The sequence below is a fragment of the Ranitomeya variabilis genome, chromosome 3, assembly GCF_051348905.1.
Source record: "Ranitomeya variabilis isolate aRanVar5 chromosome 3, aRanVar5.hap1, whole genome shotgun sequence".
NCBI lineage: Eukaryota > Metazoa > Chordata > Amphibia > Anura > Dendrobatidae > Ranitomeya > Ranitomeya variabilis.
The window spans coordinates 377873092-378017270 of record NC_135234.1 but is presented as its reverse complement, the minus strand read 5'-3'; the positions used below and the strand labels follow the sequence as shown (position 1 = coordinate 378017270).

General features: G+C 46.0%; 2 protein-coding genes across 2 annotated transcripts; one reads left to right on the top strand and one right to left on the bottom strand.

Moving 5' to 3' along the window:
* The first annotated feature begins 53809 nt into the window (after positions 1-53809).
* On the top strand, positions 53810-93442 carry RBBP4 (RB binding protein 4, chromatin remodeling factor). Its single transcript, XM_077295998.1, has 12 exons — positions 53810-54217; positions 54336-54483; positions 56111-56256; positions 59577-59750; positions 70199-70314; positions 70531-70691; positions 74100-74226; positions 84808-84885; positions 90144-90220; positions 90998-91055; positions 91142-91252; positions 92728-93442. Exons 1-12 carry the CDS (start codon positions 54202-54204, stop codon positions 92791-92793), a joined length of 1278 nt encoding a protein of 425 aa, XP_077152113.1. The 5' UTR covers positions 53810-54201; the 3' UTR covers positions 92794-93442.
* Positions 93435-133367, bottom strand: SYNC (syncoilin, intermediate filament protein). Its single transcript, XM_077295999.1, has 4 exons — positions 133137-133367; positions 129081-129849; positions 121029-121153; positions 93435-93770 (listed from the first exon to the last, which is right to left on the bottom strand). Exons 1-4 carry the CDS (start codon positions 133178-133180, stop codon positions 93719-93721), a joined length of 990 nt encoding a protein of 329 aa, XP_077152114.1. The 5' UTR covers positions 133181-133367; the 3' UTR covers positions 93435-93718.
* Between the last annotated feature and the right edge of the window lie 10812 nt (positions 133368-144179).

The window sequence follows — 144179 nt, the reverse complement described above, 5'->3', positions numbered from 1 at the left end:
GCTGAAAGGAGTGGTACCCGGTGTGGTCTTCTGCTGCTGTAGCCCATCTGCCTCAAAGTTCGACGCACTGTGCGTTCAGAGATGCTCTTAGGCCTACCTTGGTTGTAACGGGTGGTGATTTGAGTCACTGTTGCCTTTCTATCAGCTCGAACCAGTCTGCCCATTCTCCTCTGACCTCTGGCATCAACAAGGCATTTCCGCCCACAGAACTGCCGCTCACTGGATTTTTTTTCTTTTTCGGGACATTCTCTGTAAACCCTAGAGATGGTTGTGCGTGAAAATCCCAGTAGATCAGCAGTTTCTGAAATACTCAGACCAGCCCTTCTGGCACCAACAACCATGCCACGTTCAAAGGCACTCAAATCACCTTTCTTCCCCATACTGATGCTCGGTTTGAACTGCAGGAGATTGTCTTGACCATGTCTACATGCCTAAATGCACTGAGTTGCCGCCATGTGATTGGCTGATTAGAAATTAAGTGTTAACAAGAAGTTGGACAGGTGTACCTAATAAAGTGGCCAGTGAGTGTATACTATGGAGCATCTTATGGGGGCCATCAACCTTTATGGAGCAGCGTATGGGGCATATGGATGGGAGCAGCAAACTACAGAACGGTGGCGCAGGATGGGAGCAGCACATGACACAATAGAGCAGCACATGACAGAATAGGGCAGCACATGACAGAACGGGGGTGCAGGATGGCAGCAGCACATGACAGAACGGGGGTGCAGGATGCAAGCAGCACATGACAGAGTGGGGGCGCAGGATGGGAGCAGCACATTACAGAACTGTGGCGCAGGATGGGAGCAGCACATGACAGAATAGAGCAGCACATGACAGAACGGGGGTGCAGGATGGCAGCAGCACATGACAGAACAGGGGTGCAGGATGGAAGCAGCACATGACAGAGTGAGGGTGCAGGATGGGAGCAGCACATGACAGAATAGGGCAGCACATGACAGAACGGGGGTGCAGGATGGCAGCAGCAAATGACAGAATGGGGGCGCAGGATGGGAGCAGCACATGACAGGATGGGGGCGCAGGATGGGAGCAGCAAATTACAGAATGGAGGTGCAGGATGGGTGCAGCACATGTCAGAATGGGGCCGCAGGATGGAAGCAGCACATGACAGAACTGGGGCGTAGGATGGGAGCAGTACATGACAGAATTGGGGCTCAAGATGGGAGCAAAGCATGATAGCATGGGGGCACAGGATGGGAGCACCACATGACAGAACGGGGGGGCAGGATGGGGGCAGCACATGACAGAATGGGGGAGCAGGATGGCAGCAGCACATGACAGGATGGGAGCAGCACATGACAGGATGGGGGCACAGGATAGGAGCAGCACATGGCAGGATAAGGGCGCAGGATGGGAGCAGCACATGACAGGATGGGGGCGCAGGATGGGAGCACATGACAGGATGAGGGCTCAGGAAGAGAGTAGCACATGACAGGATGGGGGCGCATGATGGTAGCAGCACATAACAGGATTGGGGTGGAGTATGGGAGCACCACATGACAGGATTGGGTACAGGATGGGACCACCACATGACAAGATTGGGGTGCAGGATGGGACCACCACATGATAGGATTGGGGTACAGGATGGGAGCATGTGACAGGATGAGTGCTCAGGAACACAGTAGCACATCACAAGATGGAGGCACATGCAGCGCCCCAGAGTCCTGGTCGTTGCAGTAATGTCGCTCTGCCACTAAGGGGAGTGATGTTACGTCTGATTGCACTAAAGGAGTTTCTCTGACCAGGTAACACTCACACTACACTTCACACTCCGGCCACCAGGGGGGGTGGTTCTATCTAGTAGGCCACTCCTCACACTCTGGTAAAACTGGGGGTTGGACAGGAAGACAGGGTGAGAAGTAACTGGGAAGAGCTAGTGAGAGGACCTGTCAGGGATGGGATCCTGTTATGACCCCAATGGCGAGGGTCTCAGAGATATCAGCAAGTCTGTGAAGTACAAAAATCCAGCTCATAGGGCAGTGGTAACTGGGTTGACCATATATCTACTCCTAACGCCAACACTAGAAGTAGCCGGGGAACATGCCTACGTTGGTCGCTAGATGTCTCGCGCCAGCCAGAGAGCTAACTACCCCTAGAAGAGGAAAACAAAGACCTCTCTTGCCTCCAGAGAAAGGACCCCAAAAGTAGGATAGAAGCCCCCCACAAATAATAACGGTGAGGTAAGAGGAAATGACAAACACAGAGATGAACTAGGTTTAGCAAAGAGAGGCCCACTTACTAATAGCAGAATGTAGTAAGATAACTTATATGGTCAACAAAAACCCTATCAAAAATCCACGCTGGAGATTCAAGAACCCCCGAACCGTCTAACGGCCCGGGGGGAGAACACCGGCCACCCTAGAGCTTCCAGCAAGATCAGGATACAGATAATATACAAGCTGGACAAAAATGCAAACAAAAACAAATAGCAAAAAGCAAGAAATCAGACTTAGCTTAATCAAGCAGGAACCAGGATCAGTGGACAAGAGCACTACAGATTAGCTCTGATATCAACGATGCCAGGCATTGAACTGAAGGTCCAGGGAGCTTATATAGCAACACCCCTGACCTAACGACCCAGGTGAGCATACAAGGGATGAATGACATACCCAGAGTCAAATCACTAGTAGCCACTAGAGGGAGCAAAAAGGTAAATTCACAACAGTACCCCCCCCTTAGTGAGGGGTCACCGAACCCTCACCAAGACCACCAGGGCGATCAGGATGAGCGGCGTGAAAGGCACGAACTAAATCGGCCGCATGCACATCAGAGGCGACCACCCAGGAATTATCCTCCTGACCATAGCCCTTCCACTTGACCAGGTACTGAAGCCTGCGCCTGGAGAGACGAGAATCTAAGATCTTCTCCACCACGTACTCCAACTCGCCCTCAACCAACACCGGAGCAGGAGGCTCAGCAGAAGGAACCACAGGCACAACGTACCGCCGCAACAAGGACCTATGAAATACGTTGTGAATGGCAAACGACACCGGAAGATCCAGGCGAAAGGATACAGGATTAAGGATCTCCAATATCTTGTAAGGACCAATGAATCGAGGCTTAAATTTGGGAGAGGAGACCTTCATAGGAACAAATCGAGAAGACAGCCATACCAAATCCCCAACGCGAAGTCGGGGACCCACACCGCGGCGGCGGTTGGCAAAACGCTGAGCCTTCTCCTGTGACAACTTCAAGTTGTCCACCACATGATTCCAGATCCGCTGCAACCTATCCACCACAGAATCCACTCCAGGACAGTCAGAAGGCTCCACATGTCCCGAGGAAAAACGAGGATGGAAACCAGAGTTGCAGAAAAATGGCGAAACCAAGGTGGCAGAACTAGCCCGATTATTAAGGGCAAATTCAGCCAACGGCAAGAAGGTCACCCAATCATCCTGATCAGAAGAGACAAAACACCTCAAATACGCCTCCAGAGTCTGATTAGTTCGTTCCGTTTGTCCGTTAGTCTGTGGATGAAAAGCGGACGAAAACGACAAATCAATGCCCATCCTACCACAAAAGGATCGCCAGAACCTGGAAACAAACTGGGATCCTCTGTCCGACACAATATTCTCAGGAATGCCGTGCAAACGAACCACGTTCTGGAAGAACACAGGAACCAGATCAGAAGAGGAAGGCAGCTTAGGCAAAGGAACCAGATGGACCATCTTGGAGAAACGATCACATATCACCCAGATGACAGACATGCCCTGAGACACCGGAAGATCCGAAATGAAATCCATAGAGATGTGTGTCCAAGGTCTCTTCGGGACAGGCAAGGGCAAGAGCAACCCGCTGGCACGAGAACAGCAAGGCTTAGCTCGAGCACAAGTACCACAGGACTGCACAAATGACCGCACATCCCTGGACAAGGAAGGCCACCAAAAGGACCTGGCCACCAGATCTCTGGTGCCAAAAATTCCCGGGTGCCCTGCCAACACTGAGGAATGAACCTCGGAAATGACTCTGCTGGTCCATTTAGCAGGCACAAACAATCTGTCAGGTGGACAAGAGTCAGGCCTACCAGCCTGAAATCTCTGCAACACACGTCGCAGATCTGGAGAAATAGCTGACAAGATAACTCCTTCCTTAAGAATACCTACAGGTTCAGCGACTCCAGGAGCATCAGGCACAAAGCTCCTAGACAGAGCATCGGCCTTCACATTCTTAGAACCTGGTAAATACGAGACCACAAAGTCAAAACGGGAGAAAAACAATGACCAGCGGGCCTGTCTAGGATTCAGGCGTTTAGCAGACTCGAGGTACATCAGATTTTTGTGATCAGTCAAGACCACCACACGATGCTTAGCACCCTCGAGCCAATGACGCCACTCCTCAAATGCCCACTTCATGGCCAACAACTCCCGATTGCCCACATCATAATTTCGCTCTGCCGGCGAAAACTTCCTAGAGAAAAAGGCACAAGGTCTCATAGTAGAGCAACCAGGACCTCTCTGCGACAAAACGGCCCCTGCCCCAATCTCCGAAGCATCCACCTCAACCTGAAAGGGAAGTGAGATGTCAGGCTGGCATAAAACAGGCGCCGAAGTAAACCGGCGTTTCAACTCCTGGAAAGCCTCCACGGCAGCAGGAGCCCAGTTAGCCACATCAGAGCCTTTCTTGGTCATATCCGTCAACGGTTTAACAACGCTAGAAAAATTAGCGATAAAACGACGGTAGAAGTTAGCAAAACCCAAGAACTTCTGAAGACTCTTAACTGACGAGGGTTGAGTCCAATCATGAATAGCTCGGACCTTGACTGGGTCCATCTCCACAGCAGAAGGGGAAAAAATGAACCCTAAAAAGGGAACCTTCTGTACACCAAAGAGACACTTTGAGCCTTTAACAAACAAAGAATTTTCACGCAAAATCTTGAAAACCATCCTGACCTGCTCCACATGCGAGTCCCAATCATCAGAAAAAAACAGAATATCATCCAGATAAACGATCAAAAATTTATCCAGATACTTCCGGAAAATGTCATGCATAAAGGACTGAAAAACTGAAGGTGCATTAGAGAGCCCAAATGGCATCACCAAGTACTCAAAATGACCTTCGGGCGTATTGAATGCGGTTTTCCATTCATCTCCTTGCTTAATGCGCACAAGGTTGTACGCACCACGAAGGTCTATCTTGGTGAACCACTTGGCACCTTTAATCCGGGCAAACAAGTCTGACAACAGCGGCAAAGGATACTGAAATTTGACAGTGATCTTATTTAAAAGCCGATAGTCAATACAAGGCCTCAAAGATCCGTCCTTTTTGGCCACAAAAAAGAATCCCGCACCAAGAGGGGAAGAAGAAGGACGGATATGCCCCTTCTCCAGAGACTCCTTGATATATGAACGCATCGCGGTATGTTCAGGTACCGACAGATTAAACAGTCTTCCCTTAGGAAACTTACTGCCTGGAATCAAGTCTATTGCACAGTCACATTCCCTATGAGGAGGCAATGCACTTGACCTAGACTCGCTGAAGACATCCTGATAATCAGACAAATACGCCGGAACTTCCGAAGGCGTAGAAGTAGCAATAGACATGGGCAGGGAATCTCCATGAATTCCATGACAGCCCCAACTTGACACTGACATTGCCTTCCAGTCCAAGACTGGATTATGGGTCTGTAACCATGGCAAACCCAAAACAACCAAATCATGCATCTTATGCAAAACAAGAAAACGTATCACCTCCCGATGTTCAGGAGTCATGCACATGGTAACCTGTGTCCAAAACTGCGGTTTATTTTCTGCCAATGGCGTAGCATCAATACCCCTAAGAGGGATAGGATTTTCTAATGGCTCAAGAACAAAACCGCAGCGCTTAGCAAATGAGAGATCCATGAGACTCAGGGCAGCACCTGAATCTACAAACGCCATGACAGGATACGATGACAGTGAGCAAATCAAAGTTACAGATAGAATAAACTTAGGTTGCGAATTACCAATGGCGACAGGACTAACAACCTTAGTAAGACGCTTAGAGCATGCTGAGATAACATGTGTAGAATCACCACAGTAGTAACACAAGCCATTCTGGCGTCTATGAATTTTCCGCTCATTTCTAGTCAGGATTCTATCACATTGCATTAAATCAGGTGCCTGTTCAGATAACACCATGAGGGAATTTGCGGTTTTGCGCTCCCGCAACCGCCGGTCAATTTGAATGCCAGGGCCATGGAATCATTCAGACCTGTGGGAATGGGAAAACCCACCATCACATTCTTAATGGCCTCAGAAAGGCCATTTCTAAAATTTGCAGCCAATGCACACTCGTTCCACTGGGTCAGCACGGACCATTTCCGAAATTTTTGGCAATACACTTCAGCCTCGTCCTGGCCCTGAGACATAGCCAGCAAGGCTTTTTCTGCCTGAATCTCAAGATTGGGTTCCTCATAAAGCAAACCGAGCGCCAGAAAAAACGCATCAATATCAGCCAATGCCGGATCTCCTGGCGCCAGCGAGAAAGCCCAATCCTGAGGGTCGCCCCGTAAAAAAGAAATACAAATTTTCACTTGCTGAGCGGAGTCTCCAGAGGAACAGGGTCTCAGGGACAAAAACAATTTACAATTATTCCTGAAATTTCCAAACTTAAATCGGTCTCCGGAAAACAGTTCAGGAATCGGTATCTTAGGTTCTAACATAGGTTTTCTGGTAACATAATCTTGTATGCCCTGCACACGAGCAGCAAGCTGGTCCACACTTGTAATCAAGGTCTGGACATTCATGTCTGCAGCAATCACAAGCCACTCAGAGGTAAAGGGGAAAAAAAAGAGAGAGAGAAAAAAAAAACTCAGAACTTTCTTTCTTATAATCCCGCTTCTGCAATGCATTAAACATTTAATACTGGCCTGGCAAACTGTTATGACCCCAATGGCGAGGGTCTCAGAGATATCAGCAAGTCTGCGAAGTACAAAAATCCAGCTCATAGGGCAGTGGTAACTGGGTTGACCATATATCTACTCCTAACGCCAACACTAGAAGTAGCTGGGGAACATGCCTACGTTGGTCGCTAGATGTCTCGCGCCAGCCGGAGAGCTAACTACCCCTAGAAGAGGAAAACAAAGACCTCTCTTGCCTCCAGAGAAAGGACCCCAAAAGTAGGATAGAAGCCCCCCACAAATAATAACGGTGAGGTAAGAGGAAATGACAAACACAGAGATGAACTAGGTTTAGCAAAGAGAGGCCCACTTACTAATAGCAGAATGTAGTAAGATAACTTATATGGTCAACAAAAACCCTATCAAAAATCCACGCTGGAGATTCAAGAACCCCCGAACCGTCTAACGGCCCGGGGGGAGAACACCGGCCACCCTAGAGCTTCCAGCAAGATCAGGATACAGATAATATACAAGCTGGACAAAAATGCAAACAAAAACAAATAGCAAAAAGCAAGAAATCAGACTTAGCTTAATCAAGCAGGAACCAGGATCAGTGGACAAGAGCACTACAGATTAGCTCTGATATCAACGATGCCAGGCATTGAACTGAAGGTCCAGGGAGCTTATATAGCAACACCCCTGACCTAACGACCCAGGTGAGCATACAAGGGATGAATGACATACCCAGAGTCAAATCACTAGTAGCCACTAGAGGGAGCCAAAAGGTAAATTCACAACAGGATCCTGGCAGACTCCTAAGAGCAGAACTAACCAGTGAACAACGGGAATACAGAAAAGAGGTATTAGGACCAGAAGGAGTGGTGCTGTTAGACCGAGGCAACATCCTTCTGAGGCGCAAATAGTCGGTGGCCGGAACGCCGAGCAAGTAAGAGACTCTAAGTACTACTGCAAACCACGGCCGGACAGCCAATTATAGGTTGGCTGTCTCACACAAATCACCTAGGCAGACAACGGAGGCAGCTGTGGGAGAGGGGCGACTCTAGGGTCCCGGAAGAACTCCAGGCCTACCCCGTCATACGGGTGCGTCCTACCATATCATCTGGGGGATGGAGAGAACGAACATCAGAGAGAGACAGAACCAGTTGTGAGGACTATCCCGGGAGCTCAGCAGGGAAGGACTACAACACACAGCGCTAGAAGGTAGACACTGATTCCCACCTGTAAAGAGAACTCCTGATGTGCCTTTGGACCGGCCGGTCTCTGACAGCCCTGTTGACAGCACTCTGGACTGAGGACTCTAAAACCTTCAGTAAAGAGGTAAAGAAACTGCAACCTGGTGTCCTCGTTATTTACTACGACCTACACTGCACCGCAATATTACCACCATTTACCACCACCTTTCACTGGACGCCCCTCAGCAGGGTCACGGACCGGGTCTAGCCACCGTGACAACCCCAGAACAGAGACTTAGAGGCCCGGTACCGGGTACCCCTCGGCCCTGCGGCAGTGGGGGCGCTCCACACACAAAACAGGATGGGGGCTGCACATGACAGGATGGGGGCACAAGATGGTAACAGCACATGACAAGATTAGGGCACAGGATTGAAGCAACACATACCAGGATGGAGACCATATACCAATATAAATGCTCGCCACCTGGGCGTAGAACTGGTTCAATAGCTAGTCAGTAATATAATACACCATAGCTGTAGTGAAAACATTGACGGCACCTCCAAAATTCATACATTGATCTAAGGCCGCTAGGCAATAATTTAAAAAACTGAACATGAGGTTCTTAGTTTAACATTCTGATCAGACTGTATGAAGCCCACTGCCCCGTCACAAAGAAACTTTTAGTGGGTTTCTAACTTTTTGCTAGCTTTAAAGGTGTGACACTGTACGAGACCACCGCAGCTGCAATAATGCACTAGCAGGCGGGCAGTCTGTTGCCTTACAGCACCCATTCTGCAGGGCTGTGCCCCCATGTCTCCAGGTCACACCATCCACATGCACAGCAACAACACCAAGCGCAAGGAGCTGAAAACCTCACCTTCTACATGTTCTCAGGTGTGAGCTGAGAGCAAAAATAGGTAAAACCTCTCCTACAATCTCCTACCAAGTAAAAACGCAGGGGCCAAATGGGAGGAGTGCTTGTCCAAGTAAACCAAAGAAAAAAGGGGACATACAAAGGAAAATACCATAGTTGCGGAAAAAGACATGGACCAAACATTGAAAAATAATATATAAAATAAAAATGTAGTAAGAAATTAAATATAAAAACCTGATTTAAAGGGAACCTGTCACCCCCAAAATGGAAGGTGAGCTAAGCCCCCGGCATCAGGGGCTTATCTACATCATTCTGTAATGCTGTAGATAAGCCCCCCGATGTATCCTAAAAGATGACCAGGGCGGTCCCGCTGCGGTCCGGTCTGATGGGCGTCGCGGTCCGGTCCGGGGCCTCCCATCTTCTTACGATGACGTCCTCTTCTTGTCTTCACGCTGCGGCTCCGGCACAGGCGTACTTTGTCTGCCCTGTTGAGGGCAGAGCAAAGTACTGCAGTGCGCAGGTGCTGGGCCTCTCTGACCTTTCTCGGCGCCTGCGCACTGCAGTACTTCGCTCTGCCCTCAACAGTGAAGACAAAGTACGCCTGCGCCGGAGCCGCGGCGTCAAGACAAGAAGAGGACGTCATCGTAAGAAGATGGGAGGCCCCGGACCGCGACGCCCATCGGACCAGAACCGGACTGGGACCGCCCCTGGGTGAGTATAATCTAACCTCTTTTTCTCATCTTTTAGGATACATCGGGGGCTTATCTACAGCATTACAGAATGCTGTAGATAAGCCCCTGATGCTGGTGGGCTTAGCTCACCTTCCATTTTGGGGGTGACAGGTTCCCTTTAACTAATATGTCATTTTCTCATTACATATTTAAAGGGTTATCCGAGGAAATAAAAGTCCTGCCAACTGCCTAAAATCTTTAAAATGATGCATTTACTAATTAACCCCTATTACTAAAATTGCTCTGTTGTAGTGTTGAGCATTCCGATACCGCAAGTATCGGGTATCGGCCGATACTTGCGGTATCGGAATTCCGATACCGGGATTCCGATACTTGCCGCGTATCGGATACCGGAATCGGAAGTTCCCAGATTCAAACTGCACAAATTCAGCCAATGACAATGATTCCAAGTGTGGGCACATCCTGTTCAGCATGGAGGGCATGAAACTACTGGCATGGCTGTGATTGGCTGCTGAAATGATGTCATGATGCAGTTTAAAAGTCGCTGGCGCCATTTTGCGCTCACTCTGCTGTGAATTCAGTTAGTGACAGGACGCTGTTTGCTGACTGAGGGACAGTTTAGAGATAGCGATTTGCTTTTTTGTGCTTTTCAAAGGCTAATTTAGCAACCGCTGTGTTCACCTACTATTCACCTTGCTTTTGCCTTGTAGCGCTGTTTTCACAGCGATCTGCAAGGTCTGTGTGTGTGTGTGTGTGTGTGAGTGCAGCCCACTCTCTAGTCTGAGTGCAGCCGCATAGGCCATCCATAGCTGGTTGTATTCAGTTCAGGGAGGGTGGTTCATTGCCTCATACTGTTTTTTTTTTTTTTTTTTTCCAAGTAGTGTAGTCTGCTGCTAATTTTTTCAAAAAAATCCTATTAGTGTCTTTCCACCCGTCTCCAGCTAATTTGTGGAAAAACACTACATAGGATAACGTAGAGGAGGGTTTTTGGGCCTTGCAGCGCCGTTTACGGCTGTCTGCACGGTCTCTGTGTGACTGCAGCTCGCCCTGTAGTCTGTGAGCAGCCATAGCCTGGTTGTCTCCAGCTCAGGGTTCTTCACTGCGTCATACCGTAAAATCAATTTTCCTTTTCTTTTAAGTAGTGCAGGCTGCTGCACATTTTTTCAAAAAAATCCTATTAGTGTCTTTCCACCCGTCTCCAGCTAATTTGTGGAAAAACACTACATAGGATAACGTAGAGGAGGGTTTTTGGGCCTTGCAGCGCCATTTACGGCTGTCTGCACGGTCTCCGTGTGACTGCAGCTCGCCCTGTAGTCTGTGAGCAGCCATAGCCTGGTTGTCTCCAGCTCAGGGTTCTTCACTGCGTCATACCGTAAAATCAATTTTCCTTTTCTTTTAAGTAGTGCAGGCTGCTGCACATTTTTTCAAAAAAATCCTATTAGTGTCTTTCCACCCGTCTCCAGCTAATTTGTGGAGTGGAAAAACACTACATAGGATAACGTAGAGGAGGGTTTTCTGGCCTTGCAGCGCCGTTTACGGCTGTCTGCACGGTCTCCGTGTGACTGCAGCTCTCTCTGTTGTCAGTTCAGCCCCCCCCAAAAAAAATAAATAATAAAGTTCACCAAACACACCAGTGACACCACTTTACATTTGTGTAGGCCACATTAGCTCATATTAAAGTCTAGTCCACACTTTAGAAAATTAGTGTTTCTTATACCTGTTAGGAGTTGTTCAGGAATAAGCACACAAAGCCGTTAGTACTTTTCTGCTTATCTTTATCAGTCAACCAAGATGAAGAAGGCAGTGAGTAAGGCACGTGGGCATGGGCGTGGGCGCGGAGCAGGGAGGGGACGTGGGGATTCTGTGCCTGCTGCGGGCACCGGTGACTCATCAGCACCCACTTTCACCAGGGAACAGTCATTCATGCGCAGCTTTGTCGCAGAGCGCCGTACACCGCTGCTGCGTGAAGAACAAATTGAAGCCGTTGTCGGATGGATGGCAGCTAATGCATCAACTTCAATTAGTGCCACATCCTCTCAGACACAGAGCACTGGAGAGCAGCCATCTGTCTCTTCACCACTTGCCAAATTGCCCAGGCAGACAGAGAGCCCAGGACAGGAGCCGTCTCTACTTCTGTTCTCTGAATCTCTTGGCTTGGAAACAGGGGGCCAGCCAAGCAGCATTGGAGAAATGGAAGAAGAGGCAGGGTGCAGTGATGCCCAACAGCTTTTTCTCTCTGAGTCTGAAGTTGCGGGTGGGCCAGTGCCTCCGGTCACCACATCGCAGGCCGCATCCGCTGATGATGACACTCAGGTGCAACTTACTGGTGCGTGCTCTGCTGCTGAGACTACCCAGGAGGAGCAGTTGGGGGCAGAGGGTAGTGTAGATGATGAGGTCCTTGACCCATCTTGGCGTGAGGGACAGGAAGGTGGTGGGAGCAGCTCTGAGGAAGAGATTCCCCGTACGGCCCAAAGAGGGAGAGGGAGGGGGAAGACTGCGGATCCTGCAGCCTCCGCTTTGGCACCCGTTAGGAGCATGTCTCTTCCAAAAGCCAAAAAGGGCGCTCCCAAGACTTGCAGTGCCTGGGCCTTTTTTGACACAGTTGCAGATGACATTTGCTATGTCAAATGCAAGGTGTGTCATCACAAAGTCAAAAGAGGTCGAAATGTCAGCAGCCTCAATACCTCCAACATGTGGAAACATGTGCGGACCAGGCACGCGGCGTTGTTAGAAAGACACACTGAAGAGCTAGGCCAACCAACAGCGGCAGCTACCACCTCTTCAGCTCGTGTTGCCTCTTCCTCCAGCTCACACGCAGCTGGTTCGGCTTCCTCCCAGGATCGCCATGGAAGAACCTCTGGCCCTGTTGTCCAGAGACCCGCTGTAATTCCACCCGCAGCACCACTTTCCCAGTCATCCACACACTCCCAGCCCAGTCTACAGCCATCGGTAGTACAGGCATGGGAGAAAAGGCGGCCTTTCTCGTCAAACCACCCACGAGCACAGGCTCTGACTGCAGGCATTGCCAAACTTCTGTCACTGGAAATGCTGTCATTCAGGCTGGTGGAAACTGACAGCTTCCGTGACTTGATGTCATTGGCAGTCCCACAGTACAATGTGCCCAGCCGCTTTTACTTCAGCAGGCAAGCCGTCCCTGCCCAAGCATGTGGAGGGACACATAAAACACGCGCTACTGAATGCCGTCAGTAGCAAGGTCCACCTCACCACCGATGCGTGGACCAGTCAACATGGACAGGGGCGATACCTTTCCCTCACTGCCCATTGGGTTAATGTCGTTGAGCCGGGTACAGATCGTGCGAGTGGCGCAGGACGTGTCCTGCCCACTCCAAGGATTGCAGGAATCCATTCTGTACGCATTGACTCCTCCTCTTACACCAGTTCCTCAGAATCATCGCTGCAGGAGCCGTCACAGTCCACCTCCACATGGACCCGTGATGAACGTTTACCTGTTACGACCGACATGAGCACAGCCGTGGCCAAACGTCAACAGGCTGTCTTGAAATTAATTTCTTTGGGGAATCGAAGCCACACAGCGCAGGAGCTCTGGAATGCCATCAAGCAGGAGAGCGATGTGTGGTTTGTGCCAGCGAATCTCCAACCAGGCATGGTAGTGTGTGATAATGGCCGAAATCTGGTGGCAGCTCTGGGCCTCGGCAACCTCACTCACATCCCATGTCTGGCACATGTGCTCAATTTGGTCGTGCAGAGTTTTTTGAGGGACTATCCGGATCTTGATGCGCTGCTGCACAAGGTCCGCCTAGAGTGTGCTCACTTGCGGCGTTCCAGCACGGCAAAAGCGCGCATTGCGGCTCTGCAGCGCCGACACCACCTGCCGGAACATCGCATCATATGTGACCTACCTACCAGGTGGAATTCCACGTTACATATGTTGGAGCGGTTGTGTGAGCAGCAGCAAGCTGTAATGGAGTACCAGCTGTATCAGGCGCAAAGAAGTCGCACTCCGCGCCGTACAGACTTCACAACCACAGAGTGGGCCACTATGAATGACGTCTGCCAGGTTTTGCGTCCCTTTGATTATTCCACGCGGATGGCGAGTGCAGATGATGCACTAGTCAGCATGACTGTCCCCCTTATCTGCCTGCTTGAAAAATCACTGCAAGCGCTAAGGGAAGATGTTGTGGAAGAGGTGGAGGATGAGGATTCACCACTTCCATCATCTTCTGGACAGTCAGCGCCACGTGGTTCCTCACAAACGCGTAGGCAGGGGACAGTTTGTGAGGAGGATGAGGAGGAGTCAATGGAGGAGGAAGACATCCGTCCAGAGGAGGGAGTTACACAATTGTCCAGTACTCAGTGTGTACAGCGAGGGTGGGGTGATGACGAGCGGGCAGAGATCACGCCTCCAGCAGGGGACAGCGTTTCTTGGGCAGTTGGCAGTCTGCAGCACATGGTGGATTACATGCTGCAGTGCCTGAGAAATGACCGCCGCATCGCCCACATTCTCAACATGTCTGATTATTGGGTGTTCACCCTCCTCGATCTTCGCTACCGGGACAACGTAGAAAGCCTCATCACACCGTTGAACCGGGAGCGAAAAATGCGGGAGTACCAAGACACACTGGTGAATTCCATCATCTTCTCCATTCCAAGTGAGAGAAGTGCTGCTAGTGCATTACAAAGCAGCTCAGTGCGTCCAGGCAGTGGTGGAGGCTCTGCACAAAGAGGGAGCAGAAGCAGTGCCTCTGCCCAAGGCAAGACCAGTATGGCCCAACTGTGGCACAGTTTTCTGTGCCCGCCACAAAAGTCTACACCATCACAGACGGCTCCAGTCAGCAGGAGGCAACGGTTCCGTCAGATGGTGACAGACTACATGTCTTGCCCTCTTGCTGTACTCCCAGACGGCTCTTCCCCTTTCAAGTTTTGGGTCTCAAAGCTGGATACATGGTCAGAGCTAAGCCAGTATGCATTGGAGGTGCTGGCTTGCCCTGCGGCTAGTGTATTATCGGAACACGTCTTTAGTGCTGCAGGTGGTGTACTAACTGACCGTCGCATGCGACTATCCTCCGATAACGTTGACCGGCTTACTTTCCTGAAAATGAACAAGGCCTGGATCTCGAAGGAATTTGCCACTCCTCTTCCTGATTAAATAATTAGGTGACTGTCTACGTTATCCAGGTCTCCTGTTGTGTTCATCTTTCTACCACCTGAACTTAAATTCCTGGGCTCCAACACCGCCAGTTGAGGCTCAGAAGTGCCGTCTGCACAGTCAAAACATACGACCCAGTGTTATTGGGTTTCAGTAACGTCAGCTGATCCCCAGCTGTGTAGCCGGCAATGTGTCCTGCGACCGCCACGCTGACACAACAACTGAAATGTAAGGGAACCTGTCCCCCCCCCCCAAGGCGTTTGTTACTGAAAGAGCCACCTTGTGCAGCAGTAATGCTGCACAAGGAAAAGGTAGCTATTTTCATTATGCTCCTTGCACACGCAGAACTTAACACTTATAAAATGTGTCCACTGATACCGTAAAACCGTCCCGGAGGTGGGACTTTCCTTCGTAATATGACGCAGCACAGCTGTCATTCCTACCCCCTCGGCGCCGTGCCCCGGCTCCTCAGCGTTGTTTGATTCCGTCACGGAGCCTGCGCTGTTATGTTATCCCTTGGCCAGGCACACTTAGCGCTGCCCATCTTCTGACATTATTTGGTGTCAGGCTGGCTGCGCCTGTGCGGCCGCGCTGGCCGAGAGCCCGCCTCGCATTGTCTTCTGATTTAATCCCACTGGGGGCCTGAGATCCATGGACATGCGCAGTGCATATCTGAACCTCCGCCTCTCACTCATCTCCCTACGCCTTCTTCAGACTGTGCGCCGTCAGCTGATCCCTAATAGCATGCCACGGCCGTGACGCCGCACAGTCTGAAGAAGCCGTAGGGAGGGGAGTGAGAGGCGAGGATATGCACTGCGCATGGCCACGGATCCCAGGCCCGCGGTGGGATTACATTAGACGACACTGCGAGGCGGGCTCTCGGCCAGCGCGGCCGCACAGGCGCAGCCAGCCTGACACCAAATGATGTCAGAAGATGGGCAGCGCTAAGTGTGCCTGGCCAAGGGATAACATAACAGCGCAGGCTCCGGGACGGAATCAAACAACGCTGAGGAGCCGGGGCACGGCGCCGAGGGGGTAGGAATGACAGCTGTGCTGCGTCATATTACGAAGGAAAGTCCCACCTCCGGGACGGTCTCACGGTTTCAGGGGACACATTTTATAAGTGTTTAGTTCTGTGTTTGCAAGGAGCATAATGAAAAGAGCCACCTTTTCCTTTTGCATCTTTTGTGCTGCACAAGCTGGCTCTTTCAGCTACAAACGCCTTGGGGGGGGAGTTAAAGGTTCCCTTTCGACTTTCTCCAATCAGGCTTCGGCCTACATTGTGTTCCTCTGCTTCTCCTCCTGTCCCTGGGCTCCAACACTAGTTGCTGTCCAGAAGTGCTGTACGCACAGAGCCAAACACCTCGCCAATGTGTTAGTGGGGTTCAGTAACGCCAGCTGTGTGTGTGGCAATCCCTCCTATCTCCTCCACCTCCTCCTCCTCCTGTCCCTGGGCTCCAACACCGCTAGTTGTTGCCTGGTAGTGCTGTACGCACAGTCCCAACAGTCGCTCCTCTGTTATTGGGGTTCAGTAACGTCAGCTGCTCCCCTGCTGTGTGTGTGGCAATCCCTCCTATCTCCTCCACCTCCTCCTCCTCCTGTCCCTGGGCTCCAACACCGCTAGTTGTTGCCTGGTAGTGCTGTACGCACAGTCCCAACAGTCGCTCCTCTGTTATTGGGGTTCAGTAACGTCAGCTGTTCCCCAGCTGTGTGTGTGGCAATCCCTCCTATCTCCTCCACCTCCTCCTCCTCCTGTCCCTGGGCTCCAACACCGCTAGTTGTTGCCTGGTAGTGCTGTACGCACAGTCCCAACAGTCGCTCCTCTGTTATTGGGGTTCAGTAACGTCAGCTGCTCCCCTGCTGTGTGTGTGGCAATCCCTCCTATCTCCTCCACCTCCTCCTCCCCCTGTCCCTGGGCTCCAACACCGCTAGTTGTTGCCTGGTAGTGCTGTACGCACAGTCCCAACAGTCGCTCCTCTGTTATTGGGGTTCAGTAACGTCAGCTGCTCCCCTGCTGTGTGTGTGGCAATCCCTCCTATCTCCTCCACCTCCTCCTCCTCCTGTCCCTGGGCTCCAACACCGCTAGTTGTTGCCTGGTAGTGCTGTACGCACAGTCCCAACAGTCGCTCCTCTGTTATTGGGGTTCAGTAACGTCAGCTGCTCCCCTGCTGTGTGTGTGGCAATCCCTCCTATCTCCTCCACCTCCTCCTCCTCCTGTCCCTGGGCTCCATCACCGCTAGTTGTTGCCTGGTAGTGCTGTACGCACAGTCCCAACAGTCGCTTCCCTGTTATTGGGGTTCAGTAACATCAGCTGCTCCCCTGCTGTGTGTGTGGCAATCCCTCCTATCTCCTCCACCTCCTCCTCCCCCTGTCCCTGGGCTCCAACACCGCTAGTTGTTGCCTGGTAGTGCTGTACGCACAGTCCCAACAGTCGCTCCTCTGTTATTGGGGTTCAGTAACGTCAGCTGCTCCCCTGCTGTGTGTGTGGCAATCCCTCCTATCTCCTCCACCTCCTCCTCCTCCTCCTGTCCCTGGGCTCCAACACCGCTAGTTGCCGTCCAGAAGTGCTGTCCGCACAGTCCCAACAGTCCCTCCTCTGTTATTGGGGTTCAGTAAAGCCTGCTGCTCCCCTGCTGTGTATACGGCAACGTGTCCTGCGACCGCCACGCAGGCACAACAAGTTAAATTTAAGGGAACCTGTCCCCCCCCCAGGCGTTTGTTACTGAAGGAGACACCTTGTGCAGCAGTAATGATGCAAAGGGAAAAAGTGCCTCTTTTCGTGGTGCTCCTTGCACATGCTGAACCTAACACTTATGAAATGTGTCCCCTCACACGGTTAAACCGTCCGGTCGGTGGAACTTTCCTTTGTCATGTGACGCAGCACAGCTGTCATTCTTACCCCCTTGGCGCCGTGCGCCTCCTCCTCAGCGTTGTTTGAATCTGTCCCGGAGTCTGCGCTGTTATGTTATCCCTTGGCCAGGCACACTTAGCGCTGCCCGTCTTCTGACATCATTTGGTGTCAGGATGGCTGCGCCTGTGTGGCCGCACTGGACGAGATCCCGCCTCGTAGTGTCTTCTGATTTAATCCCACTGCGGACCTGTGATCCATGGACATTAGCAGTGCATATCTTAACCTCCGCCTCTCACTCATCTCCCTACGCCTTCTTCAGACTGTGCGCTGTTAGCTGATCCCTAATAGCATGCCACGGCCGTGACGCCGCACAGTCTGAAGAAGCCGTAGGGAGGGGAGTGAGAGGCGAGGATATGCACTGCTCATGCCCATGGATCACAGGTCCGCAGAGTGATTACATTAGATGACACGGCGAGGCGGGATCTCGTCCAGCGCGGCCGCACAGGCGCAGCCATCCTGACACCAAATGATGTCAGAAGACGGGCAGCGCTAAGTGTGCCTGGCCAAGGGATAACATAACAGCGCAGACTCCGGGACAGATTCAAACAACGCTGAGGAGGAGGCGCACGGCGCCAAGGGGGTAAGAATGACAGCTGTGCTGCGTCACATGACAAAGGAAAGTTCCACCGACCGGACGGTTTAACCGTGTGAGGGGACACATTTCAAAAGTGTTAGGTTCAGCATGTGCAAGGACCATAATTAAAAGAGCTAAGTTTACCTTTTCCAGCATTAGTGCTGTACAAGATGGCTCTTTCAGCTACAAACGCCTGGGGGGGGGGGTTAAAGGTTCCCTTTCAACTTGCTCCAGTGCAGGCTGCGGCCTACACTCTGCTCCACCTGCAGAGCCCGGGCTCAAACACCGCTAGTTGCTGTCCGGAAGTGCTGGCTGCACAGAGAAAAACACCCGCCAATGTGTCAGTGGGGTTCAGCACCGCCAGCTGTTCCCCTGCTGTGTAGCCGGCAACGTGTCCTGCAACAGCCACGCAGACACAAAGCTGCCGCCAGTGCAGGCTTCGGCCTACACTCTGCTCCCTCTCCTCCTCCTGCTGACCCTGGGCTCTAACACCGCCAGTTGGTGCCCGGTACTGCTAGCTGCACAGAGAAGAACACCAGCCAATGTGTCAGTGGGGTTCAGCACCGCCTGCTGTTCCCCTGCTGTGTAGCCGGCATCGTGTCCTGCAACAGCCACGCAGACACAAGAACTGAAATTGAAGGGATCCTGTCGCCCCACCCCCAGGTGTTTGTATGTTTTACAGCCACCTTGTACAGCAGTAATGCTGCATGTGTGCAAGGTGGCTCATAAACTTATTCTCCTTGCACCCGTGGAACAGAACACGTCTACAATGTGTCCCCTGAGACCATTAAAACGTCCCTGAGGTGTGACTTTCCTTTGTAATGACACGCAACGACCCCCTTGGTAGCACAGCCCTTCTTCTGACATCATTGTTTGGCTGGCTGCGCCTCTGCGGCCGCCCTGCCCGACACAACGCCCCTCGGTGTCTTATTTCTTTTGACTGCGAGGGTGTGATTGACGGGCATGAGCAGTGCATATCTTCGCCAGGCTGTCACTCAGCTCCTTCCGCCTTCTTCAGACTGTGCGGCTTCATGGCCGCGGCATGCGATAAGGGATCAGCTGACGCCACACAGTCTGTAGCAGGTGTAAGGACACGAGCAAGAGGCGAACATATGTACTGCGCCAGGCCATGAATCCCAGCCCCGCAGTGTCAAACACTGTAAAGACACTGCGGGGCTGGGATTCATGGGCATCGCGAACCGCACCAGCCGACATGAAATGATGTCAGAAGATGGGCAGCGCTAACAGCGCAAGGCCAAGGGATAACACGACAGCGCAGACTCCTGTACAGCAAATAACGACGCTCAGGAGGCTGCGCCCAGCACCAAGGTGAGATTCTTGACATCTGTGCTGCGTCTCATTACGAAGGGAACTCTCGCCTCCAACACAGTTTGACTGTATAAAGGGCTACATGTTATACGTTTCATTCAGCATGTGCAAGGAGAAAAATTAAAAGAGCAACCTTTGACTTGTGCAGCACTACTGCTGCATAAGCTGTGGCTCTTCTAGTTTGTAACCCCTGAGGGGGGGTTAAAGGTTACTTTTGAAATCGGTTCAATTACGCTTCGGCCTACACTCTGCTCCACCTGCAGAGCCCGGGCTCCAACACCGCTAGTTGCTGTCCGGAAGTGCTGGCTGCACAGAGCCAAACACCTCGCCAATGTGTCAGTGGGGTCCAGCACCGCCAGCTGTTCCCCTGCTGTGTAGCCGGCAACGTGTCCTGCGACCGCCACGCAGACACAACAGACCCAAAGCTGCCGCCAGTGCAGGCTTCGGCCTACACTCCCCTCCCCCTGCTCCTCCTCCTGCTCCTCCTCCTGCTGACCCTGGGCTCTAACACCGCCAGTTGGGGCCCAGATGTGCTAGCTGCACAGAGAAAAACACCAGCCAATGTGTCAGTGGGGTCCAGCACCGCCAGCTGTTCCCCTGCTGTGTAGCCGGCAACGTGTCCTGCGACCGCCACGCAGACACAAGAACTGAAATTGAAGGGAACCTGTCCCCCCTCCCCCAGGTGTTTCTATGTTTTACAGCCACCTTGTACAGCAGTAATGCTGCATGTGTGCAAGGTGGCTCGGAAACTCATTCTCCTTGCCCATGGGGAACCGAACACGTCTAAAATGTGTCCTCTGTGACCATTTAACCGTCCCGGAGGTGTGACTTTCCTTTGTAATGACACGCTGCAACCCCCTTGGTAGCGCTGCCCGTCTTCTGGCATCATTGTTTGGCTGGCTGCGCCTCTGCGGCCGCCCTGACCCACACAACGCCCCTCGGTGTCTTATTTATTTGGACTGCGAGGGTGTGATTGATGGGCATGAGCAGTGCCTATGTTCGCCTGTCCCTCATCTCCTTCCGCCTTCTTCAGACTGTGCGGCTTCATGGCCGCGGCATGCGATAAGGGATCAGCTGACGCCGCACAGTCTGAAGCGGGTGTAAGGACCCGAGTGTGACAGGCGAACATATGTACTGCGCCAGGCCATGAATCCCAGCCCCGCAGTGTTTTAACAATGTTAAGACACTGCGGGGCTGGGATTCATGGTCATCGCAAAGCGCAACGGCCGACATTAAATGATGTCAGAAGATGGGCAGCGCTAACAGCGCAAGGCCAAGGGATAACACGACAGCGCAGACTCCTGTACAGCAAATAACGACGCTCAGGAGGCTGCGCCCAGCACCAAGGTGGGATTCTTGACATCTGTGCTGCGTCTCATTACGAAGGGAACTCTCGCCTCCAACACAGTTTGACTGTATAAAGGGCTACATGTTATACGTGTTTCATTCAGCGTGTGCAAGGAGAAAAATTAAAAGAGCAACCTTTGACTTGTGCAGCACTACTGCTGCATAAGCTGTGGCTCTTCTAGTTTGTAACCCCTGAGGGGGGGTTAAAGGTTACTTTTGAAATCGGTTCAATTAGGCTTCGGCCTACACTCTGCTCCACCTGCAGAGCCCGGGCTCCAACACCGCTAGTTGCTGTCCGGAAGTGCTGGCTGCACAGAGCCAAACACCTCGCCAATGTGTCAGTGGGGGCCAGCACCGCCAGCTGTTCCCCTGCTGTGTAGCCGGCAACGTGTCCTGCGACCGCCACGCAGACACAACAGACCCAAAGCTGCCGCCAGTGCAGGCTTCGGCCTACACTCCCCTCCCCCTGCTCCTCCTCCTGCTTCTCCTCCTGCTGACCCTGGGCTCTAACACCGCCAGTTGGGGCCCAGATGTGCTAGCTGCACAGAGAAAAACACCAGCCAATGTGTCAGTGGGGTCCAGCACCGCCAGCTGTTCCCCTGCTGTGTAGCCGGCAACGTGTCCTGCGACCGCCACGCAGACACAAGAACTGAAATTGAAGGGAACCTGTCCCCCCTCCCCCAGGTGTTTCTATGTTTTACAGCCACCTTGTACAGCAGTAATGCTGCATGTGTGCAAGGTGGCTCGGAAACTCATTCTCCTTGCCCATGGGGAACCGAACACGTCTAAAATGTGTCCTCTGTGACCATTTAACCGTCCCGGAGGTGTGACTTTCCTTTGTAATGACACGCTGCAACCCCCTTGGTAGCGCTGCTCGTCTTCTGGCATCATTGTTTGGCTGGCTGCGCCTCTGCGGCCGCCCTGACCCACACAACGCCCCTCGGTGTCTTATTTATTTGGACTGCGAGGGTGTGATTGATGGGCATGAGCAGTGCCTATGTTCGCCTGTCCCTCATCTCCTTCCGCCTTCTTCAGACTGTGCGGCTTCATGGCCGCGGCATGCGATAAGGGATCAGCTGACGCCGCACAGTCTGAAGCGGGTGTAAGGACCCGAGTGTGAGAGGTGAACATATGTACTGCGCTAGGCCATGAATCCCAGCCCCGCAGTGTTTTAACAATGTTAAGACACTGCGGGGCTGGGATTCATGGTCATCGCAAAGCGCAACGGCCGACATTAAATGATGTCAGAAGATGGGCAGCGCTAACAGCGCAAGGCCAAGGGATAACACGACAGCGCAGACTCCTGTACAGCAAATAACGACGCTCAGGAGGCTGCGCCCAGCACCAAGGTGGGATTCTTGACATCTGTGCTGCGTCTCATTACGAAGGGAACTCTCGCCTCCAACACAGTTTGACTGTATAAAGGGCTAAATGTTATACGTGTTTCATTCAGCGTGTGCAAGGAGAAAAATTAAAAGAGCAACCTTTGACTTGTGCAGCACTACTGCTGCATAAGCTGTGGCTCTTCTAGTTTGTAACCCCTGAGGGGGGGTTAAAGGTTACTTTTGAAATCGGTTCAATTAGGCTTCGGCCTACACTCTGCTCCACCTGCAGAGCCCGGGCTCCAACACCGCTAGTTGCTGTCCGGAAGTGCTGGCTGCATAGAGCCAAACACCTCGCCAATGTGTCAGTGGGGTCCAGCACCGCCAGCTGTTCCCCTGCTGTGTAGCCGGCAACGTGTCCTGCGACCGCCACGCAGACACAACAGACCCAAAGCTGCCGCCAGTGCAGGCTTCGGCCTACACTCCCCTCCCCCTGCTCCTCCTCCTGCTCCTCCTCCTGCTGACCCTGGGCTCTAACACCGCCAGTTGGGGCTCTAGGAAGACAAGCTTGAATAGGTCCCCATCCTGGTTCCAGTACCGTCAGCTGGTTCCGGGCAGAGCCTTTGGCTTAGGTGCCTCCCTCTGGGTATCCGAGTTCCACCAACGTCAGGTGGTCCTTGGTAGTGCTTTCAGGCACGGGTACCTCCTGCTTAGTAACCGGGTTCCAGTAACGTCAGCTGGTCCTCGGTAGTTCCATTGGCTCTTGGACCTTCGGCTACTCATCCGGGTTCCAGTACCGTCAGCTGGTTCTCGGCAGTGTCTTTTGCTCTTGTACCTTCTGCTCCCCATCCTGGTTCCAGTACCGTCAGCTGGTTCCGGGCAGAGCCTTTGGCTTAGGTGCCTCCCTCTGGGTATCCGAGTTCCACCAACGTCAGGTGGTCCTTGGTAGTGCTTTCAGGCACGGGTACCTCCTGCTTAGTAACCGGGTTCCAGTAACGTCAGCTGGTCCTCGGTAGTTCCATTGGCTCTTGGACCTTCGGCTACCCATCCGGGTTCCAGTACCGTCAGCTGGTTCTCGGCAGTGTCTTTTGCTCTTGTACCTTCTGCTCCCCATCCTGGTTCCAGTACCGTCAGCTGGTTCCGGGCAGAGCCTTTGGCTTAGGTGCCTCCCTCTGGGTATCCGAGTTCCACCAACGTCAGGCGGTCCTTGGTAGTGCTTTCAGGCACGGGTACCTCCTGCTTCGTAACCGGGTTCCAGTAACGTCAGCTGGTCCACGGTAGTTCCATTGGCTCTTGGACCTTCGGGTAGCCATCCGAGTTCCAGTTCCATCAGCTGTTTCTCGGCATTTTCTCAGCCTTCTTGTACCTTCTGCTACATTTCCAAGTTCAAGACCCTAAAGACGATGACCCGGAAGACCACCCCTAAGATGACGATGACACCAGAGACGACAACCACCGTGATGACGACGACCCTGGAGACGATGACCCTGAAGACCACCCCGATGACTACGACCCCGGAGACGACAACCCTGGAGACGACGACGACCTGGAAGACCGAGAAGCAGAAGAACAAGAGGCTGCAGAACAAAGAGCAGAAGAACATTAAGCATAAGACTAAATATCAGAGCAAAAGATATTATCTAAATTATAAGCAGAAGAAGACTAAGCAGTGTATGGGGGTGAGTCCGTTCCTCCTCGTGGTGCCCCTGGATAAAGCCTGATGCTGCAGGCCAAACTGAACGCGGACAAATGTAACTCTTTTGTGACAGGCTGAACGGAAGGTGTAATCTTCAAACTTTTATAGATAACAACTACGGGAATGCCTGTCACAAATAAGAATATGATGAAGAAGTTGAATATGAAGAAGATAATAGTTAAATTAAAAGAATATGAACAATGTAACAAAAAAAAAAAAATAGGTAGAAGATGAAAAAGAAGATGAATAAGGTGAAGAAGTTGATGTCAAAGAAGCTGATGATGAGGATAATGAAGAAGAAAGTGTCGGAGAAGTAAAAAAGAAGGTGAAGGGCGTGGAAGTAGTGAAACATCAATATCTGACAAAATAAGTAAAAAATTAACATAGTCAAAATCTTTCTAACGCCTAACGTCATAAAAAAAAATAAAAATCCTGCTATTCTATTTGATTGGGCTAAACCTCTGTGCCTTTAATGTCTCCGCCACCTCCCCCAATACATCCTACATTATTCTTTGTTGTTTTCCTTCATGTAGAATTAACCTACAAGGAAAGAAAGGGTTTATTTTAATTCCGATATTTTCGTCCCATAGACTTGCATTGGGATCGGGTATCGGTATCGGATTAGATCCGATACTTTGACGGTATCGGCCGATACTTTCCGATACCGATACTTTCCGATATCGGAAGGTATCGCTCAACACTACTCTGTTGTGCTGCTTCAAACCCCAATTATGTGATACAGGGAGCAATGTCCTTTGCTTCATCTGCAATGACGACACGACCCTGCAGCACGAGATTAATTGTTGGTTCTACCTCCTTAGTGTTGGATCACCAATGGGCACATCACTGCAAGGAGCTAATCTAGCGTTGCGTCTACCATGAGGTGAGATAGGCATCTAATCTCTTCCCACTGCCCTGTAGTGGTGGCATATGGGGTAATAGGAGGTTAATGTCACCTTTGAATTGTAAGGTGAAATCAAGACATCTTAGTAATGGAGAGGCGTCAATAAGACACATCCATTACTAATCCTATAATTGTTAATGCGTTAAATAAACACACTCACATGCAGAATAAAGAATTTTAATGAAATAAAACACTACACAGTTTTGCCATCTTTATTGTTCTGCCAATCCATGTGACGCCCTCGATCTCCTGGAAAAAAAAGAAAAAATAATAAACCAACACAAATACTCACTGGTCCGACGCAGTTCATTTCATAGCGAGTGTCCCAAGACATCTCCCCTATAGAGCTGTCACATCAGGAGATGTGACAGCTCTATAGGCATCCAGTGACACACTGACAGGAGACAATGGCTCCTGCAGTGTGTCACTTTACGGCACTGCTGCGTGAGAATTTTCCCACACAGCGGTGCGCAAGTGACAGTATGAACTCTGCACTCATAGCTGCGGAGGGATACAGTGCGGAAGGATACCTTCCGTCATTGTATCACCGGAGCCCCTGGAGAGCGGTCGCATCTGCTGATGTGACAGCTCTCCACGGGAAAGCGTTGTGGGACACTCGTTATTAAATGGATAACATCGGATCAAGGAGTATACTGTTGGTTTATTATTATTTTTTTTTACAGGTGACCAAGGACTTCGGGGATTAGCTGTATAGTGAGTATATACTGTATGTACTGTATGTCTATATGTGTGTATGTGTTTTTTTAACACTTGAACACAGTAGCCGGATGATGGGACTACTACTGTCCCATCATCCGGCTAGCTGTCACTGTAGCAGGCATAGCCAGATGGGACTAGTAGTCCCATCGGACGATGCCTGCCTACTCACAGACCCACACGCACCCACACACAGCCCCGCACACACACAGATACAGACAAACACCCGCATATCTTCTACGCACACACACAGTCTCCGCCCACACTCTTTTCCCCCTCCCGATCTGCAGCGTTTCTCGCAGGCACATCCGCAGCAAATCCGCAGATCTTTTTTAAACCTGCAGTTTTGCTGCAGATTGGCCTGACACAATGGAAGTCAATGGGTGCAGAAACGCTGCAGATCCGCAAAGTGAATTGACATGCTGCGGAAAATAAAACGCTGCAAATCCGCATGTTTTTTTCCGCAACATGTGCACAAAAATTCTCAATTTCCCATTGACTAACATTACTTGTGCACTACACTGTGGATTTGATGAAAACGCATCCACATCTAAATCCGCAAGATGTGCACATAGCTTTACAACATTTTTTTACTTGTGCACCTTAGGCTGAACTCAAATAGGTCTTTTTTTGACCTGTGATATATTGATTGTCTGTTATGATATATTAGGTTATTAAAGTTATATCTTTTTAAGTATTTTGAACTTGTTTGGTAATTAATATGCTCCACATTTTTGTACCTAAATGTGGTTTAGGAGCTCCATAGGGTACATACTCATATTGGTCCTGGTTGACAATCCAATCCCGGGACTTTGTTGTAGAGTATGGTATCTGTATCTGAGATTGTGTTTCTCTTTTTTTTGCAGTCGCTGTTATTCTATGAATGACGGCAATCGCAAAACTGGGGTCAGTAAAAACCGACCCGAATCATGTTCTCCCCAGTAGCCGAGTCCCCAAAGATTTTCCGACGCTGGAGGGCGCTATAACCTTATTTCTCAGCGCTGAGGAATAAATATTCTTAATTGCCACCATTAAAAGGCGTATCGGCGGTCGTTAAAGGGTAAAAAGTTTTGGTAGGACTATATGGAGATAGGGACAACATGAGGAGGAGATGGTGAGAAGAGACAGTGTGGAGAGGAGGCAACATGGGTGGAGTACAGTGTGGGGAAATAATATGGAGAGGGGGCATTATGGCATGATACAGCATGAGAGCACAATGTAAAAGGAAGCAGTGCGCAGATGGGAACAGCAGGAGGGGAAACATATTTTATGCTGGGAGCACAGGGATAGACATTGGACAATTATTTATTCAGTAGCACAGTATGGACAGAAATTTTTATACAAGGGTCATTAGAGTGACACTGTTGCTTTTAAGAGCTGTGGATGTGAGAAGTCATCATGACTTCTGAACAGAATGGAGAATAAAAAAACAACTACTCCAGTCACAGAAGACGTCACCAGTGAAACACCTGGATGTAATCGTTTCTTAGGCTGGTTTCACACGTCAGTGTCTCCAGTAGGTGAGGTGACAGTTTCCTCACGTACCGGAGACACTGACACACGTAGACCCATTAAAATCAATGCATCTGTGCAGATGTCATTGATTTTTTGCGGACCGTGTCTCCGTGTGCCAAACACGGAGACATGTCAGTGTTCGTGGGAGCGCACGTATTAGACGGACCTATTAAAGTCAATGGGTCCGTGTAAAACACGCACCTCACACGGACGTTCTCCGTGTGGCGTGCAGGAGACAGCGCTCCAGTAAGCGCTGTCCCCCCCACATGGTGCTGAAGCCGCGATTCATATCTTCTGTGCAGCAGCGTGCCCTCCCACCCCCTGTGTGCCCCCCCACCCCCTGTGCGCCCCCCCGCTGTTCAGAAAATACTCACCCGCTCCCACGTTGGCTGTCGCTGCTTCCTCTCTGCCCCGCGCCTTCTACTGTATGCGGTCACGTGGGGCCGCTCATTTACAATCATGAATAGTCGGCTCCGCCCCTATGGGAGGTGGAGCCGCCTATTCATGACTGTAATCGGCGGCCCCACGTGACCGCATACAGTGGAAGCCGCGGCCAGACCAGGAAGGAGCGACAGCCAACGAGGGAAGCGGGTGAGTATTTTCTGAACAGCGGGGGGGCGCACAGGGGGTGGGGGGGCGGCGGACACATAGATCTGTATTTTAAACACTATTATTCATATCTTCTATGCAGCAAACGCTGCTGCAGAGAAGATATGAATCGCGGCTTCAGCACGATGCAGGGGACAGCGCTAAACTTTAGCGCTGTCTCCTGCACGCTCCGTGTGGTACCCACTCGCCACACGGGCGGCACACGTGTGCCGCACGTATGGCCTACGTGAGCTCACGGGCACACGGACACGGATAACTCCGGTACCGATTTTTTCCGGTACCTGAATTATCTAGACGTGTGGGACAGCCCTTAGTGATACTGACTGTATCTAATCAGTACTGTGTTCCTACATGGCCCGCATTTTGATGATGACTGGTAACAACTCTCAGCATCTCCTTGCCATTAAGGACATACTGTGCGCTATATGCACTACAAGTGTATATGGTGTGGCTGAGAAAAGGATTTTCATCCTTCAGCTGTTATATCAAAACAAAAAAAAAATTAAATCTCACGATTAAGAGCTCTTTGCTGAAAACACATAGACCAGACGTCTGGAAGCTTGCTGCCATGATTTTGCCTTTTCCCAATTTTTAATGTAAATCCAAACAAATGTGTAGTTATGTATATATATATATATATATATATATATATATATATATATATATATATATATATATATATATATATATATATATATATATATATATATATATATATATATCTAATATATAAAGCTGAATGTGTGTGTGTGTGTATGTATGTATGTATGTATGTATGTCCGGGATTGGCATCTGAACCGTAGCAGCTACAGCCACAAAATTTTGCACAGTCACACGTCTGGACCCCGAGAGCGTCATAGGCTATGTTGTGAGGTGAAATTTTAACCCCGCGCTTTCCAATTCACCAAACAATTTTGCCCCTATCTACATAATGGGGAAAAAGTGAAAGGAAAAGTGTTGGAGGCGTCGCAGCTACAGGCACAAAATTTTGCACAGTCACACGTCTGGACCCTGAGAGCGTCAAAGCTATATTGTGAGGTGAAATTTTAACCCCGCGCTTTCCAAGTCACCAAACAATTTTGCCCCTATCTACATAATGGGGAAAAAATGAAAGGAAAAGTGTTGGAGGCAAATTAACAGCTGCCAGATGTGAACAAGGGGGACTTAAAGAATGACAGCGATGGCACCAAAGAGTATATACTGTACAGTTGCTAAGGTGGGGCCCCAACATGGGATAATCACACCACCACGGGGATATGAACACACACACAAAATGCGCCACACACTACCACGTGCTCGAACACATATACCACCCTCAGTGCACATTTCACCACACATACACCAACCTCGCCACATAAAAGTAGAAACACAAAAGTCGCCGCTCAAAACTCGCCACGCGCAAAACTCTCCACATGCAAAACTCGCCACACGTGCAAAACTCGCCACACGCAAAACTTGCACACGCAGAAAAATTGCCACACGCAGAAAAATTGCCACATGCACAAAAGTTGCAACACATGCAAAAGTTGCCTCACACAAAACTTGCACATACTCAAAAGGCACCACACATAAAACTCGCCACGCGCAAAACTCGCCATGCGCAAAACTTGCTGCACACAACTTGCTACACTAACCTGTCACATGCAACTCGACACACAAAAAGTTGCTACACGCATGTCGCCACACAAAACTCATCTCACAAAAGTCCCTACATGCATGTCGCCACACGCAACTCAACACACACAACTTGACACACGAAACTCGCCCTAAAACACACACAAGTCTGGTATCCTTCAAAAATAAAAATCTGATTAATAAGCAGACAAACTACAAGAGCAACAAATGTACCATATAGGAATCCGGCAGCTGTCAGTCACATGACCAGTCTATTATGTGTATGTGTGAGCTAATATATACTGCCAGGGGGTGGGCTTACTGTTGGCTGGGGATTTATCAGGCTGCCATTTTAGCTTACAAATACTGAGGTAAAAATACTGACCAAATAACGTGTGAACGAGGGCTAATACAGGAGGAGATGGCATACAGCTATATACTATATACAGGAGATGACACACAGGTATATACTATTTACAGGGGAGATGACACACAGGTATATACTATATACAGGAGGAGATGACACACAGATATATACTATATACAGGAGAGATGACACACAGGTATATACTATATAGAGGAGGAGATGACATACAGGTACATACTACATACAGGAGGAGATGACATACAGGTATATACTATATACAGGAGGAGATGACACACAGGTATATACTATATACAGGAGCAGATTACCTACAGGTATATAGTATATACAGGAGGAGATGACACAGGTATATGCTATGTATAGGAGGAGATGACATACAGGTATATACTATATACAGGAGATGACACACAGATATATACTATATATAGGTGAGATGACACACAGGTATATACTATATACAGGAGATTACATACAGGTATATCTAATATATAAAGCTGAATGTGTGTATGTATGTATGTGTGTATGTCCGGGATTGGCATCTGTACCGTCGCAGCTACAGCCACAAAATTTTGCACAGTCACACGTCTGGACCCCGAGAGCGTCATAGGCTATGTTGTGAGGTGAAATTTTAACCCCGCGCGTTCCAATTCACCAAACAATTTTGCTCCTATCTACATAATGGGGAAAAAGTGAAGGGAAAAGTGTTGGAGGAAAATTGACAGCTGCCAGATGTGAACAATGAGGACTTAAAGAATGAGAGCGATGGCGACAAAGAGTATATACCGTACAGTTGCTAAGGTGGGGCCCCGACATGGGATACTCACCACACACGGGGATATGAACACAAACACAAAATGCGCCACACACTACCACGTGCTTGAACACATATACCACCCTCAGCACACATTTCACCACACACACACACCAACCTCGCCACATAAAAGTCGAAACACAAAAGTCACCACTCAAAACTCGCTACATGCAAAACTCGCCATATGCAAAACTAGGCTCACGCAAAACTCGCCACACGTGCAAAACTCACCTCATGGAAAACTCACCTCATGCAAAACTTGCACACACAGAAAAATTGCCACATGTACAAAAGTTGCACCACATGCAAAAGTTGCCTCACACAAAACTTGCACATACTCAAAATGCACCACACATAAAACTCGCCACGCGCAAAACTCGCCATGCACAAATCTTGCTGCACACAACTTGCTACACTAACCTGTCACATGCAACTCAACACACAAAATGTTGCTACACGCATGTCGCCACACAAAACTCATCTCACAAAAGTCGCTACATGCATGTCGCCACACGCAACTCAACACACACAACTTGACACATAAAACTCGCCCTAAAACACACACAAGTCTGGTATTGTCCTTCAAAAATAAAAATCTGATTAATAAGCAAACTACAAGAGCAACAAATGTACCATATAGGAAATACGGCAGCTGTCAGTCACATGACCTGTCTATTATGTGTATGTGTGAGCTAATATATACTGCCAGGGGGGAGGGCTTCCTGTTGGCTGGGGATTTATCAGGCTGCCAATAGCAACCAATCACAGCTCAGCTTCTATTTTGCTACAGTTAATTAACCTGAGCTCTGATTGGTTAATATAGGCAACAAAGACATTCTCAGTATAACAAAGCTAATATATGTTGTGAAATGCTTCTATTTGCTTAGTTTTTGCCTTTTAATAATTACATTTCTATCTATTTGTTTTGTGGTTTTTGTGTGCAGAATAAATTTTTGTTAACACATTCTATTTTGCTAACAGCAGTCATTAACCCGGGCGAAGCCGGGTAGTACAGCTAGTCTAATATATAAAGCTGAATGTGTGTATGTATGTATGTGTGTATGTCCGGGATTGGCATCTGTACCGTCGCAGCTACAGCCACAAAATTTTGCACAGTCACACGTCTGGACCCCGAGAGCGTCATAGGCTATGTTGTGAGGTGAAATTTTAACCCCGCGCGTTCCAATTCACCAAACAATTTTGCTCCTATCTACATAATGGGGAAAAAGTGAAGGGAAAAGTGTTGGAGGAAAATTGACAGCTGCCAGATGTGAACAATGAGGACTTAAAGAATGAGAGCGATGGCGACAAAGAGTATATACCGTACAGTTGCTAAGGTGGGGCCCCGACATGGGATACTCACCACACACGGGGATATGAACACAAACACAAAATGCGCCACACACTACCACGTGCTTGAACACATATACCACCCTCAGCACACATTTCACCACACACACACACCAACCTCGCCACATAAAAGTCGAAACACAAAAGTCACCACTCAAAACTCGCTACATGCAAAACTCGCCATATGCAAAACTAGGCTCACGCAAAACTCGCCACACGTGCAAAACTCACCTCATGGAAAACTCACCTCATGCAAAACTTGCACACACAGAAAAATTGCCACATGTACAAAAGTTGCACCACATGCAAAAGTTGCCTCACACAAAACTTGCACATACTCAAAATGCACCACACATAAAACTCGCCACGCGCAAAACTCGCCATGCACAAATCTTGCTGCACACAACTTGCTACACTAACCTGTCACATGCAACTCAACACACAAAATGTTGCTACACGCATGTCGCCACACAAAACTCATCTCACAAAAGTCGCTACATGCATGTCGCCACACGCAACTCAACACACACAACTTGACACATAAAACTCGCCCTAAAACACACACAAGTCTGGTATTGTCCTTCAAAAATAAAAATCTGATTAATAAGCAAACTACAAGAGCAACAAATGTACCATATAGGAAATACGGCAGCTGTCAGTCACATGACCTGTCTATTATGTGTATGTGTGAGCTAATATATACTGCCAGGGGGGAGGGCTTCCTGTTGGCTGGGGATTTATCAGGCTGCCAATAGCAACCAATCACAGCTCAGCTTCTATTTTGCTACAGTTAATTAACCTGAGCTCTGATTGGTTAATATAGGCAACAAAGACATTCTCAGTATAACAAAGCTAATATATGTTGTGAAATGCTTCTATTTGCTTAGTTTTTGCCTTTTAATAATTACATTTCTATCTATTTGTTTTGTGGTTTTTGTGTGCAGAATAAATTTTTGTTAACACATTCTATTTTGCTAACAGCAGTCATTAACCCGGGCGAAGCCGGGTAGTACAGCTAGTAATATATAAAGCTGAATGTGTGTATGTGTGTATGTGTGTATGTATGTGTGTATGTCCGGGATTGGCATCTGAACCGTCACAGCTACAGCCACAAAATTTTGCACAGTCACACGTCTGGACCCCGAGAGCGTCATAGGCTATGTTGTGAGGTGAAATTTTAACCCCGCGCTTTCCAATTCACCAAACAATTTTGCCCCTATCTACATAATGGGGAAAAAGTGAAAGGAAAAGTGTTGGAGGCGTCGCAGCTACAGCCACAAAATTTTGCACAGTCACACGTCTGGACCCCGAGAGCGTCAAAGCTATGTTGTGAGGTGAAATTTTAATCCCGCGCTTTCCAATTCACCAAACAATTTTGCCCCTATCTACATAATGGGGAAAAAATGAAAGGAAAAGTGTTGGAGGCAAATTAACAGCTGCCAGATGTGAACAAGGAGGACTTAAAGAATGAGAGCGATGGCGCCAAAGAGTATATACTGTACAGTTGCTAAGGTGGGGCCCCGACATGGGATAATCACCACACCACCACGGGGATATGAACACACACACATAATGCGCCACACACTACCACGTGCTCGAACACATATACCACCCTCAGCGCACATTTCACCACACATACACCAACCTCGCCACATAAAAGTCGAAACACAAAAGTCGCCGCTCAAAACTCGCCATGCGCAAAACTCTCCACATGCAAAACTCGCCACACGTGCAAAACTCACCTCATGGAAAACTCGCCACACGCAAAACTTGCACACGCGGAAAAATTGCCACATGCACAAAAGTTGCAACACATGCAAAAGTTGCCTCACACATAATTTGCACATACTCAAAAGGCACCACACATAAAACTCGCCACGCGCAAAACTCGCCATGCGCAAAACTTGCTGCACACAACTTGCTACACTAACCTGTCACATGCAACTCGACACACAAAAAGTTGCTACACGCATGTCGCCACACAAATCTCATCTCACAAAAGTCGCTACATGCATGTCGCCACACGCAACTCAACACACAACGTGACACATGAAACTCGCCCTAAAACACACACAAGTCTGGTATTATCCTTCAAAAATAAAAATCTGATTAATAAGCAGACAAACTACAAGAGCAACAAATGTACCATATAGGAATCCGGCAGCTGTCAGTCACATGACCTGTCTATTATGTGTATGTGTGAGCTAATATATACTGCCAGGGGGTGGGCTTACTGTTGGCTGGGGATTTATCAGGCTGCCAATTTAGCTTACAAATACTGAGGTAAAAATACTGACCAAATAACGTGTGAACGAGGTCTAATACAGGAGGAGATGACATACAGATATATACTATATACAGGAGGAGATGACACACAGGTATATACTATTTACAGGGGAGATGACACACAGGTATATACTATATACAGGAGGAGATGACACACAGATATATACTATATACAGGAGATATGACACACAGGTATATACTATATAGAGGAGGAGATGACATACAGGTACATACTACATACAGGAAGAGATGTTATACAGGTATATACTATATACAGGAGGAGATGACACACACGTATATACTATATACAGGAGCAGATTACCTACAGGTATATAGTATATACAGGAGGAGATGACATACAGGTATATGCTATGTATAGGAGGAGATGACATACAGGTATATACTATATACAGGAGGAGATGACACACAGATATATACTATATATAGGTGAGATGACACACAGGTATATACTATATACAGGAGGAGATTACATACAGGTATATACTATATATAGGAGGAGATGACATACAGGTATATACTATATACAGGGGAGATGACACACAGCAGGTATATACTATATACAGGGGAGATGACATACAGGTATATACTATATACAGGAGATGACATACAGGTGTATACTATATATAAGGGAGATGACAAACCTGTATATACTGAGGTGAAAATGAGAGGTGTGAGGTGAAAATGAAAAGGTGTGAGTGCAAAATGAGAGGAGTCAGGGAAAATAGTGGAGTGATCGGAAAATGACAGATGTGAGGTCGAAATGACAAGTGTTAGGGGGGAATGAGAGGAGTGAGGGGGAAAATAAGAGGAGTGAGGGGGAAAATGAGAGGTGTGAGGGAGAAAATGAGAGATGTGAGGGGGAAAATGAAAGATGTGATGGGGAAAATGAGAGGCGTGATGGGAAAATAAGAGAAGTGAGGTGCTATAACTAACCACAGATATTTACTATGCCCAGGCAACGCCGGGCTCTTCAGCTAGTATATATATATAATTCAAAAAAGAAGGCAGCACTCAATTTTTCTTAATAAATGTGCAGGATTTAATCAGACCCACGTGTCTGTGCAATGTTTCGGCTCAAATGAGCCGAGGCTTGAGAAACGTTGCACAGACATGTGGGTCTGATTAAATCCTGCACATTTATTAAGAAAAATGGAGTGCTGCCTTCTTTTTTGAATTTTATGGACTTTGGATAACCAGTGGACAGGTTACCTGGAGGCTTTGCACCCAGAGATAAGTAGAAGCGTTGTGCTGTTCCTTTTTTTTTTTTTAATATATATATATATATATATATATATATATATATATATATATATATATATATTTTTTTTTTTTCTTTTGATATAGGGGCTGCTTGATGAAAATGCTTTTCTATTGCATATTCAACCCTGGAACTTGCTTGGAGCTCTTCGTGCACCGCACCGTATCTGGCATTTCTCCTTCACTGCTGAGCTGATGATTTTTCTTTTTCTCCCCCTTTCATCATACTGTTTTGATGGCATGGCTGACCTGAAATTGCAATTGATCACTGAATTAAAGTTGTTCTGTAACCATGTACTATTGGTGGTTCTGGTGCTGTATTCATGTAGTGAAAGTGGTTCTAGTGCTACTTTCATGAAGTCATAATGACTAGGTATTCATGTAGTGATTATGGTTCTGGTGATGGCTCTGTATACATATACTGATCACGGTTTTGGTGTTGTATTCATATACTGATGATGGTTCTGTATTCATGTATTGATGGTGGTTCTGGTATTGTATTCATGTACTGATGATGGCTCTGTATGAATGTACTGATGGTGGTTCTGCTGCGTTATTCATGTACTGATGATGGTTCTGGTGCTGTATTAATATACTGTTGATGGTTCTGGTGTTGCATTCATGTTGTACTGATGGTTCTGTATTCACATACTGATGGTGTTTCTGCTACGTTGTTCATGTATTGATGATGGTTCTGGTGTTGTATTCATGTACTGATGGTGGTTACGCTTTGTTATTAATGTACTGATGCTGATTTTAGTTATGTATTCCTTATGTTTGATGGTTCTGGTGATGTATTCATGTATTGCTGGTTCTGGATAATTATTCATGCACTAATGTTGGTGCTGTATTCATGTACTGATGTTCCTCCATTACTGAGAAATCAGTGTTACTTCTGGAGCCGTGTTCGCATTTGTGTTTGGAGTTTCTGTCAAATCAACTTTATGAAAATATTATAGGCCAATGAATACATAATTCCAAGTGCACGCAGAGTCAAATATTATTTATTGACATAATTATGGTTAATTATTATATAGCTAAGTATAATATAACAAAGTCCAATTTCCACAACTAGATTTCTATGGTGAATCAAGATAGAACAACCTCCAAAGTTAGAACGCCTCAACCTTACTGGGTGCATACTGTATATCTGTTTGTAGAAAAACATGACTACATTCCAAAATCTTAGCAAGTTGGTAAAGATTTATCTGAAAACAATGTAATTGACTGTTTCCAGTGACATGTACAGAACTATGAATGTAGCTCATGAGTAGAGTTGAGCGAATTTGTTCGGGTTCCCTCTTAGGGCTTGTTCACACGATCCTTTTTTTGCTGCGGATCTTTCAGGTCCTGATTTGTGAAAACCACAGTGCAAAACCTGCGGTGGTTTTCACTGCGGTTTTCAGTCCTTTTTCTACTGCGGATTCCACTGCGGGTTTCCAGCTGCATTTTCCTATTGGTGCAGGTGGAAACCCGCAGCGGAATCCGCAGAAAGAATTGACATGGTACTTCTTTTTTTCCGCAGAAAATCAGCGTGGATTTTCCAGTGGAAAAAAGGAACGTGGGAACAGCGGTTTTTTTTTTCCATAGGGTAACATTGTACTGTACCTTGCATGGAAAAAGGATGCGGATCCGCAGCTGCAAATCCGCTGCGGATCCGCAGCAAAAACCGCATCGTGTGAACATAGCCTAATTCGGCAAACTATTGTGCTTACCGAATAAGCAGCAGGGTCAGCGCTCATAGCAAGGCAGCAGTTCTACTACATAAAGGCGATCTGACCATCGCCTCTATGTAGCCGAGCCGATCGAGTTGTGCCAGCTTTTAGTCTCCCATGGAGACTAATGAAGCATGGCAAAAGTAAAAGAAAATGTTTAAAAATATAAAAAAATAAAATTCAAATCACCCCCCTTTTGCCTAATTCATAATAAAATTAAAATAAAATCAAACATACACATATTTGGTATCACCGTGTTCAGAATCACCCGATCTATCAATAAAAAAGGATTAACCCGATCGCTAAACGGCATAGCGAGAAAAATAGTCAAAATGCCTGAATTACGTTTTTTGGTTGCCACAACATTGCATTAAAATGTAATAACGGGTGATCACAAGAACGTATCTGCACCAAAATGGTATCATTAAAAACGTCAGCTCGGCTCGCAAAAAATAAGCCCTCACCTGACCCCATGTCATGAAAAATGGAGACTCTACGGGTATTGGAAAATTGCACAATTTTTTTTTTTTTTACCACTTGGATAAAACATAACCTAGGGATGTTTGGTGTCTATGAACTCGTAATGACCTGGGGAATCATAATGGCAGGTCAGTTTTAGCATTTAGTGAAGCTAGCAAAAAAAGCCAAACAAAAAACAAGTGTAGGATTGCACATTTTTTTGCAATTTCACCGCACTTGGATTTTTTTTCCCATTTTCTATTACACGACATGGTAAAACCAATTGTGACGTTGAAAAGTACAACTCGTCCTGCAAAAAACAAGCCCTCACATGGCCATATTGACGGAAAAATAAAAAAATTATGGCTCTGGGAAGGAGGTGAGCGAAAAACGAAAATGCAAAACCGAAAAAGGGCAAGGTCTTGAAGGGGTTAATACATAACATTTCCCTCATGTCTGCTTTACATCAGCACCATGAATAAAACGTTCTTTTATTTTGTTAGCCTTTTAGGAGGTTTAAAAATGTAGCAGTAATTTTTAATTTTTTCATGGAAATTTACAAAATTATTTTTTTAGGGACGTATCCAGGTTTGATGTGACTTTAGGGGTCCTATATATTGGAAGATCCCCAAAAGTGATACAATTTTAAAAACAGCAACCCCTGACATATTAAAATTTGCCATCACGTAGTTTATTAACCCTTCAGGTGCTTTTCAGGAATGCAAAGTGACATGACAGGAATGAAAAAGTGTATTTTTACCACCTAAATGCCGCTGACTTTTGAACAGGCCACTGTAGCCGACAGACTCTAAGGCCGCTATTTGCTCGTAAATTGCCATGGCTACCATCAGGACCACACAATCATGATCTCAGGGTGCCGATGGGGATAAAGAGGGAGAAGCCACACTCTTCTAAACATTTATATGACATAGTCATTATTGACGACAGCAGCATCTAAGGGGTTAACAGATTTGGATGGTGCAAACACTGATCGTGGCAGATGCAGCAAGTTGTCCGCTATAGTGGACAGCCGACAGCTGCTGGATTGTCACCTGTATGGGGAGGCTAGTCTCTTTTAGGGCTGTCCCACACGTCCAGATAATTCCGGTACCGGAAAAAATCGGTACCGGAGTTATCCGTGTCCGTGTGCCCGTGAGCTCACGTAGGCCATACATGCGGCACACGTGTGCCGCCCGTGTGCCGAGTGGGTACCACACGGAGCGTGTGGTACCCACGCGTGTGGTACACTGCATCGTGCTGAAGCCGCGATCCATATCTTCTGTGCAGCAGCGTTTGCTGCATAGAAGATATGAATAATAGTGAAAGAAAGATCTATGTGTCCGCCGCCCCCCCACCCCCTGTGCGCCCCCCCGCTGTTCTGAAAATACTCACCCGCTTCCCTCGTTGGCTGTCGATGCTTCCTGGTCTGACCGCGCCTTCTACTGTATGCGGTCATGTGGGGCCGCTCATTTACAGTCATGAATAGGCGGCTCCACCCCTATGGGAGGTGGAGCCACCTATTCATGACTCTAACCGGCGGCCCCACGTGACCGCATACAGTAGAAAGGGCGGCCAGCACAGAACACTGCGAGGGAGGCGGGTGAGTATTTTCAGAACAGCGGGGGGGCGCACAGGGGGTGGGAGGGCGGCGGACACGTAGATCTTTCTTTTAAACACTATTATTCATATCTTCTATGCAGCAAACGCTGCTGCAGAGAAGATATGAATGGCGGCTTCAGCACCATGTGGGGGGGACAGCGCTTACTGTAGCGCTGTCTCCTGCACGCCACACGGACTGCACACGGAGAAGGTCCGTGTGTGGTCCGTGTTTTACACAGACCCATTGACTTTAATGGGTCCGTGTAATACGTGCGCTCCCATGAACACTGACATGTCTCCGTGTTTGGCACACGGAGACACAGTCCGCAAAAAATCAATGACATCTGCACAGATGCATTGATTTTAATGGGTCTACGTGTGTCAGTGGCTCCGGTACGTGAGGAAACTGTCACCTCACGTAACGGAGCCACTGACGTGTGAAACCGGCCTTAGGCCGGTTTCACACGTCAGTGATTCCGGTACGTGAGGTGTCAGTTTTCTCACGTACCGGAGACACTGACTCACATAGACACATTAAAATCAATGTGTCTCTGCACATGTCAGCGTGTTTTCGCGGACCGTGTGTCCGCGTGCAAAACACGGAGACATGTCAGTGTTCGTGGGAGTGCACGGATCACACGGACCCATTAAAGTCAATGGGTCCGTGTAAAACACGTACCGCACACGGACCTTCTCCGTGTGCAGTCCGTGTGCCGTGCAGGAGACAGCGCTACAGTAAGCGCTGTCCCCCCAGCGTGGTGCTGAAGCCGCCATTCATTTCTTCTCTCCAGCAGCGTTCGCTGGAGATAAGAAATGAAAAATCATTGTATTTTGGTTTTTTTTGTGGTTGTAATAAAGAACTTTGTCACCACCCCCCTCCCACCCCCTGTGCGCCCCACCGCTGGAAAGAAAATACTCACCCGGCACCCTCGAAGCGTCCTCTCTGCGCCGCAGCTTCTCCTGTATGAGCGGTCACGTGGTGCCGCCCATTAGTCATGAATAGGGTTGAGCGACTTTCATTTTTTTAAGATCGAGTAGGGTTTTGGGAAACCCGATTTTGTCCAGAGTCGAGTCGAGTGCAGTCGGCCGATTATCGCTAAAAGTCGGGGATCGACCGAAACACGAAACCCAATGCAAGTCAATGGGGAAGCATAGTCGGCAGTGAGTGGAGGCCAGGAAAACACCTACAGTGCCCATTTTAATGCCAAAAACATCCATTCTTGTTTCTGAAGCTTGCCAATCTTAATTAACTGTATAATAATAGTTGGGCATAGGGAATTGGGGGAAAGTTGTGGGGGGAGTAGGGCTGGCTCAAGTTTTTCGTGGGCCCAGGAAATGCGGACTACGTCACGGCGGTGTTGCAGGGAAAGGTAAGTATTTAAAAGTTGCAAGTGCTGTGATCCTGAGCAAGCAGGGGGGGGCCCACTCGTTCGCATTGCCACTGGCACAGGGCCCCTCAAAGTACGGCGGTGTGTTTGCATGGCGGGGGCGCCTCCCACCAGCAGCGACACTTTTGCGTACTCTGAGGGGCCCTGTGCCAGTGACGTCGCCAACGAGTATGCCCCCCCACCTGATGAAGGAACCTGCACTTTCATCTGCACCTTCCTCTTTGTCCCTGTGTAAGGTGGTATAACATGCGGGAAGGGGAACCTTACTTTCAGCAGGGACAGATTCTGGCTGTGTAGAGTACAAGGGGAATGTAGTGGTCTAGGTCAATGTACCAGCAGACTCATTTAGCAGTGGCTGGGCAATGGGCAGGATGAGGAGGAAACAGATATAGGGCCAAAGAATAAAGTAGGCTACATGCAGTTCAAAATTGGTAACAGGACTAAACAGGCGGCATTGCTTTGTTCAGTGGAGTAGCAAACCCAAGAGCAGCAGACACTGTTTCAAGGGCCTAACCACACTAGTAGGCCAAATGCAGTTTAATATCTGATAGTATAGGGCGAAAGCCAGAATGTGGAAGCTCAGCTTTGTTCAGTTGAGGACAACACCAGGGAGGGGCAGACACCTTTAGTAGGCCGGAAAAGCCTATTGCATTTTTTAAAATGGTAATTTGGAGCAGAAGGTTGAAGCTCAGCTTTATTTAGTTGAGGGCAACACCAGGGAGGGGCAGAAGCCGTTAGTAGGCCCTAACCACCATTTTTTTTTTTTTTAAAACCACTTAATGAGAGCCGGAAGGTTGAAGCTCAGCTTTATTTAGTTGAGGACAACACCAGGGAGGGGCAGAAGCCGTTAGTAGGCCCTAACCACCATTTTTTTTTTAAAAACACATAATGAGAGCCGGAAGGTTGAAGCTCAGCTTTATTTAGTTGAGGACAACACCAGGGAGGGGCAGAAGCCGTTAGTAGGCCCTAACCACCATTTTTTTTTAAAAACCACTTAATGAGAGCCGGAAGGTTGAAGCTCAGCTTTATTTAGTTGAGGACAACACCAGGGAGGGGCAGAAGCCGTTAGTAGGCCCTAACCACCATTTTTTTTTTTTTAAAACCACATAATGAGAGCCGGAAGGTTGAAGCTCAGCTTTATTTAGTTGAGGACAACACCAGGGAGGGGCAGAAGCCGTTAGTAGGCCCTAACCACCATTTTTTTTTAAAAACCACTTAATGAGAGCCGGAAGGTTGAAGCTCAGCTTTATTTAGTTGAGGACAACACCAGGGAGGGGCAGAAGCCGTTAGTAGGCCCTAACCACCAATTTTTTTTTTTTTAAAACCACTTAATGAGAGCCGGAAGGTTGAAGCTCAGCTTTATTTAGTTGAGGACAACACCAGGGAGGGGCAGAAGCCGTTAGTAGGCCCTAACCACCAATTTTTTTTTTTTTAAAACCACTTAATGAGAGCCGGAAGGTTGAAGCTCAGCTTTATTTAGTTGAGGACAACACCAGGGAGGGGCAGAAGCCGTTAGTAGGCCCTAACCACCATTTTTTTTTAAAAACCACTTAATGAGAGCCGGAAGGTTGAAGCTCAGCTTTATTTAGTTGAGGACAACACCAGGGAGGGGCAGAAGCCGTTAGTAGGCCCTAACCACCATTTTTTTTTTTTAAACCACATAATGAGAGCCGGAAGGTTGAAGCTCAGCTTTATTTAGTTGAGGGCAACACCAGGGAGGGGCAGAAGCCGTTAGTAGGCCCTAACCAAAGTTGAAGGCCAAATGCAGTTTAATTTCTGATACTATAGGCCGAAAGCCAGAAGGTGGAAGTTCCGATTTAGACAGTGGAGGACAATTTGAATTAGGGACTGCAGACAGACTTAGTAGGCTGTCCCCTGTGGACCATGCATCCACCACATTAACCCATTGCGCCGTAATGGACACGTAATCTTCCGTGGCCATGCCTACAGGTCCATGCGTCTGTTGTCAGGTGCACCTTTGTACTCACAGATTGCCAGAGTGCATGGACAATGCGGTCTTCTACATGCTGGTGGAGGGTTGGGATGGCTTTTCTCGCAAAAGAAGTGTCGACTGGTTAGCTTGTAGCGTGGTACAGCGTAGTCCATCATGGCCTTATTAATAGTAAATAAAATATATAACTAGGCTCTATGAACTTTTAAATAGGTTCCAGGGGTACACGGGCAGCATTGGTGTGGTCAGTGGAGGAGTATTGCAAGTAGGGGCTGCAGACAGGCTATCAAAGGCCTAAAATAACAAACAGTAGGCAGTCATGGCAGTTTTACATCGGTTACATGGATACACAGGCAGGCACTCCAGGCAGCATTGTGCTCAGTGGAGGAGTATTGCAAGTAGGGGCCGCAGACAGGCTATCAAAGGCCTAAAATAACAAACAGTAGGCAGTCATGGCAGTTTTACATCGGTTACATGGATACACAGGCAGGCACTCCAGGCAGCATTGTGGTCAGTGGAGGAGTATTGCAAGTAGGGGCCGCAGACAGGCTATCAAAGGCCTAAAATAACAAACAGTAGGCAGTCATGGCAGTTTTACATCGGTTACATGGATACACAGGCAGCTAGGTGGTGAGTGGAGGAGTATTTAAAGTAAGGACCGCAGACAGGCTATCAAAGGCCTAACATAACAAACAATAGGCTCATGGCAGTTTTACAGCGGTTACATGGATACACGGGCAGGCAGCTTGGTGGTCAGTGGAGGAGTATTTAAAGTAGGGACCGCAGACAGGCTATCAAAGGCCTAAAATAACAAACAATAGGCTCATGGCAGTTTTACAGCGGTTACATGGATACACGGGCAGGCAGCTGGTGATGAGTGGAGGAGTATTTAAAGTAGGGACCGCAGACAGGCTATCAAAGGCCTAAAATAACAAACAATAGGCTCATGGCAGTTTTACAGCGGTTACATGGATACACGGGCAGGCAGCTTGGTGGTGAGTGGAGGAGTATTTAAAGTAGGGACCGCAGACAGGCTATCAAAGGCCTAACATAACAAACAATAGGCTCATGGCAGTTTTACAGCGGTTACATGGATACACGGGCAGGCAGCTTGGTGCTGAGTGGAGGAGTATTTAAAGTATGGACCGCAGACAGGCTTCGAAGGCCTAACACAATAAAATGGGCTGGCTGTAGGCACTTTAAAATTGGTTCCAGGGGTACACGGGCAGCAGTGGTCTGGTCAGTGGAGGCCTAGTGGAAGTATGGACCGCAGACAGGCTTCGAAGGCCTAACACAATAAAATGGGCTGACTGTAGGCACTTTAAAATTGGTTCCAGGGGTACACGGGCAGCAGTGGTCTGGTCAGTGGAGGACTAGTGGAAGTATGGACCGCAGACAGGCTTCGAAGGCCTAACACAATAAAATGGGCTGGCTGTAGGCACTTTAAAATTGGTTCCAGGGGTACACGGGCAGCAGTGGTCTGGTCAGTGGAGGCCTAGTGGAAGGAGGGAGCGCAGAAAGGCTTCAAAGGCCTAACATAACAAACAATAGGCTCATGGCAGTTTTACAGCGGTTACATGGATACACGGGCAGGCAGCTTGGTGGTGAGTGGAGGAGTATTTAAAGTAGGGACCGCAGACAGGCTATCAAAGGCCTAAAATAACAAACAATAGGCTCATGGCAGTTTCACAGCGGTTACATGGATACACGGGCAGGCAGCTTGGTGGTGGTGAGTGGAGGAGTATTTAAAGTAGGGACCGCAGACAGGCTATCAAAGGCCTAACATAACAAACAATAGGCTCATGGCAGTTTTACAGCGGTTACATGGATACACGGGCAGGCAGCTTGGTGCTGAGTGGAGGAGTATTTAAAGTATGGACCGCAGACAGGCTTCGAAGGCCTAACACAATAAAATGGGCTGGCTGTAGGCACTTTAAAATTGGTTCCAGGGGTACACGGGCAGCAGTGGTCTGGTCAGTGGAGGACTAGTGGAAGTATGGACCGCAGACAGGCTTCGAAGGCCTAACACAATAAAATGGGCTGACTGTAGGCACTTTAAAATTGGTTCCAGGGGTACACGGGCAGCAGTGGTCTGGTCAGTGGAGGACTAGTGGAAGTATGGACCGCAGACAGGCTTCGAAGGCCTAACACAATAAAATGGGCTGGCTGTAGGCACTTTAAAATTGGTTCCAGGGGTACACGGGCAGCAGTGGTCTGGTCAGTGGAGGCCTAGTGGAAGGAGGGACCGCAGACAGGCTTCGAAGGCCTAACACAATAAAATGGGCTGGCTGTAGGCACTTTAAAATTGGTTCCAGGGGTACACGGGCAGCAGTGGTCTGGTCAGTGGAGGACTAGTGGAAGGAGGGAGCGCAGAAAGGCTTCAAAGGCCTAAAATAACAAACAATAGGCTCATGGCAGTTTTACAGCGGTTACATGGATACACGGGCAGGCAGCTTGGTGGTCAGTGGAGGAGTAGGGACCGCAGACAGGCTATCAAAGGCCTAAAATAACAAACAATAGGCTCATGGCAGTTTTACAGCGGTTACATGGATACACGGGCAGGCAGCTTGGTGCTGAGTGGAGGAGTAGTGCAAGGAGTGTCTGTCCCAGTACTCCCAAAATATAAATAGATGTTAATGTCTCGCAAAACAACCAAAACAAAAAAAAAGATGGCATACTTAGGTACAGGGGTGGGCTCATCTGCTGTGTTTCTGACATAGTAATTTGGCAGTAACTATTTAATGGTGCCAATATAGGACACAGACACAGACTACTTTAAGTTGCATCATAGATGTCTACAAATTTGTATTGTCAGTGCCAGACATTGAATGATGTCAGCGAATAGACTAAAGATTGGTGGAGCTGTGCGACATAATTTTGCACGTAGTAGAGCCCAGTTTGAGCTGGGGTAGGGGGGAACTCTCTTGAGGCCGGCGGGACCGCCCCAGGGCCACTCATGTTACAACGGTGTGTCTGACGTTGGGTGCGCACCACCACCGCCAGAGACACTACATTGTACTATGAGGGACCCAGTAGCAATGCCGTCAACCAAAAGCGAGCACACCCACCTCTTCAGACAAACAGCAGTCTCACGGGTGCTTGCGCCAAGTCGCGATACCACGGCCCCGTGTGGGGAGTTTGGCCATTTAGGGAGGTGTAAACATGTCGTATGCTGTACAATCTGCAGCAGCAAATTAGACATTAGAAAAGTAATTCACAGGCAAGAGCTTTTCATAGGAAAGCTAGGTGTCGGCCGGGCAAGGTGGGGCAAAAGATTTTGAAATCCAGTTGTGGTTCATTTTAATGAATGTTAGATCGTCAACATTTTGGGTAGCCAGACGAGTCCTTTTTTCGGTTAATATTGACCCTGCAGCACTGAATACTCTTTCTGATAGGACACTTGCTGCCGGGCAAGCAAGCTCCTGCAATGCATATTCTGCCAATTCTGGCCAGGTGTCTAATTTGGAGGCCCAGTAATCAAATGGGAATGACGGTTGAGGGCGAACATCGATAAGGGATGAAAAATAGTTAGTAACCATACTGGACAAATGTTGTCTCCTGTCACTTTCAATTGATGCAGCAGTACCTGTCCTGTCTGCGGTCATAGCAAAATCACTCCACAACCTGGTCAGAAAACCCCTCTGTCCAACGCCACTTCTGATGTGTGCACCCCTAACACTCCTAGTCTGCTGCCCCCTGGAGCTCGTGTGAGAACGATCACGTGCGCTGTGTGCTGGGAATGCCTGAAGCAAACGGTCAACAAGAGTTGATTGTTTGGTTGCTAATATTAGTTCCAAGTTCTCATGTGGCATAATATTTTGCAATTTGCCTTTATAGCGTGGATCAAGGAGGCAGGCCAACCAGTAATCGTCATCGTTCATCATTTTCGTAATGCGTGTGTCCCTTTGTAGGATACGTAAGGCATAATCCGCCATGTGGGCCAAAGTTCCACTTGTCAAATCTCCGGTTGTGATTGGTTGAGGGGCAGTTGCAGGCAAATCTACGTCACTTGTGTCCCTCAAAAAACCAGAACCCGGCCGTGACACGCAACCAATTTCCTGTGCCCCCGTGAAAGTTTCCGCATTAAAAATATACTCATCCCCATCATCCTCCTCGTCCTCCACCTCCTCTTCGCCCGCTACCTCGTCCTGTACACTGCCCTGACCAGACAATGGCTGACTGTCATCAAGGCTTCCCTCTTCCTCTGGTGCAGACGCCTGCTCCTTTATGTGCGTCAAACTTTGCATCAGCAGACGCATTAGGGGGATGCTCATGCTTATTACGGCGTTGTCTGCACTAACCAGCCGTGTGCATTCCTCAAAACACTGAAGGACTTGACACATGTCTTGTATCTTCGACCACTGCACACCTGACAACTCCATGTCTGCCATCCTACTGCCTGCCCGTGTATCCTCCCACAAATAAATAACAGCACGCCTCTGTTCGCACAGTCTCTGAAGCATGTGCAGTGTTGAGTTCCACCTTGTTGCAACGTCTATGATTAGGCGATGCTGGGGAAGGTTCAAAGACCGCTGATAGGTCTGCATACGGCTGGCGTGTACAGGCGAACGTCGGATATGTGAGCAAAGTGCACGCACTTTGAGGAGCAGGTCGGAGAACCCAGGATAAGTTTTCAATAAGCACTGCACCACCAGGTTTAAGGTGTGAGCCAGGCAAGGAATGTGTTTCAGTTGGGAAAGGGAGATGGCAGCCATGAAATTCCTTCCGTTATCACTCACTACCTTGCCTGCCTCAAGATCTACTGTGCCCAGCCACGACTGCGTTTCTTGTTGCAAGAACTCGGACAGAACTTCCGCGGTGTGTCTGTTGTCGCCCAAACACTTCATAGCCAATACAGCCTGCTGACGCTTGGCAGTAGCTGGCCCATAATGGGACAACTGGTGTGCAACAGTGTCATCTGCCGATGGAGTGGTTGGCCGACTGCGTTCTGTGGAAGAGCTGTAGCTTCTGCAGGAGGACGAGGAGGAGGAGGAGGGGGTGCGAACGCCTACAGCCAACTGTTTCCTAGACCGTGGGCTAGGCACAACTGTCCCTAAATTGATGTCGCCTGTGGACCCTGCATCCACCACATTCACCCAGTGTGCCGTGATGGACACATAACGTCCCTGGCCATGCCTACTGGTCCATGCATCTGTAGTCAGGTGCACCTTTGTACTCACAGATTGCCTGAGTGCATGGACGATGCGCTGTTTAACATGCTGGTGCAGGGCTGGGATGGCTTTTCTGGAAAAAAAGTGTCGACTGGGTAGCTCGTATCGTGGTTCAGCGTACTCCATCAGGGCTTTGAAAGCTTCGCTTTCAACTAACCGGTAGGGCATCATCTCTAACGAGATTAGTCTAGCTATGTGGGCGTTAAAACCCTGTGTACGCGGATGCGAGGATAAGTACTTCCTTTTTCTAACCAGAGTCTCATGTAGGGTGAGCTGGACTGGAGAGCTGTAGATCGTGGAACTTTCGGGTGTGCCGGTGGACATGGCAGACTGAGAGACGGTTGGAGACGGTATTGTTTCCGCCGGTGCCCTACATGCAATATTTCCTCCTACAAAACTGGTGATTCCCTGACCCTGACTGCTTTTGGCTGGCAAAGAAACCTGCACAGATACTGCCGGTGGTGCGGAAAATGGTGGCCTTACAGTGACGGAAGGGATGTTGCGTTGCTGACTAGCTTCATTGGCCGAGGGTGCTACAACCTTGAGGGACGTTTGGTAGTTAGTCCAGGCTTGAGAATGCATGGTGGTTAAGTGTCTATGCATGCAACTAGTATTTAGACTTTTCAGATTCTGACCTCTGCTTAAGCTAGTTGAACATTTTTGACAGATGACTTTGCGCTGATCAGTTGGATGTTGTTTAAAAAAATGCCAGACTGCACTCTTCCTAGACTCTGATCCCTTTTCAGGGATTGCAGACTGAGCTTTAACCGGATGGCAACGCTGTGCTCCAACAGGTTTTGGCTTTGACACGCGTTTTGGTCCAGATACGGGCCCGGCAGATGGAACCTGTTGCGATGTTGATGCCTGCTGCGGCCCCTCCTCCACCTCCGCTTCTGAACTACTGCCGCCTGCACCCTGTTCCCCCAATGGCTGCCAATCGGGGTCAATAACTGGGTCATCTATTACCTCCTCTTCGAGCTCGTGTGCAACTTCGTCTGTGTCACTGTGTCGGTCGGTGGTATAGCGTTCGTGGCGGGGCAACATAGTCTCATCAGGGTCTGATTGTGGATCTGTACCCTGAGAGGGCAATGTGGTGGTCTGAGTCAAAGGAGCAGCATAGTACTCTGGCTGTGGCTGTGCATCAGTGCACTCCATGTCAGAATATACTTGTAATGGGCATGGCCTGTTAAATGTTTCACTTTCTAAGCCAGGGACGGTATGTGTAAAGAGCTCCATGGAGTGACCCGTTGTGTCGCCTGCTGCATCCTTCTCTCTTGTTGTAGTTTTTGCTGAGGAGGACAAGGAAGCGACTTGTCCCTGACCGTGAACATCCACAAGCGACGCGCTGCTTTTACATTTACCAGTTTCGGAAGAGGAGGCAAAAGAGCTAGAGGCTGAGTCTGCAATGTAAGCCAAAACTTGCTGTTGCTGCTCCGCCTTTAAAAGCGGTTTTCCTACTCCCAGAAAAGAGAGCGTTCGAGGCCTTGTGTAGCCTGACGACGAAACTGGCTCCACAGCTCCAGACTTAGGTGGAATATTTTTATCCCCACGACCACCTGATGCTCCACTACCACTACCATCATTACCAGCTGACAATGAACGCCCACGACGACCTCTTGCACCAGACTTCCTCATTGTTTTAAAATCTTAACCAAAGTAACTTTATTTGTTGCTATCAAACAACTTACACGGTGAGCTATAACTTCAGTATGATTTCAATATCCCTTAACAGGTTGGTGAGACCACAAGGAAAATCAGGCACAATGTTACACACTCTGTTTTCTGTGGCACAAAATCACAGAGATGACACACACGCAGGACTGTCACTCAAGCACTAATGTCAATATTAATCTCCCACCTAATTTATTTATTTTTTTTTCTCAGGGAGACTTTAGAAACCAAATAATATTAAAAAAAAAAAAAAAAAAGGCTTTCTATGGCCCACAATTAGAGAGAGAGAGGTGGCACAACCAGGAGTCAAGACTGGCGCACAAGCTGAAAGGGCAATATTACTCTCCCACTGTTTTTTATGTTTTTTTTGTTTTTTTCAGGGAGACTTTAGAAACCAAATAATATTAAAAAAAAAAAAAAAAAAGGCTTTCTATGGCCCACAATTAGAGAGAGAGAGGTGGCACACCCAGGAGTCAAGACTGGCACACAAGCTGAAAGGGCAATATTACTCTCCCACTGTTTTTTATGTTTTTTTTGTTTTTTTCAGGGAGACTTTAGAAACCAAATAATATTAAAAAAAAAAAAAAAAAAGGCTTTCTATGGCCCACAATTAGAGAGAGAGAGGTGGCACACCCAGGAGTCAAGACTGGCACACAAGCTGAAAGGGCAATATTACTCTCCCACTGTTTTTTTATGTATTTTTTGTTTTTTCAGGGAGACTTTAGAAACCCAATAATATTTTAAAAAAAAAAAAAGGCTTTCTATGGCCCACAATTAGAGAGAGAGAGGTGGCACAACCAGGAGTCAAGACTGGCGCACAAGCTGAAAGGGCAATATTACTCTCCCACTGTTTTTTATGTTTTTTTTTGTTTTTTTCAGGGAGACTTTAGAAACCAAATAATATTAAAAAAACCAAAAAAAAAAAAGGCTTTCTATGGCCCACTGAATGAGAGGGAGAGAGGTGGCACACCCAGGAGTCAAGACTGGCACACAAGCTGAAAGGGCAATATTACTCTCCCACTGTTTTTTTATGTATTTTTTGTTTTTTTCAGGGAGACTTTAGAAACCCAATAATATTTAAAAAAAAAAATAAATAGGCTTTCTATGGCCCACTGAATGAAAGGGAGAGAGGTGGCACACCCAGGAGTCAAGACTGGCACACAAGCTGAAAGGGCAATATTACTCTCCCACTGTTTTTTTATGTATTTTTTGTTTTTTCAGGGAGACTTTAGAAACCCAATAATATTTTTAAAAAAAAAAAAGGCTTTCTATGGCCCACAATTAGAGAGAGAGAGGTGGCACAACCAGGAGTCAAGACTGGCGCACAAGCTGAAAGGGCAATATTACTCTCCCACTGTTTTTTATGTTTTTTTTTGTTTTTTTCAGGGAGACTTTAGAAACCAAATAATATTAAAAAAACCAAAAAAAAAAAAGGCTTTCTATGGCCCACTGAATGAGAGGGAGAGAGGTGGCACACCCAGGAGTCAAGACTGGCACACAAGCTGAAAGGGCAATATTACTCTCCCACTGTTTTTTTATGTATTTTTTGTTTTTTTCAGGGAGACTTTAGAAACCCAATAATATTTAAAAAAAAAAATAAATAGGCTTTCTATGGCCCACTGAATGAAAGGGAGAGAGGTGGCACACCCAGGAGTCAAGACTGGCACACAAGCTGAAAGGGCAATATTACTCTCCCACTGTTTTTTTATGTATTTTTTGTTTTTTCAGGGAGACTTTAGAAACCCAATAATATTTTAAAAAAAAAAAAAGGCTTTCTATGGCCCACAATTAGAGAGAGAGAGGTGGCACAACCAGGAGTCAAGACTGGCGCACAAGCTGAAAGGGCAATATTACTCTCCCACTGTTTTTTATGTTTTTTTTTGTTTTTTTCAGGGAGACTTTAGAAACCAAATAATATTAAAAAAACCAAAAAAAAAAAAGGCTTTCTATGGCCCACTGAATGAGAGGGAGAGAGGTGGCACACCCAGGAGTCAAGACTGGCACACAAGCTGAAAGGGCAATATTACTCTCCCACTGTTTTTTTATGTATTTTTTGTTTTTTTCAGGGAGACTTTAGAAACCCAATAATATTTAAAAAAAAAAATAAATAGGCTTTCTATGGCCCACTGAATGAGAGGGAGAGAGGTGGCACACCCAGGAGTCAAGACTGGCACACAAGCTGAAAGGGCAATATTACTCTCCCACTGTTTTTTTAGGTTTTTTTTTTTTTTCAGGGAGACTTTTGAAACCAAATAATATTAAAAAAAAAAAAAAAAAAAAAAAATATAGGCTTGCTATAGCCCACTGAATGAGAGATAGCGCACACACAGCAGTGGCACACAAGCCCTGACTGAGGCCAATATTTTTCTCCCACTGATTGATGTAGTGTTTCTGTGTTGAGGTAGATTTTAGAACACAAATCACGGAAAAAATAAATAGGCTTTCTATGGCCCACTCAGTGAGAGATGGCACACACAGGGATGGCACTGTAGCAGAAATGCCAATCTTAATCTCCCCCAAAAAAAAAACAAAAAAAAAAAAAAAACTGTCCTACAATTACTATCTCCCTGCAGTAATGTAAGCCAGGTATGGCAGGCAGCAATAGGAGTGGACTGATGCACAAATTAAATAAAAAGTGTGGACAAACAAAAAAGATAGCTGTGCAGAAAGGAAGGAACAAGAGGATATGTGCTTTGAAAAAAGCAGTTGGTTTCCACAGTGGCGTACACACAGCAATACAGCTATCACGGAGCCTTCTAGGGCAGCCCAATGAGCTACAGCGCTGAGGGGAAAAAAAAAAAAAAATAGCTTCCACTGTTCCTGCACACCGAAGGTGGTGTTGGACAGTGGAAATCGCTGCAGCACAAGCGGTTTGGTGGTTAGTGGACCCTGCCTAACGCTCTCCCTGCTTCTGATGAAGCGGCAGCAACCTGTCCCTAAGCTCAGATCAGCAGCAGTAAGATGGCGGTCGGCGGGAACGCCCCTTTATAGCCCCTGTGACGCCGCAGACAGCAAGCCAATCACTGCAATGCCCTTCTCTAAGATGGTGGGGACCAGGATCTATGTCATCACGCTGCCCACACTCTGCGTTCACCTTCATTGGCTGAGAAATGGCGCTTTTCGCGTCATTGAAACGCGACTTTGGCGCGAAAGTCGCGTACCGCATGGCCGACAAGCACAGGGGTCGGATCGGGTTTCATGAGACGCCGACTTAGCCAAAAGTCGGCGACTTTTGAAAATGATCGACCCGTTTCGCTCAACCCTAGTCATGAATATGCGGCTCCACCCCTATGGATTGCAGATCTGCAATTGATTTACAGTACAATGTAAATCAATGAGAAAAAAAAAATGCTGTGCACACTTTGCGGAAAATCCGCTGCGGAAACGCTGCGGTTTAAAAGAAGCAGCATGTCACTTCTTTTTTGTGAATCTGCAGTGTTTTTGTACCCATTCCATTATAGAAAACCGCAGAGGTAAAAAACGCAGCAAATCCGCAAGAAAACCGCAGCAAAAACACACAAAAAACCGCTACGGAACCGCACAAAAAACGCAGGTGCGTTTTCTGCCAGGAGAGGCAGAATCCGCACCAGAAATTCCTAAGCCGAATCCGCAACGTGTGCACATAGCCTAAGGCTACTTTCACATTAGCTTCGTGCACTGCACGTCGCAATGCGACGTTGCAGCGCACCGACGCATACTGTGAAAGCGCCGCACAATGGGGGCAGCGGATGCTGTTTTTCAACGCATCCGCTGCCCCATTGTGAGGTGCGGGGAGGCGGAGTTCCGGCCACGCATGCGCGGTCGGAAATGCTGGACACGACGCACCAAAAAACGTTACATGCAACGTTTTTTGGTGGCGACGGTCCGATGAAACACGAAGCAACCGTCGCACGACGGTTGCGACGTGTAGCACTGCGTCGCTAATGCAAGTCTATGGAGAAAAAACGCATCCTGCAAGCACTTTTGCAGGATGCTTTTTTTCAAGAAAACGACTCATAGCGACGTGCAGTGCACGACGCTAGTGTGAAAGTAGCCTAAGGGTATGTGTCCACGTTCAGGATTGCATCAGGATTTGGTCCGTATTTTACCTCAGTATTTGTAAGCCAAAACCAGGAGTGGGTGATAAATGCAGAAGTGGAGCATATGTTTCTTTTATAATTTTCCTCTAATTGTTCCACTCCTGGTTTTGGCTTACAGATAATGATGAAAAATCCTGACCAAATCCTGATGCAATCCTGAACGTGGAGACATACCCTTACACATCAGGTCAGTAAAAAGATGTATTGGTGGTTATTGAAGGGTTAAGGCTGATTATATCCATATACTCTACTTTGTAGATCCAGTTGTAGTGGTGGCCACTGATCTTTCCGAAATCCATACACCTGGTGAGAACCACTGTAGGAGTGTAGGTGGAGGGCACGGGGCCGGCAGGTCTTTCCTCACCATGCAGTACTATATGTGCCGGAGTGAGCCCCCACTGCTAACTCCTGACAGCCAGACCTCTGGGACCCTAACATCCCTTGCTGCCTCTTTTTTAACCCTCCATATTCCTCTGTTGTCATGGCGATACGAAACCACGCCTACTGGGCGGTGCTTCCAATTTGGAAGTCGAGCGCGCGTAATTTGCTTCTGCTCCGCCTTCGTGACGCCTAGATCTGTGATTGGCTGCATACAGAGCTCCTGTACAATTCTGATTGGACTAGGTTGGCGCGAATGTGCGCGGCTCCGAGACACGGGGGAGGCGGGAAACAATAGCGGGAGGAGCAGGCCGGAGACCGGAGACACAAGGGAGGAGTTGGTCCTAGAACCGGGACAGTAAACGGCGGCACCAGTTGTGAGGTCCGGACGCTACGTTGCAGGCCGTACAAGCACCATGGCGGATAAGGAGGGTAAGTGTGGAGAAAGTTGGCTGCTCGTGTGCGGTGATGTGCAGCCGGTACTGTAGTGTGTACGGTGCCGTGTAGTTCCTCACTGGTGCTGCAGCCTCTTCCTTGTGTCCGGGCACAGCTGCGTTTGATGATGCTGTGGAGGAGCGGGTCATAAACGAAGAGTACAAGATCTGGAAGAAGAACACCCCTTTCCTGTACGACCTGGTGATGACTCACGCCCTGGAGTGGCCCAGCCTGACAGCACAGTGGCTGCCCGATGTCACCAGGTGAGTCCGGACTGTGCCCCTGCCCGATGTCACCAGGTGAGTCCGGGCTCTCTCCTCCTCCCCCGGGCTGTGCCCCTGCCCGATGTCACCAGGTGAGTCCGGGCTCTCTCCTCCTCCCCCGGGCTGTGCCCCTGCCCGATGCCACCAGGTGAGTCCGGGCTCTCCCCTCCTCCCCCGGGCTGTGCCCCTGCCCGATGTCACCAGGTGAGTCCGGGCTCTCCCCTCCTCCCCCGGGCAGTGTGGCTGCCCGATGTCACCAGGTGAGTCCGTGCTCTCCCCTCCTCCCCCGGGCTGTTCCCCTGCCCGATGTCACCAGGTGAGTCCGTGCTCTCCCCTCCTCCCCCGGGCTGTTCCCCTGCCCGATGTCACCAGGTGAGTCCGGGCTCTCTCCTCCTCCCCCGGGCTGTGCCCCTGCCCGATGCCACCAGGTGAGTCCGGGCTCTCTCCTCCTCCCCCGGGCTGTGCCCCTGCCCGATGCCACCAGGTGAGTCCGGGCTCTCCCCTCCTCCCCCGGGCAGTGTGGCTGCCCGATGTCACCAGGTGAGTCCGGGCTCTCCCCTCCTCCCCCGGGCAGTGTGGCTGCCCGATGTCACCAGGTGAGTCCGTGCTCTCCCCTCCTCCCCCGGGCTGTTCCCCTGCCCGATGTCACCAGGTGAGTCCGTGCTCTCCCCTCCTCCCCCGGGCTGTTCCCCTGCCCGATGTCACCAGGTGAGTCCGTGCTCTCCCCTCCTCCCCCGGGCTGTTCCCCTGCCCGATGTCACCAGGTGAGTCCGGGCTCTCCCCTCCTCCCCCGGGCAGTGTGGCTGCCCGATGTCACCAGGTGAGTCCGGGCTCTCCCCTCCTCCCCCGGGCAGTGTGGCTGCCCGATGTCACCAGGTGAGTCCGGGCTCTCCCCTCCTCCCCCGGGCAGTGTGGCTGCCCGATGTCACCAGGTGAGTCCGTGCTCTCCCCTCCTCCCCCGGGCTGTTCCCCTGCCCGATGTCACCAGGTGAGTCCGTGCTCTCCCCTCCTCCCCCGGGCTGTTCCCCTGCCCGATGTCACCAGGTGAGTCCGTGCTCTCCCCTCCTCCCCCGGGCTGTTCCCCTGCCCGATGTCACCAGGTGAGTCCGGGCTCTCCCCTCCTCCCCCGGGCAGTGTGGCTGCCCGATGTCACCAGGTGAGTCCGGGCTCTCCCCTCCTCCCCCGGGCAGTGTGGCTGCCCGATGTCACCAGGTGAGTCCGGGCTCTCCCCTCCTCCCCCGGGCAGTGTGGCTGCCCGATGTCACCAGGTGAGTCCGGACTGTGCCCCTGCCCGATGTCACCAGGTGAGTCCGGGCTCTCCCCTCCGACCCCCCCATCCCAGATGTCACCAGGTGAGTCCGGGCTCTCAAATCCCCCCCCCCCCCCCCCCCAGATGTCACCAGGTGAGTCCGGGCTCTCAAATCCCCCCCCATAAGATGTCACCAGGTGAGTCCGGGCTCTCAAATCCCCCCCCCCCCCCCCCCCCAGATGTCACCAGGTGAGTCCGGGCTCTCAAATCCCCCAACCCCCCCCCCCCCCCAGATGTCACCAGGTGAGTCCGGGCTCTCCCGTCCACCCCCGGGCTGTGCCCCTGCCCGATGTCACCTCTGTATTCTTGCATTGGCAGGCCAGAAGGGAAGGACTTCAGCATTCACCGCCTGGTGCTCGGGACGCACACCTCTGATGAGCAGAACCACCTCGTCATTGCCAGCGTGCAGCTTCCCAATGATGATGCCCAGTTTGATGCCTCTCATTACGACAGTGAAAAAGGAGGTACAGTGACTTCTTACCTTGTTAAAGGGACCCGCCATCTGATTCCTGCTGCCCCAACCACAAACAGCATGAATTGGAGCCTTGCTGCACATCTGCAGCCAGTAAAGATAAGGAGAATAGAGGAGTATATTTGGGTATCAAAATTTATTAAATATGCAATATATAAATATAAACATTAATAACATGTATTCACAATCCGAAAATAAAGACGTTATTAATGTTTATATTTATATATTGCATATTTAATAAATTTTGATACCCAAATATACTCCTCTATTCTCCTTATCTTTAGTGGTATTACGGAGTGGGTGGCCTTGTGTCAGGCCTGGGGCTATTTTTTCATCATTATGTGTTAATTAGCCCCTTCGGTGCCGTTTTTTTTGTTCCGGTAATATGTTGTCTGGTTGTGTTATAATACATCTGCAGCCAGGTATATTGTTCTCTGACATGCTGAAGTGTTTCAGGGAAAATATAGTTTCAACCCTGCACGTTATGTGACTCATTTCAGAGCCTGCATCTCTCCCCCCAACATGACTAATTCAATTAGTAATCGAATGTATCTGCACCAAAATGATATCATTAAAAACGTCAGCTCGGCTCGCAAAAAATAAGCCCTCACCTGACCCCAGATCATGAAAAATGGAGACTCTATGGGTATTGGAAAATTGCGCAATTTTTTTTTTTTTTTACCACTTGGATAAAACATAACCTAGGGATGTTTGGTGTCTATGAACTCGTAATGACCTGGGGAATCATAATGGCAGGTCAGTTTTAGCATTTAGTGAAGCTAGCAAAAAAAGCCAAACAAAAAACAGGTGTAGGATTGCACATTTTTTTGCAATTTCACCGCACTTGGATTTTTTTCCCCATTTTCTATTACACGACATGGTAAAACCAATGGTGACATTGAAAAGTACAACTCGTCCTGCAAAAAACAAGCCCTCACATGGCCATACTGACGGAAAAATAAAAAAATTATGGCTCTGGGAAGGAGGTGAGCGAAAAACGAAAATGCAAAACCGAAAAAGGGCAAGGTCTTGAAGGGGTTAATACATAACATTTCCCTCATGTCTGCTTTACATCAGCACCATGAATAAAACGTTCTTTTATTTTGTTCAGATGACTTTTCCCAACTTTGTTGCAGGTGATTGACAGATTCCTTGCAGTTGCCAGTTGTTTGGAGAACCACTGAGAGAAGCCATCCGGAGGCAGAGCTTGACTATTCCAGTCTCTGACTATGGATCCCGGCTGATCTAGTACATTGTTTAAAATGCCAGTGTATCTTCAGTTTCACAAGAAAAGGATTATAATGCAGGGCTCTGCACTATATACTGATTTTTCTACACTGTTCGCAATTAATTTGTTTTTGCCGATAACCCGCAGTACGGACCGCCTGAAGTCTGTGTTGCAGGCTTCACTAAACTGCATCCTTTTCCTGCTGCTAGGCTAAAGTCCTCTGGTCGGTTACGCACATCATAGGATTTTACAAGGTTTGCTCCTACACTGAATTCGATAAGCGGGATGCTGTTTAGTTTAGTGCTGCCTGCAGCACAGACTTCTTAGTAAGTTCGAAAAATGATTGCTGCAGAGTCTGCATCATAATCCTTTTGTTGCAAAAGTGGAGGTACGTTTTGTCATGTCTGTTGTCAGAACTATTTGTATAGGATCTGCACTTCCAGATTTTTCGAGCAACAGACATACATGCAGCGGATCTCCATCATTCTATGTAGTCTCTTGTCGATGACGAACGACTCCTGTTAATCTCCATTATCACACACCAGTTCAATCCCTTTAAATATTCATCTAGACAGGAAGACATAATGCGGCACTGCTGCCTCTTGACACCTGTACCGCTTTGATTTCCAGAAGGTTTGCTGTAATCATATTAACAGATTAGAAACGTCACTTGTGAAGAGAAGCATTTAATTGCCACTGGGTTGTAAGGCAGGAAAGCTAAATTGTGCTGTTGGAGTTCTTCCATTAAAAAAAAATAGATATATAGATAGTACCCAGCTGTGATCAGATTCTGTCTTGAGACGGATAAAGCGGTACTCCCATCTCCAAGATCCTATCCCAATGTGTAGTATTAATACTAGCAACTACCTCCAATTACAAATGTAGTATAGTTTTTCTGATTATCAGTCTCTCTCCTCATGTGCAGGCATTGCAGGAACTCTGGTACCCATGGTTATGACCACTGATATAGTAAGTTAGCTAGTGGCAGTAACCATGGATACCTAAGGGCCTGCTATTCGTGTACATGATCAAAGGGACATAACAAATTAGAAAAACTAGGATATATTTCTAATTGGAGGTATTAATATACATACTACATATTGGGATAGGATCTTGGAATCCCCTTTAACTTGGTTCAGGAGATGCAGTCTTCAGGCTGTGTATTCCATGGACCATGTTTCAAAGTCGGTTGAATCTAACCTATGACACTGCAAACTTGGATCTCAATATTGTGCCTCATTCAGACGTCCATGCATCGGGAATGTTCTCTAGCCAGGTTTTGCATGGATGGAACAAGTATCCGTTAGTCTGTGGGGCTGATCACATCTGGGGTTTTCATATACATCTATGCCCTACTATGGCTCTATAAAGCCAGAGCTGTCAATCAGAGGATGGGTGGAGTTAGAGGGTAAAAGTAGGTGGGAAGGCGCCCTGAATTGTTTGGCCACGCCAAAGGTACACACGGCACCTGTACTTGGTTTGAACAGTATTTCTGTGCTGAAAGCGACACTCTTTATAGAGAACCTGTCGTCTGCAGGCACCATATTATAGAGCAGGGGAAGGGGAGTAGATTGATATACAGATTTGTGAGGGAAAAAAATTCAGTATAACTTGTGTTTTAACCTTTAAACCTCTGCTTGTAGGACCACCCACTAGACCGATCAGTGACTGACATCATTTTTTTTTTTGTTATTGTGCATACAGAGAAAGCGAATATTTACTAGTGCCATTCGCTGTATCGAAAACCCAGAGAGGGCAGAGGTTTAAATTATTAAAACACTGATTTTACTGAATATTTAATTACAAAACTACATGTCAATCTGCTCAGCTTCCTCTGCTCTTCAAGATGGTGCCTGCCGATTGTACTGCATTTTTATGCATGTTCTCAACATTGTCTAGTCTGAGTTTATACTATTTGCAAAACTTTATGATGCAAAGCAAGCCAACTAACAAAGGATTGGTATCTTTAGGTCATACCCTTTTCTGCCCACTCTCCGATAGGTCATGCCCTTTTTGTTGATTCATGTTGAAAATGTCTTGTGGAGTATTTTTTTTTTTTTGTAAACACTTTTTTTTCTTTATAGAGTTTGGAGGCTTTGGTTCAGTAAGTGGGAAAATAGAGATTGAGATCAAAATAAACCATGAAGGAGAAGTAAACAGAGCCCGCTATATGCCCCAGAACCCATGCATAATTGCAACCAAAACACCAACCAGTGATGTTCTTGTGTTTGACTACACTAAACACCCATCCAAACCAGGTAAGCCTACACTTCTGTTCTTGTGGTCAGGTTCACACAATGTTATATATCACACTGGCACGAAAACACTGATATCGTGCAGTCTTGTTATGGATTTGCTGCAATCATGGAAACTGCAGGTTTGGTAGATTGATCCCTCAAAGGGGATGTCCACTACAGGCCAGACCTTACTTAAGTAATTTGGGGCCCCCGTAGAAATTAAATGCAATTTATACTCTTCTGCCACCTGTACACTATTTCCGAGATATGAGGTGAGGGGTATAGATTTTTGTGTCCTGTATATTCCAGTACGCAACAACCCTTTTTCACCCTCAAAGATGAATACATCCACCATGGAGCCGGTCAGTTTATGTTGATTAGTCTCAAATGCATCCGAGTATCTACCTCTAGCAGCTGTTTACCCACCACCGCTATACCATGTCGGTTCCACAGGCTGGTGTTTATCACAGCCCGTGATTAGGACTAAATAATTCAGTATATACAGTTGCAGCTCACAAAATTAGAATATCATCAAAAAGTTAATTTATTTCCGTTCTTCAATACAAAAAGTGAAACTATCATATTATATAGTCATTAAAGAGTGATCTATTTCAAATGTTTGTTTCTGTTAATGTTGATGATTATGGTTTACAGCCAATGAAAACCCAAGTCATTATCTCAGTAAATTAGAATACTTTATAACACTAGCTTGAAAAAATTATTTTAAAATTCTAAATGTTGGCCTACTGAGATGTATGTTCAGTAAATGCACTTAATACTTAGTCAGGGCTCCTTTGGACTCAATTACTGCATTCTATATAAAATGAGTTTCACTTTTTGTATTATAAAACTGAAATTAACTTTCCAGGATGTAACTCCTGACCGCACCATTGAGGTCGTTCGCCTCCTCCTTACAGGGACAGGAAAACACGAGAGGTTAAAAGGCCCCTCCCCACCCACCTCCCTCAGTGTTTATTTATTTTATTTTTTTCCCCTGTCCTTGCATGTAGGGACACAGAAAAGGAGAAACTCAGCTTATCAGGATGGGCTCGGGGGGTTCGTGCGGCACAGCCAATCCTTCTCCCTGCCAAGAAGGCATGAGGCTGACACTCTTCGGTGGAGAGTCCCTCAGCCGCAGAGACCAGTTGAGCGAACGAGCTCCTGGGTAGAGCCGCTTCCTCCCGATGGGGGGCTATCTGCTCTGACGCCAGCCGGCAAGGTGCTGCTGCTTCCTGAAGTCGCAAAGTGGAGAAGTCAGTCGCGCTTCCAGTGACATCAGGAGGTGCTGGAACACAGGGTTGGCGTGCGTTCCAGGGTGGAACGTGGAAGTAACAGCGAGACGGGTAATAAAGCCATTACCTGGATCTCGAGGGGCACAGGGCTTTCAGGAGCATGATGGAGGAACCAGGCAAAGTTGACCAGGACTCCCTTTCTTTACGATGTACAGGATAAGGGAACCCCTGCTATGCCCCTGCCTACGCCCAAATGATCTGGCATAGCTGCTGCAAAAACCAGACTATGCTCTATATGCCATATAAAATTACCAGAGACATATGGCAGAACGCTCTGACACCTGCACCACCAGAGTTGTGAGGGAAGTACAGCCATCCCTACTATCTGAGATGAGGTCCTTGATTCGAAAAGAGGTTCAGGCCTCCATATCTAGCCTTACCCGTCTGCAACTTCCCGGTCCAGCGCCATGTGTTAAAAGACATGGGAGATGGATCTGAGCTTGGGCTAGGAATCCCAAATCCTGGGGTCAGACCAGGAAGAAGCTTATGAGGTATTGGAGAATCCGGAACCGGGCAGGAAAAAAACTTGTTTGCCTCAGAGGATACTGATGACCTAACTCAGGCTATCAGACATATGATGCAGGTGGAGGAGATCCCAAATCTACAGTCCAGACAGGATGACACAAAAAAGCACAGTGAGGTCAAAAATACTCTGTTGTAAAAAAAATCACAGTAATAAGCAAGTGCTAGTCAAAAGATGTAAAGAAAACAGGGTATTTAGTTGATACGTTTTAGTTAGGACTGCTCTATAAGGGTATACCTTGGCGATTTGGTGGAGCAGCTTAGTATACATTTTTTTGCAAAAAAACGTATCAACTAAATACCCTGTTTTCTTTACATCTTTTGACTAGCACTTGCTTATTACTGTGATTTTTTTTTTACAACAGAGTATTTTTGACCTCACTGTGCTTTTTTGTGTCTTCAAGTTTTCTGGTGGTGTGAACAGGTTCCTACAGACTTGTTCAGTGTGCAAGTAGCCCATGTGTTTCTGGTTCTATAATTGTTCTCTTGTTTCTACAAGACTGGGGAGTCCACCACTCCTCTGTGGGTCATTTGCATTTAAGCTGTTCCATCCTGCATGTCCACATGTATATTTTTTTTCTCTCTGAACCCTGCTTATACAGGTACTATACAGATAATCAGGTTTTAAATACATCAGATAGGGATTGCATACATTAGTTAGGACTGCTCTATAAGGGTATACCTTGGCAATTTGGTGGAGCAGCTTAGTATACATTTTTTTGCAAAAAAACGTATCAACTAAATACCCTGTTTTCTTTACATCTTTTGACTAGCACTTGCTTATTACTGTGATTTTTTTTTACAACAGAGTATTTTTGACCTCACTGTGCTTTTTTGTGTCTTCAAGTTTTCTGGTGGTGTGAACAGGTTCCTACAGACTTGTTCAGTGTGCAAGTAGCCCATGTGTTTCTGGTTCTAGTCCAGACAGGATGTGATGTTCGGGGGTCTCAGGGCTCAGAAGCAGCGTGTATTCCCAGTTAATGACCATATCCTTGCTATAGTCCTGGAGGATGCTGAGAGACGCTTGCTGACACCACGGGATTTTAAGAATCGTCTACCCTTTGATCCTGAGGATGTTAATATCTGGGAAGAGGTCCCCAAGATTGATGTGCCAGTCGCCAGGAAGACATCCATCCCCTTCGAGCCCTCAAGTCTAAAAGACCCCATGGACAGGAAGGCGGATAATTTCCTGAAAAGTGCTTGGGAGACATCTGCGGCTTTGATCAAAACCAACATAGCTGCTACTTCAGTTGCCAAGTCTGTTTTTATGGCTGGGACAACTGGAGGAGCATTTGACCAACAAAACTTCCGAGAGAGGAAATCATAGCCTCCCTCTCTCTAATGAAATCTGCTGCAGCATTTTTGGCATATACATCTGCCAAATCTGTAAGCTTTTTAAACTAGGAATAGCTTTGTCCAGTGAGGTTTAAAGGGCTATCTGGATGAAAACCTGGTCAGGGGGACAACGCCTCCAAAAATAAGCTATGCTCCATTCCCTTCTCAGGGTTAAGGGTGTTTGGGCCGGCATTAGATGACATCTTAGAGAAGGCACCTGACAAAAAGGATTCCCTGAAGATAGGTTTAGAAGAAACTAGTCCTTTAGTAAACCAGGTCCTTCTTGGAGACAGTCCGATTACTGGGGCCAAAGGGAAGTCCAGTAGAGGAAACTGCAACAAAGGAGGGAAGAGTAAAGGGTCCCTATTTGGGTCTGGGTCGAGTTCCAGATCAAGAAGGTAATGTCACCATTCTGATCCGGGGGCCGACAAACGCTTTGCGGCAAATTGGTTCCAGATTACCCAGGATCAGTGGGTTCTCAGAACCATAGCAGAGGGTTACGCGGTAGAATTTACTATACCACCCCCCGAAAGGTTTATCACTCCCCGGACCTTATCGACAGTCTCCCATGTTATCAGACTTAAAAGGAGCTGGTCAACATGGTGGTCATAGTTCCGGTTCCCCAGGCAGAAGAGGGTGAAGGTCACTACTCTGTTTACCATTATAAATCCATCAGGCGAGTCCCGCACCATAATAAACTTGAGGCCCCTAACCTTCTTGGTCAGATACAAAAGATTCAGAATGGAGTCGTTAAAAACTAGGGTTCCCTTTATAGACAGGGACCTTTGGTGCTAAAAAGCGCATATTACCAGGTCCCTATTCACCCGGCATCCCAAAGATACTTAAGATTTGCAGTGAAGAGCCTGAATCGAACCTGCCACTTTCAGTGCCTTCCTTTTGGCCTAGCATCGGCTCCGCGAGTATTTACCTAGTTGGTGTCAGAGATGATAGCCTACCTAAGAAACCGGGATTATCATAGTGCCGTACTTAATTTCCTCGTGGTGGCAAATTCGCTTGAAGTACTCCGACTTCACAGGTAAAAGACCATGTCTACAATAGAGTACCTCAGATGGATTATCAAAAGGCAGAAATTGGACCTGGTACCAGAAAACAGGGTGTACTACTGGACTCCAGATTCAGAACATCCTTCCTACCAGAGGAAAAACGGGACAGTACGAAATAGTTCCTGAGAAGTCGTGTTTCCATCAGGTCTGCAATGAAAATTTTAGGTCTCTTGACCGTTTGCATCTCCTGTGTCCGGTGGGCCCAGTTCCACTCAGGAGCTTTGCAGAGGGAAGTCTTGTCTGTCTGGGATCGGCACCAGTCATCACTTGACAGAAAAATATCCTTATCCCTGGTGGTGAGAAGATCACTACTTTGGTGGACTCGGCCAGAAAATCTACAGGTGGCCATTCCTTGGACCGCCTCAACATGTGTGGTGATCCCCACTCACGCCAGCAAGTGGGGATAGGGAACACTTGGAGGGAAGGATTCTTCATGGCAGATGGCCATCAGAGATCCGGTCCAAGTCCTCCACTTACAGGGAGGCCTACGCCGTGTGGGAAGCCCTAAGATGAAATCAGGCAGTGCTAAAGGGTCAACATGTAAAGATCTTATCAGACAACGTGACGACTGTTTCTTTCCTGCGACATCAGAGGGGGCCGAGACATTGGGCATTCCCGGATCTGGCATACAAGATTTTTTTTTTCCAGGACAGAGAAAATGGTTGTCGGTGGCAGCGGTTCATCTCAAGTGGTCACAGAATGTTGGGGCAGATTACTTGAGCAGACAAAAGGTCTGACAGACGGAATGGGAACTGAACGAGGAGGTGTTCCAGTACTTGTCATCTCTGGGGTACACCTCAAAGAGACTTATTGGTGACCAGGAAGAATACAAAGATTACCAGATTTTACTCCCTCAATCCATTGGACAACCCAGAAGCCATCGATGTGTTGAGCCATAAGTGGAGCAGGTCTCTTTCTTATGCCTTTACCCCGATGGCGCTTATTCCAGGGGTTCTCAGGAAGATCCAGGAGGATCAGGCGAAGGTATTTCTGATCTCCCCTTTATTGGGCAAAAAGTTGGTTTCCACTTCTAAAAGCTATGGCGTTAGAAGATCCGGTTTTGCTTCCTCAGAGGGAAGATATAATCCACCAGGGCTCAGTCTTTCATCAGAACCCAGGAAGGCTTCATCTATGAGCTTGGATCCTGAGCGGGACATCCTGAGAGTTCAGGGGTTATCGGACCAAATCATAACCACGATTCAGGCTAGTAGAAAGCCGCTTACTTCTGTAATATACAACAAAATATGGAAAGGGTTCTGTCTGGAAGGTGGCAGGCAGACCTGATATCCCTGCGATCTTAGACTTCCTCCAGGTGGGTTTTAATAAAGGGCTTAGACCTAGCACACTAAAAGTCCAGATGTCTGCTTTAAGTACATTTTTTTTTTATTCTCTAGCCACTCACCCTTGGGTAGCTAGATTTGTCATGGCGATTTGGAGATTGCAACCTATTAGGCAGCCGGTGCCCCCTTGGGATCTAAATTTGGCCCTCTTCAAGGAGCCTTCTGTACCAGGGGAAAAGATTGTCCGTCTGTCTGGACCATCAAAACTGTGTTTAGTGGCCATTACTACTGCAAAGAGACTAGGGGAAATTCAGGCCCTTTCGACTCTGGATTTATATCTTCTGATAAGGGAAGATTGCATAATTCTAATGTTAGACCCCGCTTTCGTACCAAAGGTAGTGTCCTGTCAGCATCTAAATCAGGAGATTATCTTACCCTCCTTTCGTGAGAACCCCTCAAACCAGAAAGAACAGGCCCTTAACGCGTTGGATGTTGGACAGGCAGTCATTGAATATCTAGAGGCCACTCGTAATTGGAGACAGGATCCTAACGTGTTTGTCTTATTTGGGGGTAAAAATAAGAGGAACGAAGCCTCTAAAGCCATCATCGCAAGATGGATTACCTCTGCAATCTCCTTAGCCTATCAGTCAGAAGAGATCAGTCCCCCCGAAGTTTTAAGAGCCCACTCTACGAGAGCAGTTTCCACCTTCTAGGCTGAGAGGGCTGGGGCATCAGTTGAGCAGATTTGTAAGGCTGCCACCTGGGCCAGGCTAGATACGTTTTGCAGGCATTATAAATTAGGTGTTGTCAGCAAACTGCCCTTGGGAGAAAGGTTCTCCAAGCAGTGGTCCCACCCTGAGGAGGTACTTTGGTATTCTCCATGGTGCGGTCAGGAGAGATGTCCTGGAAAATAGGTATTAGACCTACCGATTGTTTCCAGGAGTCCATCCTGACAGCATGGTTAGTTCCCTCCCTGATTGTGTTCATGATGTCTTAAATACGATATCGGTTTAAATAAATTTAAGTTGCATCAGCCATGGTGTGGTACTTTCAACCTCGTATGGTTTTCCTGTCCCTTTAAGGAGGAGGAGGTCGACCTCCATGGTGCAGTTAGGATGGACTCCTGGAAACGTAATTACTGGTAGATCTAATACCTATTTTTTTTTTATATTCTAATTTTGTGAGATGCACCTGTAGATCAAGCAATCGCAGGTTCATGGACACTAATGGCCCAATTCATGAAGACCAGTGTTGTTCACATAGATCTTGATGAGGGGGTGTGCTGAAGTCAGATGCTCCTAATTCATAGAGGTACATGCCTTATTATGAATCTGGATCATTTACGAGTGGTCTGTGCCTCCGTGTGCTATGCCAGAATTCTCATTCTAGTCGGGTATTGGAGTGAGATTTCTGGCTTTGGGAATGCCACAGCTTGTCAAGAATTACATTGGTGGTGGCATAACACCCTCTTCCAGCCACAACTCTGCCCATTTTTCAATGCAACTGGAAGACACTGCCGACAAAAGTAGTAAAATCTAGACACTTCTCCCAAGTTGCACCTAATTTTGCGAGTTTTTAAAGCCTGTATACCAGAGTTATGGCATGAAAGCATTTGATACATTGTGCTCCTAAGGGTCTGTGTACATGACCTCTCTTAACCCCTTAATGACCACCGATACGCCTTTAGCGGTGGAAGTTAATGGTATTTAATCCTCAGCGCCGCTTTTTAACGGCGCTGAGAAATAAGATTATAGCGTCTCCCAGCGTCAGAAATTCTCCAGGGTCTCGGCTATCGGGGGTAGCTGAGACCTCAAAGAACACAGAATAACGGCGACCGCTAAAAAAAAAAAAAAAAAAGTCGTCTTCTTTCCCCCCCATTTGATTACTCTCTCCTCTGATAGATCTAGCACATCAGAGGAGAGAGAAATAGTGTCCCCCGAGCCCTCACCGGTACCTTCGGTGTCCCTGGACCCTCCTCCTCCTGCATCTTCTGATACTGTCCCCCGGACGTCTGGCGTCTTCTGGGAAGAAAATGTCAGGCACATGCGCAGTGCGCCTGCCAAGATCTAAAAATTAATAAAATAAAGAAAAAAGTTTCAATTTTTCTGTTGGGGCTTGGGTTGGGGGTTAGAATCGGGGGGGTTCCACTGTTTAGGTACATCAGGGGGTCTCCAAAATAAACATGGCGCCCACCATTGATTCCAGCCAATTTTGTGTTCAAAAAGTCAAACGGTGCTCCCTCCCTTCTGAGCCTTGCCATGCATCCAAACAGTGAGTTTCCCTCACATACAGGCTTCAGGAAAAATTGCACAACAAATTGTGGTCCATTTTCTCCTTATACCCTTGTGAAAAAAAAAAAAAAAATTGGGTCCAAAGTAAATTATTTGTGAAAAAAGTAAAATGTTATTTCTTTCCTTCTACGTTGCTTTAGTTCTCGTGAAGCACCTGAAGGGTTGTTAAACTTCTTGAATGCGGCTTTGAGCACCTTCAGGAGTGCAGTTTTTAGAATGGTGTTGCTTTTGGGTATTTGTTATATTGAACCCCGAGCCCCCTCACCCAAAAAACTCCAAATGTGAGGTGGTTCCTGACATCGCTGGTCAACTTTTAACCCTTATAAGGTCCTAACAAAAAAAAATGTTTCCAAAAATTGTGCTGATGTAAAGTAGACATGTGGGAAACTTTATTTATTAACTGTTTTGTGTAACACCAATCTCTGATTTAAGGGTACAAAAATTAAGTTTGAAAATCGCAAAGTTTTTGCCAAATTTCTGTTTTTTCATAAACGCTAGTTTTATCAAATAAAGTTTATCACTTACATGGTGCAATATGTCACGAAAAAAGTCTCAATCTGTGGTATACTTTGAAGCGTTCCAGATCTATAAAGTCATAAAGTGAGCTGTCAGAATTGTAAAAATGGGCTTGGTCATTAAGTACCAAATTGGCTCTGTCACTAAGGGGTTAAATGTGTGTGTACCCCCTAAGTTTTTCAAGTAGATTATTCAGGAAATGGTGGTATTTTGTCTGTATTATTCTGCAGCATTTCTGCACCAGGAAAAAAAAAAAAGTTTTCATTTAATAACATGCTTTCTTCTGATCGCTTTTTGATACTGCAGTTTTTTTCTCCTTTTGGTAGGTCATGCACTAAAAGCGTCTTTGTTCTTGACGTTTCTTGATATTTGCCAACTTTTTAAAGTGTGGATTACATGTGTTTAGTGCATTTCCGCAGCGGAAATGGATATACACTTGTAATATGTGGATTACACATAACTCAGCATATTCTGAAGATATTTTGCGGACTTAAACTGACTTGCACAGTGGGCGTGAACTTTCTATAAACCCCAGCCACTTTGCTGTAGCTGTAAGATGCTGTGTTTTTGCACAGCAAAAAAAATTATGGAAATGTAACCCCGCTGCTGACATCTCAGGCTAACAACTATAGTGGTGATTCTGGTCTCATTCTGGAACTGAGATTCTCAGCTGCTGTAGTTGACATTTATTATTTATTGTTCTATTGCAATTAATTCCATGGGGCTTTACATGTGAAAAGCGGTTTGCATAATAGAAAACAAGTACAATAATCTTGAACAATACAAGTCACCTGGTACAGGAAGAGAGAGATCCCTGCCTATGAGGGCTCACAGTCTATAGGGGATGCGGGAGGATACAGTAGGTGAGGGTAGAGCTGGCCGTGCGGTGGCTTGGATGATCGGTGGTTACTGCAGGTTGTAGGTTTGTCAGAAGAGATGAGTCTTCAGGTTCCTATTGAAGGTTTCCACAGTAGGAGACAGTCTGTTATGTTGGGTTTGAGAGTCCCAGAGTAGGGGTGATGCACGGGAGAAATCTTGCTTGCGATTGTAGGAAGAGGAAATAAGAGAAGGAGATCTGGTGAGGATCGGAGGTTGCGTGCAGGAAAGTACCGGGAGACGAGGTCACAGATGTATGGAGGAGACAGGATTTCGGAAGGCTTTGTCGTGGCTGAGGTTTTGAACTGGAGTCTCTGGGCAATGGAGAGCCAGTGAAGGGATTGACGGAGAGGATTGGCTGAGGAATAGCGGGGGGATTATTTGGGCAGCAGAATTTAGGATAGATTGGAGGGATGCGAGAGTTAGAGGGGAGGCCACAAAGCAGGAGGTTGCAATAGTCGAGGACGTGCACTAGGTTTTTTGCAGATTCTTGTTTAAGCAATGTACGTACAGGGAGATATTTTTGATTTGGCAGGAAGTGGAAAGGTCTTTGATATATGGTTTGAAGGACCGATCAGTCAAAGGGTTACCCCCGAGGCAGCGAGCTTGTGGAACTTGGGAGAGGGAGCAGCCTTTACTTTTATGGATATTTTGTGGGGTTTATTTATGGGAATTGCTAGCCATTATGTGTGTTTTTTTTTGTTTGTTTGTTTTGTGAGTTGCCACACTATGCGACCGAATGACAAATGTATTTAAAAACTTTAAAAGGCTAAACACTGGTTAATCGATGGGGAATATAAAGTTTTAGGTGTTGAAAAATGGCAGCACAAGCAACTTTTATTTATTTTTATTTTTTATGCAAAACCTCACCACAGGTGCCCTGACCTGAAGAATCATATTGCCAGGTTGTTTTTACCACACAACAAATGGTGGAATTCCTTTTTTTATTTTTATTTTATTTTTTTTTACAATGATAGTGTACTTCTAAAAGCAAAAATGAAAGTTGGCTGCATCCTTAAAGGGTTAGTTGTTCAAGGCAATATTTCCCCCACTGTAGTATATGCAAGTGTGGCATATTGCTTTTCAGTATCTAACCTTGCACTGTCAATAAAACATGTCTTCGTACAGTTTTTGCAGAGGTTCCTATGGTCATTAATGCTAAAATGAAGCCTTGAAGGGGTTACATTTATTGCTATATAATTATCCAGTAACTCTATTCTGTACTTTAATATCCTTCTTGCTCGTTTACCTTTTTCTGTTGTATTATATAGTCCTTATATATTTATTGTATAGATCCTTCAGGTGAATGTAACCCTGATCTCCGGCTTCGTGGTCACCAGAAGGAAGGATATGGATTGTCCTGGAATCCTAACCTTAGTGGAAACCTTCTCAGTGCATCTGATGACCATGTGAGTTCTAGATCTAACATGGTTTTTGGGTTGTTAGAATCCTAATGTTATTTACAGAGCCCACTATTGGAAGGTACTAACTAGCAGTGCAGGTTATGTCTCCCATTTCCCAATCTCTGCCTTTTATTGGATTTAATTTTATAGCTACTTTGAATAAGATATTTCAGAATTTGAGGCAATTAATATATATATATATTTTTTTTTATTAACTTACAGACAATTTGTTTGTGGGATATCAGTGCAGTACCCAAAGAGGGCAAGGTGGTTGATGCCAAGACCATTTTTACAGGACATACTGCAGTGGTGGAAGATGTTTCGTGGCACTTACTACATGAATCCCTATTTGGATCTGTAGCTGATGACCAGAAACTCATGATGTACGTACGTGTTGTTCTCCTCTGGTAAACCGTGTTATGTGAAGTGAATTAGTATGATTGCCAGTTTGGAAGAAAATGCATACTTTACACACTGTCTAATTTCTTCCCTGTGCTTTGTTCTCCACTATCAACTAATCAGATGTGTCCCAGTGTTTGCTCCCCTTCAAAACAAAATTGGCAGCTGCATTCTTTTTTTTGGTTTATGTACTGTACTTTTCGACTTGGATATTTCTGAGGATTTTGGAGTGATAAAAATCAGGTCTTAAAGAAGTTGTCCACTACTTGAAAAACCTTCTCGTACCCCTCGCTTGGCCCAAATAAAATAGTTATTCTCACCTCCTGGGTTAACGCCGTTCCCGTCGGCACACATGCTCCCGTGCTGTTGTGACATGTGGCGCTGGCGTCGCTGTCCCCGCCTCCTGTTGAATTGAGCATGAAGCGGATGTGAGAGGGCAGCAGCAGCCCGGACTTGTTCTTCATGCTTGATTTTTGTCTGAAGGTGGAGATGGTGACACTGGTGCTGATTGGGCAATAACCGTGCTAGAGCCCTGGGGCTGTGAGTTCGGACACCGCTGTAACGGTGACAGCACGAGAGGTGAGTATAGGATTTTTTGCTTTATCGGGGCCAAACATTTAGATCAAGAAGGAGCACATCTTCGTCAATTAAAGGGGTTGTCCTCTACTTGGACAACCCTTTTAATTGAGGACGCTCTCTTCTCTTAACTGCTTTAGAACCATATAATGTAAAGATTCCTCCTTCTCTCAGGGGAAGTATGCGTTGGGCTCTTGAATGGCGTCCACCCTGTACCCGGCAGATGCTGACTGTTAAATAACTGGCATATTCCTGTAACAGCAGTGGCTGTATTAACCATTTAAACGGTCAGATGCACTGCCACCCATCAGCCCAACACGACTGCTGGCTGCTAATAGGGTAATATTGCAGCTGGAGCCTGCTGAAATCTCCATGGTGGCAATGTTGATTACCCTACGAGCTGCAGTTTAGCTATATTTTGCAATATAGTATTAAGCGATCAAGTGATCGCAGGTTCATTACCCTAAGGCAGCATTACCCTAAGGCAGCAATGTCCAACTCGTACACAGAGGGCCAACATTGCAAACTTGGACCAAGTCCCATCCTTGATATTTATTTACAAAAAATGTCTACAATTGTGGAAGTTTTGTTTTTTTTTTCTCATCCAATATAACTATGGACCTTTTCATTTGGAAGCAAACTTAACCCCTTAATGCTCAATTACGAATATATCCGACATCAAACATCTCCCCGTGTTTGGTGCGAGCTCCGGCGATGAGCCCACACCTTTTCCAGCCCATGACAGCTGATCTGTCATGTGCCCCTAACAGCTGCGGGTGGAATCGTGATGGTCATTGCCCGTCGGTGCTCATATCAAGTGAGCATTTCTGCTAAATAGAGCAGGGGTGCAGCCCTGCTCTATGTAGCACAAGCACGGCGCAGCTTCTAGACTCCCATGGAGGCTATTGAAGCAAGTAAAAAAAATAAATAAATAATAAATTCGAATCACACACACACCCCCCCCGTCGCCCCATTCAAAATAAAACAAAAAAAGTTAAAAATGCACACATTTGGTATCGCCGCGTTCAAAATTGCCTGATAAATCAATATATAGAAAGAATTAATCTGATTTGTAAACACTGTAGCGGAAAAAAATCAGAACCCCACAATTTATTTATTTTTTTTTGTCTCTGCAACATTGCAATAAAATGCAATAACGGGCGATGAAAAGATATCTACTCCAAAATGGTATCAATAAAAATGACAGACATGCAAAAAATAAGCAGCCACCTAGCCCCAGATCATGAAATATAGAGGTGCTACAGGTCTTGGAAAATGGCGACTTTTTTTTTTTATATAAACAAACTTTGGATTTTTGCACCACTTAAATATAGAAGAACCTAGATATGTTTGGTATCTTCAAACACATAATGACCTGGAGCATCATAATAGCAGGTCAGTTGTAGCATTTAATGAACATGGTGTGTGTAAAAAAAAAAAAAAAAAAAAAAAAAAAAAAATCCAAAAAACAATTGTGGAATTGCACTTTTTTTTGCAATTTCACCGCACTTTGAACATTTTTCCCATTTTCCAGTACAAGATATGGTAAAATCAACAACTCATCCCGCGAAAATCAAGCCCTCACATGGCCATATTGACAGAAAAATAACAAAATGATGACTCTGAGAAGAAAGGGAGCAAAAAATGGAAAAAAAACCCAAAACCCTGAAATACCCCTGATCCCTAAGGGTTTAAAGGGGTTGTCCCTCAAACAAAATACATTTTAAACACTATATCTTGCCCATATAGAGTGATGCCAACAAGTGACCCCCCCCCCCAAACACACTACGGTACCCCACAGTTAATTCCTCCAAATGCACGGTATGATGACGCTACTGTATCCTCTCTCAAACCCTTCGGCAAAGTGTGGTGAACCCTATAAAACAAGCCCTTGCACAGCTCTACCAACAGAAAAATAGTTACAGGTCTCAAATATAATAACAGCCATACAAGTTTGGTATTGCAATAATTGTGCTAGCCTGAAGAAGCATTTTAGCAGGATGTTTCTATTGCACTGTAAACACAGTAAACAAATCTCATAAAAACAGCAGTATTTATTTTTTTTTTTCACCATTTCACTGCACTTGGATTTTTTTTTTCTATCAGTACATTATAAAGTAAAGTGGTGTAATTCTAATCTTCCAACTTGTCCCCTAAAAAAGAAGCCTTCATAAGGCTAAGCGGATGCCAAAATTAGGAAAGTAATGGCTCCTGGAACAATAGTAGAAAAGTAAACTGCGAACTAACCCCTTCTTGACTGAGCAAATATATTTAAATTATATGCATCGCTATATCGGAATATGAAAAACCCTAAAACTATGGACAATTATGCTAAAGGGGGAATTTCAACGTATTTTACTTGCTCTGAAAGTTGCACTAAGTTTTGGGCTGCAGTATTAGCTCTCTAATCTGTAGTGTGTAAAATGCTTTCTCAAACTTGCCATATACATGGCTGCCTTGGGGGGTTCTCTGGATCCAGTATTCTGCTGCCTCTTTTACCACTTTAATGCTAACCTACTTACTACTTGTCCTTGCTGCTGTAGTCCCTGTGTGATCATCTCTCCTGACACTGTGCCTGTGTGTGATCTCTAAACCTCCTCTTTCCACCTTAGTCTGTCTGTGTAGGAGTGGAACCTACACGTCTTCTGTGTTTTGGACCTACTTCTGATTTTGGCTTACAAATACTGATGCAAAATACTGCCATATAAAAGTAGCCTTGCTTTTTCCTGGTAGGTCACATAATGGAATTTGAAACCGTTTAATTTGTTTTATAGTTGTTTATCCATTACCCACTTTTTTCTTTCTCTCTGTTTTAGATGGGACACACGATCAAACAATACCTCCAAACCTAGCCATTCTGTAGATGCTCACACAGCTGAGGTCAATTGCCTCTCATTCAACCCCTACAGTGAGTTCATCTTAGCTACTGGGTCTGCAGACAAGGTAATATTTTCTTGTTTGATGCACACTATCCTTCTTTCCTACAGCAATACTTGATACAGATTGTACTGATTTGAATACTACACAGGAAAATAAACCGTGTGACCACAGTTTTAGGATGTTAATCTTCTCAGTTCCACACCTCTTACACTTTTCGACTGATTACAATGAGCTTTAAATTGATCCATATGAGCAATGTCGATTCTGATCATATGAATTGTTTGCAAATTTTCTGCAATTTTTTTGTATTCTCACGCTAATTTCGCCCAGCTCCGGCAAGATAGGTGGAATTGGGACGGGTGGTGACACCACTCATTAAATTCATGACGAGTGGCGGCGTTCACTACACCACAATTCTTACTCCAGCAGGGACTGAAGTAGGAATTATGGCGAGGCACACACAGGTGTATGAAGCTCATCCAACACTTATTGAAGTTGACTGACTCCAGCACTGCTCCTCAAGACCTTTGTGAATAACACAGTTCTTGATATTAGAATCCCAGTAAATTCAATAGAATGTATAGAGGACAAGGTTGTAACTGGAAACCCCCTTTAAGCAAGTTGTTTCGGCTTTCTACGTTAAACATTCCACAAGCAGTTTTACCCACAAATGTTTACACAATTCTTTTACATCTCCGCATTCAAGGGATCACAAGTTTACATGCCCCAAGTTGACACTGCCTTCTTAGAAGGAATTCTTTCCACCTGGGAGTAGCGTAATGTAGAGCTAGAAACATGGATTCCTGTTATATCGCACATCAGAGGAGAGAGAGATGGGATCTTCTCTCCCCCCCCCCCCCCCCCCCCCCCCCCCCGTGAAGTCCCTCGGCCGACGTCTTCTGGAAGAAAACGGTGGGCGCATTCTTTTTTTTTTTTTTTTTTTTAAATTCGTTTATTAATTACAGCATGAACCATACATACATTTGCTTATATTCATTATTATCCATTAGATACATAGAATTACCACACATAGTCATGTCTGGAATGTTGTAAAAGTTACAAGCAATGCATGTCAATCATTTGTTTACATTCTGTTCAAACTTTAACTACACTAACTTCTAACAGAACCTCTAAAGCTAACATGCTGCCGCTTAAAGGAGAATTCTAGATAAATTCTACTCTGAGTAGATAATGTCCACCATCTTACACCTTTTCCCTATATATTCGTTAAATTATTTAACCTAAACAGTGTGACAGGAGGAATTCCATCTTTCCCATATCTTCTCAAATTTAGCTGGATTACCTCTATTTTGGTACAGCGTCCGCTCATACGGAACAATGGAATTCACCAAGTCCATCCATGCCCTAAGAGTTGGACAAGAACCACCCATCCATCTCAAAGCCAACACCTTTCGTGCCAAAAACAGCGTTTCCCTTAGAAAAATTCCCGTATGATGATCCCAAGTCCCTGCCTCCCATACTCCAAATAAGCACACCAGGGGTTCTAGCGGGACAGGGATCGACACCAATGACGTCAATAATGTCGTTACCTCATTCCAATATTGGAAGACAATAGGACACTCCCATACCATGTGAATAAAATCTGCATTGCTAGAATGGCATCTCAAACAGTCTGATGAGTGTAGGCGACCCATTCTAAAAAGACGAATCGGAGTCAAATAGGATTGGTATATAATATATAGTTGGGTCATCCTATTATTAGCTGATGGGGAGACTTTAGTTGGGGATTCCAGGATTTCATCCCATTCCTCTCCCAGTGTATCAGGCAGAAGCCGTCCCCACTTCCCTTTAATTGAATCTATGGTAGATCCCTCACCCATGGATAACAGATAGGTGTACAAAGAGGAGATAAGTCCCTGGGGACCCTGCGAATTAAGGATACCTATTAACGGTAGATCTGAGATAGCTCGACCCGTGCCCACACTCCGCATATGTGACTGGAAGGCTGACCTTAGTTGCAAGTAACGGAAAAATTGAGATTTTGGTATGTTGTGGGTATTTTGTAACTGTTCGAAGGAAACAAAAATCCCCTGATTATGTAGATCTCTCACTGTAAGGACACTATACGATATCCAGAATTCGGTGGACGGATGGCCCAGTAATACCGAAAAATAACCATTATTCCACAATGGCATCTCAGCTGCTATGTCAGCAAAACCCGTTACCTTTTTAATTTGCCTCCATATTGATCGCGCCAACCGAAGCAGAGGTAATAAATGAGAAACAGTAGTTCTCTCCATCTCCAGAAATCCCAGTGGACAATCAATTTTAGCTGAGTGCAGAATATGGTTTTCAGAGTTAGGAAGAGCCTTCCCAGGCATCCACATATTCAACATTTTAGCCTGACCAGCAAGATAATATAGGTAGTAGTCTGGCAAAGCCATCCCACCCCCTTGTTTGGGTCTTTGCAGGGTGGATAACTTAAGTTTAGGCCTAGTCTTTCCCCATATGAAAGATGTAGTAAGGGAATTTAGGGTTGTGAAAAAAGATTTAGGAATTATGATTGCGCTGTGTTGAAAACAGTAGCTCAGCTTTGGGAGCAAAATCATCTTTATGAGATTAATACGTCCAGCCACAGATAATGGTAGTTTGTCCCAGGTAGCAAATTTGGATTTAACCACATCTAGTAACGGATATATATTAAGATGCAAGTCTAAGTGACTACTCTGGGACATATATATTCCTAGATATTTAAACTTGGAGACAATAGGTAGCAGTGAGAGGGTCTCAAGGCAGGACATTGGAGCATGGGAGAGAGGCATCAGGGCAGACTTTTCCCAATTTATATAAAGGCCAGAAAATTTGCTGAATCTATCATCGTTATTACTTTCGGTAATGTTTCCTCCGTTTGATCCATAAACACCACCATGTCATCAGCATACAAACCGATGACATCCACCCTGTCAGAGATATGTATCCCTTTAATGTCTACAGAAGATCTCATTCATATTGCCAAGGCCTCTATCGCCAAGGCAAATAGAGCTGGGGAGAGAGGGCACCCCTGTCGAGTTCCTCTATGCAAAGAAAACGGTGCAGACATTGAGCCATTCACCACCATTCGTGCCCTAGGTTTTGCATACAATGTACCTATCCCCCTCAAAAATTTATTCCCAAACCCATACTTCCGTAAACATGCAATCAAGAAGGGCCATTCGAGGGAGTCAAAAGCCTTGGCTGCATCCAGCGAAGCCAATGCCCACTTATTGTCTGGTTCCAAAGAACTATATTGTATGACCGACTGTACCCGTCTGATATTGATAGAAGTATTTTTCCCAGGCATAAAACCGGTTTGATCCGGGTGTATGAGGTCTAATATGATCTTATTCAATCTAGTGGCTAGGATTTTAGTGAAAATTTTATAATCTACGTTCACTAGGGAGATTGGTCTATATGATCCACAATCCAGAGGATCCTTCCCCTCCTTCCTGAGTACAACAATATTAGCATCATAAAACGTTTCGGGTACAGATTCCCCCTCCCATATTCCTTTGAGGACTTTCAGCAGTATAGGTGCCAGTTTGTCACGATATTTCCTATAGAACTCAATGGGAAATCCATCAGGTCCCGGGGCTTTTCCAGCTGCCATATCTGTTATAGCATGTTCTACCTCCTCCAGGGTAAATTCAGCCTCCATAAGGGTTTGCTGAGACGGGCTCAGTGAGGGGAATGTTATATCTGATAAATAATTTAAACATTCATCAATACCAGAACCACTGCTAGATTTATATAACGAGGTATAATAGTCATAGAAGCTCCGAAGTATCCCCTCAGTAGAGGACACCAAAGAGCCATCAGACACCCGGATCTGCAATATTGTGTTAGAGGTATTATGTTGGCGTACCAAGAAGGCCAAAAGTGTACTGGCCTGATTTCCCAGTTCAAAATAGGCTTGGCGAGTAAAAAACAATTTGCGCTTTGACTTAACATCTGCATGTTGGGTATATAGTCTCTGGGAAGTAAGCCATTCAATTCTATTACTGCTGGACTGGTTGGCTATATAAGTGGCCTCTGAGTCTTTTAATCTTTGTTCCATCTCCTCATCCTCTTTCGCCGTCACCCTCTTAATATAGGAGATAGTAGAGGACAGACATCCCCTCAAATATGCCTTCAGGGTGTCCCAAAATAAACCAAGATTTTGGAGTTCCGAGTGTGTTAGAATAAAACTATTCAGCTGATCAATCGTCCTATCGCTGGTGTCTATTAATTTTAACCAGAAGGGGTTCAATTTCCAGGACTTACTATTATTATTAGATTGTCCAAATTTAAGTTTAAGAATGATTGGGCTGTGATCTGAGATCCCCCGGCCACCATGGTCAATACTATCCATCCATAATGCCAATCCACTCGATCCAAATATATAGTCTATTCGAGATAGTGACTGTCTAGTAGATGAGTGGCAAGTGTACCCCTTGACCCCCGGATGACTCATTCTCCACAAATCCAACCATCCACTACCATCCATAAACTGTGCCAATTGAGAGGGGGGTTGAGGTAAAGTGTCTCCTGGTGCTACGTCATCTAGTCTCAATCTGTCCATAGATTGATCCATAACTAAGTTAAAGTCTCCCATGCAGATAACATTTGCTTCTGGATATTTTAAGGAGAAGCCTAGAGCCATACGAAGAACCGACATGTTGGCAGGGGGTGGATTATAGATACATAACAATACATACTCTCGTGAGTTGATGAATGCATGCACAAAGACAAAGCGACCCTCGGGATCACGTCTCGCCTCCTTGGCCTCCCATCTGACCTCCTTGTGTATCAGTAGAGAAACCCCTCTGGAATAACTGGTGTGGAAGGCATGTAAGGCCCATTGTACCCATGGTTTTTGCACACATCTAGCCGTATCTCTTGTTAAGTGTGTTTCTATTAGTGCTACAATGTGGGGATGGTACCTTTTAATCTGAGAAAATACCTTAATTTTCTTTCTAGGGGTTTTGATTCCTCGTATATTCCATGTCATACATATAATTTCAGCCCCCATATTTACCTTTAAAGAAAAAGTTAATGCATAACATTATTATTCGGGTGCAATCCATCAGTGTCATACAGGGCGAAGAGTTAGTATCAGTGGCAGTCTTACTTAATAAACAATCAAAACTGGTGCATAAAACCAAAAGAAAAAACAAGAACAAGAAAACTTGAACAGTAGGGGAGAGTATTTCCATTCTCCCGCAGTCAGATTGAAAAGGGGATACCCTCACTGGATACAGTGTCCGGTATTGTTGACTCTTTTCCCGCACCCCTACAGAAAGCTCTAGGTATGTTGCCTTTGATCAAGGAGTCCAGGTTAGGGATTTTTCACATTCGGACCCCCGCGACATCGCATCCATTCAATTGCCTCCGCTGGGTCCGTGAAGAATAAGGAAGAGCCATTGTGTACGACACGGAGCCGGGCTGGATAGAGCATAGAGTAGACGATGTTCTTATCCCTGAGTTGTTTCTTAACATCCATAAATCGTGCCCGCTGCTTTTGAAGTTCCATAGAAAAATCTGGAAAAATTGATATGGTGGCATTATTGAGTTTGATAAGGCCCTTCTGTCGCGCCAAGCGGAGGACGGCATCCCTGTCTCTGCAATTAAGGAGGCGTGCCAGGAGAGGTCGCGGCGGGGCCCCAGGAGGCAAAGGCTTCGTTGGTACCCTATGGGCCCTCTCTACCGAAAATGTTGAGGAGAATTCATCCCCCAATGAAGATTTAAGCCATTCCTCTAAGAACTGTTCAGGCCGTTGACCCTCCGAACGCTCCGGAAGACCTATGATTCGGATATTGTTGCGACGTAGCCTATTTTCCAAATCGTCTGCCTTTTGCTTCCACGCATTTACGGAACCAGTAGCTTTAGCCAGTTTAGCCTCCATTGGAGTGATAGTGTCCTCTATATGGGATACCCTTGTTTCAACCTCAGAAATACGTCCCCTCATAGTTTGCATGTCATGCCGCAGGCGCCCACCTCCGTATGTACATCCTCTATTTTCTCAGTAAGAGATGATCTAGTGAGGGAGATGGCCTGCATCAACTGCTCCGATGCCTGTTTAAGAGTCAATTCTTCCTCCTCCCCCTCCCCAGTACCATCAGAGGGGCGACCCCTGCGTTGAGATGATGTAGGGTTGTTTCTAAGGTTGCGTGTAGTATCATGAGAGTCATCTTTGGCATATTTTTTAAGCTTTTCAGCCGCTGTCGCTCCTCTAGAATGTTGCATGGCGGGTATACGCAAGGGGGGGGATCCCACAGAGCAACCACAAAAGTAATTGTAGATAAACTGTGCTCTAATGTTATGATGTTAAATGGATCGAACTCCGACCCCAGGTCTTATATATATAGTGCTGGACTGCGCTCCAAGACTCCGCAAATATGACAAATAATGAGAATCACCGGGTTGTTGTCTGGGTGATCACTTAGGTCCAATATGATAGGCCAAACGCTCAGTTTATGAATATAGGGGGAACAGCGGTGAAGGGGTTAACTCCCAGTATTATGGTGCCGTTAACGAGGCGGCTGTATGACAGGGGGGGCACAGGGCCCAATGTTTCAGGGCACACATACACCGCACCACCCCTCTAATTATTTTTAAAAGGTTTAATTATCCCCCAAACAGCACCGCAGGTTTGGAAGGCACCGCTCCCTCTGCTGTCAGGGAGCGTGCTATACTAATGGGTACTGCTCCCCGTGTGCACCGCTATCCCCCTCAGGTCTCCCTGTCTCTGCACACCGGACCACGTTCTCACTGCTGCGGTCCTGTCTCCGTCGGCTCCAGCGGAAGAAAAGTCCGGTCCCAGCAGAAAATGATGGCGCCGCGTCCTGCAGTCCAGAACGCGCGCTCCCAAGATGGCCGTCGCTGCACGTGGGTCTTCCTGGTGTCTCTGTCTTCGCAGCTCCCGCTGCTTCAGATTATTGCTGCAGCCGTCCGGAGCGACAGCCCCTGTATGTAGGTATCTCACCGCATCCACCGGTATCGCACACCGCCGCTTCCTCCGAGATAAGGGAGGGATCCAGCTCCGGCAAGGAACAGCACCGCACCCGGTATGCTCTCCTCCCTCCCGTGTGCAGGCACCCCGCTGCTCCCACCAGCGAGGTCGGTCACCGCCGCTTCTAAGGCGGCAGAGGGTCCGGGGCTCCAGACGAAAACAGCGCCACGCTCTGTATCTCCCGGCGTGCGCTCCAGAAATGGCCGCCGTTACACGTGGGGGGCCTCCTGCCCGCCTCAGCGTTCGCCGCTCCTGGCTCCACGAATCTCCGCAGCGGTCTCCCGGGAGGTCCACAGGGCTCTCTAGTGTATGGGGCTCCGGTTTAGCTTAGATTCGTTCAGCCACATTCATTATTTAAGGCAAAGTTAATTCAGGATAGATGGAGCTCTTCTTAGGTGCTTCCTGCTTCTTCTGCTACATAGCCACGCCCCAGGGCGCATTCTTCCTATTGGTTCATTTTGATCACTGATAGACCCCGTCTCACAGTGATCATAATAAAAACAATTGTAAATTGCAGCCCCTTTTATCACCCCCTTAGTTAGGTAAAAATAATAAAATAAATGTTTATTACTATTAGTGTTGGGCTAAAGCTAGGGTTGGGCTTAGAATTGGGGGGCGTTCCACTATTTAGGTACATCAGGGGGTCTCCAAACGTGACATGGCACCGCCATTGATTCCAGCGGCTTCTGCATTCAAAAAGTCAAACGGTGCTCTCCCTTCTGAGCCCTGCCATGCACCCAAATAATGGCTTTTCCTCACATACGGGGTATCTGAGTACTCAGGAGAAATTGCACAACAAATTTTGTGGTCCATTTTCTCATGATACCCTTGTGAAAATTAAAAAAAAAAAAAAAAAAAAAAAATGGTTCCAAAGTAAACTTGTGAAAAAAGTAAAATGTTCATTTTTATTCCTTCCACATTGCTTTAGTTCTCAAGAAGCCCCTAAAGGGTTAATAAACTTCTTGAATGTGGCTTTGTGCACCTTGAGGGGTGCAGTATTTAGAGTAGTGTCACTTTTGGGTATTTTCTCTTTATATTGACCCTCCAAACGCTCTTCAAATGTGATGTGGTCCCTAAAAAAAAAAAAAAAAAAAAAAAAAAAAATGGTTTTGTAAATTTTGTGGGAATAATGATAAATCGCTGGTCATCTTTTAACCCTTATAACTTCCTAACAAAAAAAAATTGTTTCCAAAATTGTGCTGATGTAAAGCTGACATGTGGGAAATGTGATTTATTAACTATTTTGTGTGACACCAGTCTCTGATTTAAGGGTACAAAAATTTAATTTGAAAAGTTTTGTAAATTTCCATTTATATTCATAAATAAGTGCAAGTTATATTGAATAAATTTTACCACTAACATGAAGTACAATATGTCACGAAAAAAGTATCTCCGGATCAGTAGGATATGTTGAAGCGTTCCAGAGCTATAACTTCTTTATAAAGTGACAGAGGTCAGAATTGTAAAAATTGGCTTGGTCATTAAGTACCAAATTGGCTCTCACTAAGGGGTTAATGAAATGGCAATGCCCATTCGATGGATATGCAAATTAAAAGGAATGTCCTTTTAATTGGCTTATCCAGTTGTAATTCAAATGTAGAAAACAAGCTTTAAAAAAAAAAAAACTTGGGGTTGTCTGGGCAAAATGATTCACCAGCTGGCTTGGTATGTTCAAAAATCAACACCAGAAGCTATTCTCATCTTTCAGCACTTTTTAACAGGTCCATCTCTGGTTGATCTGTGGTTTGCATTTACGCTGGTAAAATCATTTCGATCAAGGCGGTGGTAGCAGGACCACTGTGACTGGCTGCCACGGTCAGATGAGTTCCGCAGTTCATCAATAATGATGTCACCGATTATGCTGTGATAGTCACCTGACTGTGGTGTCCAGTCGCAGGTCCCAGTGTTCCTGCTGCTGTTTTACCACTAATTCTAGTCGGTGGAAATGCAGACCACCGAGTAGCCTGCGGTGGATCTTGGTAAATTCCCCAAGCTGAGTGTACACCTTCACAAATCTCATGGGGCTTTTGCACTATTGTAATGCAGAACTTAAATTAGCTGAGCCTCATCAGAACAAGCAAGAGTGTGATTTTTCAGTCTTTTCCAACAGTATGATACTCTGCATAAATTTCCAAAATTTTGACAGTACTGCATTTCATATAACTTTTTTAACCAATCACATGATAGTAAGGTTAATATAACTTTCACTACACAATCTTAAGTTTTACTCAGATTAGTTGATGCAAAAACGTACATCTGGTATTTTGTATGACCCCTGTGATTTTCAAGGACCGCACCAAATTTTCTAGGAATGGAATGAACAATTTGACGACTTATTGCAACATCTTTTTCCATTCTTAGAGAATTACCTCTTTTCGAGCATGCATGCTTGATGGCAGAGCGATGCTCATCTTGTCCCTTCAGATTTCTCCATAGGTATTTGATTGGTTCAGATCAGGAGACAGTCATGGCTGACAGTGTTGGCACCCTTGAAATTGTTCCAGAAAATGAAGTATTTCTCCCAGAAACTTATAGCAGTGACACGGGTTTTGTTATACACATGTTTATTTCCTGTGCGTGTATTGGAACACAAAACAGTGAGGCAAAAAAAGGCTAATTGGACATCATTTCACGCTAGTGTCTGTTCTCCACCAATGTATTCACTACCATCTGCATGATGATGTGGATAGAGGGGACAGCGGACAGACTGTAGGCCAGGGCATGGTGTGTTTGTGGGCCACTGTTTCAGCACTTCATCTGTCTTGGTCTGCCGGGTGGACTGGAACAGCCAGGGGGTGGGATGTGGCGAGCGGACTCCACTTTGCCCAGCTCTGCTTATGGGTATAGAGTTCTAGTAGTCTTCATATTTCTTAGCATGGGCCCTGGTAAATTGTAAGTGTGCTATCTTTTTTTTTTTTTTGTGTGTGTGTGCAAGGGCTTTAGGAGAGGTTTGCTTCATGGACAACAATTATGTGATTCCTCTGCAGTATTATAGGAAACCCTCACCCCGTTTTGGCTTTACTACTTTAGCGTACTGCATTGAAATTGCCTGTTGATTTTTCTTCAACCCTTCTCATCAGAAGATTTTCCTGTTTAGGAGTTAACTTCTGTGATTGGTCTGGATTTGTGATATGGTTGCAATTCCATCTTTGTTAAAATGTCTTTTTCACTTTTGCTACAGTATTCTGACTGATGAGTAAGGCTTTGCTGATCTTGTAGCCTTCACCTTTGTGTAAAGAAATTTTCTTTTTTGGTTCTTGTAACATTTCTCTTCCATGTGGTGCCATTGCTGACAGCATGTAATGAGAAGGTTTCTTTGTGATGCCCTTCTTAAAATCAACTGTCCGCTGAACATCTGCTTAATCATTAATTACTTACCAGTCATTGTATTCTTGTTAATTAGAATTTTGTACTCAAACTTTAGCTTGGCTTTCATTGGGGTGTACTCATTTTTGCAACATAGTCTTGAATGAGTTTATTAAGAAATGTATAAAAAAAAATTTGGTACATAAAAAAACAAACCTATATTTTGTAATCAATGGCCCGCCCTTGTGAGTTTTTTGTAGTATCAAAATGTAATCCACAATATCAGTTGTCTGTCTTCTTAGATTTTATTGCTTTCTGCCAATTAATGCTGTTTTTTTCTATATCAATAGACTGTGGCGTTGTGGGATCTCCGTAATCTGAAACTAAAATTACATTCCTTTGAGTCCCATAAAGATGAAATTTTCCAGGTAAAGTAATTTTTTAGTATATTTTGAACAGTTTGTACTTGTAAAGTAGTATTTACTCACTAGATTAGCCAGGTAACCCAGACAATAATTTCTTGATGTCAAATAGAATTTTTATGCTGTATGCGGGATGATGCCATTCAATGAAAAACAAAAAGGGCCAAGTACTTGAAGTGAACTTGTCATCATGATTTTGCTAGGTAAACTACAGACACTTTCAATTTGGCGCTGTTACACTAATTAAAAAGATATCTTGGTTGATGAAATCAGTCTTGTGGTTGTTGTTTAATCTGTATTTGCAGTTTTCAGTAAATTAGATTCTCATGCTGCGGGGCGGCCTGTGGGGGGGCTTTATGTAGTGCTCTGCTTACATATGCATCCTTATGGGCTTATGTGAGGTAGAGATGGGCGGGCCCCTGGATGTTCTGGGCCGTTGAGTTCGGCCGAACAGCTTAAAAAAAAAAAAAAAAAAAATTTGGTGCCCCGAACATCCAGTGTCTGCCATGTAAACTTTTTACCTCCGATAACCACTGTCATTTGACAGCGTGGGAACCATGGCTGTCTGACCGGCAGTAGTGATTTTACCGCCGATCAGGAGTGTTTGCCTCGCTGTCATGCATAAACACCTGATGTTTGGGTGGAGGGGCCTAACAGTAAGGCCATGTGCACACGTTCAGTATTTTTCGCGTTTTTTCGCTATAAAAACATGATAAAAACGCGAAAAAAACGCTAACATATGCCTCCCATTATTTTCAGTGTATTCCGCATTTTTTGTGCAAATGTAGCCTTTTTTTCCGCGATAAAATCGCATCGCTGAAAAAAAAGCAACATGTTCATTAAAATGGAGAATTGCGGGGATTCCGCACACCTAGGAGTGCATTGATCTGCTTACTTCCCGCACGGGGCTGTGCACACCATGCGGGAAGTAAGCAGATTATGTGCGGTTGGTACCCAGGGTGGAGGAGAGGAGACTCTCCTCCACGGACTGGGCACCATATAAGTGGTCAAAAAAAAGAATTAAATTAAAAAATAGTGATATACTCACCTTCGATGGCCTCCGGAGTCTTCCCGCCTCTCCGCTGCATGCTGCCGCTTCGGTTTCTATAGCTGGTGTGCGGTGAAGGACCTGCGATGATGTCGCGGTCTTGTGATTGGTCGAGACCGGTCATGTGACCGCGACGTCATGGAAGGTCCTGAACCACACCGGCATCTATAGGAACGGACGCCTGCAGGTGAGTATAAACATTTTTTTTATGTTTTTTATTATTTTTAAACATTCTATCTTTTACTATTGATGCTGCATAGGCTGCATCTATAGTAAAAAGATGGTCACACTTGTCAAACGCTGTCAGTCCGTTTTCCAAGTGATGCTACAGATCGCTTGGAAAACTTTAGCATTCTGCAAGCTAATTACGCTTGCAGAATGCTAAAAAAACGGAAAATAAACGAAAAAATACCCTTACACTCACTTCCTTGTGAAGTTCATGTATGGTGTGCATGCTCGAACAGTAGGTGTTCAGGTTCACCCATCTACTTATAACAGGTTACTGATCCTTCAGTGACCTGCTCCCTATTTTGCATAATGGCTATAATATTGTTGGCTTAGAAAAAAAAAATTACATTCAGCAAAATGGAGGCACCTGCACAGTAGCTTCTGTCTCTTACTGATAGATGCTACTGTGCAATCGGTGCCAGTTTGCTGCAGCAACCTTTTTTTTTTCCTCCATTAAAATGGCTGTGACGCTTGCACAGTAGTATCTATCGGCCAGCCAGTGATAGATGTTACTGCACATGCTTCGGCGCCATTTTGCTGGAGGAAAAAAGATTTGGCTGCAGCAATATGGTGCTGACGGCGTTTGCGCAATAGCGTAAGAGATGCTACTGCATCGGCACCATTTTGCTGGATGTAAAAAATGTTTATATTATATGCATTATGTAAAAGAAGTGACAGGTCAGTGAGGAATCAGTGACCTGTCATAAGCCCATAAGGATGCATATTTAAAGGGACTCTGTCACCCCCTCCAGCCGTTATAAACTAAAAGAGCCACCTTGTGCAGCAGTAATGCTGCATTCTGACAAGGTGGGTCTTTTAGTTATTGGTGCAGTCAAGGCAGAAATAAAGCGTTTTATAATTTCGCAAAAATACCTGTCTTTAGCCCTGGAGGCAGATCTTAACACCCCTGCTGCACACGCCACACTGCCGTCACTCAAGGCTTCTTCGGCGCCGCCCCCTCCACGCTGTTTTCAAATCAAAACCGGCACCTGCGCTGTTTTGTTCTGCCTGGGGCAGGCGCAGTGAACGCTGCCCGTCTGACCTCAGATGCAGTCTCGCAGACTACGCCTGTGCGGCCACCCAGCTTGTGAATCCCAGCCCCACAGTGTGTTATGCATTATGCACAGTGCGGGGCTGGGGTTCACAAGCTGGGTGGCCGCACAGGCGCAGTCTGCGAGACTGCATCTGAGGTCAGACGGGCAGCGTTCACTGCGCCTGCCCAAGGCAGAACAAAACAGCGCAGGCGCCGGTTTTGATTTGAAAACAGCGCGGAGGGGCCGGCGCCAAGAAGCCTTGAGTGACGGAAGTGTGGCGTGTGCAGCAGGGGTGTTAAGACCTGCCTCCAGGGCTAAAGACAGGTATTTTTGCGAAATTATAAAACGCTTTATTTCTGCCTTGACTGCACCAATAACTAAATGAGCCACCTTTTCAGAATGCAGCATTACTGCTGCACAAGGTGGCTCTTTTAGTTTATAATGTCTGGAGGGGGTGACAGTCCCTTTAAATAGAGCACCCTAAGGCACGAGCATATCATTTGCTGAACCCTAAAAATAAAGATTAAACAACAACCACAAGACGGATTTAATCAACCAAGGTATCACTTTAATCAGTATAACGACTCCAACCTGACAGTGTCTGTAGATTACAATCCTCCTGACAGGTTGGCTTTAAGGTGTTGAATAAACGATTGTCGTTTTCTCGCAACTTCTGGCCAGCTATGCCAATATGGACAAGGCATGGCAAATTTACAAAGTTATGCCACTTAACCATCATAACGTACACTTGAAATATTACCCAGTGCCTTACTGAAGTACATTTTTCTGGAGGCGCATGGAAGTTTAAGATGTCCTAATTCTTTAAGTGACGTGCACTTCTTAATGAATTAAGTGCATCTTAGTCCAGTTTCTTTGTTTAACCCCTTTCCGACGATGGGCATAATAGTACGCCGATGTTGGACTCCCCTCCCTTTAGATGTGGGCTCCGACGGAGAGACCACATTTTTCCCGGCACATGTCAGTTGTTTGAACATCTGACATGTGCCTGGAATAGCTGCAGGTGGAATCGCGATCCACCTGCGGCTATTAACCCGTTAAATGCCGATGACGGCAGCATTTAACTTGCTCTTCCGGCCATCGGGCCAGAAATCTGCTCACCGGTGACCCCCGTCACGTGATTGCGGGTCACTGGTTCGTTGGCATGACAACCAGAGGTCTCCTGAAGACCTATGGTTGTCACTGCCGGCTTGCTGTGAGTGCCGCTCATAGCAAGTGAGTAATTCTACTACACAGAAGCAATCTGATCATCGCTTCTATGTAGCAGAGCCGATTGGACTATTGAAGCATGCCAAAAGTTTAAAAAAATATATAAAAAAATGTAAAAGTTCAAATGCCTTCGCCCCATTTCAAAATAAAACAATAAAAAAAAAATCAAACCTATACATATTTGGTATCGACAAGTTCAGAATCGCCCGGTCTATCAATAAAAAGATTAACCTTATTGCTAAACTGCGTAGCAAGAAAAAAATCAAAACCCCAGAATTACGGGTTATTTTTGGTCGCTGTGACATTGCATTAAATATGCAATAACGGGCAATCAAAAGAACGCATCTGGACAAAAGTGGTGTTATTAAAAACATCAGTTAGGTACACAAAAAATAAGCCCTCATCCAACCCCAGATCACGAAAAATGGAGATGCTACGGGTAACGGAAAATTGCGCAAGTTTTATTTTTTCAGCAAATTTAGATGGAGAACCTTGACTTGTTTGGTGTCTATGAACTCGTAATGACCTGGAGAATCATAATGGCAGGTCAGTTTTGGGATTCAGCGAACCTAGCAAGAAAGCCAATCAAAAAACAAGTGTGGGATTGCACGTTTTTTGCAATTTCACTTGAAATTTTTTTCCCGTCTTTGAGTACATGGCATGGTAAAACCAATAGTATCATTCAAAAGTACAACTTGTCCTGCAAAAAATAAGCCCTCACATGGACATATTGATGGAAAAATAAAAATGTTATGACTCTGGAAAGAAGGGAAGTGAAAAAACGAAAAAAGCTTTGGGGGTTAATCAAGTTGAGTCTCTCAGATCATTGGAAAAAGGGGTATACCGCAAAAGTGATAGAAGTAAATATTTTGATAAATGATGAGGTCCCTGGCTTGGAGGTAACCAGTGATCAGCCTCGATGGGATCTTGTTGGATGTGTATCGGTTGCTATGGAATCACTACACATTGCGTTTACAAATGCCAATCGGCAGTGTGCCTTAACACTTAGCTGGTCTTGACCAGCCTGATTTATTCTGTTTTTCTTACGGTCTTAGATCTTTTATATGGTATTCTGAATAACAAATGTTGGGGGCGATGGGAGGTGTTCAGGGTATGGGGGGGGGGGGGGGGTAAACACCTTTTTGGTTGAGAATGTTTTGTGTATGTGTAACTGTTATAAAATTTACTTAAAAAAAAAAATTAGACCTGAGAGTCTCTGAAAACGAATATGCCACAGGTTTTGCCATGAAGTCTGACAGCAGCATAGTGTAGTGGCAGACAGCCTGATTCCAGCGATGTCATTAACTGGACTGCTTAGTTGCTTGGTGCAGTTTTGCAAGAATCCCTGTTTTCTCTACTGGAGATGTTACATTGGTAAGAATGCTGAGCGGTTTATAACCCCACTCACATCCTGATTGGCAGCTTGATGTGTACCTATGTGTGATGCGAAAGCTTACCAATAAGTGGTGGCCAAGGGGTTACACAGATTAACTGGACTGGCCTTCACGTGACACCTAGTCAGTAGTGACATTTTGCTGATCTACTGAATCAGTGTTATTGAAACTACAGCACACCGTCTAATAAGTGACACATCCGTAGAGTCGAGCTCTGCGCCCACAATATGCTGCTCTCATACTAAATGGCAATAACCCGTTGACGGGTTGTTTTAATCCTGTTTTTGGTTTGTTTTCAGGGTATGTAATGATGTCATCGTAATTTACTTGCAGGTACAGTGGTCCCCACACAATGAAACTATCCTGGCATCTAGTGGTACTGACCGGAGGCTGAATGTCTGGGATTTAAGGTATTTTGCAGACCTTCTCCTACATTTACGTGTTTGTTTGTGTTTTTTTTTATGCTATTTTTACTTTCAGGTAATGTGGGTGTGGGTTTTAGAAGAAGATTAAGATAATAGATTTTGAACTTGCACAATAGGGAACAAGCATCACTATATACACACTTAAGAGCATTTAATTGTGTGGTTGTTGGAATTATTTTGTTTGCAGATTTATTAGGTTTGTGACTCTCTAAACCAGGCGTGGAGAGCCTCAGGCCCGTGGTCCATTTTCACCCCTCTGACCTTTTATGTGGCCCCTGGGCAGATATCCAGGGACCCCAATGCTTGGACCGGCAGTTGCATTTTGCTGGCCCATTCATTCCTTCTTTCTCTGTGAGTGTGTGCACGCAGCGTTCACTACTGAATGCTGAGGTGCGTGCAATGAAAAGCTAGTTACTGACACCAATGCCCGCGTCAGGATGAACTTTGTGGGCAGAGTTAGTGAGAAATTTGTACGGCCCCTGAAAAATGGTATAAATATCCAAATGGCTCTTGGCAGAAAAAAAGATTCCCCTCCCTTGCGCTAAATGAATAACTACACACATGACAGGGGAAGCCTTGGGGGAGATTTGTGCTCTGAAGCTTTACTATTCTCAATTGCCATTATTATTGATATTGCAGCATCTGATTTCTTTACAAAGGTGTTTTTAATGAATATTCAGAATGATAGTTAAACACTTTTTTTTTTTTTTCACACTATGCGGTTCATCTTATACTTTTTTTTTTTTTCCCCCCCGTTTCAAGTAAAATTGGAGAAGAACAGTCTCCAGAGGATGCAGAAGATGGCCCCCCTGAGTTGTTGGTATGGAGCGGCCTATATGCCAGAATATCAATGACTTGGCCATGTCTTTTTTTTTTTTTTTTTTACCTTTTTCTTCTATTCCTTAGTTTATTCATGGAGGCCACACTGCAAAGATTTCTGATTTTTCATGGAATCCTAATGAGCCTTGGGTTATATGTTCAGTATCTGAAGACAATATCATGCAAGTTTGGCAAATGGTAAGTTCTAGCTTTTTAATTTTATTAAGCTGCTAAACTTGTTTTAAAATGGTCCACAATGGTTAGGTCAATGACCCCCCGATGTATCAAAACTTTTTTTTCTCTAGTTTTGTTCTTTGGTTTTCTTGCACCCATTTCATTCTATTTGCACCTTTTTATATATCCATTTTATAAGTGCTCACCTAGTGTTATTTTTTTTTTTTTTTTTCAGCTTTGTGGGCACAGTTTAGCAATTCCATGTGGTTTCACCGGATTCTTAAATTGTGACTATGTAAAAAGTCAAATTTGGTGCAGTTTCAGTCCAGTCCCCCACTGGTGCATTTTCTATTTTCCAATATACCCAGTTTGTGTCTTTTGGTGAAAAAAAACTACAGTTCAAAAAATTCTTTCTCCTTCGCCTCATTGGGGGACACAGACCGTCGGTGTCTGCTGCTGCCACTAGGAGGCTGACAGTTCAAAAAATTCTTTTAGATCTGGCGCCAAACTCATGAATCTCTTGCCAGTTAGTGAATTTGCCATCACAAATGGCAGTTAATCCCACAAATAAAATGAAAGTGTCTTGGAAGAGAACACAAATTATAAATCTGGGCGAATAAGGTTTTTGCACATCAGCCTTATTAACCCAAACGTTCAACTGCTGGGTATAACCAAGCCAGACCACTTCAGATTACATATAGATTAGGTGAACCCTCAGATCTCCTTAGATGTCATGTGCACTTGCGTGGTCTTAATTCGACAACACATTTTAAAGAACCATGTTGGGGCTCGCTTGCATCTTTAGATGGATAGCTGTTGCCTAATAGTGGTCAATCCTGAATCACTCATTTACATGCATATTTACATTGGACAATTGTAAATTTGTTATTTGTGAAGAATAAATTGGTGTCTTATTGGCCCATCACATCGAAATTAGTCGCATCCTCAAACACCTGTCAATGGACAGCTTTAGAGCCAAAGGCTATGTTCATCTGCAGCTTTTTATGCAAATTAAAAGCTGCTTTTTACATTACCAGAAAAAATCTAATCCTTTTTTGTTTTTTTACTGAATTTAAGAACTGCTGTTTTTTTTTTTTTTAATCTGATGAATGTCAATTCTTTCAGTGTTTTTGCAGCTTTTACTCACCCATACAAAACAATTAGAAAGTTAAAAGAAGCAACAATGTTTTTCTGAATAGTTATCTTTATAAAATCTGTACTGTAGACAAAGCACACATGTATGTAGTCCCCATCCAGTGCTGCAAACATGTTTTTAATGGTAAGAGAGCTGGTTTTGGCTGCAGAAAAAAACTGTGTTAAACGTAGCCCAAGAAACAATTCTACCCGATCCTTGCTCTTTAGTCACTTCGCACTAGTAATTTCAATAATGTGATAAAGCATGGGCTCACATTCTTTGTGTTTTACGTAAACTATGTACATTGAAACTGAATTAACAGATACTACAGCTAACATGCCCACTTTTTTTTTTTTTTTTGCAGGCAGAGAATATCTACAATGATGAAGACACAGAGGGTGGTGTAGATCCAGAGGGGCAGGGCTCCTAGTTGTAATTATAATATATACTTTTTTTTTTTTTTTCTTTCTCCCCAGTGCACTGTAGTGGCGTCTCACACCAGATATGTCTCTTATCAAGCACTTGGACATTGACCTTCCCGTGCTGCAAGCGATCTCTCCTCATTCATCGCAACTTGGTTTTATTCATCTTAGTAGCAAAAATCCCTTCTGTTTTATATATAAATATTTTATACAAGAAGGGCATTTTTAACTGATGCGTGCAGTGGTGGTTTTATTTCTTTTTTTTTTATTTTTTTTTTATTTTAACAAAGCAAGGAGAGAGGAGTAAATGAGATGGCTTGTCAGACGCTGTGCCTTCAGGTGCACCTCTTTAAATTGAAGAGTCTTGGATCAGGCAGCTTCATGCAAACATTCCTTATATTTTTCCACTGGAAAAGTCAACTTTGCTCCTGTTAGTATCTAGGACGAGCTTCTTAAGCCCTTATCCCCCTGTACATTCTTTTATTATTTTTTTTTTTAAGTACTTTAACCTTGTCACTTATTAGTTGTGCTGAATTTTTACAGGGGGCACTGTTATATACTTTGTATTTGTGTGAATTTTGCTGTCTGGTGCACATCTCCTTTTTTCAGTGGATGAGCACCTCATGTGAAATAAATAGACATTGTTTTTGTACACGGTTTTATTTGTCTAATGTTTTAAGTTCATATCAGTGGGTATGAGTATAATTTCACACAAATGTCTCTACAAAAAATAATAAAAAAATCAATTTTTGTAAAAATCGCTTTTATTCAACACGAGTTGTTGAAAGCCATAGTTACCTTATCTTGCTATTACTTTAACTTTTGGCACTTCTACCAGCACTTATGAAAGTGTTCATCTTTGACTTTCTAGCACAGCTGCTGCTTCACTGTTCATTGGCTTGCAGATATAAACTTATCCTAGTCTTCAAAACATCATTTTTTTGCAACAGACTTGAATAGCTGTCCATATAGTTCAAGACAACTTCTGTAAAAGAAATATTGATTATTGTATCAATATTAAATGAATGCATAAAGCTATGTAAAGGCCAAGCTGGAGTAAGGAGACTTATAGGTAATGCATTGCTACTGCTGGGAATTTAAATATGCAAATAGCCTCTTCAGAGAGGAAGAGGACCAGAAGAGCATCACCTATTGGATATAGCCATCCTAAAAGTAATTATCAACTCTAATGAGCCTTGCCATAGACAGGTCAGTGATGGTGAATCTATGGCATGCAGATCCCTAGAAACAGTTGTCACTGCATTGCTAAAGTCAGTGTCTAACCACTAGTGTAGAAGGCTACTAAGTAGTTGGACATATTATTTTGGAATTTATATTGCTTTAACTCCATGATCTATGAAAGGTTTGTAAAGCTATATAGACAAAACAAACATCAGGTTAAAAACCGATTGAGACATTATGTGGGCTGCAATTAAGATCTCTTATCGGTAAACCTTGACTACACACCTGTTGTGTAAGAGCAGTTCTCATTGTAGTAAACTCTACTTTTAGCCGGAAGCTTATGCTTAAGGGTATGTGCACACGTCCGGATTTCTTGCAGAAATTTCCTGAAGAAAACCGGAAATTTTCTGCAAGAAATCCGCATTTTTTTTTTTGCGTTTTTTTTGCGTTTTTTTAGCATTCTGCAAGCGTAATTAGCTTGCAGAATGCTAAAGTTTTCCAAGCGATCTGTAGCATCGCTTGGAAAACTGACTGACAGGTTGGTCACACTTGTCAAACATACTGTTTGACAAGTGTGAGCAACTTTTTACTATAGATGCTGCTTTTGCAGCATCTATAGTAAAAGATAGAATGTTTAAAAATAATAAAAAAAATAAAAAAAATGCTTATACTCACCCGCAGACAGCTGATCTCCTCACCGGCGTCCGTTCCGTATAGATGGTGTGCGCGCAGGACCTTCCATGACGTCACGGTCACGTGAGCGGTCACATGACCGGTCTCGACCAATCACAGGACCGTGACGTCATCGGCAGGGTCCTTCACCGCACACCAGCCACAGGAACCGAACGGCAGCATGCAGCGGTGAGGCGGGAACACTGCGGGGGACATCGAGGGTGAGTATAGGACTATTTTTTATTTTAATTCTTATTTTTTGACCAATTATATGGTGCCCAGTGCGTGGAGGAGAGTCTCCTCTCCTCCACCCTGGGTACCAACCGCACATAATCTGCTTACTTCCCGCATGGTGGGCACAGCCCCGTGCGGAAAGTAAGCAGATCAATGGACTCCTAGGTGTGCGGAATCCCTGCAATTCCGCATTTTTAATGAACATTTTGCTTTTTTTTCCGCGATGCGATTTTTTCGCGGAAAAAATCGCAACATTTGCACAAAAAATGCGGAATACACTGTAAATAATAGGAGGCATATGTTAGCGTTTTTTTCGCGTTTTTATCACGTTTTTATAGCGAAAAAAACGCTAAAAATCCTGAACGTGTGCACATGGCCTTAGGCTATGTGCACACGTTCAGGATTTCTTGCAGAAATTTCCGGAGCAAAACAGGACATTTTCTGCAAGAAATCTGCATGCGTTTTTCTCGCGTTTTTACCGCGCTTTTGGTGCGTGTTTTTTGCAGATTTTTCCGAAGGTTCCCAATGCAACAATATAGTGGGAAATCTGCAAAATTAATGAACATGCTGCGTCTTTTACCGTGAAAATTGCGGAATGCATTCTAAATGATGAGATGCATAATGTATGCGGGTTTTTTTTGCGTTTTTATAGCGAAAAAACGCAAAAAAAGAAAATCTGCTATGTGTGCACACAGCCTAAGGCTGCAGAGGGCAATATCGAACTTCATCTACTTTAGGTTCCTAGTTAAACTGTATTTTTAGGTGAATGTTCTGGACAGGCTCATGAAGTGTTGTTTTGATGCAGTGTTTAGCTGACAGCACATACGGTGAAGGAAAGAAGTATTTGATCCCTTGCTGATTTTGTATGTTTGTCCACAGACAGACATGAACAGTCTGTAATTTTAAGGGTAGGTTAATTTTAACATTGAGAGATAGAATATCAAAAATAAAACCCAGAAAATCACATTGTATAAATTTTATATACATTTATTTGCATTTTGCAGTGAGAAATAAGTATTTGATCCCCTACCAACGATTAATAGTTCTGGCTCCTACAGACCAGTTAGATACTTCTAATCAACTTGTTACCTGCATTAGACAGCTGTCTTACTTAGTCACCTTTTATAAAAGACTCCTGTCCACAGATTCAATCAGTCAGACACTAACCTCTGCAACACGGGCAAGACCAAACAGTTTTTTAAGGATGTCAGGGAGAAGATCAAAGACCTGCACAAAGTTGGAATGGGCTACAAAACCATAAGTAAGACGCTGGGTGAGAAGGAGACAACTGTTGGTGTAATAGTAAGAAAATGGAAGAAATACAAAATGACTGTGAATCAACATCAACCTGGGGAATCGTGCAAAATCTCACTTCGTGGGGGTATCCTTGAGCATGAAGGCGAGAAATCAGCCTAAAACTGCACGGGGGAACTTGTTAATGATCTCAAGGCAGCTGGGACCACAGTCACCCAGAAAACCATTGGTAACACATTACGCTGTAAAGGTTTAAAATCCTGCAGTGCCCGCAAGGTCCCCCTGCTCAAGAAGGCAGTGGCGTTACTGGGGGGGCAGCCCGGGGCATGTGCCCCGGGCACCGCCGACGGGGGCGATAGCGGGCCGCCTGATGATGATGCGGCGGTCCAAAGAGGCTCCTCGTCGGCGGCATTCTGCTGCCCCCACACTGAGATACTCACCTACTCCTGGCGGCGCGGTCCCTGCAGGTCTCTGGTTCCCCGACGCCGCAGCTTCTTCCTGTACTGAGCGGTCACATGGTATCGCTCATTACAGTAATGAATATGCAGCTCCACCTCCCATAGGGGTGGAACTGCATATTCATTACTGTAATGAATGGTGACCGCTCAATACAGGAAGAAGCTGCCGGCTCCGGGGAAGCAGGGACTGCACAGCGCCCGGAGCAGGTGAGTATAACGGGGAGGGGAGCGCTGCGCGATATTCACCTCGTTCCGGGCGCCGCTCCGTCTTCTGCAGTGACGCTCAGGTCAGAGGGCGCAGTGACGTGGTTAGTGCGCGCCTTCTGCCTGAACGTCAGTGCAGTAGATGCTGAAGATGGAGCGGCGCCGGAAAGAGGAGCAGGTGAATATTGAAAGTGCCGGGGGCCTGAGCGACGGAGAGGTGAGTATGTGATTTTTTTTATTATTTTTTTTTTATCGCAGCAACCGCAAATGGGGCAAGTGTCTGTATGGAGCATTTTATGGGGAATAATCAACGTTTGTGCAGCATTATATGAGGCAAATATATTTATGGAGCATCTTATGGGGCATAATCAACGTTTCTGCAGCACTATATGGGGCAAATATATTTATGGAGCATCTTATGGGGCCATAATCGTTTGTGGAGCACTATATTGGGCAAATGTGTCTATGGAGCATCTTATGGGGCCATAATCAGCATTTGTGGAGCATTATATTGGGCAAATGTCTGTATGGAGCATCTTATGGGGTCATAATCGGCATTTGTGCAGCATTATATTGGGCATATTTTACTATGGAGCACCTTATGGGGCCCATCATGAACTATATGGGGCATATTTTGTATGGGGCCATAATCAACATTTGTGCAGCATTGTATGGGGAAAATGAAACTGATCCTTTGCCCCGGGTGCAGGAAGGGCTAGATACACCTCTGATCTGAAGTTTGCCAATGAACACCTGGATGATTCTGTGAGTGATTTGGGAGAAGGTGCTGTGGTCAGATGAGACAAAAATTGAGCTCTTTGGCATTAACTCGCCGTGTTAAGAGGAAGAGAAATGCTGCCTATGACCCAAAGAACACTGTCCCCACTGTCAAGCATGGAAGTGGAAACATTGTTTTGGGGGTGTTTCTCTGATAAGGGCAAAGGACTACTTCACCGCATCAATGGGAGAATGGATGGAGCCGTGTACCATAAAATCCTGAGTGACAAACTCCTTCCCTACATCAGGACATTAAAAATGGGTTGTGGCTGGGTCTTCCAGCAAGACAATGACCCGAAACATACAACCAAGGCAACAAAGGAGTGGCTCAAAAAGAAGCACATTAAGGTCATGGAGTGGTCTAGCCAGTCTCCAGACCTTAATCCCATAGAAAACTTATGGAGGGAGTTGAAGCTCCGGGTTGCCAAGCGACAGCCTCAATATCTAAACTATTTAGAGATGATCTGCAAAGAGGAGTGGACCAAGATTCTTCCTGACATGTGCGCAAACCTCATCAACTACAAAAGACGTCTGGCTGCTGTGCTTGCCAACAAGGGTTTTGTCACCAAGTTTTGCCAGAGGGATCAAATACTTATTTCTCACTGCAAAATGCAAATTTATATAATTTATACAATGTGATTTTTCTGGATTTTATTTTTGATATTCTGTCTCTCAATGTTAAAATTAACTTACCCTTAAAATTGTAGACTGTTCATGTCTTTGTCAGTGGGCAAACTTACAAAATCAGCAAGGGATCAAATACTTATTTTCCTTCAATGGATGTCAAACTCTGACGCACTTCATAACCAAACACAATGCTGTCTTAAGTCAGTGTAGAGTAACAAACATGAATAACAGATTGCCAGAGGCAAATAATTCCTAACTAACTTTTATTAAACTACTAAAGGATAACATTAAAATTTGCATTGGTCAGTGTGGTGTAGGAGGGACATCAATAAAACATTGATTGAACTTGCATCCTATAAAGTACTCATTGTCCCAGTATTGTATTCATTTAAAGTTATGTGGATAAAGGTGCTGCCGCTACCTATATATACTACTTCTATTGCCTACACAAAACTACACTGCCTAGTGCTATATAACATTTGCCCTAAGCCTCCCCTAAAGTAAAACCTCAGTATTCAAGTTAAATTGCTGTGTTGGCACTTTGTGATAAGTGGGTTTTGGGTTGCAGTTTGGACACTTGGTCTATAAAAGATTCGCCATCACGGACATAGGTTATTATTAAGTTAGCTATATAGTGACTAGAAATGTATATTGTGCAGTACTCACATTGGCCACTAGATGGCACTAAATCAGTTATACATCAGCATGTGCATATACTTGATTAATCAGAATGTTAAAGGGAACCTGTCACCACGTTTTTGGAAGATGGGATAAAAATAGCGTTAAATAGGGGCAGAGGTGGGCATTACATTAGTGTGTTTGTTATGTGTTTATTACCCACCTAAGTTGCCGAAATACCTTTGCAAAGTCTCCGTTTTCGCCTGTCAATCAGGCTGGTCTGGTCAAAAGGGCGTCTTGTCTTCCCCCAGATTTTGCGTAGTTTTCCGTTGGTGGCGTAGTGGTGTGCGCATGCCCAAGGTCCCGAATCCTCTGCCAGGGGATTTAAAAAAGCGCGCTGTTCGTGATTTCATTGGTGATCGGTGGGCGCGGCCATCTTCCTTTGGCCGCGCGTGCGCAGAAGCGGCGCTCTGCTGGCCGCGGCTTCAGGATAATGGCTGCGGGATGCCGCGCGTGCGCAGATGGATATCGCGGCGGCCATTTTCCTGAAGCCGCGGCCAGCAGAGCGCCGCTTCTGCGCACGCGCGGCCAAAGGAAGATGGCCGCGCCCACCGATCACCAAGGAAATAACGAACAGCGCGCTCTTTTAAATCCCCTGGCAGTGGATTCGGGACCTTGGGCATGCGCACACCACTACGCCACCAACGGGAAAACTACGCAAAATCTGGGGGAAGACAACGCCCTTTTGACCAGACCAGCCTGATTGACAGGCGAAAACGGAGACTTTGCAAAGGTATTTCGGCAACTTAGGTGGGTAATAAACGCATAACAAACACACTAATGTAACGCCCACCTCTGCCCCTATTTAACGCTATTTTTATCCCATCTTCCAAAAACGTGGTGACAGGTTCCCTTTAATGGGTGATGAGATGACTTGTTTAGTGTGTGGCTGAATGCTTGGACCCATGCTGATAAGCAGAAGGGGAATTTTCACACCGAAGCCTGTTTTCAGTTTTGTGACCAGGCCAAATTTTTCAGTTCTGACCAGTGTAACTTTGAGGTAATAACTTTGGAACACTTCAACTGATTCCAGTAATTCTGAGATGGTTTTGTTTTGACGCATCGTACTTAGTGGTAAATTTTGGTCACTATAATTTAGCGCTTATGAAAATATAAATAATGTGAAAATGTAGCAATTTTTTGTTTTTATGCCCTTTAAAAATCAGAACTACAAAATGGTTACTGTGTAACATTTACCACATGTCTACTTTACATCAGCATTATTTTTGAAACCTACTTTTATCCCTTCTAACTTCTTAAAATAAAAATGCTCAGTTTCTCATTTTTCCAATAAACTTTACAAAACCAATTTTTTAGGGACCATATCACATTTGAAGTGACTTTGAAGAGCCTATATGACAGAAAATACCCCAAAGTGATCACCATTTTAAAGCTGCATACCTCAAAGTGCTCAAAATCACACTCAAGACATTTATAAACCTTTTAGGTGCTTTACAGGAACTAAAGCAATGTGAAGTGATAAATACGAACATTTATTTTTTTTCCCCATAAAAATGTTGCATTAGCCCCTCCATTTTTCATTTAGACAATGGTAACATGAGAAAATAGACCACTCAACTTATGTAATTTCTAATGTGTAAATGGATTCTATATATGTGGCTAACTACCGTTTGGGCGCATGGCAGGGCTTGGAAGGGAGGGAGCGCTATTTGACTTTTGGAGAACAAAATTGGCTGGACTAGAGTGAATTCCATGTCGTGTTTGGAGAACCTCTGTGCCTAAACGGTGGCAACCCCCAACAAGTGACCCCATTTTGGAAACTAAACCCCTCTGCAAAATGTATCTGGAGGTGCGGTGAGCATCTTGAACCCACAGGTGCTTCACAGAATGTTAAAACATTGGACCCTGAAGATTAAAAATTACATTTTATTTACCCAAAAATGTTGCTTAGCCCAAATTTTTAATTTTCATAAGTATAACAAGATAAAATGATTTGTTGTACAATCTCATCTTGGTACACAAATGAACCATATGTTTCAGGGGGGGTGAGGGAAAACAACTGTTTGGGCACACAGGATCTTCAAATGAAAAGTGTTGTTTTAAGAAGCAGACTTGGCTCGCATGGTTTGCGGACACAATGCTGCATTTGTGGAGCCCTTGTACTGCCAGAAGAGTAGTTAGGCTCCAGAAATGACCCAATTTTGGAAACTACACCCTTCAAGAAATTCATCTAGGTTGTGGTGAGTATATTGAACCCACAGGTGCTTCCAGGATTTTATAACATTGTGAAAATGAAAAAATTATTTTTCCATGAAAATGTTTTGGCCCCAAATTTTTAATTTTTACAAAGAATATTAGTTGGAAATGGATCCAAACCTTTATAATGCAATGGCTTCTGAATGTAGCAATACCCTATATCTGGTCATACACTTTTTTGGGGGCATAATGCAGGGCTCAGAAGAGAGCGTGGCATTTGGCTTTCGGGGAGCAGACTTCCTTGGGAGTGTGTGGGCACCATTCACAATTTGCAGAGCCCCTATGCTTCCAAAACAGAAATCACCCCAACCTCCCAAAATGACCCTATTTTGCAAATTATACACAAAGAAAATCATTTTAGGAGTGTAGTGACTATTTTCACCCCACTGGCGCTATCCAAAAATGTGTGGAAAACGGCAAATATGGCATTTTAGTGCCCGGCTTGTGCTTCTGTAGATGTGCCTCACTGATTTGTTAAAATAGTTGTCCAGAGCCCACAAATTGATGACTCATCTCAATGAAAGATTGGTGGGGGTCCGACATGCTCATGATCAACTGAAAATGCTCCGATAGCACCCCGAATGCAGACTAGATCCACACTGCACTTGTGGACACTGTTGGGTGCATAGGCTCTGAAGGTATGCACCCATCTGTGGACTGTCGGCATGCATCCATCCACCATAGGGATACACTGTAAAGAGACGTGTATATCTCCTTGCAGTGTTCCCCTGTACATAACATTTTTTTAAAATTTTTTTTGATAAACTGAACAAATTAAAAGCAATTCTGGAATTATTAATTTTACGCTGTTCACTATACAGTAAGCTTGATGCAGTGATTTTATTCTTCGGATCAGTACAATTACACTGACTCCAGGGTTTTAGTTGTTTTTATTTATTTATTTTTTTATACACTAAAACACTGATTTACAAAAAAAAGCATGTCATTGCATCGCTACATTCTGGGAGTTATAGCTTTATTTTTTCAGTGATTGAGCTGTGTGGGGGCTTGTTTTTTTTGTAGGATGAGTTGATTATTATTTTTTTTTTATTCGTACCATTTTGGACTAAACACAAATTTTATGATTGCTTTTCGATTTTTGGGTGGCAGAGTGAATAAAAACAAATTCGTGAATGTTTTTTATTTTTCTATGCCATTCACCATGCTGTCCAAGTGCTCAGGCAACTTCCTCAGGTCAGTACGACCACAGTGATGCCATATTTATATAGGTTTTTTTATGTTTTGCTGCCTTTTGTGCACTAAACATTTTTTCCATAACAATTTGTTTTCAATGGGCGTACTGATAGCTGTAATTTTTTTTTGCTGGACCTTGTTTTGCAGGGCAAGATGAGGTTTTTATTGATGTTTTTTTTTTGTGATTCAGTATGATGAATTGGCTATCTTTTTGTTATTGTTGTTCTACCATTTTCACCAAACTGGTTAAATAATATGACCGTTTTGTTTAGTTCAAGACGCAGGGGTACTAAATGTGTACTTTTTCCTCTTTTTTTTTTGTGAAAAATGAGTTACTTGCAAAACATGTTTCCATTTTTTTTTTCGTACTTTCACTTTTATTTTTACATTTTTTTTACTATTTAAAATTATTTTTTTTTTATTTATTTTTTTTAAAGATAATCTGCTTTCACTGCCCTGATCGCTGATATGATGATCTGCAGTGCTTTAGCATTGCAGGGCATAAGGGCTGTCAATCTGACTCGGGCAAGAATGCGTGTTTAGGTCCTTCTCTCGGAAGCACCTTACAGTCCTCTCTACCAGCGTGACCCCACGGCCATTGGCACAACGCAATCCTGTTTTGCTGATCTAAGGAAAGCAGATCGATGTATCTGCCGCTATTGACAGGGCCATCAGAAGGTTTAAATACTAGTGAGTCCGTGCAATCCTTGCACTGTACTCGTACAGCGGTTTGTGGGCACTCTTCCTTCAGCACCGTACATGTACAGTGCATGCCTTGAAGGGAATGGAGCGTCAGTGCACATCTGGGAAAAACCGATCAGCAGGTTATCACCTTTTGTATGTATAGGCGGTAACTTGTTTTTTTCAATGGACAATCCCCTTTTAAAGGAAATCTGCTAGAACGGTTCACCTGTCCCTGCCAGCTAGTTATATGTTCATGTTGCTCTCTGAAAAGTGCTTTCCAGATGCTGCGGTCTGGAAAGCCAGAGGCGTCTGCGCCCGCATAGTGGAGATGGGATTTCATGAAATCTCATCCACTATGCTGTAACATCTGGCTGCTGCGGAATGGACGCTGTGGCTGTACGCAGTGCCCAACCCGCAGTGTTCACTGACCGTGGGAATTGCCATTAGAGAATAACTTGGCAATGAAGGTGTGCTATAGGGTCTGCAGCAATATTTTATGTATCGCTTACTTGCCTGCTTGCTGTAGTTTTGATGAAATGTTTTATCAGCAGGGAATTATCACTGGTGGACTAGTAAACTGGCTGCCGTGTAGTACCCCATATTCATGAGCACTGTATAACCCCCACCACCGATTGGCAGCTTTCTGCTTACGCACAGTGTAGTCGGGGTTTGTCTGTAAATTATGCTTCTCTGATTCCTTTTAACCCCTGGAGGTGTTTTCATTTTTGCATTTTTGTTTTTCGCTCCCCTTCTTCCCAGAGACATAACTTCTTTTTTTTTTCCATCAATATGGCCATGTGAGAGCTTGTTTCTTTGTGGAACGAGTTGTACTTTTGAACGGCACCATTGGTTTTACCATGTTGTGTACTAGAAAACGGGAAAAAAATTCTAAGTGCGGTGAAATTGCAAAAAAAGTTTAATCCCACACTTGATTTTTGTTTGGCTTTTTTCTAGGTTCACTAAATGCTAAGACTGACCTGCCATTATGATTCTCCAGGTCATTACGAGTTCATAGACCCCAAACATGTCTAGGTTCTTTTTTTATCTAAGTGGTAAAAATAAATTCCAAACCTTGTTTAAAAAAAAAAAAAGCGCCATTTTCCGATACCCGCAGCGTCTCCAATTTTCGTGATCTCAGGTTGGGTGAGGGCTTATTTTTTACATGCCGAGCTGACGTTTTTGATGATACCATTTTGGTGCAGATACGATATTTTGATCACCCGTTATTGCATTTTAATGTAATGTCGCGGCAGCATTAAAAAATGTATATATATATTCAAAAACATTTTTTTTTTTTTTTTGTCATGCTTCAATAGTCTTCATGGCAGACTAGAAGCTGCCATAACTCAATCGGCTCAGCCACATATAGGCGATGATCAGATCGCCTATATGTAGCTGAATTACTCACTTTCTATGAGCGCTGACCACTGGGTGGCTCTCACAGCAAGCCGGCAGAGACAACCATAGAGGTCAAAGGTGGTTGGATTTCCTGTGCGAATGCCGGAAGCACTTGTTAAATGCCACTGTCAGCATTTAAATGCAATTCCATCTGCAGCTGTTCCGGGCACATGTCAGCTGTTCAAAACAGCTGACATGTCCTGAGAAAGATGTGATGTGGGCTCGCTGCCGGAGCCCACATCAAAGGGAGGGGAGAACGACATCAGCGTAACTATACACCTGATGTCGGAAAGGGGTTAAGGGGGTTGTCCACTACTAGGATCCATTCCAGCGGTGTGGCCATTCACGGTCCCAGGGCTGTGATGTGGTGGAATGACCATGTGATGTCCGACGCCCAATCAGCACTGGCATCGCTGTCTCCGCCTTCGGACAAACTAAACATGAAGAGGAAGTCCAGGATGAGCTGCAGCTCTGGCTTTCACTTTATGTTCAGTTTGTCTTAAGGCGGAGACAGTGATGTTAGCTCTGATTGGGCGTCACATGTCCCCACACTGCATCACAGCCCCAGACAGAGCGAGTGCTGAGACCGCGGGAATGGCGCCAGCACGCGAGGTGAGTATAAGCTTTATTATTTTATCTGGGCTGAACATTTAGTTTGTCTATGTGCCCACGTTGCAGAAATGCTGCAGAAATGACAGCAGCATTTCCGCAACTCCCTGCAGCGGGTAAAACGCATGCGGAATTCGCATGCATTTTCCCGCAAAACACAAGCATTTTGCAAGCGTCTTTAATCCAATGAAAAGGAAAAAAAGAGCAGCAACACTTCGTTCTTTCCTGGCATGTAAACCTTAGTCCTTTATTACAAAAATTTGTCATAAAAGACAGAGGCTTTAGTGTACCCTAGACCGTCTAAAATTTATCAACAGGACTTCTGGCATTAAAAGAAATGCAACAATGGGACGATGTAGTCTTCCGTAGAGCTGATAAGGGCGGCAACAATTAAATCAAACTGACACTTATTTGTGTTTAGAAAGAAATCCAATTCCAAAGTATAAGGGTACTGTCACACAGTGCAATTTTGATCGCTACGACGGTACGATTCGTGACGTTCTAGCGATATCGTTACGATATCGCAGTGTCTGACACGCAGCAGCGATCAGGGACCCTGCTGAGAATCGTACGTCGTAGCAGATCGTTTGGAACTTTCTTTCGTCGCTTGATCACCCGCTGACATCGCTGGATCGTTGTGTGTGACAGCGATCCAGCGATGTTTTCGCTTGTAACCAGGGTAAACATCGGGTAACTAAGCGCAGGGCCGCGCTTAGTAACCCGATGTTTACCCTGGTTACCAGCGTAAACGTAAAAAAAACAAACAGTACATACTCACATTCCGGTGTCTGTCCTCCGGCGTCTCAGCTTCTCTGCACTGTGAGCGCCGGCCAGCCAGAAAGCGAGCACAGCGGTGACGTCTGACGTCACCGCTCTGCTTTCCGGCCGCTGTGCTTACACAGTGCAGAGAAGCTGAGACGCCGGGGGACAGACACCGGAATGTGAGTATGTACTGTTTGTTTTTTTTACGTTTACGCTGGTAACCAGGGTAAACATCGGGTTACTAAGCGCGGCCCTGCGCTTAGTAACCCGATGTTTACCCTGGTTACCCGGGGACTTCGGCATCGCTCCAGCGCCGTGATTGCAACGTGTGACCGCAGTCTACGACGCTGGAGAGATAATCATACGACGCTGCGACGTCACGTATCGTGCCGTCGTAGCGATCAAAATGGCACTGTGTGACAGTACCCTAAAGATAAATTAAGGTCTTTTTTACGTAAGAATGTTGAAAATAGTATAATAAAGGGAACCTGTCACCCCCTAAATTGAAGGTGAGCTAAGCCCACCGGCATCAGGGGCTTATCTACAGCATTCTGTAATTCTGTAGATAAGCCCCCGATGTATCCTGAAAGATGAGAAAAAGAGGTTAGATTATACTCACCCAGGGGCGGTCCCGGTACGATGTCCGGTCTGGGGCCTCCTATCTTCTTACGATGACGTCCTCCTGTATTCACGCTGTGGCTCCGGCACAGGCGTACTTTGCCCTGTTGAGGGCAGAGCAAAGTACTGCAGTGCGCAGGCGCCAGGCCTCTCTGACCTTTCCCGGCGCCTGTGCACTGCAGTACTTTGCTCTGCCCTCACCAGGGCAGACAAAGTACCCCTGCGCCAGATCCGCAGCGTGAAGACAAAGAGGACGTCCTCTTAAGAAGATGGGAGGCCCCGGACTGAATCGCAACGCCCATCGGACTGGACCGCAGCAGGACCGCCCCTGGGTGAGTATAATCTAACCTCTTTTTCTCATCTTTCAGGATACATCGGGGGCTTATCTACAGCATTACAGAATGCTGTAGATAAGCCCCTGATGCTGGTGGGCTTAGCTCATCTTCTATTTTAAGGGTGACAGGTTCCCTTTAACCAACAAAGAAGGTTAAAAATTGTTTCCCTCATTTCCCTGTATCCCATATTGGTATACCATACCTAAAATTCATAAGTCTACCTCCCAACCTCCAGGGCGACCTATTGTGTTGGGTAAAAATTCAATTACCGAACCATTATCGCAGTATTTAGATTGGTGTCTTAAAACACTTTTATTGCAAATCTCTTAATTTGTGAAAGATTCCGGACATTTCTTAGTAGCTTTGAAATCAGTGGAATGGCAACAAAATTTTGTCCTAACATCGATAGATGTAGTAAATTTATACACCTGAATACCGCATAAACAAGGCATTGCGGCAGTTAAAAAAAAATTCTAGAAAACTGTAATAAATCCCCTGAATTTAATTCCTTCATACTAGAAGGTCTAGATTTTGTTTTGAAGGATAATGCGTTTACATTTTTAAATCAGTACATGGGTACGCCCGTAGCTTGCGTTTTCGCAAACTTATTTTTAGCCGTGTTCGAGGAGAAATATATCACAAGTATAAAAAATCCATTTTTGAAGCTATATACGCTATGTGGACGGTATCTCTATTATTTGGGACGGTGACCAGATAGTTTGATGATTTTGTTGCATATTTGAACAACACAAATGATTAAAATATGCGGTTTACATCATGTTTCGGTAGAGATAAATTGAATTTTTTAGATATAAATATCAGTGACGGAAAGATTTAATTTTTGTTTCAAACATACATTTATGGATAAGGCCATTCATGCGTCAATTCGTAAAAATTGGCATACTTTGGAGTCTGATAATGAGTTAAAAAATTTGGTAAAATTACACCATGGTTTGCTTATAAAAGAACTAATAATTTGACAGATTTATTGGTACAAAATCGGGTTTCTCAACCGCACGATATTTGGCTAATATCTAACACCCCGAAAGGGAACTTCAAATGCGGTGATTGCAGTTTTTGTCAGTACCATTTAATAGGGAATTCTTTGCAGATTGGCTCCATACAGCACAAGATCACTGAATTAATCACCTGTAAAACGAAATACGTTGTTTATATTATGTTTTGCCCCTGTTCTTTTTATTATATAGGAAAAACGATAAGATCAATGTTTGTAAGATTCCGTGAACACTTTCATTTTATCTTAACAGGTAAAGGCTCTCCAAGATTTATAAGGCACATTCAGGAAAAGCATGAGTTAAATCCTCACTGCCTGCAATTTGCAGGGTTAGGCCTCTTTCACACTTCAGTCTTTTGGCGTCAGTCTGAAACCGCCATTTTCCTCAAATAGCGGATCTGCCATATTTTTTTTGGCGGATCTGCTATTTTCCCATAGACATGCATTAGCGACGGATTGTGGCGGATGGTCGTCCGTTCCATCCGCCATGCGACGGATCCGTCGAAATTTGGCGGACGTTGTCTAGACATTGACGGACATTATAACGTTTTTTTGTCTGCGCCGAAATGGCGGTTCGCGACGAATCCGTCGCGTCCACCATTCCATAGAATGGCCGCCTATGGGCGACGGATCCGTCACGACCGTCATTTCGGCGGATCCGTCGCCACAATCCGCTTTTTCAATTGCGCATGCTCCAAAAAGTAGATACTTTTCCCAGACAACCCCCAAGTAACGGATCCGTAAAAAAAAACGGATCCGTTAGAACCGTTTTCTCAACAATTGTGACGGATCCGTCACTATGTCGGAGCAGACTGACGCCAAACAACTGAAGTGTGAAAGAAGCCTTAGAAGTCGTTAAATTCCCACCAAGTGGGGGAGATCATAAAATTATTTTAAGACAAGAGGCAAAATGGATCATCAAAGCAAACGCTCAAGGTCCCTTAGGACTTAATGAAAGATTAGACTACTCTTGCTTCCTGTGAATGTGCTTTAATAATGTCAAATCAAGTCATAGAAATGATCATTGAAAAATTGTTTTCTGTAAGATTGTTATTTTTAATACATAGTTCTATCCAGAACTTTTTTAATTGTATTTTAATGATATGCAAATGCCGTCACATGATGAGGCATAAAAGGAAATGACATATTACTTGTTACATCTGGACCCCTGGAAGCGTATCTTAACGCGAAACGTCGTCCTGTCCTTTTGCCTGTTTTATCTGAACTTGTCCTGCCCGTAAAACCATGTCCATGAAAAACTTTTTGTAATAAAGGACTAAGGTTTACATGCCAGGAAAGAACGAAGTGTTGCTGCTCTTTTTTTTCCTTTTTTTCTTTTCTTTTCATTGGATTGCTTCATGTGTGATTTCTTCAGCAAGCACCTTCATCATTGTGTTTTCACTTTATGTGCCGTGGAATGCTTTGTCATAATGGTGAACAACTCTTTTAGTCTATCTGCCCCAAATTGCGTTTTTTATGCGTTAAGCTTAAAAAAACTTTTGAACGCATTCTCATGCAATCAATCCTATGGGATTCCGCAGTTGCTGTGCCCATGCTGCGGATTTTCCAGCTGCGGAATCGCATAGCGGTAAAATCCGCAGCATGTTCATTATTTCTGTAGAATCGCGGCGATTCCGACGCCATAGGATTGCATTCAAACGCTCACTTTACGCTTGTGGCTATGCCCACTATGCGTAAAGTGAGCTCTTCATGTGCAGATATGGTACCCAGGGTCTGGAGGAGAGGAGACTCTCCTCCAGGCCCTGGGTACAATATTCCTGTAAAAAAAAAAAAGAATTAAAATAAAAATAGAGATATACTTACCTTCTGATGGCCCCCGGAGTCCTCCCGCCTCTCAGCGGTGCATGTGGCGCTTCCGTTCCCAGAGATGCATTGCACAAATCACCTGAGATGAAGTCAGGGTCACGCGACCGTGACATAACAAAGGTCCTTTGCGCAAAGCATCCCTGGGAACGGAAGCCGCCGGGAGCGCCGCTGAGGAGATCGGGGGCCGTCGGAAGGTGAGAATAACCATATATTTTTTATTTTTAACATTCCACCTTTCACCATTGATGCTGTATAGGCAGCATCAATAGTAAAAAGTTAGTCACACATGTCAAGCACTATGCTTGACAAGTGTGACCAACCTGTCAATCACTTTTCCAAGCGATGCTTCAAATCGCTTGTAAAAGCGCAAGCATTCTGCAAGCTAAAAACGCTTGCAAAACACTTGTGTTTTGTGGGAAAACGCATGCCAATTCCGCATGCGTTTAACCCACGGAAGGGAGTTACGGAAATGCTGCGGACATTACTGCAGCATTTCTGCAACGTGGGCACATCGCCTTAAGGTTTCCCAAGAGAACATTGACCAGAGCATCATTTCGCCTCTGCTGGTTTGTCTTCTCGTAGTGATTTTGGGTACTGGATCTTCTCTAGGGAAGTGATTCAGTCACACTTGTCCCCTTCACATGATATAAAAGATAAAAGTGAATTGTCATACTAGGTCACCTTCAACCATTATGTAATTTTGATGCTTGCATACATAATGTACATGCTTTTGGACAGGTGTCCGCACAGGCACAATTTGGTCGACCGCTGCACAGACCTGTGTTTTGATAACCTTCTATTATAGTCTCCCACTCACACACCACCTCCTCACCTCGCCCCCTATCTGTCGGAGTCCCACAAGGTTCAGTCCTTGGGCCCCTGCTCTTCTCCATTTACACCTTTGGCCTGGGACAGCTCATAGAGTCTCATGGCTTTCAGTATCACCTCTATGCTGACGACACACAGATCTACATCTCTGGACCAGATATCACCTCCCTACTAACCAGAATCCCTCAATGTCTGTCCACTATTTCATCCTTCTTCTCCGCTAGATTTCTGAAACTTAACATGGACAAAACAGAATTCATCATCTTTCCCCCATCTCACGTGACCCCTCCAACGAACCTATCCATTACAGTAAACGGCTGCCAACTCTCCCCAGTCCCAAAAGCTCGCTGCCTCGGGGTAATCCTTGACGCTGATCTCTCCTTCAAACCACATATCCAAGCCCTTTCCACTTCCTGCCGACTTCAACTCAAAAATATTTCACGAATCCGTACATTCCTCAACCAAGTATCTGCAAAAACCCTAGTCCATGCCCTCATCATCTCTCGCCTTGACTACTGCAACCTCTTGCTCTGTGTCCTCCCCTCTAACACTCTCGCACCCCTCCAATCTATTCTAAACTCTGCTGCCCGACTAATCCACCTGTCCCCCCGCTATTCCCCGGCCTCTCCCCTCTGTCAATCCCTTTACTGGCTCCCCATTGCCCAGAGACTCCACTACAAAACCCTAACCATGACGTACAAAGCCATCCACAACCTGTCTCCTCCATACATCTGTGACCTCGTCTCCCGGTACTTACCTACACGCAACCTCTCCACTCCCCTCTTATCTCCTCTTCCCACAATCGTATACAAGATTTCTCTCGCGTATCACCCCTACTCTGGAACCCTCTACCACAACACATCAGACTCTCGCCTACCATCGAAACCATCAAAAAGAGCCTGAAGACCCACCTCTTCCGACAAGCCTACAACCTGCAGTAACCACCGATCAACCAAACCACTGCATGACCAGCTCTATCCTCACCTACTGTATTCTCACCCATCCCTTGTAGATTGTGAGCCTTCGCGGGCAGGGTCCTCTCTCCTCCTGTACCAGTTATGACTTGTATTGTTTAAGATTATTGTACTTGTTTTTATTATGTATACCCCTCCTCCCATGTAAAGTGCCATGGAATAAATGTCGCTATAACAATAAATAATAATAATAGTCAGCAATTAGATCATTCCTGCAATGCAGATTAACAACCCAGTGCCTATTAGGACAGAGCTGTGTGCCAAATCTATCTGTTTGCTTCAGCAGATGATTGTCATTTGTGGGTGAAAATGGATTTGAAAGGGTGTAGGCCTGCCATGACTACAAAAGAATTGTGTGGTTGGGATGCTTTAATCACTGCTAAAGGGAGGTGGTTTAGCTTTTGAGGTCACAACTGGGGTTGCGGGTTCTGCTACTTTGCCTTGGGAGGTAACCAATGCATCTAAAATTAGAAGAAAAACAACTTTGCAAATCCTTTTAAAATTAGGAATGCCTTAATTATTGTCCACAGCTCCTACAGTTGAATTTAGTTTGCATGCTCCATTCTTAGGACTGATGGTAATTCCAGAATCATAATAAAAGACTAGCTCTTTACTTTTCATTTAAGATGCACTGGAACTCATTTAACATTTTCATGCTCCATGTTTTGCATATCCATGATGTAGAGGGTTGGGGTTTGTGGAGCTAAACGTGTTCCACAAAGGACAGGAAGTGGCTGTGTTAGGCTGGTTTCACATTTGCGTTTGTGGCCGCAGCATTTGTACCGCATATAAACGCATGCGTCGTGTATTCCTATATTTAACATTAAAAACGCATGCGTTTTTTTTTGTTCGCGTTTTGCCGCGTTTGACGACGCATGCGTCATCTCGTCGTTTGCGGCTTGGCACGGAAATGCAACATGTAGTAATTTCTAGAGGCGTCTATTTGCCGCCAGGAAACGCATGTGTTCTATTGCGCAAGAATTGCGACAAAAAAACGCATTGCTGTCAATGTAAACGCATGCGTTTTTAAGCACATGCGTTTTGTTGCGTTTTTGAATGCATGCGTTTCAATTGAGAAAAACATGTCTAGACACTGATAAGCCACCCCCCACCATCAAGGTGATAAAGGGAGGGTGTGGACAGTTGCAGGTCACTTCTCACCAGACTCTGAAGCAGACGAGACACAGACAGGCTACATCTTGGAGGAAAACAAGACCCTGAACAATGTGAGTATTTCCTAGCCAATGCCTTCATTTTCTATTTTCTGTCTCTACATGTCCTAATTTCTGCCATTTCTTTCTTTCTACATGCATCAGAATGTCTTCTTCAGATTCTTCATCTGGTGAGGAGTTTCGGCCAGGACAGTCGGAAGTGGAGCATGTCAGTGAGATGAGTATTTGCCTCGTCAGATTGGTAAGTATTCACTGTCACATCGACATATGTGACAATTTGATTTTTTCTTTTTTTTAGAGCTCTTCTACTGCGGCAGAGACAGGACAGGAGCAGCGGAGTCAAGGTCCGTTGGAAAAACGGCAGCGGGTACGTATACAAGGCTGACTGTCCTCAGTGTAATATTCTTGAATCTTCCTTTCTTTCCACTTGTATTTCTTTACTTTTTTCTTCTGGAATCCTTTTGTATGTTGACTTTCCCATTCATGCCATTTCTCAGCATCTTTTTTATTTCTTTTCCTTATGTTAATTGAGCAAACTTTAATGACTTTCTTTAATTTTTAGGTTTCACAACGGGAGGATGATCTGATAGAGAATGACCTCCTTATCACCCTGGTTCAGGAGCGAGTCCCGTTGTGGGACACCCGGGATCCACTGCACTCGAACAACATCACGATCCTTCGGTTATGGAATGAGGTGGCCCAAGCGATGTGGGATGGCTGGGACAACTCCTCGACACGGGTCTGAACTGCATTTGGTAAGTATTGCACTGCAGTGTGAAGCAGCAGAGACCTTGGCCGTGCTCACTCGACTGTGTGTGATGAAAGAAACTCTCTGGAGTTTCTCTCATCACACACAGTTGTGTGAGCACGGCCAAAAGTACTTTTTCTGACCACAATTTTTTTTTTTTTTAACAGTATCCAAAGTCAAAACACGTTGGCGTTCGATGAAGGACCGCTTCAACAAGGACCTGCGTCAAGAGAGCCGTGTTCCCAGTGGTTCAGGAGCAAGGATCAGACACTACAAATACCATCGAGTTCTGTCATTTTTAAGACCGGTCCTTGCCCAGAGAACGTAAGTATTTATCACGTGCATTAGGTTGTATTGTATTGTCATAATCTGTATTTTTACATTCCACAGGATTTTGCGTCTGGTAAATCTTTGATAGTAATTTTCTTTTTCCTTTTTTCACAGCACATACAGCACTACTGTTGGCCCAGGTTATGGAGCGGTCCTTTATCCGACAGCCACGGAACCGTCCCAGCCATCCAGCAGCGCAGCAGCAAGTGGGCCTTCCACACTAACTGGAGACCAGGGAGCTGATCCATCAGGTCTTCCCCTTTCGCAGTCATCTTCCACTGCCCCCTTTTTTTTGGGCTCATCCCGGCAGCGGCAGAGGGCTTCGGACAGGTCACTCATGCCCGAGTTTTTGTACTTGAGCTCGGTTTTACACGACGCAATCAAGGCTTTGGGTGACCGAATGGATGTTTCACATAACCTCTTAAATGCACGTATCCAGGAGGTCAGCAAAAGCCTTGATCAAGTGAAAGCCGACCTCCAGAGGCCAGCACATCATTTTTTTAATCAAATTGAGCAGGGCATGTCGGAACACCTTACTCCTGATCTCCAGCTGAGTGTCATGCAGGCCTGCAATGCTGCTTACGTGCAGGCTATGCAGCAGAGTCGGTATTTCCAGCAGACAGTGGGGGCATATCCACCTGTGCCTTCACTGTCACGATTGACCTCAATGTCGACCTCTGCTGCATCCCACTGCACGGCCAACTCAATTCCTTCCACAGCCGGACACCACTACAGCACCACTACCATGCCAAGTGCAGTTGGACATCCCACCGCCACCACCATGACATCCGCTGCTCCTGCTTGGACCTCCTCCACTGACACCACGATGCAGCAGGACCCTGGCATGGCCTTCCGTACCGCCACCACCACGATGCAGCAGGACCCTGGCATGGCCTTCCGCTCTACGAGCGCTATGGACTCTGGCATGGCTGCACGCTCTACGAGCGCTATGGACTCTGGCATGGCTGCATGCTCTACGAGCACTATGGACTCTGGCATGGCTGCATGCTCTACGAGCACTATGGACTCTGGCACAGTGCAGCCGGACTCTGACAGGTCACCCGCCACGCCATATGAGCCCACCAAGACCTTCCACAACCAGGCAAACCAAAAAGAAATTAGAAAAAAAAAGAGGACTCTTAGCATTCCTCCCCCTTCACCTACCAATGTGTCTGTAATGTCAGGTTTGTCTCACCCTTCCAGTGTGTCTCAAGCCTCTCGTGTCAAGTCCCATCCCCGAACTTCCAGACCCTTCTAGTTTCATTGCCCCTTGTCCTGCCACCTCTGCATCGTCCACGGTTAGCCAGGCCTCAGTACTTCACACCCCCCGTTTACATCACTCTACCCCAAGCCGGCGCAGTAAATAAATTTTTGGGTTGTTACAAAATAAAAAAAGTTTGATTTGCCACAGTTATGTTTGGTTTATTGTGTCTTCCGCCGCCGGCAACACACACCGTGCGCCAAGAAACTTCGCCACACACTTACTTTTTGGGCCACATCATATCTCCAGTAGTTAAAATTAAAAAGACTGCAGCTTTGTGTGTCTTTAGTATACATATATGAGGTGGGCCAAAAAATATTACATGTATCTCCATAATCTCTTTTTGTCTGTGCCTAGTGTGGCAGTCTGAAGAGAAAATGGTGGAAATACAGTGCAGACCTCTACTGAACAGGTCGGGTGTAAAAAAACTCATTAGTTATGACACCTGACCTGTTGAGTAGAGAACTGCCTTGTATAACCACCATTTTCTCTTCATACATAATCTATTACACACAACTTGAGGGACAATGGTGGTCACACACTACATATCTATGCTCACCTGCACAGGTGTCAGAAATTGTGAATTCATGAGCCTGTATATGTTTATCATGAATTCATTATTTCTGACACCTGACTTGATGAGTATAGATGGTGTGACAGTGATTGTCTCTTCAGTTTCTGTCCAATGGATACAGGAGAAGAGAATCATGACGCAATGACGTCAACAAGCTTACCAATAAAGCAACATGGCTGCCATTACTAGTAGTATGTGGCCAGTGTTTTATATCAGTATTTGTAAGCCAAAACAAGGAGTGGAACAATTAGAGGTAAATTATGATATTAACATAATAACTAGCACCTCTGTTTTTATCACCCACTCCTGGTTTTGGATTACAAAAACTGATATTAAATACAGATCAAATACTGCCAGTTTTAGGACAGCCTTGGTTTGGAGAGGAAAAAGATAGGAGACACGGTCAACACAACCAAAACTAAAGTTTTGTTAATGAGAAATATTATAAAGTTTTTTAATGAGAAATATTATCATTGTAGAAAATTACTGGTACAGATCGAACTACAACATGACCTTTACACAACATTGTCCTGCCATGACACACGTCCAATATCTGAATCGAAAAAAGGCAGCAAATTGGTCCCGCATGTGACCAACGGCTGCAGTTGACCGCAGCGGGTGATGCTGGAAATCGGGCAGTGGGTGTGCAACTGGTTCATCCAGTTCAATGTTGGGTTGCTCTTAACCATTATATAATTGTGCAGAACCAGAGAGGCTTTGACCACCTCTTCGACTGTTTCCACTTTTAGATTTATGGCTGATGCAAGAATGCGCCATTTAGCGACCAGAATGCCAAAGGTACACTCTACAGTTCTTCGGGCCCTGGTCAGTCTGTAGTTAAAGATCCTTCTAGTGTGGTTCAAGTCCCGACTGGAATAGGGCTTCAGTAGGTTTTCACACATCTGAAAGGCCTCATCCCCAACAATAACAAATGGCATCGGTGGACTTTGAGTGTTGGGGAGAGGTTGTGGCGGGGGAAAATTGAAATTGTTGCCATACACACGGCGGCCCATATCCGAGTTCTTGAAAGTCTGGGAATCGTTGCCACAGCCAAAAGCTCCAATGTCCATGGCAATGAAGCGACAGTTCGCATCGGCTATTGCCATGAGCACAACAGAAAAATATTTTTTGTAATTGAAGTACTCCGATCCTGTTCTGGCTGGTTTGATAATGTGAATTTTTTTTTCCATCCACCGCTCCTAAACAGTTGGGGAAATCACACACACTCCAGAATTTTTCCGCAATTTCAAGCCACATGTCGACGGTGGGTAGGGGAATAAACTCATCCCGGAGTACATTCCACAAAGCCCGGCAGGTGTCCACAACTATTCCGGACAGGGTGGATATTCCAAGCCGGTATTGGAAGGATGATAAACTCTCTCCGGTTGCCAGAAATCTGTAAGAAAAGCAAACACAAAAAACATTACAATCTATTCTTTTTATGGTGTGGTTACGCTAAAGAAAGAAAGGAAAATACCCCCAAAAAAATGTCAGAAAACACTAAATTTGGACTGTCATTGGTTTAGATTTTGAACGTACCTTAATGTAACCAGCAGATGTTCCTCCGGTGGAATCGCTCTACGGAGCTGGGTGTCCTGTCGCCGTATGGCTCCTTGGACACGAGAAAGCAAATCCCGGAACGAGTCTTGCGACATCCTAGTGTATTCCTGGAATTTCTCCGGGTTGGCATTAAGCTCGGCATAGAGCGTGTGATAGGCTCCACGGCTCTCACGTAGTTCGATAATGGGGTGCCTCCAAAAACGCCTATGTTGTCTCCTCCATCTTTCGCGATTTCTGTCTTGCTCCCAAGCAAAAGCACAGGCAAGAAACAGCTTGATGCTTAAATCCAGGTTGAAATAAAAGCTCTCCATGCGAAGATCCATCATGACACAGGATACAGGAGCAAACTGTTAAAATTTCAGTAGCCCTAGGGTCTATATATAGAGATCCCATAATACACGCACTCTGTAGTCCCATTGGCGGTGTCTGGTTATCTTGATTTTTCTCTTGTGAAATTTCTCATCATGCGCACCAAAAACGCAAACGCAGGAAAAAACACATATAAACGCGTACAAACGCGGCGTTTTTTTAACCGCATGCGTGTAAAAAACGCCACGTTTGTACACGTTTATATGCGTTTTTTCTACCACTTGCAGATGCGTTTTAAACCCTGCGGATTTAAACGCTAATGTGAAACTAGCCTTACACAGCCATTATTAGCCTCTGACAACAGCAGTTGACAAACTCCAACAAGCTCTTACTGCTGTTAAAGGGACTCTGTCAGCACAGACTGACTGTTCAAACCAAGTACAGGCACGCGGTGCATCCTTGCTGTAGCCGAACATTTAAGTGCACCTTCATACCTACTTCTTTTTTATCCTTCTCTGCTTCTTTAAGGCTAGACCTGTCAATCAAAAAAAGAGGTGGTATGGAGGGAAAAAAAGTAGGAGGGAAATTGCACTTTGGACAGTGATTCTATGCTGACAGATTCCCTTTAACACTTCAGGTGATACTGTTAATCGCTGACAGCAGTCTGCCATCCCAGTGACGCATGTATTTGGTGTGCATTATTTGTGACGTGATCATGGTGTGCTGATTGAAGTCTGCTGGGGGCCCAATGTCAAACAAAGCTGCGATCTGTTGATTCGTTGCCTTCTCGGTAGTCCTGAGAAGTCCAGTATTGCAGTATTACATTCCAAATAAAATTCATAACAAGTACATTATAATTGGAAAAAACAAACCTCATTTGGAACAACGTGCATTTTTAGTCCTGGTATTACTATTGTAATTCTGCTAAGCTCATGTAATAACACCTCAGTTCCAAAACCACATAAGTACATGTGAGTTATTATTCACATAATTAAACAAGAAATGTAGATAACCAATATACTATATAGTTAATATTAGCACAGAAAATATATCAATTGCATACATTTTTATTTCAATCTGTTAAAATGTCAGGCTTCTTCCCACCTTTTAATGTCAACTATATATGAAATATGCACACGCATATGCATATGCAAGCTTTAACAACTTCCGGACATGCGCTGTACATATACTGCTCTGCGTGAGCTGTGTTCCCGCAAAGAGAAGTACCGTATATGTACAGTGGCACGATCAAGCGGCCTTGTGCTAAGCACCGCAACGATTGTGTGTGGGTGTTAGCTCTGTGTGACAGCTGACACCCTGCAGCAACGCCCGCAATTATCTCATCTGATGCATTATGATTAGCTTTTGGGCTGCAAAGGTCACATATATTCTTGCACAGGGGCCCTTTTCTGTCTGTTTGCTAATGCACAGAAGTGCTCACTCTGCTGCCGAGTGTGTGGTTCTTTACGACCTATCACTTGTAAGACATCTCTGTCGACAGCTTATTCTTTAGAAAACAGATTAATTGGCAAACTGGAATCTGACCAGTTGTCTCTAATATCCCTTGAAGTCATCTGTTGGGGGCCCCCCAATTCAGCCAACGTGAGTGTAATGTCTATGGGCGCCTTATGTTACTCATCCTCCTGATGTCCAGCCCTGAGTCTCAGTTGCTGCTCTCACAGTGTGTTATTGTATGCAGAGCTGTAGTCACTTTGATGGCGCTCAGGGCCGGACTGGTCATCGGGCAGTTCTGGCAAATGCCAGAAGGGCCGATGGCAGTAGTGGGCCGCTCGAGTGTGCCGCTGTCGGCACACTCCCCCCGCTGTCGCGGCACACTCCCGGCCCCGCATTCAACTATACCGGTGTCATAGACGCCGGTACAGTTGAATGCAATGATGGAGGAGAGTGCGTCTGCTGACGCCCCCTCTCCCATCATTCCCCGCTCTGCCTGCCGCTGACACTGCGGGTGCGCGATGACGTCATATCATCGCGCACCTGCTGTGTGACCGGGCGGGCAGACTGCAGCTGCCGAGACCGGAGCCCGGAGCAGCGCGGGGCACGAGGAGAGAGGTGAGTAGAGTGTTTTTGTTTTTTTTTATCAATGAGTGATGACTGGATTGTGGAGCTATTGAGGGGAGGGCTGCCTGCCTGCATTACATTCTATGGGGGCTGCCTGCATTACATTCTATGGGGGCTGCCTGCATTACATTCTATGGGGGCTGCCTGCATTACATTCTATGGGGGCTGCCTGCATTACATTCTATGGGGGCTGCCTGCATTACATTCTATGGGGGCTGCCTGCATTACATTCTATGAGGGCTGCCTGCATTACATTCTATGGGGGCTGTGCTGCATTATATTGTATGGTGGCTGCCTGCATTACATTCTATGGGGGCTGGCTGCATTCCATTCCATGGGCCTGTGCTGCATTATATTCTATGGGGCTGGCTGCATTCCATTCCATGGGCCTGTGCTGCATTATATTCTATGGGGCTGGCTGCATTCCATTCCATGGGCCTGTGCTGCATTATATTCTATGGGGCTGGCTGCATTATATTCTATGGGCCTGTGCTGCATTATATTCAATGGGGCTGTGCTGCATTATATTCTATGGGGCTGTGCTGCATTATATTCTATGGGCCTGTGCTGCATTATATTCTATGGGGCTGTGCTGCATTATATTCTATGGGGCTGTGCTGCATTACATTCTATGGGGCTGTGCTGCATTATATTCTATGGGGCTGTGCTGCATTATATTCTATGGGCCTGTGCTGCATTATATTCTATGGGGCTGTGCTGCATTATATTCTATGGGGCTGTGCTGCATTATATTCTATGGGGGCTGTGCTGCATTACATTCTATGGGGGCTGTGCTGCATTACATTCTGTGGGGGCTGTGCTGCATTACATTCTATGGGGGCTGTGCTGCATTACATTCTATGGGGGCTGTGCTGTATTACATTCTATGGGGGCTGTGCTGTATTACATTCTATGGGGGCTGTGCTGTATTATAGTCTATGGGGGCTGTGCAGCATTACATTCTATGGGGGCTGTGCTGCATTACATTCTATGGGGGCTGTGCTGCATTACATTCTATGGGGGCTGTGCTGCATTACATTCTATGGGGGCTGTGCTGCATTACATTCTATGGGGGCTGTGCTGTATTACATTCTATGGGGGCTGTGCTGTATTACATTCTATGGAGGCTGTGCTGTATTACAGTCTATGGGGGCTGTGCAGCATTACATTCTATGGGGCTGTGCTGTATTATAGTCTATGGGGGCTGTGCTGTATTACATTCTATGGGGACTGAGCTGTAATGCTGGATACAGCTGTAATTATATGTTATATAGTCGTGTTACACTCCCCTCACTTCTTGTAGCCTACAAGTGTACAAAGATATTATACAGTCACCATGTGACAAGAGGGCCTATGTGACTTCAAATGCCAGGGCTGAATTTTAGTCCCAGTCCGGCCCTGTGTGTGGGGCTTCTTGCAACAGTAATCATCCGGAAACCGGCTCTTCATAACTTTTTGCTAGACCTGATGCTAAAGCACCAAGCTAGCAGATAGCCACAAGCAACACATGCTAGGCACCCGTGGCTCCCTAGCCACGGGTTGGGGGACCCTTCTTAAAAGTGTACAAACACCATGTGCATGAAATATTTTAACCATACAAGTTTTGCCTAAAATAATATAACTAAAGTGCCACCCTGGAAAACTATTGTTTGATGTAACATACTTGTAGACTGCAAGCTCCTGGGCTAAACTTTTCCGTAATTCATCCATCTCTTTATTCTGATGCTGCTGCAGCTGGACTGAAATCTTAATCTCCCTCCTCCTGTCTTCTTGTTCTTGCAGCCGTTCCTGGATGCAGAATGAGATATTTTTTAGACATTAGATCTAACCATTGCTTTATCCAAATCACATAGTGAGTGTGTAGTAAGCACATAAATCCATTGTTAAGTCTCCAAATGAGTGGCAACATGGCATTTCATATATGAAAATACAGACCTGGGTTACTGTTTAAAATAGTTTTAATAGTCTGCTATGTTTTCCCCACTCGGCTATAAATATACTTGGCATGAAGTCCATTTTTCAGGTATGTGTTGGTACCTAATTAAATGAGCAATGTAAGGAGTCAAGTATTGGGTTTTCCTATGTCATTTGAGCTGAACCCCAGGTTTGCCTCCCAAAAGCAAATGTGAGTCGTCAGAGTGAAAGCGTGAGAAAGGAAGTGTTTCAGATCTCTGCCCATGAGTAGCGCTCTCCTATAAATAGGTTATTCCTCTAAGAGTATCCAAGATAGAAACAGTTATTAGGTTGGAGAGACATTTACACCTATCATAGGTCATGTTTGACGTTATCCAGTGTAAGAAATGCTCAAGTGAGTTTAATAAAATAAGGAAAGCTATAAGTTACTTTAGTTTAGTAAGACAATATATGATTCCTAATTTCCACGTTGTTGTAGGAAGCATGTGCCTCTGTATTCTAGATAAACATATGATATATCTATAAGGTATCGGAAATAAAGGGGTTGTCCAGACTTGGGGTTCAAGTTGCAGTCACTCTGTTAGTGCAGACTTGTGAATCCTCACAGCGTGCACAGTGCACACTGTCAGGATTCTCCGGTGTTGACACTGCAAGCAGGCAGTCATATGTTTAGCCTTGCTCATTCACTTGTATTGAGCGAGACCATGCACATCTAGTCGGTACGTAACTGCATGTATGCAAGTTGCATACTTGCAATCACACGCCTGCCCATTCCTGGCACCAGCAGAGAAGAATCCTGACTGTGTGTTCACAAGTCTGCAATCACATAGAGAGCAGTCACATAGAGAGACTGCAGACTTGAGCCTCAAGCGGACAACTCCTTTAAGCAGAAGTGACTTGTGGAATCATATGGATATGTAAGAAGATGGACCAGACCGGGGGTACCTCTCTTGTGCCGGTTCCGGAACTGTCGGGGCTGTCACCATTGTTGACCGGGGGAAAGCTTTCCAACACAGACCGACCTTTGCACTGTCAGCAGGGGGCATGACTAAGATAAAAGGTCCTGTGCGCGGGAAAGAGAGGGCAGACTTGGTGGGAAGACAGCGCGCAGCAGGGAGAAGTAGGTGCTCCATGCTAGCGCAGGCCCGTGCTGTAGATTTCCTGTGTCCAGGTACACTGACTTTGGACAGAGATATGCTGGGTGCCCATTTCCTCCTGTGACTGAAAGTTCCAGACGCTCCGGGCCAGTGGTTACTGTGCACGTGCCTCCTAAGACAGACCAGGTGACTAATCTAGAACTGTGTAATTTCTTACCCGCATACTACTGCCGAGCTGAGTCACGCTTCAGCGGTGTTACAGACTGTGCTGCACCCCGTACGGCAAACCTTGGATCCAGGACCCCACTTAGTACAGCGCGACTCACTGCCATTGCCGGGAACTGGACCTCCAGCTTCTTCAAAACGACACTGGAGTCATCACGCACCAGTTTCCTGGGCGCCACCGTTGGAACTAAAGGCCCTGCAGCCAGGAAGCCGGCGGACTGTTAAGTTAACCCTTTCATGAACAGTTGCTTTATCTTTTACCTCACCCCACACTCATACCGTGCTAATATCACCTCCCATACCCCGTGCTTAACCCATTACCTCCCTGCGTGGAGTATACCCCTGTTAATAAATCTGTTAACTCTTGCTCTGCCTCCTGTCCGTCACTGTATCCCGCTACCTGCTCACAGATACATAGGGTACAGGAAAACCACACTTCCTATTTTACACTTCCCAGTCCGAAAATTTAATTTGGTGTCAGAAGACAGTTTAATATCTTTTTCCAATGCTTTTTCATTTTATCATACAATATTTGCCAATTACAAGAGTAAAATGCTGAAAGCAGGAATGTTTTTTTTTGTTTTTTTTTATCTGATTGATTAACATAAGAAATATTTAAACATATGCCATACATTTATATTCCTCTGACTGCTTTTTTTTTTAAAAGAAAAGACAACAATAATGGGTTTTTTTAACAGCACTCAATACTATTCAGTATCCTTATAGTGAATGACATTTTATAAGTATTGAGATATATTTTACCTAATAGAAACCTATAGGGATATCACAATATATATTTGCATACAAACTTGGAGTCAGCATAGCCATAATCCTTGAAGCGCTTTTTTTGTGTTTTTTTTTTTTTCTAATTTTTTTCTCCTAAATGTGAACTAGCCACCTTTGGTACCAGAAAGGAAATTAAAGGACAACAAATAGAAACAAAGTACAACTTTTTATTTGCCATGGTATTTATCAGGTGGTGTCTGCCAATACAATGCATACAGGTGCTTCTCACAAAATTAGAATATCATTAAAAAGTTACTGTAATTTATTTCAGTTCTTCAATACAAAAAGTGAATCTCCTATATTATATAAAGTCATTGCAAACACTTGAAATAGATCACTCTGTTTGTAATGACTCTATATCATATGTGAGTTTCACTTTTTGTATTGAAGAACTGAAATAAATTACCTTTTTGATGATATTCTAATTTTGTGAGAAGCACCTGTATCTAGATCTATGATAACAGACCGCTTTAATATATGGTGGACTTGGCACCTTTGCATTGGGTATATATGGGTACTGCAATATTATAATATATTCTTATGGGGGATTATGGTTATATTCATTTTTATTGCGCTCTTGAGCCATGGTCCAAATATTTTCCGAGTTGTATAGAGAAGTAATAAGATATTCATGTGTCAATGAATATTGCTAGGAGAGCATATCTCTATATTATGCAATGTACAGGCAATAGTGTCTACTGCTCTCTGGCACTTGGTCACAGGACTACTTGTGGTTCCATACCCATCTGCATTCCATAGGACTCTACTGGAAACAATTTGTCTAGTGAAAAATACCTCTGTAATTTGGCATGCATATACCTTTGTATAATATTAGCTGTGGACATCAAATAACAGAAGCACTACATAAATGGTAACTAATAACATGATGTACAGTTGCGTGCATACACCTTTAAGGAGCTGTCTGGGATATTTCAAAATTGGTGTAAATCATAATAATTTAAAAAAATCATCTATTCAAAACCCCACTGTTCCAGTGCTGCTGTTCCACTATGTTACATTCATCATTCAAGTGACTCCTGCATCCAATCAGTGACCTCAGGGGTTACGGTAGCATGTACAGTATATGTAAGGGTGTGGACAGTGACTGTCATGTTCCTGCCCCTGAAGAAAACAAAGTGATTAGTGTCATGTGTTTTGCACATGGATTGTGAATGTGATATGTGAAGTGGGAACTATGTCATGCGATTTTAGGAATGTACTGTGTAATAATGCATAGTGTTTTATGTAAAGGTGCTGCTGTGTAAAGGTAATGCCTAGTGTAAGTAAGGTACACTCCAGCACCAGTATGAGGTAAGCATAGTATTACACATAGTTTAGTGCTTAGGATAAAGATAGAAAGTGTTGGTAGTGTACAGTATAGGACTGCATAAGGTAAGATTTAGATTAAGATTTTAGGACATAAGATAGTGTGATATGCATTGTACCTGTAATATGCTTAGTGCATACTGTTATAAGATGCATAGTGTTTGTAAGGGAGATCTGCCCAGCAATAGGCTGCAGGCAGTGGCGTAGGAAGGGGGGTGCGGGGGGGGCGGGCCGCCCCGGGCGGCACAATGCGGGGGGGCGGCACAATGTGGGGGTGAGTCAGTGGCGTATCTAGGGGGGAGCAGCCGGCAGGGGGGCGCAGTCGGGCCGCCTAAAGCGGCGGTCCGCAGTGTCTCCCCCGGCGGCTGCATTCTGTCACCCCCCGCACTGGGAGTCAGCTGTTCTCTGTGCCGACTGTCAAGCTGACAGCCGGCACAGAGAAGCTGCGGCGCGCCGGCTCCCAGTGTTCAATTGTACTGCATCTGAGATGCGAGTACAATTGAAGCTCTGACTGCCGGGTCAGAGCGACGCCAGCAGTGTGATCAGGTCATGTGATCACGCTGCTGACGTCACTCACCTGCGCGGCAGAGCAGGAGCTGCAGATCGGTGGTAAGTGCTCCAGTGGAGCTGAAGACACCGAAAGTGCAGGGGGGGAATTTACTGTGAGTGGGGATGGGGGCATATATTGTGGGGGGGATTTAATGTGAGGGGATGGGGGGCATATATTGTGGGGGGGGATTTAATGTGAGGGGATGGGGGGCATATATTGTGGGGGGGGATTTAATGTGAGGGGATGGGGGGCATATATTGTGGGGGGGATTTACTGTGAGTGGGGATGGGGGCATATATTGTGGGGGGGATTTAATGTGAGTGGGGATGGGGGGGCATATATTGTGGGGGGGATTTACTGTGAGTGGGGGGGATTTAATGTGAGTGGGGATAGTGGGATATATTATTGGATTGGGGATATTTAATATGAGTGGAGATGAGGGGATTTATTGTGGGGGGAGATTTAATGTGAGTGGAGATGGGGGATTTAATGTGTGGGGGAGATCTGAGGACACAAAATGAAGAGCAAAGGGGGAGATGGGGGGCATATATGAGGAAACAGTATGGGGGATGGGTGCAGACAGCTTGGGGTCAAACGGGGGGATGTATGCGGATACAGTATGAGTAGCGATGTGAAAAACGTATGTGAAAAACGTATGTGGACAGAGTACGGGGAGTGAGGGTGTTGGGATGTGTGCATGCGTAGCATGGGGGACAGTGTAAGGGCACAGCCAGGAGGGGATAGTATACAAAGGAGGGGGAGTGTGATGAGAGAGTACAGTATAAATACTGGGCCCTATAGGGGGGACACAGTGTGAGAGGTCAGTGTGAAGAGGGGTCCGGTATAGAAAGGGGAGGTCAGTGTGAAGAGCAAGTACCATAAGACGGACAGTGTGGGGGTCATATTTTATGCAGACAATATAGTGAGGGGCAATTTTTTATTCAGGAGCATTATAATGACACTTGTATCTTTAAGGGCGTCATGTGGAGATTTTCTGCAAAAGAACGGAGAAGATGGAAGTCTGCAGAGACGGCTGTGGATCAGAAAACTCATCATGGGGTCTGGACAAGATGAAGAAATGAAGGAGAACAACTCCAGAGGCGACGTCATCTATAAGGTACCTGGATGTAAATGTTATTTGTGATACTAACTAACTCTCATGTTTTTATTTATGTTAGGAGCATTAAAGGGGATGTCCAGGTTTGTAATGAGTCTGCAGTCATTCTTTGTGACTGCAGACTTCTGACTTTTCACAGTGCGCACTGCACACTGTCAGGATTCTCTCGTGCTGGCGATTTACATACATGCGGTCACATGCTGACTAGACATGTGTGGCCTCACTCTATGATAATGAACTGAGCGAGGCTGGGCAAGTCTAGTCGGAATGTGGTCAGAAGTATACAAATCACATGCTTGTGCTGACATGACCGTCCACCGGCCAGGGAGAATCCTAAAAGTGTGCAGTGCATTAGTTGTGAGAATTCAGAAGCTGCGATGTCAGGATTCAGCTCTGCAGGTTCCAGTCGTCGACACATGGACACGTCACTCATATGCGATTTTCATACTCGTGGTCCTGTAACAACGAGCTTCTCTTCTGCTTCTCTCAGTTTTTCACTTAACATTGGGAGCTTAAGGGAGAGGAGCTCGTCGGTACATGACTAAGTGTGAAAATCGCATACATTCTGGGGGGGGGGGGGGGGGCGCCAAACTCGGGAACAGCCCCGGGCGGCAAAAGCTCTAGCTACGCCCCTGGCTGCAGGGACAGATATAGTTAAGTGTTTTGTCTAGACCACAGTGGAAGGGGTTAGGGCCAATAAAAAGGAGAATGCTTCTTGTGTCTAGAGGAGAGTTAGATTGCTAAGTGACAAGGTCAAGTTTATGGTCCAATGGACTGATAGCAGAAGCAAGTACAAAGTGTTCTGGGCTGTATAAGGCTTTACAAGACTCCCTGTGGAGGAAAGGTATCAGATCTCGGATACACTGTGGAACTGAATGGGAAATCCCTGGGGCTGACAGGATCAGTGGATGTAGGGATAGTTCAGGAAGAACAGAAAGTAAAGCAGGAAATATATTGTATTACTGAAACAAGAAACAGAGGGTTCTGTGCCCAATACTGCGTGATACAATCTGATGTACTTGAACTGTCCAGTAAACTTTTATGTATTGAAATTTACTACCCCCTGTAATGCACTTCATGAGGTTTCTTTACCCTTTTTTCTGCTTTTCGTAATTTTTTTTGTAATTGTTTGTTTTAATCATTTATCTAATAAATACATATTTTAATATATACACTGCTTTTTTCATGTATGTGACTGTGTATCATATCTGTAAGCTTTATACTTATTGTAGATGGAAAGCAATCAGTTTTACTAAGGCTAGGGTCACATTGTGTTAGGGCAATCCATTAAGCGCATAGCGTTAGCGGATTGCGCTAACGCAATGCTTCTCTAGGGTCCGCGTTCGGCGTCCCCGCTAGCGCAGATCCCCGATCTGCACTAGCGAGGAACGGACCTCGGGCGCGCCACGGACGCTGCAAGCAGCGTCCGAGGTCCGTCACTCAAATGACGGCACATCGCTAGCGCTAGCCCAATGTGGGCGGGCGCTAGCGACGCGTTCACCATTACAGGCTATGGCGGCGTTAACGGACTACGTTAACACCACGTTATGCTGCGGTGTAACGTAGTCCGTTAAACGCGGTCACATAACGCAATGTGACCCTAGCCTAACTTTTTGTCTTCATACCTTACTGTGTTGTTTTAGCAGCAGCATCAACAAGAAAATTAAGTTAAATTTTAGCACACCATTACTGATTTGGCTCTTATCCTAAGTCATATTGCAAGACTCGTTAAAGGGTTGATTGCGACTTGTAGGATCGCTACTACCAACAGGTGGCGCTATAGAGTTCAAGTCCTCTTTTTCTCTGAAGAGGTAATTTGCATACCTCTATTCTAGAGTGATGGTTGTGGAGTCATTATTCAAGAGGGTACTTCTTTTCTAGCAGTAATTTAAATTGTTTAAATAACTCTACACCTCTTCTATCTAGTGCAGATAAAAACTGTTGATAAACTTGCTTTAAAATAAATCTTTCAAAGGCAAATTCAGTAATACCTTTGCATGGCCATCCCTTCCTGCGTTACTGAGAAATCAGCGTTTGCAGTTATATGCAAATGAGGCTGTAGATCTGAAGCATCGGTCACTCCAGCTCTATTCCCCATTCAGCACTATCTCCTCCTGCTTAACTGATGGCTACTTTGCCTGAAGTCACACACCATAGAAGCTGGATGAGGTGGCACAGTCTCATTTGAATACCAATTCAAACACTAAGTTATCTGGATTGGAGGACCAGTCTGTCCATGTAAAGGTAATGCTGGACTTGTCTTTGAAAATAATACATGCACATATAAGTAGTTTGGGGGTGAATTCCCGCTGGCAGATTCCCTTTAAATACATAGAAAACTGCTTGTCTAATAGTTGTTTATATATGTGATATATGTGTGTATATATATATATATATATATATATATATATATATATATATATATATATATATATATTAGCAGAGATTAGATACATATTGCCATCAGTTCACAGTTCAAGTGTAATTGAACACAATCTGTTAAACCAATAAAGGCCAGGGTGACGTTGTACTGTTCTTTAATTAAATACCTGTATTGCTGAAAAACGTCCACCCAAGTAATCACTTTTTTCTCACATATCTGCTATTCTAATATATATATATAATGTATATATATATATAATATTAGCATCTGTTTTTTAGAAACATTTTTTATATGCTTTAGCCTAATTCAGTCCATACCCTGTATAGCAGGACTTCCTCTGCCCTTTTCTTCTTCATAAGATGAATTTGCTCTTGCAGATTGCTCTTCTGAACCTGTAGCTTGCAGGCTTCTCCTTGGAGGGGCCTTATCTCTTCTCTCAGCCTTAGCAACTCATCCTGTGTCTGTCTTAAGGTGTGCGCCCCTTTTTCAGCACGCTCTAAAAGTTGAAGGAGTTTGGACTCATAATGGTCTTGCAGGGTACTGTGCTGTTCCTCAGTTAGGCTTTGAAGCTCTGCTGAGAGGCGTCGTCTTTCCTGCAGTTCACGTGAAACTCGTCTATGTGGAACTCTAAGTCGTTGTTCTTCCCCCTGTCTCTGTTGAGTAAAGGTATTCCGCAGTTGGCAAAGCTCTTCTGTCAACCGGGATGCAACAGTCTCTAGTTCCTCTCGTTCTGCTGTTTTCTGTGCTAATTCCTCACGCTGATTTTGAAGTTCGTATTGGCATGCTACACATTCTTTAGTCACTCTGAACAATCTGCGGCGTATTCCACGTATCTCTTCCCTCAAAGAGTCCCTTTCCAGTTCTGCTCGTGCCTTTTGTCCATATGCCTGCACTACTTCTTCATGTGCCCGTTGTACTGCTTCCAAAGAGGGTTCCTGAAGTAAGGCCAGCTCGCATATGAGCTCATCTCGTTCCCTTTCCAAGTCTTGCACAGCTGCAATACAGCACTGGAACCTTACACCTATGTCCTCTAGGGACAAAAGTTCTGGAGTGCCTGGTAAAGAGGGACTGGACTCTGCACATACCCTGGAGAAATAGGAAATAACTAAAATAGTAATTACATGCTTATTTTTTTTCCACGAATCAATAGTACAAGAGAAGATCAGAAAATGTGTACAATATCTTATTAGATAAATCTGATAAATGAGGGGAAAAACACCATATGTGATGCATAGTGGTGTCTATAGTAGGCATGTGGGTACAGAGCAGCAGCTAAACAATAACTTCTGAGAATGCATGCTCACTAACTTTTTACAAGCTCTACTTGACTTTAAAATCAACTTGTTCACAAAATGTTGATTAGTTGATTGTCAATTAAGCCTAAAAAACATGTCTTTTAACTGCTGTAATACTAAGTCATCCGGTTTAACTGCTGAAGTACTCTGTCGTCCGGTATGACTTAAGGGAACCTGCCACATTGTGCATGGAGTCTGATTTGTGAGCATCATGGTATAGAGATGAAGCTGATAAGAAGGATACATAGGTTTGTTGGAAAAGATCCAGTATAACTTTTATTTTAAACATACATTTTATACAATACATACAATTGAGATACTGGTTTGGCTATTATCCTAAGTCACGTGACAAGGCTCAATGAAGGGTCGACATTGACTTGTAGGATTGCTACTTCCAATAGGTGGCACTAGAGTTCTAGTTCTCTTCCTCTCTGAAGAGACAATTTGCATAATAAGCAGATTTCCTAGAGGAGTATTGCGGCTTTAAGTCTCCTCATAACGGCATGCTTAGCATGTCAATCTCCGTAAGGAGAAACTATACTTCTTGCATATTTTATATATTGAAATCCCTGGAGTTTGTATAAATGTGACAGCTACAGTGGGTACGGAAAGTATTCAGACCCCTTTAAATTTTTCACTCTTTGTTTCATTGCATTCATTCATTCATTTGGTAAATTCAAAAAACATTTTTTCACATTAATGTACACTCGGCACCCCATCCTGACTGAAAAAAACAGAAATGTAGATATTTTTGAAAATTTAATAAAAAAGAAAAACTGAAATATCACATGGTCATAAGTATTCAGATCCTTTGCTCAGACACTCATATTTAAGTCACATGCTGTCCATTTCCTTGTGATCCTCCTTGAGATGGGTCTACTCCTTCAATGGAGTCCAGCTGTGTTTAATTAACCTGATAGGACTTGATTTGGAAAGGCACACACATGTCTATATAAGACCTCCCAGCTCATAGTGCATGTCAGACCAAATGAGAATCATCAGGTCAAAGGAACTGGCCAAGGAGCTCAGAGACAGAATTGTGGCAAGGCACAGATTTGGCCAAGGTTACAACAGGATTTCTGCAGTACTCAAGGTTGCTAAGAGCACAGTGGCCTCCATAATCCTTAAATGGAAGAAGTTTGGGACCACCAGAAGTCTTCCTAGGACTGGCCGTCCAGCCAAACCGAGCAATCGTGGGAGAAGAGCCTTGGTGAGAGAGGTAAAGAAGAACCCCAAGATCACTGTGGCTGAGCTCCAGAGATGCAGTAGGGAGATGGGAGAAAGTTCCACAAAGTCAACTATCAGTGCAGCCCTCCACCAGTTGGTCATTTATGGCAGAGTGGCCCGACGGAAGCCTCTCCTCAGTGCAAGACATATGAAAGCAAACATAGTTTGCTAAAAAAGCCATGAAGGACTCCCAGACTATGAGAAATAAGACTCTCTGGTCTGATAAGACAAAGATAGACCTTTCTGGTGATAATTCTAAGCGGTATGTGTGGAGAAAACCAGGCACTGCTCATCACCTGCCCAATACAATCCCAACAATGAAACATGGTGGTGGCAGCATCATGCTATGGGGATGTTTTTCAGCTGCAGGGACAAGACGACTGGTTGTCATTGAAGGAAATATGAATGCAGCCAAGTACAGAGATATCCTGGATGAAAACCTCTTCCAGAGTGCTCTGGACCTCAGACTTGGCCGAAGGTTCACCTTCCAAAAAGACAATGACCCTAAGCACACAGCGAAAATAACAAAGGAGCGGCTTCAGAACATTTCCGACCATTCTTGAGTGGCCCAGCCAGAGCCCTGACCTAAACCCAATTGAGCATCTCTGAAAATGGCTGTCCACCAACATTCATCATCCAACCTGATGGAACTGGAGAGGATCTGCAAGGAAGAATGGCAGAGGATTCCCAAATCCAGGTGTGAAAAACTTGTTGCATCATTCCAAGAAGACTCATGGCTGTACTAGCTCAAAAGGGTGCTTCTACTCAATACTGAGCAAAGGGTCTGAATACTTATGACTATGTGATATTTCAGTTTTTCTTTTTTAATAAATTTGCAAAAATTACTACATTTCTGTTTTTTTCAGTCAAGATGGAGTGCAGAGTGTACATTGATGAGAAAAAAATGGACTTTTTTGAATTTACCAAATGGCTGCAATAAAACAAAGAGTGAAAAATGTAAATGGGTATGAATACTTTCCGTACCCACTGTATGCTCGCATGCATAGTCCTACAGGGAAGACTGTCAATCAATGAGTTGGACCGCCCCCTGGACTCATGCATGCAAACACCAAGGATTCAATGAAAAAAATGCAAGTTTTTCTGAAAATTTTCTACCAAAAATGTATATGACTCTGATCAGCTAATCCTTCTTTACAAGATCCTGCCTAAAGATCAGATACTATTTTCACCATGACAGGATCTCTTCAAGGCAACCCCAACACTCTCTTTGACCCTTATATCTATCTATGACTTCTTAATCCCACAGATGGAAGAAAATCACCAGTGACCACCAGTTCACTTGTGAAAGGACCTTTTGAAGCATCTCACCTTTCAAAATCATTTTTAGAATTACAATGATTAAATGGTACAAGGGGTTAGTTGCAATTACAGGGCTTGTTGTAAAATGTTTAAGCATTTTTAACTACGTTCTAGAAAATATTTTTCTATATATTAAATGATAATCATAAAAAATTATATAGAAAGGTGTTGTCACACCATAAATTGAATTGCCTTCCGTGATGACTTTTACGTGTGCTGCTTCATGATGAATCTGATCTACTTCATCTATGTGCCATAATGTCAGCTATTAATGCAGCTACTCAATCGAAGACCGTCACCCTCCTCTTCCACAGTGATGTCATCTTATGCATTATCTATCATTATTTATTCCAAGTAAGCATTTGTAAAACAAACCCTCCTCACCCTACATTGTTAGCCTATGAATCTCTTATTTCATACTATTTCTGCATTCACCCAAACATAAAAAGGTATTGTTCCGCCTGTTGTTCTTCCTGCATCTAGAAGAGTATGTTCATTCTTGCTGTAGGGGTATTATATATAGAATCTTACCTCCCTTCTTGGGAGCGTTCTCCTTCCTCCTCTGAACTGGCCATCTCATCTGCACAAACTGAGTTCTCTGTTATTAATAAACGGTGCTTCAGAGCCTGTGGGTAATGTTTCCCCCTTCACAGGCAGGGTGAGACTTGTAAGCTGTCACTTTATCTTCCACATGCTTCACACAGAACTTGGGCCTTAGAGTCTAGCTGGGCACGCCTGAGATGACACTGCAGCTCTTTTCCTGGCAGAGCTATCATTTCGTTTGCCAGGGGTTAATTTGCAGTGTTCCAGAAATGCAAGGATTGGCTAATCCAATACACTGTATATATCTGTGAGCTGCACCCAGTCTGCAGGGTCAGGCCCGTGAGAGGCCCGTGAGATGCCTGGGGAAGTACCAAGCGCACCCTTTTACATTTTTTTTTTTACCAAGAACAAGATGAACTTGGAAGAAAATTTAGAGCTATTTTAAGTAATTTTATTTCAATGTCAGTTGGGCCGTACAATCATTTAGGCTAATCCTTGGTATTAAAACTTATAGTGCGAAGCATAAGTATCATGTCATCCAAACAGTAAAATCTTTTATTCTGCCGCCTGATCATTCAGAGAGTTTGATATTCTGCAACACTCAAGTAACATAAGCTGCGACACCATAAAAAAACTAAACTCCTATGATTAAAGAGTAACCGTTGTTTTAATTTTTATTCCATAAATCAATAATACACATGAAATTAAGAAACTTTGTAATATGTCTTATCACAGAGATCTATTTCTTTCTCCGCTCAGACTGATCATTCATTCTCAATATTCTCATTTCCCGGTAAAATCTTTATTCACTATTACATTACTGAGATAGGAGATGGCAGTTGTTATTAATAAGGTGTTATGTAGATGTAACACAGGTACCAGTATGCAGTTACACAGAGACTCAGAGTAAAGGGGTAACAGGGGAAAACAATTAACGTACTTGTTTAATAGGTACAGGGGATAACCTCGCAGGGAGCAACACGGGATAAACGAGGTGAAGGCTGAGAGGTACAAAGGGAAAATAACTCAAGGCGACAGTTTATAATGTCAAGTTCACTTAACATAACGCAGATTATGAATTATCTTATTCCTGGGTTGGAAGGCTGGCTGCCAGCTGAGGCTGGGGCTGAGTTCTGCTGGCTTCCCTGCCTAACAAGTCGGTCTCTCTTCTGGCGGCAGCGGGCGGTCACCGGTCTGACCCGCTGAGCCCCTAGTCTGTTATGCTGCAATGCAGCAAAAAGTAACCCGCTGCGATCCGCCACTTGGCGTACGTTCCTCAGCACACCTGATGAGGTTTGCTGCTCCCAACCATAATCGCTGCCATGCGGACTATCTCTGCCCATGACCCAGCGCTGGTCCTCCCTGACTCTTCTGTCCAGTGGGAAGCCCCTCTCTCTTCCCACCCAAACCCTCTTATACTTCTCTAGCACCCCACGCCCCCTCTACACAGGTCAAGGGTCTGCTCTCTCCTCAGTCTCTTTCCCCCCTGCAATAGTATGCCCTGCCCCAGCAGTTCAGGACCCGGTGCCCTGTCAGTACCCACTGCCCGATCCTTTCGTCTCCCCCCCTTCTCCTTTAACTCGCCATTCTACGGGCGAGAGGTCTTTTACCAGGCGTTCACATTTCTTGACTTCTTGGACGATTCGTTGCCAGATGAATTGATCTTGCTCATAACGGGTGGGAGGCACTGATGGGATGTGGGGAGCTACTTTGGTCCAGTGTGTCTGCCACTCTGGTGGCTTCAAACATTGGTAACTCAGCGCTCACCTCACCGGGAGTAGTAGGCAGCAAAGTGTTAAGGTCTTAGGGTGAGGCTGGCACTCCTTCTTCTTCATCAAAGTCTAGAACTGTCACCGTGGGTACCTCAGTAGTTTCCAGTGATTCTTCTTCATCCTTGGGTCCTTTGGACAGGCAGGGCCGCAAAATGCTAAGGTGGACCACCGGGGTGAGCACGGCTTCCTACCCGTCGTGTCACTCAAGCGGGGTCCATTCCCATCGACTTTCCAGCTTTCCCCGGGGCCGCTTGTCCCAGACCAACACCTGATCTCCTGGTCTCAGAGCTGTCCCTCGGATAGGTGACGTTTCATGATGCCTGAGTTCCTGAAACTTCTTCTGTACCAGTTGACGGTGGGTCTGCAGTCGATGCCGGTGTTCTGGAACCCAGGAGGAAACCCCTGTCTGTGGGTAGTCCTCCTCTGGGTCCAGCTCCAACTCACTGATCTCTCATCCCTTTCGCCTGAACAGCAACGTATATGGAGTCAATCCCGTTGTACTATGCAGTTGGTTATTGTATACCCATATTAGTTCAGCTACAAACTCAGGCCATCGGATCTTCCGGTCTTCCTCTGATCTTCGAAGCATCTGGATCAGCGTCCAATTGAAGCATTCTCAGGCCCCATTCCCCTGAGGGTGGTAAGGAATAGTCCTTGACTTCTCGATCAGTATAAATGGTGCAACTCTTCCATCAATCGGCCCTGGAAGCAGGTGCCTTGTCAGAGTGGATCTTCTTTGGCCAACCGTACAAGTGGATGAAATCCCGGCAGATGGCCTGCGCAGCTGACTTGGCGATCTGGTCTCTCGTCGGGGTCACCACAGCAAACTTTGTGAAATGGTCAGTCATTACCAGGCAATGTTCATACCAGAGATGCGCCGGGCCAACAGTCAAGTAGTCGATCATCAGAACCTCCAAGGGGGCAGAAGTCAGGATGATCTGTATCGGGGCTCGCTGCTCTGGGGGTTTGGCTAACTCACAGCTCCGACATTGTTGTCCAGCTTCCTACACCACAGTCCTCAATCGTGGGTGATACACTAGCTCCTGCAACCATTGGAACGTCTTCTCCGGACCGAAGTGAGCCCGTCGCTCGTGGGCCTCCATAGCCAATACTCTGATCAACTTCTCTGGGAGCACTACTTGCCAAGTGACCCCAAATTCTCACAGTAGCTGTACTCTTTGGTATAGCAGTCCATCTTTCAAGCGAAGTTTTTCCCACTGTCCCAGAATCCGCAGGGTCCCTGGAGATCGTTCCTCTCTTGTCGGCTGGGGAGTTGTTTTAGTGCCACCCATTGTCGCAGCTGGGTGATTTCCTTATCTGTCTGTTGAAGTCGAACCCAGTCGTCCTGAGGCCGTCCCAACACCTGTTCTTCAGATGCCTTTCCGATCTGTCCCTGCGTCGACACCAACGATTTGGCAAAGTTCCGGAAGCCAGGAATCTCTTCCACCTCCAACTCTTCATATCGATCACACGCGGGTCGCTCATAAGTCACTCTAGAGAGAGCATCAGCATGTGTGTTCTCAGCCCTGGCCCGATAGACAATCTTGTACCGATACTTCACCATGCGGGCCATCCATCTCTGTTCCAAAGCCCCCAACATCGCATTTTACAGGTGGACCAGGGGGTTATTGTCTGTCTGCACCAGGACCTCCAACCCAGACAAGTACTCTGCGAACTTCTCGGTCATCGCCCACACCAGCGCCAGCAGTTCCAGCTTGAAGGAGCTATAAATGTCTGGGTTCCATTCTCAGTCATGAAGGTGCAGCGCCCCAGAGTCCTGGTCGTTGCAGTAACGTCGCTCTGCCACTAAGGGGAGTGATGTTACTTCTGATTGCACTAAAGGAGTTCACCTGACCAGGTAACATACACCTACACTTCACACTCCGGCCACCAGGGGGAGTGGTTCTATCTAGTGGGCCACTCCTCACACTCTGGTAAAACTGGGGGTTGGACAGGAAGACAGGGAGAAGTAACTGGGAAGAACTAGAGAGAGGACCTGTCAGGGATGGGATCCTGACAGATTCCTAAGAAAGGACAAAAAGCGAGGAAACGGGAATACAGCAAAGAGGCGATAGGACCAGAAGGAGTCGTGCTGTAAGATCGAGGCAACATCCTTCTGAGGCGCAAACAGTCGGTGGCCGGAACGCCGAGCAAGTAAGAGACTCTAAGCATTACTGCAAACCACGGCAGGATAGCCAATTATAGGTTGGCTGTCTCACCCAAATCACCTAAGCAGACAACGGAGGCAGCTGTTGGAGAGGGGCGACTCTAGGGTCCCGGAAGAACTCCAGGCCTACCCCGTCATACGGGTGCGTCCTAACCATATCATCTGGGGGACGGAGAGAACGAACTTCAGAGACAGACAGAGTCAGTTGTGAGGACTATCCCGGGGTGCTCAGCAGGGAAGGACTACAACACACAGGCGCTAGAAGGTAGACGCTGATTCCCACCTGTTAAGGGGACTCCTGATGTGCCTTCGGACCGGCCGGTCTCAGACAGCCCTGTTAACAGTGCTCTGGATTGAGTACCTCGAGACCTTCAGTAAAGAGGTAAAGAGACTGCAACTCTGTGTCCTCGTTATTCATCGCACCCCACACCCCAACATCATCACGTTCTATCTTCGCTGGACGCCCCTCAGTAGGGTCACGGACCGGGTCTAGCCACCGTGACCACCCCAGAACTGAGACAGAGAGGCCCGGTACCGGGTACCCCTGGGCCGTGCAGCAGTGGGGGCGTTCCAATTTGTTTCCGCGAACAGGATCTACTTAAGCCTGAAGAATCGGGTCATGTGTGCCTTGGAATTGTGATTTGTTGTGCTTGGACTGTGACTTATTGCAAAGACTGTGCATTGCTAATTGCCGCCAAGAGTTCCCGCCACAATTCGCCATTGCCGCGCACGGAGGGAGGAGCCTTAGCTTCGTGGGCGGAACCGGTCAAGAGAAGCGCGGAACGAGGAAGCGCGGTAAAGTGCCAACTCCGGAAGAGGAACTCCGACCTCCAGCAGGTTAGTGGGAGGAAGGGACAGCCATGTCCGAGTCGGGAGGAGCGGAGGCGGCGGTCGCAGCCGTGGACACAGGGGCAGCTCCGGTCCCCGCAGCGGACGTAGCCGCGGCCCTAATACCACCACAGGTTGCCGCGGAACCCGCTGCCCCCATCAGCCAGTCAGACACTGCCGCTACCACAAAGGCCATAATGCCCTTCTCTATGCCGTACCTGCCCGGAGCGGCCTGGCTCCCACGATACTCCGGGGAGTCGCATACGTTCACTGACTTTAAAGAAGGGATCTGCAGCCTGCTTGAGTTCTATCCCCTGACAGAGCCTCAGAAGGTTCATATGATAATCGGCCAACTCTTTGGGGTGGCTCTGAGAGAAGTGAAGTCCTGGCCCGCCGCGGATAAGGGAACGGCACAGCAGGTTTTTGCAAAGCTTAAAGCCACCTTCGATACCCGTACTGCTACAGAAATTAAACTGACTTTCTATGGATGCAAACAGAGACCGCAGGATAGCTTACGGGACTATGCCCTTAATCTCCAGGAGGCGCTGCGGGCCATTAAGCAGAGTGACCCCGGCAGCATGCAAGATGAGGATAAACTCCTGAAAGAGCGGTTCATTGAGGGGCTTCTGTGCAGTCACCAAAGGGACCAATTACACTTCTTGGCCATGCAGAATCCAGACTTGACTTTTGCACAATTCAAGGATAAAGCTATCCAGGCAGTGCAGGAGCGACAGCCCAGCCGTGCAATACCACCCAGGCGTCCCGCTCTCACATACCACCAGGAGGTGGCGCCGGATGCCCCAGTCGCCGCCGAGGCCGACGCCCAGAGCCTAGAGGACGACTCCCCTGCAGGACTCCGCCTCCAGATGCAGGAGCTGACCAGGAGCGTTGCTGCTCTAGCCCGGACGGTGCAGTCCCTACAGGAGGCCCCCAAGGAGAAGATCCAGCTGGCCTCCAGACCAGAAGATGTCCACTGGATGCGACAGAGGAGGACTCCGCCGACCAGAGGCCGGGATGACGATCGCTTCCATCGGGACGGACGACCCATCTGCCGCCGCTGTCACCAGGTGGACCACCTGGCAAGGTACTGTCCTTTAAACAAGCAACCCCTGGGGCAAAGGGCCAACCCCCAGGAGTAGGACGATCAGGCCCGCAGCATTGGAGAGCCAAATACGTTGGAGGGCGGCCAGTTCTTTCTGTTGTGATCGACGGTATCCCCATGAACGCTCTGCTGGACACCGGTTCTCAGGTGACGACTATGCCTTACGTGCTTTATAAACGGTATTGGGAGGACACCGATATTACTCGTGGCCCCGATGACGATTTCACCATCATAGCCAGTAATGGTCAGCCGTTGCCACAAGTGGGGTATAAAGAGGTCACCATCAAGGTGGGGCGGGTGGAATTGAAGGCCCAAGGGATTGTAATCGTTGATATTGACCGCCGTGAATGTAATCCCATGATGACTATCGGTACCAATGTTATAGAAAATTGTCTTGCAGAAGTTATTGTCTTGTTACAACAGGTAGCAGAAACCACTGGCTACAGTGAACAACGCGCCCTGCAAAAAGAAATCAGAGCTCTGATGCAGAGACAGCAGGTAGAGCTGACTGGTGGTGAAATTGGTCGTGTCACTGTGAGTGATTCAAACCCTATCGCGATACCCCCCAGGAGTGATATGTTAATATGGTGTCGGGCAGCCATAGACCTCAGGGGTAAGGACTACCAGGCCCTGGTAGAACCCGTGTATTCAGACAATAGGCCTACTCTCCTGACAGCCAGGGGGTGGTCGACGTCCGACAGGGGAGGGTGCCCGTACGTGTCCTTAATTGTGGAGAGGAAGAGGTCCACCTCGCCAAGTATGCCACGCTTGCCAAACTGTTCGCTGTCAATAATAGTGTGATACAGACACCTGGACCCTTGGCCCCGTCTAATCTGGCGGAGGACAACAGTTCTGCAGGGCACTCGAAAGATTGGTGTTGGGAATTGCATGTGGGCACTGACTCCACCCTATCCCACCAGAAACAAGGGGCCTACAGGGTGGTTCACGAGTACGAGCGGGTATTTCGCAAACACCCCTTAGATTTTGGACAGGTGAAAGGGATCCAACATCATATCCCCACAGGAGATCACCGGCCCATAAAGGAGAGATACCGCCCTGTACCCCCAGCTCATTATCAGTGTGCCAAGGACATGTTGCGAGAAATGAAGGAGGCTGGGGTGGTGAGAGACAGTTGTAGCCCCTGGGCAGCTCCATTAGTCCTTGTTAAAAAGAAAGATGGCACAATGAGGATGTGCGTTGATTACCAGCAGTTGAATCGCATTACACATAAGGATGCATACCCACTGCCCAGGATAGAAGAGTGTCTGGCTGCCTTAAAATCTGCTAACTACTTCTCCACCTTAGATCTCACCAGTGGGTACTGGCAGGTTCCCGTGGCGGAGGCGGACAAAGAGAAGACGGCCTTCACGACACCGATGGGTCTCTGCGAATTCAACTACATGCCCTTCGGATTGTGCAATGCCCCGGGGACGTTCCAGAGGATGATGGAGTGCTGTCTGGGGCACAAGAACTTTGAAACCGTACTGCTGTATTTGGATGATGTCATTGTCTTCTCTAAAACCTATGAAGACCATCTGAAGCACCTGGCTGAGGTGTTTGAAGCCCTGTCCAACTTTGGCTTAAAGGTGAAACCGTCCAAATGTCATCTGCTGAAACCCAAATTGCAGTACCTGGGCCATGTGGTGAGCGCTGAAGGAGTAGCCCCAGACCCCGACAAGGTCACGGTGATCCAAGACTGGCCGAAGCCCAGCAAAGTCCGGCAGTTCCTCGGGCTGGTCAGCTATTACCGAAGGTTCATCAAGGACTTCACCAAGAAGGCCGCGCCCTTGCAAGACCTGTTGGTGGGCCAATCAAAGAAGACCAAGGGGAAGAACGCCCCATTTGACTGTAACGAGGGGCTGGAAGGATCCTTCACTTGTTTGAAGTCGGCACTGATGGGAGAAGAGGTGCTGGCCTACCCCGAATACGACCAACCGTTTGTGTTATACACGGATGCCAGCAATGTGGGATTGGGAGCCATGCTGTCCCAGGTCCAGAAAGGCAAGGAGAGGGTGATCGCTTACGCCAGCAGGAAGCTCCGTCCCACGGAAAGGAACCCTGACAACTACAGTTCCTTTAAACTGGAGTTCCTTGCCATCGTCTGGGCAGTGACAGAGAGGTTCAAACACTACCTGGCCTCGGCGAAATTCACCGTCTTCACGGATAATAATCCGCTGATGCACTTGGGTACAGCCAAACTCGGGGCCTTGGAACAGCGGTGGATGGCCCGGCTGTCCAACTACGACTTCACCATCAAGTACCGGGCAGGATGCAAGAATGCGAACGCCGATGCCTTGTCCCGGATGCCCAATTTGCCAGAAACGGGGGAGGACCCGGAGGCACTTGAAGAGGTAGAGTTGCCTGCGTTCCATCGCCCCAAAGCCGCTCAGTACTCCCATCATGTGAAGAACCGGTACAAGAACCAACAGGATGCCACGCTGAATCCCCTGCCCCATCACGGATGGGCGGAGACCCAGGATGGTGACCCCGCGGTCCGTCGGGTGAAAGAGCTCCTGACGCAGGCAGGGTTGCATCCCAGCCCAGATGATCCACAGGAGACACGACAGCTGTGGAAGGGGAGAAGCCAACTGTTTATCCATGATGGCAAGCTGTGCCGGAGGAGTATCGACCCGCGTACTCATGAATTGGTATGGCAGATAGTGGTGCCGAGGCGAGATGCGCCCATGGTTCTGGGAGCCTACCACGATGGAGCCGGACACTTCGGATGGAAGAAGCTGGAGAGGCTACTCCGAGGGAGGTTCTATTGGATTGGCATGAAGGGAGCCATTGAGAAGTGGTGTTGGGAGTGCGGTCCATGTAGCCTACGCAGGAAGGACCATGACAGCCAATGGGCTCCCTTGCAGCCCATCATCACCAAACGGCCACTTGAACTGGTCGCGCTGGATCATGTGAAGCTGACACCTAGCCGGTCAGGCTATATCTACGCTCTTACCATCGTAGATCACTACTCCAGATTTTTGGTGGTTGTACCTGTCAAGGATCTAACGGCCAGGACGGCTGCCAAGGCCTTCCAGCAGTACTTTTGTAGGCCCCATGGGTACCAGGAGAAGGTACTGACCGATCAGGGACCAGCATTCGAAACAGAGGTGTTCCAAGAGTTCTGCCATCTGTACGGGTGTAAGAAGATCAGAACCACACCGTACCATCCCCAAACCAACGGGATGTGTGAAAAGATGAACCAAGTGGTGATCGACTTACTGAAGACCTTACCCGCAGAGGAGCGGAACCTGTGGCCAACAAAGTTGCCTGACTTGGTGGACATATACAATCATATCCCAGTAAATTCCACCAACTGCACTCCAGCATACCTGATGCGAGGAAGATCTAGCAAGTTACCCATTGACCTGGACATGGGGGTCCTAGTCCCCGAAGATACCTCGACGGATGCAGATTGGGATGCAGAAAGGTAGCGAAAGTACCGCAAAGTACAGGAATGCGTGGAAAGAAGTCTTGCCCAGGCTAGACAAAAACAAGAAAGAGACTACAACCAGCATGCTCCTGCGATTCCCTTGTCACCCGGTGAGCACGTACTCAAACGAAAGAGGAGGCTACACAAACTCGACGACCAATGGGAAGCGGAACCGTATACCGTCCTGCCATCCGATTTCGACAACACGAAGGTTTGTCTCATCAGCAAGGATGGAGGGGAGACCTCGACGGCGATATCCAGGGACCACCTTAAAGTCTGCCCTGATAAGTTGAGAGAGAGGGAAACGGATCCAGGAACCTCCTCACCTGTAGAAGAAAAGATGATACACACTGTTCTTGGCGATTTTCCCCAGTCCTGGACTCAGATAAATCAGGCCATCGTGGTACCTGTCCTAACGTTCCATCAACCAAATCCACTAGAACTAACGGTGGTGCCGGATCGTCCAGGCCCGCAACCTCAGCAGATCCCTCCCGAAGATGCCATGCCAATCGTTGAATCGGCAAGTCCTCCCTTTGCTATTGGCGAACCTGCCGTACCTACTGTTGGTAACATCAGCTCTGAGAGCTCCAGGCTGCCAGTGCTACCCAGACTCACTAGAAGCGTAGCTAGAAGACAGTGCACTACACCAGCGGTAGCAAGCATAGCGGGCCCTGTTAGGCCAATAGCAACCCCTGCGCTGCGAAGGTCCACACGCAGCACCCAGAATCAAACTCCCCTCCGCTACAAAACTTGGAGGTATTAATGAGGGTTGCTATTTAGTTGAAAATGTTTGTGTGCATATCTTTTGTTACAGGTTTTAAAATGGACAAACGAAGTAATGGACAGTGAATTGCTCCAAAAACTTCTAAAGGTGACCCCTTTGTTTACCCGGGGTTCCCGCTGTTTCAACCACTGAACTGAGAGTCATAAACTGTGCATGACCTAACTTTCGCAACGTTCAAGAGTCCTCACCTCCCATAAAGGGAAGCACTGTTATGTTTAATTGTTTATGATATTACAAAATTTTGTGTGTTTTCTGTTAACATGTATTGTTGTTCTTGTTTTCCCTGTCCGGGAGTACTGGATTTAACCGGGGGGGAGTGCAGCGCCCCAGAGTCCTGGTCGTTGCAGTAACGTCGCTCTGCCACTAAGGGGAGTGATGTTACGTCTGATTGCACTAAAGGAGTTCACCTGACCAGGTAACACACACCTACACTTCACACTCCGGCCACCAGGGGGAGTGGTTCTATCTAGTGGGCCACTCCTCACACTCTGGTAAAACTGGGGGTTGGACAGGAAGACAGGGAGAAGTAACTGGGAAGAGCTAGAGAGAGGACCTGTCAGGGATGGGATCCTGACAGATTCCTAAGAAAGGACAAAAAGCGAGGAAACGGAAATACAGCAAAGAGGCGATAGGACCAGAAGGAGTCGTGCTGTAAGATCGAGGCAACATCCTTCTGAGGCGCAAACAGTCGGTGGCCGGAACACCGAGCAAGTAAGAGACTCTAAGCATTACTGCAAACCACGGCAGGATAGCCAATTATAGGTTGGCTGTCTCACCCAAATCACCTAAGCAGACAACGGAGGCAGCTGTGGGAAAGGGGCGACTCTAGGGTCCCGGAAGAACTCCAGGCCTACCCCGTCATACGGGTGCGTCCTAACCATATCATCTGGGGGACGGAGAGAACGAACATCAGAGACAGACAGAATCAGTTGTGAGGACTATCCCGGG

Bases quoted from the DNA above. Each gene is read 5' to 3' on its own strand.
- RBBP4 (XM_077295998.1), top strand. The intron at 90,221-90,997 runs GTATTTTGCAGA...CCCCGTTTCAAG, and splicing joins CTGAATGTCTGGGATTTAAG to TAAAATTGGAGAAGAACAGT. The intron at 91,056-91,141 runs GTATGGAGCGGC...TCTATTCCTTAG, and splicing joins ATGGCCCCCCTGAGTTGTTG to TTTATTCATGGAGGCCACAC.
- SYNC (XM_077295999.1), bottom strand. From the start codon at position 133,180: ATGGCCAGTTCAGAGGAGGAAGGAGAACGCTCCCAAGAAGGGAG. The intron at 129,850-133,136 runs GTAAGATTCTAT...CTATTTCTCCAG, and splicing joins GAACGCTCCCAAGAAGGGAG to GGTATGTGCAGAGTCCAGTC. The intron at 121,154-129,080 runs GTATGGACTGAA...TTCTGCATCCAG, and splicing joins AGGAAGTCCTGCTATACAGG to GAACGGCTGCAAGAACAAGA.